Source organism: Chlorocebus sabaeus, chromosome 11 (assembly GCF_047675955.1).
Source record: "Chlorocebus sabaeus isolate Y175 chromosome 11, mChlSab1.0.hap1, whole genome shotgun sequence".
NCBI classification, from domain to species: domain Eukaryota; kingdom Metazoa; phylum Chordata; class Mammalia; order Primates; family Cercopithecidae; genus Chlorocebus; species Chlorocebus sabaeus.
The window spans coordinates 62,475,365-62,610,869 of record NC_132914.1 but is presented as its reverse complement, the minus strand read 5'-3'; the positions used below and the strand labels follow the sequence as shown (position 1 = coordinate 62,610,869).

Here is a 135,505-nt window from a genome sequence, read left to right as displayed (position 1 = left end):
ATATTCTCATTTAAACATTTCATCATGAGTATTCCACACGTTAGTCAGTATGGTTATGTAATTAGTCACTCATAAGTGTATAATATTCTAAGTTTCCCCTGTTGTTGAACGTACACCTTGTTTCTAATATTTTGCTATTGCAAATTATGCTGAAAAAAAAAAAATCCTTACACTTAAGTCTGTGTCTTCATCTTTGATTATTTCCCCAGGACAAATTTCTATGAAAGCCAGGGTTTTAGCAGGAAACTAATTGGCAATGTTCAAAGTGTTCAATTCAAGAGAATTAAATGAAGGGACTGATTACAAGAGGTGTGGACAGGATTATAAGGGAATCAACAAGGAATGGTGAAACATTCAGGGATTGTCAAAGAAGTCCTTATCTGCATCTAGATCTAAAGGAGAAAGGGGAGGCTATAGGGTCACTGGAACACAGAGAAAGTCTCAGCTGAGGAATAGAGACTGTCCCAGGAGAACTGTGGCTTTACTGCTGTGCTTCTCCAAATGTAGTGTTGTGATCAGCAGCATCAGAAATATCTGGAACCTGTTAAAAATGCAAATTAATGGGCCCTGTCTCCATCCTACTGAGTTAGGAAAGAAGCCCCAAGATGATTCTGATGCACTCAAGTTTGAGAAGGACTGGCTTAGAGGAATGATGCCTCTCACAAAACTACAGCTGCAAGGAGGGAGCAGTTGGGGGGAATAAATACTCCCAAATCTCCTTTCTTCCCTCAGAGCTCCTTTAAGTGTTTTTATTGGCTAAACCCTACTAGAAGCTAGAGAGCAAGGAAGCTTGTGAAGCTAATCTATACAAGACATAGAGTAGGACAAAGAGGTGGTGGAATAGAGACATGGATGAGGCAAAACAATTACCAGCCCAATCCCTAAATGCAGAATTACTGGATCAAACAATGTAAACATTTTAAAACCTTTTAATAAATATTAGTAAATCATTTTTCAAAAAGAGCTCATGACTAAACACTTTCGTCAGCAGTGGCTAAGACTACCAGTCTATTGGAATTCTTGCTAACTTTGAATATGATTTTTTTTTAAAGCCTGCTCCAGTTTTGTAAATTAAAAATGGTATCAAAGTCTTGTTTCAATTTGCATTTCTTCATTTGAAATGAGATTACTTTTCGGGGGGGCCGCCCAAGATGGCTGAATAGGAATAGCTCCAGCCTCCAGCTCCCAGCATGAGTGACACAGAAGACAGGTGATTCCTGCATTTTCAACTGAGGTACCGGGTTCATCTCACTGGGGAGTGCCAGACAATCAGTGCTGGTCAGCTGGTGCAGCCCGACCAGCTAGAGCTGAAGCAGGGCGAGGCATCGCTTCACCTGGGAAGCACAAGGGGGAAGGGAATTCCTTTTCCTAGCCAAGGGAAATTGAGACACACAACACCTGGAAAATCGGGTAATTCCTGCCCTAATACTGCTCTTTACCAAGGGTCTTAGCAAATGGCACACCAGAAGATTATATCCCACACCTGGCCCAGAGGGTCCCAGGCCCACAGAGCCTCCCTCATTGCTAGCACAGCAGTCTGAGATCTAACTGCAAGGTGGCAGCGAAGCTAGGAGAGGGGCGCCCGCCACTGCTGAGGCTTAAGTAGGTAAACAAAGCCGCCGGGAAGCTCAAATTGGGTGGAGCCCAGCACAGCTCAAGGAGGCCTGCCTGCCTCTGTAGACTCCACCTCTGGGGACGGGCATAGCTAAACAAAAACCAGCAGAAACTTCTGCAGATGTAAAAGTCCCTGTCTGACAGCTTTGAAGAGAGAAGTGGTTCTCCCAGCACGGAGGCTGAGATCTGAGAACGGACAGACTGCCTGACCCCTGAGTAGCCTAACTGGGAGACATCCCCTCTAGGTGCAGACCAACACCTCACACCTCACACAGCTGGGTACACCTCTGAGACGAAGCTTCCAGAGCAAGAATCAGACAGCAACACTCGCTGTTCAGCAATATTCTATCTTCTGCAACCTCCGCTACTGATACCCAGGCAAACAAGGTCTGGAGTGGACCTCAAGAAAACTCCAACAGACCTGCAGCTGACAGTCCTATCTGTTAGAAGGAAAACAAACAGAAAGGACACCCACACCAAACCTTATCAGTACGTCGCCATCATCAAAGACCAAAGGCAGATAAAACCACAAAGATGGGGAAAAAGCAGTGCAGAAAAGCTGGAAATTCAAAAAATCAGAGCGCATATCCCCCTCCAAAGGAACACAGCTCATTGCCAGCAACGGAACAAAGCTGGATGGAGAATTACTTTGATGAGTTGAGAGAAGAAGGCTTCAGTCAATCAAACTTCTCAGAGCTAAAGGAGTAACTACAGACCCAGTGTAAAGAAACTAAAAACCTTGAAAAGAGAATGGCTGAATGGATAACTAGAATAATCAATGCAGAGAAGACCTTAAAAGAACTGATAGAGATGAAAATCATGACACAAGAACTACATGACAAATGCACAAGCTTCAGTAACTGACTTGATCAACTGGAAGAAAGACTATCAGTGATTGAAGATCAAATGAATGAAATGAAGTGAGAAGAGAAGTTTAGAGAAAAAAGAGTAAAAAGAAATGAACAAAGCCCCCAAGAAATATGGGATTATGTGAAAAGACCAAATCTACGTCTGACTGGTGTGCCTGAAAGTGACAGGGAAAATGGAACCAAGATGGAAAACACTCTGCAGGATATCGTCCAGGAGAACTTCCCCCACCAAGTAAGGCAGGACAACATTCAAATTCAGGAAATACAGAGAATGCCACAAAGAGGCTCCTCGAGAAGAGCAACTCCAAGACACATAATTGTCAGGATTACCAAAGTTGAAAGGAAGGAAAAAATGTTAAGGGCAGCCAGAGAGAAAGGTTGGGTTACTCACAAAGGGAAGCCATCAGACTAACAGCAGATCTCTCGGCAGAAACTCTCCAAGCCAGAAGAGAGTAGGGGCCAATATTCAATATACTCAAAGAAAAGAATTTTAAACCCAGAATTTCATATCCAGCCAAACTAAGTTTCAGAAGTGAAGGAGAAATAAAATCCTTTACAGATAAGCAAATGCTTAGAGATTTTGTCACCACCAGGGCTGCCCTACAAGAGATCCTGAAGGAAGCACTAAATATGGAAGGAAATAACCAGTACCAGCCATTGCAAAAGCATGTCAAAATATAAAGTCCATCAATGCTAGGAAGAAACTGCATCAACTAATGAGCAAAATAACCAGCTAATATCATAATGACAGGATCAAGTTCACATATAACAATATTAACCTTAAATGTAAATGGACTAAATAGTCCAATTAAAAGACACAGACTGGCAAATTGGATAAAGAGTCAAGACCCATCAGTTTGCTGCATTCAAGAGACCCATCTCACATGAAGAGACACACACAGGCTCAAATTGAAGCAATGGAGGACGATCTACCAAGCAAATGGAAAACAAAATAAAGCAGGGATTGCAATCCTAGTCTCTGATAAAACAGACTTTAAACCATCAAAGATCAAAAGAAACAAAGAAGGCCATTACATAATGGTAAAGGGATCAATTCATCAGGAAGAACTAACTATCCTAAATATGTATGCACCCAATACAGGAGCACCCAGATTCATAAAGCAAGTCCTTAGAGACTTACAAAGAGACTTAGACTCCCATACAATAATAATGGGAGACTTTAACACCCCACTGTCAACATTTGACAGATCAAAGAGACAGAAAGTTAACAAGGAGATCCAGGAATTGAACTCAACTCTGCACCAAGCGGACCTAATAGACATCTACAGAACTCTCCACCCCAAATCAACAGAATATACATTCTTCTCAGCACCACATCACACTTATTCCAAAATTGACTACATAATTGGAAGTAAAACACTCCTCAGCAAATGTAAAAGAACAGAAATTATAACAAACTGTCTCTCAGACCACAGTGCAATCAAACTAGAACTCAGGACTAAGAAACTTAATCAAAACCACTCAACTATATGGAAACTGAACAACCTGCTCCTGAATGGCTACTGGGTACATAACAAAATGAAGGCAAAAATAAAGATGTTCTTTGAAACCAATGGGAACAAAGGTACAATGTACCAGAATCTTTGGGACACATTTAAAGCAGTGTGTAGAGGGAAATTTATAGCACTAAATGCCCACAAGAGAAAACAGGAAAGATCTAAAATTGACACCCTAACATCACAATTAAAAGAGCTAGAGAAGCAAGAGCAAACACATTCAAAAGCTAGCAGAAGGCAAGAAATAACTAAGACCAGAGCAGAATTGAAGGAGATAGAGACACAAAAAAACCTCCAAAAAATCAATGAATCCAGGAGCTGGTTTTTTGAAAAGATCAACAAAATTGATAGACTGCTAGCAACACTAATGAAGAAGAAAAGAGAGAAGAATTAAATAGATGCAATAAAAAATGATAAAGGGGATATCACCACCGACCCCACAGAAATACAAACTACCATCAGAGAATACTATAAACACTACTACACAAATAAACTAGAAAACCTAGAAGAAAAGTTTAATTTCCTGGACATTTACACTCTCCCAAGACTAAACCAGGAAGAAATTGAATCCCTGAATAGACCAATAGCAGGCTCTGAAATTGAGGCAATAATTAATAGCCTACCAACCAAAAAAAAGTCCAGGACAACACGAATTCACAGCCGAATTCTACCAGAGGTACAAGGAGGAGCTGGTACCATTCCTTCTGAAACTATTCCAGTCAATAGAAAAAGAGGGAATCCTCCCTAACTCATTTTATGAGGCCAACATCATCCTGATACCAAAGCCTGACAGAGATACAACAAAAAAAGAGAATTTTAGACCAATATCCCTAATGAACATCCATGCAAAAATCCTCGATAAAATACTGGCAAACCGAATCCAGCAGCACATCAAAAAGCTCATCCACCATGATCAAATGGGCTTCATTCCTGGGATGCAAGGCTGGTTCAACATATGCAAAGCAATAAACATAATCTAGCATATAAACACAACCAAAGACAAAAACCACATGATTATCTCAATAGATGCAGAAAAGGCCTTTTATGAAATTCAACAGCCCTTCATGCTAAAAACTCTCAACAAATTTGGTATTGATGGAATGTATCTCAAAATAATAAGAGCTATTTATGACAAACTCACAGCCAATATCATACTGAATGGGCAAAAACTGGAAGCATTCCCTTTGAAAACTGGCACAAGACAGGGATGCCCTCTCTCACCACTCCTATTCAACATAGCTTTGAAAGTTCTGGCTAGGGCAGTCAGGCAAGAGAAAGAAATAAAGGGTATTCAGTTAGGAAAAGAAGAAGTGAGATTGTGCCTGTATGCAGATGACATGATTGCATATATAGAAAACCCCATCATCTCAGCCCAAAATCTCCTTAAGCTGATAAGCAACTTCAGCGAAGTCTCAGGATACAAAATCAATGTGCAAAAATCACAAGCATTCTTATACACCAGTAACAGACAGAGAGTCAAATCATGAATGAACTCCCATTCACAATAGCTTCAAAGAGAATAAAATACCTTGGAATCCAGCTTACAAGGGATGTAAAGGACCTCTTGAAGGAGAACTACAAACCACTGCTCAGTGAAATAAAAGAGGATACAACAAATGGAAGAACATACCATGCTCATGGATAGGAAGAATCAATATCGTGAAAATGGCCATACTGCCCAAGGTAATTTATAGATTCAATGCCATTCCCATTAAGCTACCAATGAGTTTCTTCACAGAATTGGAAAAAACTGCTTTAAAGTTCACATGGAACCAAAAAGGAGCCCACAATGCCAAGACAATCCTAAGCCAAAAGAACAAAGCTGGAGGAATCACGCTACCTGACTTCAAAGTATACTACAAGGCTACACTAACCAAAACAGCATGGTACTAGTACCAAAACAGAGATATAGACCAATGGAACAGAACAGAGCCCTCAGAAATAATACCACACATCTACAGCCATCTGATCTTTGACAAACCTGACAAAAACAAGAAATGGGGAAAGGATTCCCTATTTAATAAATGGTGCTGGGAAAATTGGCTAGCCGTAAGTATAAAGCTGAAACTGGATCCTTTCCTTACTCCTTATACAAAAATTAATTCAAGATGGATCAGAGACTTAAATGTTAGACCTAAAACCATAAAAACCCTAGAAGAAAACCTAGGTAATACCATTCAGGACATAGGCATAGGCAAGGACTTCATGTCTAAAACACCAAAAGCAATGGCAACAAAAGCCAAAATTGACAAATGGAATCTAATTAAACTAAAGAGCTTCTGCACAGCAAAAGAAACTACCATCAGAGTGAACAAGCAACCTACAGAATGGGAGAAAATTTTTGCAATCTACTCATCTGACAAGGGACTAATATCCAGATCCTACAAAGAACTCAAACAAATTTACAAGAAAAAAACAAACAACCCCATCCAAAAGTGGGCAAAGGAGATGAACAGACACTTCTCAAAAGAAGACATTCGTACAGCCAACAGACACATGAAAAAATGCTCATCATTACTCGCCATCAGAGAAATGCATATCAAAACCACAATGAGATACCATCTCACACCAGTGAGGATGGCAATCATTAAAAAATCAGGAAGCAACAGGTACTGGAGAGGATGTGGAGAAATAGGAACACTTTTACACTGTTGGTGGGACTGTAAACTAGTTCAACCATTGTGGAAAACAGTGTGGTGATTCCTCAAGGATCTAGAACTAGAAATACCATTTGACCCAGCCATCCCATCACTGGGGATATACCCAAAGGATTATAAATCATGCTGCTATAAAAACACATGCAACATATGTTTATTGCGGCACTATTCACAATAGCAAAGAATTGGAATCAACCCAAATGTCCATCAGTGACAGAATGGATTAAGAAAATGTGGCACATATGCACCATGGAATACTATGCAGCCATAAAAAAGGATGAGTTCGTGTCCTTTGTAGGGACATGGATGCAGATGGAAACCATCACTCTCAGCAAACTATCGCAAGAACAGAAAACTAAACACCGCATGTTCTCACTTATAGGTGGGAATTGAACAATGAGATCACTCGGACACAGGAAGGAGAACATCACACACCGGGGCCTATTGTGGGGAGGGGGGAGTGGGGAGGGATAGCATTAGGAGATATACCTAATGTAAATGACAAGTTAATGGGTGCAGCACACCAACATGGCACATGTATACATATGTAACAAACTTGCACGTTGTGCACATGTACCCTAGAACTTAAAGTATAATAATAATAAAAAAAAGAAATGAGATTACTTTTTAAACATATACTTATTACCATTTGTACTCTTCCTGGGTATTATGTATTGTTGTCCTTTGCTTATTTTGCCATAAGGATGCCTTTTTTTTTAAATTTGGAAAAGCTCTTTATCAATAATAATGGCATTTCTTTTCTGCCATGTTTATTGCAGGCGTTTTTCACAGTATGTCATCATTTCTCTTTTATTTTGTATATATGGAAATTTTACCTAGCGCTACTTATTAATCTTATTCTTAGTGATATATTCTTTTGCTTGCTCAGCCTTGTCTTCTTTAAAAACTGCTTTTTTGACCATGATGATGATTGATAACTTGGCTTCTGAATTAGTTTCCTATTGCTCTTGTAACAAATTGCCACGCAATTGGTGTCTTAAAATAACACATTTATTGTTTTATGGTTCTGGAACTCAGAAGTCCAAAATGGGTCTCACAATTAAATTAAATTAAATAGGTCCATAATTAAAGTGTAGGCAGAACTGCATTCCATCTGGAGGCTCTAGAGAAGAAACTGTTTCCTTGCCCTTTCCAGTTTCTAGAGGCTGTCTGCATTCCCTGGCTTGTGATCTTTTCCTTTATCTTTAAAGTTCATCACCTCAATCTCTGCTTCTGATGTCACATCTCCTTCTCTAACTCTGTTGCTGCCTTTTTCCAGTTACAAGTACCCTTGTAATGATATTGGGCACACAAGGATAATCTCACCATCAATATACTTAACTTAATCACATCTGCAGACCCTTTTGCCATATGAAGTAACACATCCACAGGTTTCAGATTAGGATGTTGACATATTTGGGGACCACAGCTCCCACCACCCCATCCTAGCCTCCTGCCCAGCATAGTTCATTGTAGAAACCCACATAGAAACACTACTCTTACTCTCCATCAGGTCCTATTTTCCAAGCACTCTTTCCAGGTTGACATCACCCTGTGTTCAGAACCCTTCTATCATCCCCTTTCTTTTTAAAAATACGCACACAATCTTAAACTCTCTTGTTGACTATGATCATTTTCTTCCTAGCCCAAAAAGCAGTTTCTTTGACCAAATTCCCCATATTAATAGCCCATTTTATTTCAGACATATTATTCGGCTAGATCTCATTTAGCCAAATGTCTACAGCTAATTTATTTGTGAAGCTAAATACCTTCCAAATATTACAGTATCTCTTCTGCTTATATGATAACTTCCAATATCTATCACATTTAAAGCACAAACCTCATTTTTAGGAGTCCATCATATCCAAAATTCAGGATTTAAGAAGTAAATCCCTATTCATGGGAATGAATATTTGCTCTTTCATTCACCAGCACTGTGCTTAGTATTGAGATACAAAAAACAGGACATCATCTTTTCCCTTAAGGTCAAGAGAAAAACAGGGTTCCAATCATTTTTATTGTATTTTTAAAAATTGAAAACAAAACCAAAAGTTCACACATTTCTTTTTTAATATGTAAGTTCATTGAGAACTTGGATTCCAAGTATTTTGTATGTATTTGTATGTGTATGTTTCTAGATGCACTATGTATTCTGAAAAGAGAATATATTATAGTAAGACATGGATTCAAGTGTTGGCTCACCATCTATTTGCTCCATTAGCATATATGAGTAATTTAGCTCTTTGAGCCTTAGTTTCCATATTTGTAAACTGTGGGTGATAATGCCTACCTCACCAGGACTTTGTAAGAATTAAATGACACAACATATGTCTGAATGCCCCTTAAAATTCATGTGTTGAAACTGAATTGCCAGTGTGATAGCATTAAGTGGTGGGGCTTTTAGGAGGTGATTAGGTCCTGATAGCACTGCCTTCATGAATGGATTAGTGCCCTTATGAAAGGGCCCGAGGGAACTAGCTAGCTCCCTTTTGTCCATTTTGTTCTCTACCATAAGACACAGTGTTCAAGGCACCTACTTGGAAGCAGGGAGCTGCCCTCGCCAGACCCCAAATCCGCTGGCACCTTGACCTTAGAATTGCCAGCCTCCGGAACTGTGAGAAATAAATTCCTATTCTTTATAAATCACCCAGTCTCAGGTATTTTGTAATGGCAGATTAAATGGATTAACACAATATGTAAAGCACTTAGAATAGCCTGGCATATAGTAAATCCTCAAATGTGTGGGCAGGGTTGGAATTTAAAGTAGGAGTTGTTTCTTCATATTACAGAGTGATAAAGAACACATACTCTGGAATCAAAGTACCTGGTTTAAAATCCCAGCTCTACCATTTACTGGCTGTGTGACTATAAAATGAGGCTAATAATAATAGTAATAACTCCCACCTCATGGGGTTGTCATATAGGTTATATGACTTATATACTTAACACATGTAGAATGCTTAAAAGAGTGCCTGTCACCTGGCAAATGCTATATAACTGTAGGCTATAATTATATATCTCCCTAAATTTATAGTTCCTCAAAATAGAGCATTACAGTTATATTTGTTATATAAACCAAACTTACAATTTCTCAACATAAGGTATTTCAGCTTCTGTTACAATGTGATATAATGAAAAGATCAGTGTCTTTTCATTTATAAACAAAGCTGAATAAGATGAGCCGGTATCTTTTCCTGTGAAATGGCAATACTAATGTCTACCGAACCCAGGGCTTTTTTTTCTTATCATCAGCAAATTAAGAAATACGGGTATCACAGACCATCTAGGTTTGAACTCTAATTACTAGATATTTTACCTTGGGAAAGTCACTTAACCTCTTTCTTTCTCTTCTTTGTATATAGTTTAAAAAAATAGAGACAGGATCTTGCTTTTTTACCCAGGCTGGAGTGTAGTGGCACAATCATGCACTGTAACTTTGAACCCTTGGGTTCAAGTGATTTTCCTGCCTCAGCCTCCTGAGTAGCTAGGACTAAGGCACACACCACTACCCCTGGCTAATTTTTTTTAAGGTGGTGTTTTTGAGCCATGGGGTCTTGCTATATTGTCCAGGCTGGTTTTGAACTCCTAGGCTCAAGTGATCCTCCTATCTTGGCCTCCCAAAGTGTGAGGATTGCAGGCATGATCCACTGCACCCAGCCTTTATGCGTAACCATTTTTAACAGAGAAAAATTAATTCTCTGTTTGGCTACCATAATTCTTCTTAAAGTGGAGGAGAGCTATTTTTATTTAGGAAATTATCTTAGCAAAGAGTTGTAAGTGCAAGTAGTGCCTAACAGTATGTATTGGAAGGAAAAATTTTAACTAAAGACAAGGCTAAACTGTACTCAATGAAGACGTAAACAGAAATTAGGGATGAGGGAGAACACGGGAGAGAGAAGAGAAGAAACGAGAAGCAAATGACCACAACTGAAGCCTGGAGCCTGTGTGAAAAGAAAGCCAGTTTTAATTAAGGTGAACCAATAGAGAACGTTTAGGAAAAAGAAGTCCAATATTCAAGTCTATTTTTGCACTTCCTTAATGTAAACATCTTTCTCTTCTTCCCCAAGACTTCACCAAAGTGTGATACATCTATACTAATATGTAAGGGGGTGAGTGGTGAATCCAAGCTTGAATGTGTGGTCTACCCCACATTCACTTCCTCCTGATGGTTGTGTGGAGCCAAGAGCATCATATGAAAATAACAATAGATTTGGAACTGCAGATGGCAATGAGCAGCGAAATGCATGGTGGTCCAGAAAAGTATCTCTTCTATAGTTAACGGGAGGTGACTGGAGAAGGACAGAGACTGAGAACAAAATTACAAATATCGACTTCCTAGTGTTGTGGTAAAGATTGCTGTGAAATGGCTCATGCTATTTTCCTATATAGGGTGTTGTTTTTTTTGTTTGCTCTAAATTCATTCAACAAATAGGCAATTGTGTGCCAAATAAGTGGCAGGCATTGTCCTAGGTCCTGAGAATATAGTTGTGAACAGAACAGACAAAGCCCCGCTTAGACCACTTAGTTTTGGGGAGTGGGAAGATGTGGCAATTACAGACACACAGAGAGAAATAGTAAACAAATGCATAAATAAAAGGTATAATAAATCAGATGATGACAAGTGCTGCCAATCAAAATAAAGCAGGAAAGGGAGATTAGGGAGTATCAGAGCATGGTGGGAAGAGGGTATGGTTTAAAAAGCAGAGACAGGGAACCCTCAATGCAAAGATGAATTTGAGCAAAGACCTGAAAGAAGTGAGGGAGCAAGACTTGTGATTGGGAGAATTGTAGGTAGAGGGATTAGTTGAGGCCAAGGCCTTGATCTGGGAGTATGCCCAGCATGTTGGAAGATCCTTGAAGAGCCAGTGTGGCTAGAGAGAAATGGGTTGTGGAGAAAGTTGTAGGAGAAGAGGTTTTGGGAGATGGAGGGATGGGGGAAGATTGTATGTGTTGGGTAAAGCTTGATGGGTACAGGATAGAGGTTCTGAACCCTGACTGCACTTTTGAATCCACCTGGAGAACCCCCAACTTGATGCAACCAATCCTGACTTCACTGGGTTGAAATAGGACCTAAACTTCGGCAGGTTTTAAAAGGGCCCTAGGTAATTCTAATATGCAGCCAGGATTGAGAACCACGAATGTGAGTAATGTAAGCAACTGGCAGGCTCTTTCCTGGGAGGGAAAGGAAGCTCTTGGAAAGTTTTGAGCAGAGGTGTGCAATGATGTGTTCTGACTTAGACATTAAGATGATCCCTGGCTAGAAAATGTATGCAATCAAGTTATATCCAATGTATCTTTTAAAACATTTTAAAAATCCTTGTCAAAACAAATCAGGGAATAAATTAAAACAAATAAAGCTATGTTCCTGTTCATGAAAGTGCTTGGCACATGATATTTGCTAAATAAATGTTAATGAATTACCATATCAAAGGGCTTTGTATGGTTTCATGAAAATATACAATGTTAAAATTACTGTGTAACAAAAAATGCTGTGTGTCTGAGGCAGTATATTTGGTAAAATTGTGTTTAATATTATCCTTCAGTTTCTGATGGAAATTTGAGTGAAAACTAGTGAATTAGAAAAGAAAATGCATATAGACATATTTTGTTTCTGACTTCTGAATATGAGAATAGCTTAGGTGCTTATCTACAAAACCTTGCTGAGATTGAAAATAAAATAATACCTATCTGTGATAAACTGTATGAAATTATTGTAAGAATAAAAAATAATAGAAAGGAAGTTAAATGATAAAATCCTTTCAATATTGGGCTAAATGTTATTTATAACACTTGTGATGTGTTTTATTGTCATGTAAATTATATGCCTTTTTATCAAATTGCTTTTCTTTTTTGTGAAAAAAGAAAAAAGAAAAACATTCTGTTAATAACAAAAGGCATTCTTTTCTGTTCTGTATTATTTGAAAAAATAGCTATAAAATATGAGTTCCAAACAGTGTTTCAATAAGTAGTAATTCTAGTAATTACTAGATTAGTAATTCTAATTCTATAAAACTGAAATCCACCACTGTTTTCCAGAACTTAATACCCACATTCACCAGGAGAATTATTAACACCCCCAATGCCCCTAGGTGTCATTATTTCAAAAATGTGTGTATTATAATCATTATAAGACAAATTAGAGTAATAAAGGAAAAAAAGATTGGTCTCTTTAATATAAGGCTGCTAATGCACAAAAAGCAAAGCTATTTTTGTCTCAAAATGGGTGACCAAAATAAGTGATGAGTATATTCAGTGCAAACAGACATACACACACACACACACACACACACACACACAAAAGAGTCTTGTTTGATTGTCTTAACACATTTCTCACTTCTCAATTTTATTATCATATTATAAAAAATCTCAACAATAAACAAAAGTAGATAGAGCAGTATCATGAACTGTCCTTTATCAGTCACCCAGCTTCAACAATTTTTCCACTAATATTTGTAGTCCTGAAGTTGATTTTGTCTGATATTAAGAAATCCACTCCAATTTTCTTATAAATAGTGTTTTCTTGTTATATGTTTTTTTCTATCCTTTTACTTTTAACCTATGTGAGTCTTCATATTTAAAATACTGTTTTTTGTAGACAGCATCATTGAGTCTTCCTTTTAAAACTCTGACAATCTCTGCTTTTTAAATGGGGGTGTTTGGACATTTATAGTTCCTGTAATTAATAACATGGTTACCTTTAAATCTACTATTTGGCTATTTGTTTTCTGTTTGCCACATCTGTTCTATGTCCCTTTTTTCCTTGTTTTAGACCAATTGACTATGTTTTAGTATTCCATTTAATCTGTAAGAGTAGCTTATTGGCTACACTTCTTTGGTTATTTATTTATTTATTTATTTATTTTTGATACTTTACCTAGGATTTTTTTTTTTTTAATGGAGTTTCACTCTGTTGCCCAGCCTGGAGTGCAATGGCACAATCTCAGCTCACTGCAATCTCTTCCTCCCAGGTACAAGTGATTCTCCTGCCTCAGCCTCCTGGGTAGCTGGGATTACAGGTGCTCGCCCCCATGCCCGGCTGATTTTTTATATTTTTAGTAGAGATGGGGTTTCACCATGTTGGCCAGGCTGGTCTTGAACTCCTAACCTCAGGTGATCCACCTGCCTTGGCCTCCCAAAGTACTGGGATTACAGGTATGAGCCACCAAGCCTGGTCTTTTCCAGAATTTATAATCTTCAACTTTAACTTAACACATTCACCTTCAAATAATATTGTACTACTTCAAATATAATAACCTTCCAATAGATATTTCTATTTCCACCTTCTCATTCTTTGTGCTGTTGTTGTCATAGCCTTTATTTTTATGTATTATGAATTTCACAATACATTGTTATTATCTTTGCTTTAAAAAATCAATTCTTTTTCAAGGAAATTTTAAAAAGAGAAAACATTATTTTATATTTATCCACATATTTAGCACTTCTGATTTCTCTCTGGTTTTAATTTTCCTTCAGCCTGAGATGTCCTTTTGTATTTCTTGAAATGAAGTTCTTCTGGTGATAATTTTTTTCAATGTCTGTTTGAAAATTTTTTATTTCATATTAATTTATCAAAGGACATAGAATTCTAGATTGACTTCTTTTTGTTCTTTTGGCACTGTAAAATTCATTCTTTTCTAGCAGATATTTTTAAGTTTATTTCCCTGTAAGTAATGTGTCTTTTATTCTCTGCCTGCTTTTAAGATTTTTCTCTTTTTATCACTTGTTTTTAGCAGTTTAAGATGTGCTTTGGTATAGTTTTTTGGGGAGTTATCTTGCTTGCAATTTGTTGAGCTTCTTGGATCTGAGTTTATAGTTTTCATCTAATTTGGAGATATTTCAGAAATTATCGTTCCAAATATACTTTTTCTGCCTTCCTGCCCTCCCTTTTCTCAGAAATTCAAATACATTTGTGAAAGTCTGCATAATATTATTCCACATATCGCTGAGGCCCTATTTTTTTTTTTTCCTTCTATATGCTTCAGTTTGGATAATTTCTAATGCTATGCCTTCAAGTTTATTGATCTTTTTTTCTATAGTATCTAATCTACTCTTAAACCTGTCCGATTAATTTTTTTCATTTCAGATATTGCATTTTTCAGTGTAAAAGTTCCAATTGTATTATTTTTATATGTGTCATCTCTCTCCTCATTATATTCATATTTTCCTTTACATCTTTTTTTTCTTTTTTTCAGATGGAGTCTTGCTCTGTCACCCAAGCTGGAGTGCAGTGGTGCAATCTCGGCTCACTACAACTTCTGCCTCCTGGGTTCAAGCGATTCTCAGCCTCCCAAGTAGCTGGGATTACAGGTGTGCACCGCTATGCCCAGATAATTTCTGTAATTTTAGTAGAGACGGGGTTTCGCCATATTGACCAGGCTGGTCTTGAACTCCTGACCTCGGGTGATCCGCCTGCCTCAGCCTCCCAAAGTGCTGGGATTACAAGTGTGAGCCACCGCACCCGGCCTCCTTTAAATTTTTGAGTATATTTTAAATAGGTGTTTTAAAGTCCTTATCTGTGAATTTCATTATTGCTGTCATTTCTTGGTGTTTTTCTATTGATTCATTTGTCCTGTACTTTTTCCTGCTTCTTCACATGCCTATTAATACTTTTTTTGTATATTGATTTTAGTATGCAAATTTTAGGCTTTAAATGTCTGCATTTAAAATTTTCTTTTCTTTTACTTGGATTTTAATTATGTAAATAAATAGCAACATGAGAATGAGGAGTTCTAAGGCTTGTTCATTATCTCTAGGTGAAAGGATTTCAGATTAGTTTGCTTGTAGGACAGCATCACTCAAGATAACAGAGGCCTAGTATAGATTTTCCTGAAGAAGAATGCAAATTTAATACATTCAAGACTGACTTCTCTGCCATTTTTCTGTAGAAGCCCTGGTTTATTGTAAGGAGATTCCAATGCTTACCTGTAACTGATTAAAATGGGCAAAGCATGGCATTTTCTTCTTATTTATAGGTGAATTCTCATTTCCTAGCTTTTGAAAGTGTTCCTTCCATGTATCTTCTATGACTATGTATCTTTGTAAACCCCAATCATATAATCTATCCCCGCTGACCTGGGCAAACACAATGGCTTGTTGTGGATGATAGATAGAGGCAGCTAATGCTGTGAAACCAGGTGGATACACCAACTTCTTTATGTTTGAACCTGTAGCCAAAAGGAGTCCAACAAGGCCAGCAAAATTATAGCACCAAGTCTTGGAAAAAAACCCAGAGGATACATTTTGGAGATATTCATAGCTGTCTAATCCCCACAAAACCAAACTTTGCATCTTGAGCTTAGTCTGGGAGTATGTTTCCTGACACCAACCTGTATGTGGCTCACGATAATGTCGGAGCTGAGAGATGCTTTCTTCCAGCTGGGTTCTTAACTCCTCCACATATTTATATTGACCCTTGGGAACTAAGTAGAATGAAAGCTCATCAGCCTTCATGGGATTTTTGGGAGGTAAGTCCTTTTTTGGAGCTGCATAGACTTTGAAGGTGAGCAAGCTCAGGCTAGCTGGCCCCATGGACCTCTGAATTGACCTTGGGCATGTTTTTGGCAGCAATGGCTCCAGAAGAAAATTTTTCTTTAAAGTGTTTGAATTTTGTTTTGAAGGGAGTTAGTTTACCTGTAGATTATCTTTATTCTTTTAAATCTTTTTGGAAAGCTTCGTCAGGGTGGGTCTAGGGAACCCTTTACTCTAGAGCTAGTTTAACCCTACCATTAAAGGATTATCCTTCTGGAGTCTCTAACAAGTGCCCCAGGTGTTCAATAAGGTTTTTTCACTTTGGTTGGTTGGAACTCAAATGTCTCCTACTTCTTTTTTTTTTTTTTTTTTTTTTTTTTTTTTCCCTGAGGCAGAGTCTCGCTCTGTTGCCTGGGCTGGAGTGCAGTGGCGCGATCTCAGCTCACTGCAAGCTCCGCCCCCCGGGTTCATGCCATTCTCCTGCCTCAGCCTCCTGAGTAGCTGGGACTACAGGTGCCCGCCACCACACCCAGCTAATTTTTGTATTTTTAGTTGAGACAGGATTCGCCGTGTTAGCCAGGATGGTCCCGATCTCCTGACCTCATAATCCGCTTGCCTCGGCCTCCCAAAGTGCTGGGATTACAGGCTTGAGCCACCGTGCCCGGCCCAAATGTCTCCGACTTCTGTGGGTGCTCTGGGAATTTTTCAGTTTATAGCTTTCCAGTGGTTCTTTAAAAAGCATTGTGAAGTTTCCCCTTAAAAATATTCAGAAGTCTGTGAGTCCTACACAGACTCCTTGAGCTCTTCTTTCCTTCCTTCCTCGCTTCCTTCTTTTCCTTCCTCCCTTTCTCTCTCCCTTCCTTCCCCCGTCTTTCTCCTCCCTTCCTATCTTCCTTCCTCCCTTCCTTCCTCCCCTCCTCTTTTCCTTCCTTCCTCCCTCCCTCTCTTCCTTCTTACCTCCCTTCCTCTCATCCTTTCTTACTTCCTTTCTCCCTTCTTGCTTCCTTCTTCCCTTCCTTCCTTTATTTTTCTATCTTTTCTTCTTTCTCTCCTTCTTCCCTTCCTTCCTTATTCCCTTCCTTCCTTCTTCCCTTATTCCCTTCCTCCCTTCCTTTCTTTCTTCTCCATTCCTTCCTTTCTCTCTCTTTCTTTTCTTTCTTTCCTTTTCTTTCTTTCCTTCCTTCCTTCATTCCTTCCTTCCACAGCTCTATTCTCTAAGTTCTTTGCTCTACAAATTACAATTACCTCAGCCTCCCCACTCCCGGTCCCCTCAGATAGTCCAATTTTCTAGTTGTTTGCAATAGGAGGACAAGTCCAGTACCAGTTATTCCATCATAACTAGCAGGAGAAGTTTCAGTTTATATTTATCTTATTGAGTATTCACGGACAGTCTTATTTCGTCTATACTTCTACCCCACTCACCCCCCTGCTAGATGGAAACTACCAATTTTAAATTGACGGTGGACAGGATGATTGCAAACTCAGTCATGAGTAGCTGAAGTAGGCTACCTCTTGAAGGCTATGTACCACAGATACTGCAATGTGCAATGCGGACATGAAGAACTCTGATCCTGCCTTCAAATCCATGATTCAGTTTACAATCCATAAAGATACATTTTGTTTATTATTTCTAAAATATTTGAATTCACACTCAATTCCAGTGTCAATTGCTATGAAGCAAATTTATTAAACGAATATTTATTTGGTTCTTCTTTTGGAAAGCCAAACATACTGAATTTGAATTACAGGTTCTTAGCATAGGTACCAATTAATAGTCATCTAAATGTTATATTCTTGCTAGTTACTCATGTGGCTTAATTGGTTGAATAGCTGTTTGGCAAGTCAATTTAAAGAGCTATTAATTCATCATTGTGACACCTATTATTTGGATATTATCCAAATTAAGACATTTTATTAGCTAATGTTCCTCCCTTAACTATTTTAATTGCCTGCAATAAGTGAACTAAACATTTCTACATGTTAAAATTTCCCGAAGCAGTTTTAGAAGGCTACAGAATATACTATAAATGGCAAAAAGCATTAAACACCCTAGCCAAAACACTGACCTATTGTAAACACCTGATAAAAACACAAGAGACTTGTATATTCTGTCAATAGAAGTGACATTACAGTACACTTTTCTTCTAGGAATGTGAATGCTAATGTTATTAAGAAAACCGCTTTTTCTTTTTTTTTTTTTTTCCTACTTTCTTAGTAAACTCAGGTGGCACTATAATATGAGTAATGGTATTTTATTTTACTTTAGAGGGGTAATGCTGGCAATGAATGGAAAAACTTAAGAACTCACAGTATTCTTCCACTTTAGCACAAAACTAGTATGGCAATATAGTATAATAAAAAGATCACTAGAATTTTTCATTCTAACTGCCAATACGTTGATGGCTTTGGTTGAAATATAGTTCATTCATTACTATGAATTCAATAAAAAAAGATTTTTTTCTCCACATAGCTGACACTAGTCACAGGAGAATGAAATTGGCCCTGACGGGAATAAAGTAGTTCATTCACTAGAGATGTGAACTGTTTCTGGAGGCAGGAATGTCATCATGGGTTTCAAAGGCATAATTCAGTGGTTTTTAACGTGAGACTCAATGCCACCATTTTGGTTGTTTTATTTTCTGGATTTTATTTCTGTTTATCCTCCAGTTTTTAAAATTATTTAAATTGATTTTAAAATTTATATACAATAAAACTCACTTTTTTATTGGTGTATATGCCTATAATGTTTGACAACTGCAAGTAGTCATGTAATTACCACAATAGTCAAGATTCACAGCAGTTAACATTGACTTCCCCCCAAAAAATTCCTTCATGCTACTCCTATGTAATCAAACCCTCCCCCAAACCTTTAGTCCCTGATAACCATTGATGTCTTCCCCATTCTGTTGATTTTCTAGAATGTCACATAAATGGAATCATAGAGTATATAGACTTTACAGGATGAGCCAAAGCTGCCTTTTTATAACAGATATTCTGCTCTTATCTCTTTAAAAATCTTCAAATAGAATCCATAAATAACATTATCTACTTTGACAAATATAAATTCAAAAAATCAATATACTACTCTAACATAAATAAAAGAAGCAAAAATTCAATTAATAAAATAACAGGTATTCACAATGAAAATGGTTGAGCACAAGTGAAGTAATGAAATGCTTATATCTACTTTGATGGAAAAGTTTTCGTTTTAAGGGACGTAACAAGATCAGAAGCTGTTGTGCATTAAAAAATACAGGAAAATAAAAAGAAAAAAACAGAGGTGTGATGATGTGATTTTTTTGAAATATGAACAATTCTTGGTAAGGATCAGAACAAAACCAAGTAGGATTTTACTTTCTTACTTTTCAGAGAATCTTATTATCCACAAGAGTTGTAGTTCTGGAAAATTTAGTGTACATGTCTGTAATCCCAGCTTCTTCGCTGAAGCAGGAGAATTGCTTGAATCCAGGAGGCGGAGGTTGCAGTGAGATGGCACCATTGCACTCCAGCTTGGGCATCATAGCGAAACTCTGCCTCAGAAAAAAAAAAAAAAAAAAAGGTGTGTTTTTTAATGCAAAATGCAGTTAGGTTTCTAGCGTTCGGCTATGTATGAATAGGTTTTTCATCTACACGAATCTCCACTGGGGCAATCAAAAAATGTATAGACTTGGGACAATTCCAGTGTGGTCTTATCTCAAGCATAGCAGGACATCTACCATCCCTGGCTTATACTTGTAAGAGCCCAAAGTACTCTCCAGTCTCAACAACCAAAAAATTTCTAAAATTCTTCCTGGTGGGCTACAGTTGAGACCCACTGGCCAAGATGAAGTATCTCTTTTGCCATCTAGTAATCTCATGCCGGATAATCATCCTGGATTAATGTTCGCCAATCTCCTGATTACCAGTTGAATTTCTCAGATAAGTTCACACTAGGGAAGGAATATCTTGAAGTGCTACTTTCGTGTTCTAGTCTCTAGAAATCGATTTCCCATATTGCATGTTGTATTGTTTATATTTATTTATTTTCTCTAAACTATAATGTTTTGACAGCTTAAAAATGTTTCTTATTGTAGAGAGACTGCTCCTCCTGGGGCCAAGATAATTCATAGAAATAGCAAAAAGAACATGCCTTTGATATGCAAACCAACCATTTCAGAGCCACACCTCGTCTTTGTTACCCTTACATCCTAGGAAGAAATATTCTTTTCCTTTAATCATTGCAGGGCTAGGTACCAGGCAGCTAAGGACTATCCTTAAAGTTTGGAGCCTCCTGAAATTATTCAGCCAATCCTAGGCTGTTTGCCCTGCCTTGCCTCTCCCATGGAAGCTCCAATAAAGGCCATAGCCTAGGCTCTCCCTCACATGTGACCTTGTGTGGCTTGCTGAGCCTCCTGTTTCTGAGTCCTGTGAGTACAATAAATTTTGTTTTCCTGAGCTTCTCTTGTGTCTCATCTTGTAACTGCCACTGACTGACCACACATAAAGACACAAAATAGAGATTAATAAATAATCATTTTTGTTTATACCAGTTCTGAGTATTTTTTAGCCTGAAACAATCTCTGTTGTCCTGATCAACTTGGAAGTTAATAAGACTAGATTCATCTGCACAAAACTAACTTCTTAGTGTTAACTCTGCCAAGGTATTGTCCCCTCATTAGGTCTTCCTTTCATAATTAGCTGATCTCCCTTGAAATGTTGAAGATTTCCTTTTAAAATTCTATAATTACATATTTTCTAAGAAGAAGGTTATCACTGGCACAAATGCTCTTCAGTGTTTATCTGAATGAAGCCAGTCACACAATCTGGTTATTGTTTGATTTCCCATACATGGAAAGGAAATGTATCATGTTCAAGTGGTCCAGGGCAAAATGCCTCAGCAAACTTGAGTATTCTCAAGAATGAGTGCAAGACACAGAACTCAACACCTTTTTTTTTTTCTTTTCTTGAGACAGAGTTTCGCTCTTACCCAGACTAGAGTGCAATGGTGTGATCTCAGTTCACTGCAACCTCCGCCTCCCGGGTTCAAGCAATTCTTCTGCCTCAGCCTCCTGAGTAGCCGAGATTACAGGCATGCGCCACCATACCTGGCTAATTTTGTATTTTTAGTAGAGAGGGGGGTTTTCCTTGTTGGTCAGGCTGGTCTCGAACTCCCGACCTCAAGTAATCCACCTGCCTTGGTTTCCCAAAGTGCTGGGATTAATGAGCCACCACACCTGGCTGAATTCAACTCTTATTTAAAAATAAAATTACAGGTCAATACTCTGAATAGTATAAATGCAAAGATCCTAGACAAAATACTAACAAACTGATTTTGACAGCACATTAAAAGACTCATATGCCATGATAAAGTGGGATTGTCAGTAATCAATAAGGCAACTTTCACAATATATAAGGTCTTTGGTAAAAAGTTTTTTAATTATAAAGATTTTTCTTTTAGCGTATGGAAAGGGTTTTTAGAGTTACATTGCTTTATTTAAGATTCTAGTTGGTGCTGCTAAGGTTGATGAAGCTAGACCTGTGCCCCCATTGTCTATCACAAAGGCAGAGCAAATGCCTTTCTATTTGCAATATACAAAACTTTCTATTGCAATCTCCAAAAGGCAGAACAAACACCTCTTGGGAATAAGTTATGTGGGTCCATACAGACGAGTGATGAATGTCGCAGGCATTTATATTATCAGAACAACCTGAGTTAGATTAAATTTTCACAGACTGCCTATAGTAATTTGAAAGAAACTAGTAACTTTCAAGACGGCACCAACCAAACACTGAATTAACTTTCTCAATATATATTTAACAGACACTCATGAAGCGTGTATTATATTTCAGGGTACTTTGAAGCCAGAAGTAAACTGAATCTGAGCTGAAGTAAATAATCAAATAATGAGTCCTCAAATACATACTCAACTGAAGGTTAGGAGGTGAGAGGGGAAGTGGAAGAAGTCTTGATTACACAGTTTGTGTTCTTTCAATGACACTACATTGACTCCCAAATGGTATTAAGAGCCCAAAGAGAAGGTGAAATTCTGTAGACTATAATATGTTGTAAACAAGGCTCCAGAGAGGATTCAGTTCCTTGGTATTCTTGGAAAAATGAGAGAGGTCTTTGTAAGCCTTGACTTTATCAAATTTATTGATAGCTGACCTTTAATAATGCTCTGGCAGACTCCAAAACAATCATCATTTGTGGGGAAACATGAAATTTGGATTCCCTCTCTCTGAAAAAAATTAAATATTTTTTAAACAAAGTGAAGTAGTTTTACTTTCTCTTCTTTATACATGCTGAATGTAAAAGATTTAGATATTACAATTAAACAACATAAAGAAACAAGTGAAAATCTCAAGTAACGTAACTATTCAAAGTTAATCACTGTTTGTCAACAAATTAGATAACCTAGAAGAAATGAATAAATTCCTAGATACGTACAACCTATAAAAATTTAATCGTGAAGATTGGAAAATCTGAACAGACCAATAATGACTAAGAGGATTAAATGGGTAATTAAAAACCTTCCAGTGAAGAAAAGCCTGGAATCAGATGGCATCACTAGTGAATTCTCCCAAACCTTTAAAGAAATATTAATCCCAATCCTTCTCAAACCCTTTCAAAAAATTGAAGAAAACACTTCCAAAATTATTTTATGGGGTCAGTGTTCTCTTGATTCCAAAGCCAAAGACATACAAGAAAAAAAAATACATGCCAATGTTTCTGAAGAATATAGATGCAAAACTCCTCAACAAAATACTAACAAACAAAATGTAATAGCACGCTGACAGGATCATATACCCTAATCAAATGAGTTGTTTCCCTGGATGCAAGGATGGTTTAACATATTCAAATCAATACATGTAATACACCACATACACAGAATGAAGGATAACAGTTGCATGATTAACTCAGTTGATTTAGAGAAAGCATTTGATAAAATTCAACATGCTTTCATAAAGATGAGTGACAAACTATGAATAGAAGCCATATACTTCAACATAGTAAAGGCCATATATGACTAGCCCACAGCTAACATCATACACAGGAGTGACAAAATGAAAGCTTTTCCTCTAAGATCAGAAACATGACAAGGATGTTCACTCTTGCCACTTTTATTTAACATAGAAGTCTTAGCCAGAGCAATTAGGCAAAAATAAATAAATAGAATCCAAATTGGAAAAAAAGGAATACAATTTCCCTGTTTACAGATGACATAATCTTATACATAAAAACCCTAACGACACCACACATGGGAAAAATAAAAAACAACAAACAAAAAAAGCTCTTGAAGCTAATAAATGAAGCTGTAAAGTTGCAGTATACAAATTCAACAAACAAAAGTCAGGTCCATTTATATACACTAATAACAAACCACCCAAAAAGGAAATCAAGAAGACAATCCCAATGACAATAGCATCAAATGGAAAAAAATACTTAGGAATACACTTAATAAAGGGGATGAAAGACTTGTGCACTGAAAACTACAAAGCAGGCCGGGCGAGGTGGCTCAAGCCTGTAATCCCAGCACTTTGGGAGGCCGAGATGGGTGGATCACGAGGTCAGGAGATCGAGACCATCCTGGCTAACACGGTGAAACCCCGTCTCTACTAAAAAATACAAAAAACTAGCCGGGCGAGGTGGCGGGTGCTTGTAGTCCCAGCTACTCGGGAGGCTGAGGCAGGAGAATGGCGTGAACCCAGGAGGTGGAGCTTGCAGTGAGCTGAGATCCGGCCACTGCACTCCAGCCTGGGTGACAGAGCAAGACTCCATCTCAAAAAAAAAAAAAAAGAAAAGAAAACTACAAAGCATTGATGAAATTAAAGCAGAAAAGAAAACTACAAAGCATTGATGAAATTAAAGCAGACACAAATAATTGAACATCCTATGTTCATGGATTAAAAGACATAATCTTGTTAAAAATGTACATATTACCCAAAGAGATCTACAGATTCAATGCTACTTCTACCTAAATCTTGCTGTCATTTTTTTACAAAAATTGTTTTAAATTATAAAACTCATACTCATCCACAAGGAACCCAAACAGTTAAAAAGATCTTGAGAAAGAAGAACAAAGCTGGAGTTATCACACTTTCTTATTTTAAAATATATGCTAAAGCTACAGTAATTAAAACAGTATGGTACTGTCATAAGGACAGACATATTGACCAATGGAACTTAATATAGAGGCCAGAAATAAACCCATGCCTATACTGCCAATGATCTTCAACAAAATGTCAAGAAAACACTATGGGGAAAGGGTAATGTCTTCAATAAATGATGCTGGCAAAGCTGTATATCCACATTAAAAAAATGAAATTGGACTCTTACTTTATGTTATACACAAACATCAACTCAAAATGGATTAAATATAAAACTTCTACTCAGGAGGCTGAGGCAGGAGAATCACTTGAACCTGGGAGGTGCAGGTTGCAGTGAGCCAAGGTCGCACCACTGCTCTCCAGCCCGGGCAACAGAGCGAGACTCCATCTCAAAAAAATAAATAAATAAAAATAAAAAATAAAATGAAATAATATATATATAAAACTTAACTATGAAACCTAAAAACGTAAAACATAGAAAATAGACTTAAACATAAGATGAGAAACTGTAAAACTCCTAGAAGAAAACATAAGAAAAAGCCTTCTTTATATTAGTCTTGGTAGTGATTTCTTGGATCTGACCCCAAAAGCACAGACAACAAAATTAAAAATAGACACGTGGGATTTCATCAAACTAAAAATCTTCTGTGCAGTGAAGGAAACAACCAACAGAGTGAAAAGAAAACCTATGGAATGAGGGAAAATATTTGAAAACCATAAATCTGATTAGAGGTTAATATCTAAAATACATAAGGAACTCATACAACTCAGTAACAAAAATACCAATAACCCAATTTAAAAATGAGCAAAGGACTTGAACAGACATTTCTCCAAAGAAGACATACAAATGGTCAGCAGGTATATGAAAGATGTTCAACATCACATCATTAATCATCAAGGAAATGCAAATCAAAACCACAATGAGATATAACCTCATACCTCTTAGAATGACTGTTATTTAAAAAACACACACACACAAAAGATAACAAGTATTGTCAGGGAAGTGGAGAAATTGGAAACCATGTACACTGTAGGTGGGAATGTAAAATGGTGCAGTCGTTCTGGAAAACAGTACAAAAGTTCCTTTAAAAATTAAAAATAGAACTACCATGTGATTCAGCACTTCTGCTTCTGAGTATATATCTAAAAGAGTTGAAAACAGGACTTCTGGGTTTGTTGTTGTTGCTGTTGTTGTTTTTATTTTATTTTATTTATTAATTTTTTGAGGCGGAGTCTTGCTCTGTCGCCCAGGCTGGAGTGCAGTGGCGAGATCCTGGCTCACTGCAAGCTCCGCCTCCCGGGTTCATGCCATTCTCCTGCCTCTGCCTCCCGAGTAGCTGGGACTACAGGCACTCGCCATCATGCCTGGACAATTTTTTGTATTTTTAGTGGAGACGGGGTTTCACCATGTTAGCCAGGATGGTCTCGATCTCCTGACCTCGTGATCCACCCACCTCAGCCTCCCAAAGTGCTGGAATTTCAGGTATGAGCCACCGCGCCCGGCCTACTGTTGTTGTTTTTAAAAGATACTTGCACTTCCTTGTTCTTTGTGGCATTATTCACAATAGCCAAGATATGGAAACAACACTAGTGCCCATTAACAGATGAATGGATAAAGAAAATGTTGTATATATTTAATATATACAGTAGAATATTATTCCGCCTTAAAAAGGAAGAAAATCCTATCATTTGTGATAACATGAATAAACGTGGACGACATTTATGCCAAGTAAAATCACCCAATCACAGAAGGACAAATACCATGTGATTCCACTTACCTGAGGTATTTATGATAGTCAAACTCACAGAAGCAAAAAATACAATAGTGGTTTCCGGGGCAGGGGAATGGGGAAAATGGGGAGTTGTTCAATGGGTATAAAGTTCCAGTTATGCTAGATGAATACGTTCTAGAGCTCTGCTGTACAACATAGTGCCTGTACAGTATTGTGCGCTTCTAAATTTGTTGAGGGTGTATCTTAACAATTATATTAAGTGTCCTTACCACACATATACATACACAAAACAAAAACAGAAACGAAAACAAAGGAACAGAAGGAAACTTTGGGAGATGCTGTATATGTCCATTGCCTTAATAGTGGTGATAATATCACAAGTGTTTCCATATGTCCAAACACTTTAAATTGTACACATTAAATATATACAGCTTTTTGTATATCAATTATTTCTCAATAAAGCTATTTTTAAAAGAAAATTATTTTCCTTTGGGTAAACACCCAATAGTGGGATTCCTGGATCAAATGGTAGATCTACTTTTAGTTCTTTGAGAAATCTCCACACTGTTTTCCGTGGAGGTTGCACTAATTTACGTTGTCACCAACAATGTTATAAGCATTCCTTTTTCATGAATTCACAACATCTATTGTTTTCTGTGTGTCAACAAATTTAATTAGACGCCATTTTAACATGCAATATTGCATTTCATTGTATATCTTACTTAATTTTGATGAACATTGTTTCTTTTACAAATTTTAAAAATTTATTTAAAGTCACATATAGATCAGTTTTATTTTTACATACTCAAGTACTCAACATACAAATAAAAAAAATTCATCACATGCAGTATTCAAGCTTTTATCCAGAACTATGGTTCTTTATCATGAAGCACATGTGCTATTAACAAAGGCACTAGAGAAGTAAGATATAGTCAAAATGGAGGAGTAGATGGATGAGATCCTCCTGGAAGGTCTGTCTGATTTTGCTGGTTGTATAAGTAAGACCAAACCTCTTATTTTGTCTACATTACCCAGATAATTTGTACTTGGATCTGGATAATTTGGAAGAAAAATTAGGGAGGGGAGTCTAACTTAGTAACTCACGTTGGTCAAAACATTCATCAGCTAACTACAAAATATTAATATCTACTTTCCTAAAGTGAATCAAGAAATATCCAGCTTGGCCTTGCAGTTAGCTTTTATTCATGAAAGATCTGCCCAGGTCTTGATAAGAATCCTACTTATCTTCCTTCCTTCCTTATCGGGCTAATTTTCCAATGCTGCTCAGGGTATAAGAGTACTTTAGTAGGCAATTTGTTTATTTGTTGTTTGTTCTATTATGAGCTAAATCAAGGGACTTGGTATAGTCTTTGATGGTTTAAATCTTAATTCCTGGCAATTAGAAAGACAATTTCTCCTTTCTTGATGATAATAATGTCTCATAAATAAAGCTTTTTAAAAAAAAATTCTTTTGTCAAAATTTGTTTAAAAATATTCTCAAGTCTCCTATTTCCAGTGTCAGACAACATTTCTCATTGAGGTCCCCACAGGACCAAGAGAGCTGTAACCAAAAGACTCATCTGATGAGACCTTATCTAAATTATATGATAAAGTTTAAAGAATTTTTCATCTACTAATAATTTACTGTTAATTACTTTTGAAGCTTAATTTTAAAATAAAGCAAGTGCCTATATATTGAAGATTTTTAAAGATAATCATTTTCTTTAAAAATTATCTCTTTTTAAAAAATTTGGCAAGAATTGCCTTATATTAGGGATTTTAACCCAACATTTTCCCCTGAGGACATCATGTATCCATTTATGTTGTTTCTTTAATTCTTTAATGTTGTTTAATTAATCCTTTAACGTTTTCCTGCTGGAATCACTGAGTATATCTATACCTACACCAGTAACTATATTTATATAACTGTATCTATGTAAATAGAGGTATCTATATAGATATGTACTATGTCCAGGTAAATAGATATAGATATATAGATATGCACATATACAAAAACCACATAAAAGCAAAGATAGATGACAGACTATCTTTTATGTGGCTTCTGGCTTTAATATTTTTGTTTAGAAAGATTGCCAAATGCTTACCTAAATTTGTTTCTAGAATGTTTATAGACCACATTTTCAATATTTTTTCCCACATAATATACAAACTAGATGTTTTCACCACACCCCTCAGCTTTTTGCCATTCCTCAGCCTCATCAGACACAGAAAATCTCAGGGAAAGAAGAAATGAGGGTTCCTTTGTGGCAGTGGCAGTCACGTTCCTATTGACACCAAAACAACTCTGTCAAAAGGATGGGTGAATATGGTGTGCCCACTCCCACTCCAGGCAAAATGGCCTCATCAAAGCAATATGTCAGAATTGTCTCATTTCATTATTTGAGGCTTATTCTGAATTAAGCTCCTTTATAGAGGACTTCTATTACTCATGGAATTTTTTAGTGCTTCAAGTGTCTGTGTTCTAAGATGTCTGCGTCTGTGATAACTTTCTGAATGTAGGAATGGGTAGAAGGCTAGAACTTAGAATAGAAAGAAGTCAGTATATTTCAAATATATGCATATTCCTAGCGGTGGAATTATTGAGTCAAAGGATATATGGATGTTGAATTTTTATGGATATTGGGAAATAGAGCATTGTTCTCCAAAAAAGATGAATCAATTTACACTCTCACCAATAATATATTAGATTATCTGATTCCTATATTCTTGATAATATTTATGTGTATTTACTTTTTAATTTGTTTAATTTTATATTTATCAGTATTTTATATTTGGTCAATCAGTAAAACAAAACAACATTTCTCTTTCATTATGAAGTATCTTTTTGTCTTTCTGTTTCTGTTAATCATCTATATCCTTGTCCATTGTTCTACTGGATGGCATACTTTTCCCTTTGTCATGATTTTGCAGATATTTTCCCTAGTATTTTGTTTATGGTGGGTTTTCCTACATAGCTTTTTAAAACTTTTTTCAGGTCAAATTTATACATTTTTTTTTTTTTTTGAGACATAATCTTGCTCTGTTGCCCAGGCTAGAGTGTAGCAAGTGATCATAGCTCACTGCAGCCTTAAATTTCTGGGCTCAAGAGATTCTCCGACCTCAGCCTCCAGAGAGCTAGAACTACACGCCCATGCCACCACACCTGGCTATTTTTAAAACTTTTTTGTGGAGATGGGGGTCTCACTATGTTGCCCAGGCTGGTCCCAAACTCCTGAGCTCAAGCAATACTCCCACTTCAGCCTCCTGAAGTGCTGGGATTACAGGTATGAGCCCCTGCGCCTGGCCAAATTTATGTATCTTTAAAAAATAGTTTTCGTCTTCCTTAGAATGGCCTTCCCCATTCTAAACTTACAAGTACATTTGCCCATGTTTTCTTCTAACCCATTCATGATTTTTTCTAATTTTAATAAATGTTTTATTAAACTATAACATGCATATAGAAAAGTACATCAATTGTAAGTGGACAACTTACTGAATTTTCACAAAAGAAACATTCTGATGTAGCCAAGATTCAAATCAAGAAACAAAACATTATTAGTACCACTGAAGCCTCTTTTATGTCCTTTCCAATCATTACCACTCTTCAAAGGTTATTACTATCTTGATTTCTAATATCATAAGTTAGTTTCTCATATTTTTGAATTTTTAAAATATGGAATCATATTTAAAACCAAAGTATGTACATTTTGACTTTTTTAACTCAACATGATGTTTTCAAGAGTCATTAATGTTGTAATTATTAGGATGGGGCAAAAGTAATTGCAACTTTTTGCCATTGCTTTTAATCACAAAAACTAATACAATTTGTTATTCTTATTGCTATGTAATATTTCATTTATAAATATGTAATAATTTCTTTATCCATTCCACTGTCAATAGATATTTGGATTGTGTCCATTTTGGTGCCATTATAAACAGGGATTTTATAAACATGTGTTTGGATGACTATATATATACACAGACACACACACACACACACATATTTATGTATGACTTTGGATGACTATATATATATATATATATATATAGAGAGAGAGAGAGAGAGAGAGAGAGAGATCTTTTTTTGTTGGGCTTATACCTGAGAGTATAATTGCTGGGTTCAGCTTTAGTACTTCTTTTCAGTTTTCCAAAATGGTTGTACCAATTTACATTACCACCAGCAGTATATAAGTTTTGTTTGCTTCATATGCTCACTAACCTTCATATCCTCATTAACCTCATATATTCTTTCTATTTCATTTTAACCATTCTGATGGGTCTGAAGAGGTTTCTCACTGTAGTTTTAATTCACATTTCTCTGATGGCTAATGAAGTTGCCATTTTTAATGTATTAATTGGTATTTAGGTATGTTCTTTGTTCAAGCCTTTGACCATTTTTCTACTGGACTCTCTTTTCTCTTGTAGATTTGTGGAAATTCTTTATATGATCTGGATAAGAGTCTCATACATCCACATATCTTCTCCCATTCTATGGCTTGTCTTTTCACTCTCAATACTGTCTTTTGATAACAGGTTCTTAATTTTAATACAGTTCAATTTACCATTTTTTCTTCCTGATGAAACACTATTTTAAAAAATTTCTTTGAAACGGGTTTAATTAAATATAGTGGACATCCAATAAACTGCACATATTTAAAGTGTATATTTTGTTAAACTTTTGGAAGTGATAGGTAGTATCTATTATCTTTATTGTGGTGATAGATTCATGGTTAAATATCTGTCAGAACATCAATTTTAATAGTTCAATAATACTTCTTCCTATGAAGATACTCTAATTTACTTTCTCATTCCTCCACTATTGGGCAATGAAATTGTTTTCCCTTTCTTCCTTATCATATATAAAAAAAACCTTCATTAAATGTCATAAGGATAAAACAGCATGGATGAACAAAAAAGAATGGATATGGTTTTTGGAAGACAAGATATACTAGGTTGCTTGGCAATGCCATCATGTGAAGAAAGAAGGGCAAGAATGTCACATAGGATGATGAGGAATGCTCCAGTCATGCTGTGCTTCAGTAATGAGCTGTCATGTGTTGTGATGTGCAGTTCTTAAGTGGTAAAGTGTGCAAGCCGCATAGCAAGAGGTGCTAACCTAGGTGTTGACCGTTGCCTACTTCAGGAGAAACCGACTGAAACAGGCATAAAACAACCTTTTTCTCTTCTTAAAAATGGTTTTCAATTACAAAAGCATCGGCTCATTTTATTATGAATCAGAAAAATATTTGTGCATAAATGGAAAATCATTCCCTATCCGTGTTCCTACTTCCTATAGGTAACCACTGGAAATATTTTGTTATATAAACTTTCAGACATTATAGAATAGACAGTTATAGTCTATCCATAGTTATGTATAGCTATTATATATAGTTGTATAAGAAGAGAGTTTTTAAAGCATAATCCTTGCCAACTTGCCCTTTTCATTTACTATCTTGTGTCTCCCTCTCCACAGCAGTGTAGTAGAGGGGTATCTGCTCCTTCCTTCTCCAAGACACAGCTCAGGGTGCAGCTGATATGCCCCAGTCTCAGTCCCAATGCCTGCAGTCACCAAGATAGTTCTGGCAACTTGCCTGGGTGAGTGAATGGCTGGACACTGACAAGACCTACCCCTAGAGCAGTGTTTGCCCTGGTTCCCACACAACTGCACTTCCAAGATGAGCACTGGCTTCAGCCCCCTCAGATACCGTCGTCTTCCCTGTCCCTCCAGGTCTCCAGGACACGCATGGCAAACTCAGGAGCCTATAGAAGCCTAGATGGCCAAGTAAAAGAGCAAAGCATGCTAGGTGGAAAAGTAGTGCAACTGTAAGGACTAGGTGCACTAGTCCTGTTTGAAGGACAGCCACTACTCACACCATCTGATTCTTTGTCAGAAGGGAATATTGTCAGATCTCTACATTTTCAAGAGAAGCCAGAAATCAAATTTTTAATTAAAAAATCTGCTTTTCAAATGTCAGCAGCTAAGATTTTTTAAACATATTCAAGTCTTGATTTTTAATTTTTAAAATAAGCTTTATATTTTAGAACAGTTTTAGATTTACAGCAAAAATGGCAAAGATAGTACAGAGAGTTTCCATATACCCCACACCCAACTTTCCCTGTTACTAACATTCTACATTAGAATGGTACATTTCTCGCAATTAATGAGCCAATATTGATACAGTGTTAGTAGTAGTTGACTGACATTTCCTTAGCTTTACCTAATGTCCTTTTTCTATTCCTGGATCCTGTCCAGGATAGCACATTACATTTGGTAGTCATGTGTCTTTAGGTTCCTCTTAGCTATGAGTTTCTCAGACTTCCCTTTTTTATTCATTGACAGTTTTGAGGCATACTGATCAGAATTTTGTAGAATGTCCCTCAGTTGGGTTTTTCTGATATTTTTGTTGTGACTAGACTGGGGTTATGGGTTTTCAGGAGCAAGATCACAGAGATAAAGTACCATTCTCATCACATTGTATCAAGGGCACATACTATCCACATGACTCATCACTGTTGATGCTCTTGATCACCTAGTTGAAGTAGTGTTTGTCAGGTTTGTTACTTTCCCCACTTTCCACACTGCACGCTATAAAAGGAAGTCACTCTGCACATCCCACACTTCAGGAGTGAGGAGTTACGCCTCGCCTCTTTGAGGACAGCAACCCTAAACAAATTATTTAGAATTGTCCTCAGCACAATCTTCCATAACCAGGTCCTACCTACATTTTGGGCTTTATCCCCAGGTGCTCCCTCCCCCTCCTATTCCAGGCTCATCATACTACAGGGTCAGCACCTGCAGATCCTGCATGGTGCCATTCTTTCTCATGTCTCTTGCTCTCACTATTGCCATTGTCTCTGCATGGGTGTTCCTTATCTTTTCCCCTTGCATGATCAACTCCCCTTTGACCCTTTGACCTTCAAGACTGCTCAAGTATGCTCTACTCTAGAAAGTGTTCCCAGAACCCAGTCTGCCTCGAGGGAGTTTCCTCAGTCCCAAAATACCCTGTGCATTTTCCCACCATGACATTCATTCCTCCCTATTGTTTATTCTCAACACACTCTCTTGTTAGATTGAGAGTTCTTTGAGAGCAGGACTGTCTTCTCACTTACCTTCTATCCCCTGTGCTTATATAGGGCATACATCAGACACTGGGTAAATATATTTTGAATGAATGAACAAATGTACAGAATTCTAGATACAAGATTTCTTCTATGAATTTCCAGTCTTTCTGCCTTATCACACCACAATCACCACATTCTACCTTGTATTACATCTGTTTAGGTGCTTGTCTTACTTATTTTAGTAGCTCTATTGCACTTTGAAGGCTATGATCATATTTTATTTGTACTATAATTTCCAAGTCAGTGTCTTACACATAATAGGTATTTAATAAATCTTTGTTGAATAAGCAAATGAGTTAATGAACAAATAAATGAAGCTGTCTGCACACATAATTGGTGAGAGGGAATCGCACAAGGAAAGGAAGCATAACAAACTGGAAAATAAATGGCATAATTTTCAAATGAAATGAAGTTGACTTGCCAAGCACATTATTTCCAAATTTTTATCATATGCTAGTAAATATTGTCACGTGTTTGTTTAAAGAAATTTAAAAACTTAATTCTTAATGAAATAGCTATATTAACTGCTCCTTAACAACAGAAAGGAGAGTCAAGCCTGATTCATCTCTTAGAGATGGACCTCCCGACAAAAAGATCCATGCTGCTACTCTTAAAAATTGCTGTTGTATAACACAACATATGTTCCTTCCTCTCCTTTAATAACCAAATGAGCTTATATCAAAAAATTTTTAAATAGCATTTTTCTTTATCTATCTCTAATAGAATATTGTTTTTCTAAGTGTCCTCTGCTGGAGGGAAGTAAACAGAAAATAGCCATTCTGGAAGGAAAAAAAAAATGTGCTTATAGCAAGATAGATTACCATTGTTATCAACACCAAATTCAACTGCTGCAGAAGAATTTCACTTAGAGGAAACCAAATTAGGAGAGAATTGAGTTCCTCTTTTTCTTGCACCAAAAAATAAATTGTATGAGTACTTCTCGATTAGTATTTGATTAGGAAAACCTGTAGAGGGCGTCCTTGCACCAAGAGCCATAGAGGTTTGCGCAGAACTAGGAAAAAAATGTTAAATTAAAACCACACACTCCAAGTCACAGAAAATGCCTATTGTGTTGTGAAATTATTATCTTTACCTGGGTGACACTGGCATTACAACGTTAAAGTGTTTTAAAAGTAGCCTAATGTTCATACATTATATACATGAATATTCACAGAAATAAAAAATAATGAAATGTTGGAAAACAGGTAAATATTTTTATTTTAAAGGAAGAATGACTGCAAAGCTTTGAATGCAAACAGACTTAATTATGATTTATTTATCATTATGAGGTATGAGTTACTAAGAGAATGGGCTTTGAAGTCAGAGTGTCTGGGATTAGAACCCTTACTCTCATTTACCAGCTGGATATCCACAGTCAACTTACTGAACTTTTTGAGCCCTCTTTCCTCATCAGTAAAATGAGAATAATAGTAGTACCTACTTAAGAGTTGTGAGGAGTAAGCAAGCACTTAAAATAAAAGTACTTTAAAAATTAATACACTGCAAGTTCAAATCAGTCATAGACTTCTTATCTAATTCCTTTTTTCCTTTTTTTCTATTGGTTGGTTGTATAGCTGTAAATATTTCCGTATTGGAAATCTATATTCTTAGAACCTAACACTGATTTAACTTGATGCCTGCACATGTCCAGCTTCTCTTCTGTTGTTTCTGTTTGTTTTTCCCTCTTGAGGCATCTGCTACTCTACAAAGGACTGATTGAAACACCACGCCCAGCCCCAGACATTTGATCCTTGAGGTATTTGTCACAGCATCGGGTACTAAAGAACAAAGACGAGTAAATGAACCTTTTCTGAGTCCGAAGACTTTCTAAGTTTTTTTAAATTAAAAACAAAACAAACAAACAAACAAACCCTTTTGCTTCCGTTTTCTTTGCGCATCCAAGGAATTAGGCAGGAGGCAAAAATAAGTTCTTTCTGTTGGGCCAGGTGGATAGGTTATGCTGCAGCCCACTGCCGGCCAAGCATGCTTCTCACAAACGAGGCCAGAGCCTTGGTTTGGCCCCCATGCACCTGTGAATTCGGCAACTTTTTAAAAATATATTATTTTATTTATCGATTGATATTTTTTTGAGACGGAGTCTAGCTCTGTCGCCCAGGCTGGAGTGCAGGGCACGATCTTGCCTCACCGCAACCTCCACCTCCTGGTTCAAGCGATTCTCCTGCCTCAGCCTCCCAAGTAGCTGGGATTACAGGTCACCGCCACCACGCCCACCTAATTTTTGCATTTTTAGTAGAGACGGGGTTTCACCACTTTGGCCAGGCTGGTCTCGAACTCCTGACCTCAGGTGATCCGCCCGCCTTGGCCTCCCAAAGTGCTGGGATTACAGGCGTGAGCCCGGCCGAATTCAGCAACTTCTAAAAAATGTCAGCAAACATGAAGATATCCATGATGTTAGCGGAGCCCTACCCCGGAGGGTCGGGTACAGCTATCATCCAGGGCCCAGGGCACTCTTCCGGGCACTGCCGCGTTATCAGGGAGACAGACGGGCCTCCCCAACTGCTGGGTGTCGGGCAAGTAGCAGCTGAACGCCCTGCCCCTCAAGCCAAGGCCAGCGCCTGCGATCAGACCACCGGACAGTGGAGCCTCGAGTTTTAGCTGCTTGGGAACGCGCAAAGTGTCAGCCAATCGCAGAACAGAGCGCATAGGATTGGCGGAGAGAGGAGTCCTGCCGGCCGAAAGGGAGAGGATGGGCAATTTGCGCCTTCAGTGAGCGCCGGAGGAGGAACAGGAGTCATCACCCTCTTCACCATCACCATCATCAGCGCTCAGTCAAGCCCAGCATTGTCTGCTCTCCCCATTTCCCTCCCCCGAAGCCTCCCTTGGCCCGAGGCGAGTGACGTCCCAGGGGTCTCTGAGTGCCCTTCTCCGGGTTCGCCAGCCCTACACGCCCACTTCGCGTGCGCTCCACTGGGCTCACCACGCTGTGAACGCTGACTCTGGGGTCCCGCGCGGCCCCGCCCCCGGGGGACCCCACAGCGCCCCCAAGTGGCGGCCGACCGGGCCTTGCAGGCACCATTCGCTCGCACCTCGCTTGCGCCAGCCCTTCCCGCTCTTCTGTTCTCGCTCTATTTGCCCCACTGACTGCCGGCCTCGCCAGCTTTGCCAGTCTTACGTCTCTGCCACCCCCACTCCCGCCCGCGCCCCACCTTCTTGCACGGCTCACGCCCGCTGGTCCCCCCCACCCCCGCCTCCCCCGTCCTGCCTGCCCCCTCCTCCTCCTGCTCTCGCAGGCTCCTTGGCACCCAGGCTGGGAAGCGACGCTCCCAGCCGTCTAAGCGGGAACAGCTCTGGCTGAGGGAGCTGCAGCGCAGCTGAGGATCTGACGGCCCCAGGTTGCGTAGGTGCGGCACAAGGAGTTCCCCCGCAGCAAGGAGGTCCTGAGCAGCATGGCCCGGAGGAGCGCCTTCGCTGCCGCCGCTCTCTGGCTCTGGAGCATCCTCCTGTGCCTGCTGGCACTGCGGGCGGAGGCCGGGCAGCCGCGGGAGGAGAGCCTGTACCTGTGGATCGATGCTCACCAGGCGAGAGTACTCATAGGTAAGGCCCCCGCGTCCAGCGCCTTCCCCTGCCTGTGTCCTCCTCTCTCCACTCTTCAAGAAGGAGGGATACCTGCATTTCGTGTGTTTTAAAACTTAATTTCCATAAAAGAGTGTTCCCACCTTTTAATTAGAGATTTACCATCTGAAAGCTTATAAACTTCTCTTTTAAGAAACCAAAGCTGATCTAGTGTTCTGATCGTGCTGTTGTTAATTTTTATAGCCCTGCGTTTTTAGATGCACCCAGCATTTGTTTGCATCGGTTAACTCCATGTCCATCCCTTTCCCTGAAAGCATGGGTCTGTTGACATCATTCTTATCATCCACGGAGGAAAATTAATCTTAGTAGCGCTGATGGTACCGAAGGCAGATGCCTTGTGAACAGAAATGACCCATACTAATTATTTAGTTTTCTTTTTGCTTGAAACTTCTGATTTAGATGATTTCAAGTCTACCTGGTTTGATTGTTGTATTATTTTAAAAACCAGGATTTGAAGAAGATATCCTGATTGTTTCAGAGGGGAAAATGGCACCTTTTACACATGATTTCAGAAAAGCGCAACAGAGAATGCCAGCTATTCCTGTCAATATCCATTCCATGAATTTTACCTGGCAAGCTGCAGGGCAGGTAAGTTCTGAGAAAATTACCCTTTAATATTTCCACTGCCTTATGGCAGGTGGAAATAGTACTGTACAGTATGTAGCCTGGCACATTTTACAGTTATTAAGAGAAATTTCTCATCTGATTGCCAAAGCAAATAAAGAATTAATTTCCATTTATTTCAAGTTGCCATATAAATTAATGATTTTCAAAAAAAAAGAGTAAGCCATGTGCCTAAGCCCACTATTCTGATAAGACTCAGTGTCCTGAGGCTGCTGGAAATATGAAGATCTCCAATACCAACATCACTGTGTTTCTGTAATCATTGACATTAAAATTTAACATACTTAAAAGACTCTTTTCCCATAGTAGTTTCTAATCATTTGTGACATTCTTTATACTTTACAACAAATTTTAAAGTCTATAAGTATTTCTGACATTGTGCACTTTTAAAAAGCCAGTATGTTGAATGTTATTCTCTGGAATATGAATGTTGCATATTTCTGGTAGAAGTTAGATCCATAAGGTGTCATGTAAGAAAGTTGTAAAATATTGCAGCCTATGTTTTCAAGTTACCATTTTAAATGCTTTCATATGGAAAAGAAAACTGCAATCTATTTTTTATGAAGAAGCATTCCTTTTATTCCTTAGCACATTAGCATCTTTTATATGTTACCTTTTGTACATTTTATGGCTTCTAATTTTAGAAAGAAAGAATAAAATGCTTATGTGAATTTAATTTCTTTTGTACAATTGGAGAATTTACTCTAGAGGACAAACGGTAAGTAATAAATTCTTTAGCTTATTAGTTGGTAAAATGTGTCTACTATGAAAATCATTATAATTATAATTAAAACCACATTTTGAGGTCTTTTTATTCTAAAGTTCCTTAAATGATTATTTTCAAGAAGAATGTGATACAGAAAACACTTTATAAAAAAATAACTATTTTGAATTGAGAAACCACTTTGTTTCCCTCTAATTACCTGTTATGGTATAGACATGACCATTTTAGCTGTCTTTTTCCCCTCAAATCTGTTCTCTTTTTCCTCTTCTTCTGAAATAGATCAAATCTAGACCCTTCAACACTTCCATTGCTATGTGGTTAAAAAAAAATTGAGGTTTTGGATTCATTGAGGTTTATAACAGGAAAGTCATCTGCTGTTAATACCCCCATTTTGCAGATAGGGTCATTGAGGTTTTTATTGCTCTATAGGGAAATTATTCCTTTTCTCCCTACAAGTCCCTCTTCATAGATACTTTATAAACAATTAAGTAATATTTCACAATATTACTGATATTGTGAAATCAGTAATAAACCAATGAATGGCCTTTCATTATCTCCTTTTCAGCTGAATCTGTTTACTTGTGGTCGACCACTCATCAGATGGTCATTAACTAAATGGCCAATTAATTCTATATTTCTGAAAAGACATTTTTTAACCTATACCTTTATGGGTTCATAAGAACTACTAAAAGGTAGCTTGAACGGCACCCCTCCAGCTGAAAGGGTTTGGTAACTGGTTAACTGTAGGAGAAGCAGAAAGTGCCAATAGCTCTCTCTCGCTCGCTCTCTCTCTCTCTCCCCCTGTCCCTCTCTCCCTCCCTCCCTCCTCTCTCTATCTCTTTCTCACTTATGTTTGTCTGCTGAAGAATAGAATTTGAAGCAAAGGCTTAAATTTCATGTTGCCTCCGCTATTGCTTAATAGTATAATGCTTGTTTGCAAATATTGGCATATTGGTGAGTACAAAATGGACTGACATGTCATACAATCTTGGGAATATGTCCTGTAGGGGATTAGGGAGGAGAGTGGAACTGGCATGAAGATGAAGTTTGTAATATTTTTTTCTCCTGCTTGAGTGTTTCTCACCTATGTGGATGATCTAATGATGCAGGACAACGTTAGCACCTCAATTAAGCTACCTTTCTCTCTCTACTCATTCGGCTTTGAATAGGTTACCACTTACTACATAAAATCTGCTTTCTGAGGAAAATGTGGGAAGGGGGAATAATCTACACAATACCAAGCAGCAAGATGCTTTAAAATATTATTTTTTTATTTTTAATATCATTTAAGTATGGCTAATTTTGCTCACTAAAGTTATGTGATCCCAGCACCATCATTTTTGAAATGCACAGAAATTCTGAAGATGGGAAAAATGATTTCAATACCAATTAAGTATTTTGAAAGACATCTATGGCTAAAGCCAAACCACATCAAAACGTTTACATGGAAAATGAAAATTTCATTTCATTATCTGATTATTTCATCCGAATGATATCAAATGTTTAGGCATTTCAGCAATACATAAACAAAACACATAGCTGATTAATGAAGTTTTAAATTTTATATTTAAGTGTTTTAGCAACATGTGGACAACATTAAAATAACTTCAGGATTGAAGACCTTATAGAAGCAGTAAGGTGTTACTTACTTCCAATAAATTATTGGTCCAGTAACGAAGGGTCTCCAACCTCTGGGCCACAGACCAGTGCTGGTCCATGGCCTGTTGGGAACTGGGCTACACAGCAGGAGGTGAGTGGCAAGCGAGTGACTGAAGCTTTGTCTGTATTGACAGATGATCCCCATCACTCGCCTTACTGACTAAGCTCCGCCTCCTGTCAGATCCGCAGCAGCATAAGATTCTCAAAGGATTGTGAACCCCATTGTGAACTGCACATGCGAGGGATCTAGGCTGCACACTCCTTGTAAGAATCTCATGCCTGATGATCTGTCACTGTCTCCCATCACCTCCAGATGGGACCGTCTAGTTGCAGGAAAACAAGCTTAGGGCTCCCACTGATTATACATGATGGTGAGTTGTATGCTTATTTTATTACATATTACAATGTAATAATAAAAAAAATAAAGTGCATGATAAATATGATGTGCTTGAAGCATCCAGAAATTATTCCTCCACCTCCTGGTCCATGGAAAAAGTGTCTTCCGCAAAACCAGCCCCTGGGGCCCAAAAGATGGGGGACCATTACAGTAACCCAAAGTGTTCTTGGGCCACTTAAAATGCATCTCATGTTCCACTTCCAACAAATGCAAATAAAAATTACAGTGAAATTCATTTCCCCACATCAACTTGGTCAGATCTTTTAGAAGTGGTTTTAGTATGTGGAGAACGGTGCATTATCATATGCTGTTGATGTGCATGTAAACCTTTTTGCAGGGCTGTTAGACTCTGATGGCAAAAGGCAGGATATAGACTTTTTGACTGGACAATTTTACACCCAGAGATTCATGCCAAGGAAATAAGCACAGACATAAATAAAAATTTAGGTCCAAGAGTGTTCCTCATCATGCTGTTTATAAAAATTAAAAAATAGATATAACTTAGGGTCCAGCAATAGTGGCAGAAGAATAAAATGAAGCAGTTATAAGGATATTCTAGACATCCATTTGGGGCCATGGGAAGATTCTCATGCAAATTAAGTAGTTTATAAAAGTGGTCCCCAACCGTTTTGGCACCAAAGTCTGGTTTCACGGAAGACAATTTTATTTTATTTTTTTATTTCTTTTTTTGAGACAGAGTCTCGCTGTGTCACCCAGGCTGGAGTGCAGTGGGGTGATCTTGGCTCACTGCAACTTCTGCCTCCCAGGTTCAAGCGATTCTCCTGCCTCAGCCTCCTGAGTAGCTGGGATTACAGGCACGTGCCACCACGCCCAGCTGATTTTTGTATTTTTAGTAGAAACGGGGTTTCACCATGTTGGCCAGGCTGGTCTCGAACTCCTGACCTTGTGATCCACCCACCTCGGCTTCCCAAAGTGCTGGAATTACAGGCGTGAGCCACCACGCCTGGCAGAAGACAATTTTTCTATGAACCGGGTAAGGGTGATGGTTTCAGGATGATTCAAGTGCATCACATTGATAGTGCACTTTATTTCTATTATTACTACATTGTAATATATAATGAAATAATTATACAACTCACCATAATGTGGGATCAGTGGGAGCCCTGAGTTGTTTTCCTGCAACTAGATGGTTCCATCTGAGGGTGATGAGAAACAGTGACAGATGATCAGGCATTAGATTCCCATAAAAGGTGCATAACCTAGATCCCTTACATGTGCAGTTCACAACAGGGTTCACAGTTCTATGGGAACCTAATGCCGCTGCCGATCTAACAGGAGGCAGAGCTCAGGAGGTAATGCAAGAGATGGGGAACAGTCACCCACTGCTCACCTCCTGCTTTGAGGCCTGGTTCCTAACAGGCCATGGACCAGCAATGATACGTGGCCCAAGGGTTGGGGACCCCTGGTCTATAATATAGTGTATTCTGTTTGATTCCATTACAAAATAAGTTGGCAGACATAGAAAAAATCATTCGATCAACATCTGATCTTCCAAGATGTAAATACCAGTTACATCTTCATCTATTATGTTTTGGTTTTTCTGCAATGAATTCATTTATAATTTTTAAAAATATTTTACATAAAATGTGTATAAAAAGTATGTGAGTTTAAAATTGTATGATATTTTGTATTATAAATAATTTATTATCTGGTATCATTTTTACACTGCTTATCACTCAACAAAATGATAATACCAATGACTCTCATGGGTCATTGTAACTATGGAGACCAAAGAATTTATTAATGCTCATCAGATTCTCATCAATTTCTTTTGAGGTCTGCCCAAATCTTTCTTGCCTGAAATCATTTTTCCTGAATTCTCCCTCTCCCTGCAATTCCCATTTTTCATGGACAACTTTGTCTTCATTTAACCTGATACTCATTTTCTGACATGCCTCTTCTCAAGGCTTTTAGATGAGAGAAGAATTTCTACTGCAAAAGCTTAGCCTTAATGGATTTTTAGTAATTAAGGGAAAATACTCTTTATCCTTGTATAAAGCTTTTCAATAGATGATATTTTTCAATGAGGCATGCTTTATTCTTTTTCTCTAAATTTGAGACAGGCAGGGGCCATGAGCAATAATTTTAGTTTTTCTAAATAAGGCACTAATTAAACATTTTATTTGGAAAATAACCCTTTCTAAGCCCAATGACTTTCAAGTAAAAATTTAATGAGAAGTTTTGTTAGACAAGTCAGAATCAAACATTAGGATACCACTGCTGATTTCCATATGAACCAATTTGGTGTAAGACCAAAATGTTTTTATTTAGGTAGGTTATATAAATAGATCTTTACTTACAAGGGTCTCATAGACTTGATCTTGATAACTATAATATGTTCTATCACCTGCATAAATATGCTAAGGTACTATGAATCTAGTACTTAGTTAACAACAGGGCATCCCTTTTGATGTTGCTTGTGTTTTGTTTTGTTTTGTTTCATTTTGTTTTAGCAGTGACAGTGGATTTATGCTGAGCCATCTGTACTAGCTTTCCAACCTCCTTGTGACCAAGGGCCTGGATTTCTAAGATGGATGGCAAGGGTTGGAGTGAAATTGGTGTCTATGGAATAGAAATTCTCTGACTGATGATAATCAACCAATATTAATTTCAAACCTACCACCTGGATTTCTAGGCAAGCTCTAGACATCTGTACCAACAGGTCCAGATCTTAAAGTGAGCTTTTTCTAGTGTATAGTGTGCAGAATTCTTATCACCACTAAAAGTCAGTGGGGTAGCTTCATTTTTCTGAATCTACAGATGTTTAAAAACAAAACTGAAGTGTTGCTGTGGATACAGGAGAAGAACAGGAGAATTTTGTCTGCTGCCCTGGGGATGTGGGAGGTCATGTATATATTGTATAATAACTGGCTTTATGGAGTTAAACTGCAGGAATGTGTTTGTTTTTATGTATAACCACTGAAAATAGAAAATATTAGATATGCTGAAGAGACAGCGTATCAAGTGAAACATTTTCCTACATGTAAGGTTTGTTACAAATGAGTTAGTGACACTAGCCTAGCTCCCTATCAATTTAAAAAAACTTCTTGAATTATTGAAAACTGTCAGAAGTAACAACAATAATAATTTAAAAATCAAATACAACAAAGGCTTAAGAACTTTGTCTGGATACTGGTATCTTTGTGAATGATTCCAGTCAGTATCATCCAAATTCAGCTTTAAAGTGAGAAAAGCACCATTGGAAAAAAGGGAAAACAGAAACAGGCCATTTATCTGACAATGGACTCACATAATTGCTAATTTTATAAAAAACAGAATCATCCTACTGATCTGTTTCTGTAATATAGTGTTTGATATGATGTAACACTGGTCTCATTACATTGGCTACAGTTTGCAGTCTCAAGTTTCCCATTGGACTGGAGTTAGAGACTTATATTAAAAGTATTTTTTCCCCTTTCTTTCTCGCTTTGACATAAACCAAAAAAATAAAAAATAGGGTAAATTTTAATTCAAGAATTCCCCCTCCATCTTCAAAGGAACTGTCAAACACCCTTAAACACTTCTTTCCAACCCTGCAGTTATGGTAACACTTATTATTACGGAACTCCCTTAATGTGTACTGTCTACATTTTTTCCTAATAGAGTTATGATTGTTTTGGTAGTTACGACCCAAGTGGTTTCATACCTTTGCACTCCTGGGGTTTGCCATCATACCTTAGTAGTGGTTTTATGTCACCAAATGGAGGAAATGCCTCATTTTCTGACCCCTGTTCCATGGTTTCAAAGTGGGAATGTGAATATGTTTACATACTGTGGGCATGATTTTTTTTTCAGGAGGTACTCATATCAAAAGCACAACTTTAAACCTTTAATGTTTAGATTCTGCTATGCTGTGGTATTTTGCATTGTGGTGTTGTAGACATGCCACTAGGGATCAAAGAGTAATTCTGCAGAAAGCCCATTTCATTTAGCAAAGCAGGCATGTGCCAGCCATCTGTTGTATCTGCTGATAGAAAACAGCAGAAGTTTCTCAAACTTTTGCCAGAAGGAAAAAAGGCCTTTATTGCTTAGAGGAGATGAGTTACAAGGTACCTTGTAAGCCACATCTGGTTCGATGGCAATTTACATGGCATATATGTAAACTCTGCTATGTCTTCCTTTCACGGTGGTGTAAAAACATGTAAACAAACCCTCCACTGGCACCCTCCCTATTTATTCCTGATTCTAAATGGCTTGCACAAATAAAATCTTTGAAATTGTTGTGGTGAAGCAGAAAGGTATGATATCCAATAAAGCATTTTGTTTTGGATCCAACTGATTTAACTTAATTGTCCCTGATGAATAAGATGGGTGTGGTTAGGGAAAAACTTTGAGGACTGAGTTCAGCGAAAATATCCCTTATCCTGTTGCCGGACCTCTGGAGGAGGCCTTGTCAGTTCAGGCCTTCTTTTACTGCAGTGATTTAGCCAGTTCCGTAAAGTTACATGTGAGTAACTTGCTTACATTCCTATAGAACCTTGGTGGATGGCAAGTTGTTCTCCCGTGCAGCCTTTCTTTCCGACTCAAGCACTTAATCAACAAATACAGAGCTGGGTGCAGAGCATACAAAGAGAAATAAACCCAGTACCTGCCCTCTAGGAGCTTGTACTCTAGAAAACAAATATTAATCTCACTCATCCAAATGAGGTTAGGAAGTACAGGATTGGCTGGGTGGCCAAAGGAAGCCACTCTTCTTCCTGCCAGGGGAAGGAAGGGAGCCGGGGCCACTTCACTGAGCTCACTGAGCAGGTGATGTTTGAATTAATCCCAAAGGATGAGTCCCATCAACAAGGGAGGAAAATGCCTTCCCAGGGGAGATCTCAGGCTGTCCTAATGCTTAGAGGTCTTAGAGGGGAAAACATATTCTAGGTGATCCTAAGGGGCTTTGTATCTCATCTGAAAAGTAATGGAAGCCCAGTGAAGGGAGGTCAGGGCCAAATAATGGAGAGAGAGTCTCGGGGAAGAGAAGTAGAAGATAGAAACAACTCAGGGAAGTTTCTCTCTTCTTGGCTATGGATAGAGTAGACTCAACATCTTGCAAATTTGTATTGAGTAAATTGTTGAGTATGTGTTGGGTCAGCAACAGTTTTTCCACAACCCTCATTTAGCTCTTCTTTCTTAATAAACTTTCAAAGGAGTTGCAATGATTAGTCTCAGCTCTCAGCTGCAGGATGGGGTGTGTGTGTGTGTGATTAGAGCTGGAACTATAAAAAAATTCTTTTTGTGTGTACATAGAACTAAGAATAATTTCATTTTTTAATGGAGTCTAGAACTTTGAACATAACATAAAAGGGAGCTTAAATAAGGAAAATAATATGTTAATTGGAAAAAGAATTGACTTAGCATCTATTCTCAACTTCTACACTACCTTTTTAAGTACCAGGAAAAGTACAAGAGAAGTATAGAAATTAAAGTTGGCAAGTGATCCTTAAGTTTACAAAATGAGAAGCTGAACACTGGAAACGGATTTATTTAAAATAAACCTGCATCTTCAAATATTTGATTTCCTTTTAAAACTTACTATTAGCACAAACTCTAAAGTCACAGGACAATTACTGTCCTTCCCTGTTTTTCTCAGCTAGACATATGGATGTCTGTCCTTCTGAACTGTACATTTTATCTTCTTTTTGGATTTTTTAGATGAATGTGATGAAAGAATCTTGGAAATTGTTAGGCATCTTTTGAAACCCATTCACCTGAATAAAATCTCACAGGGCAACTGTGTGTTGTAGGTCTGGGACAAAGGGACAGTGGCAGGAGGGTAAGTTCCTAAGCTGGCAGCATGAGAAAGGAGATGAATGTAGTTTGCTTAGCTGCCCTGGGCCAGAACACAAATCATGCCCTGGGGGTAAAACATGATTAAGAACCAGTTCTCTGCTCTTGAGAAAATTAGAAGCTAACTGGAGAGACAGATATATAAGCATATCCTCTTAACGATTCCTGCAAAGTGATGTTGTGGAAGTACTGAAGTACTCCCAGGGGATGATGTGGGCATAGAGGAGAAGTAACTCCAGAGCTGAGTCTCACTATTGAGTTAGCCAAGCAAAAATGTGGAAGAGGGGATGGTTTTTAGGGAAAGGAAACAGCTTGAGGCAAGGCATAGAGACCAGAAATAGAGTTTTCTGGGGGAACTGGTACTTTGGTGTGGTTGGAGTGTCCAGTACAAGGTAGGAAGTGGAGAGGTAATCAGGGCTTTCTTCTAGAGGGGTTTGTCCATCATGTGAAGGCATCTGGGACTTTAGTCTATAAACAGTGGCAGGTCAGATAATGAAAAATTAGAAAGCAGCAGAAAGTGGGGTTGGAGATACATGTTTAGATTATCCTGTCACAGAGTGGAGGGTAGTTTTGAGGGTAGCTCAACCGTAAGGAGAGAAATCTGGGATTGAGAGGAGATCAGGGTTGAAGAGGAGGAAAAAACAGGTTGGAGAAATATTTAGAAGATAAAAATCTGAAAATCTTGGTGCCAGGAATAAGGAGTGCCTCATTTCCTCTGCTCTGGTTCACTAACTTGGCAATAGCCCTGTTAGCTATCCTGTCTCCCAACCCCAAGCTCACCTTTCCTGCCTCAGGGCCTTTGCACGTGAAGTTTCCTCTGCCTAGAATGCACTCCCTTCAGATTTCTGCAGGGCTTGCTCCCTGGCTTCCCCTATGTCTCTGATTAAATGTCACTCCTCTGAGAGGCTTCCCCTGACTCCCCTCTCTAATAAAACAGCCACCATTCCTTCCATCACTCTGAGTCTCCTACTCTGCTGTATATTTCTTCATGGCTCTTGGAATAATGGTAATACTTGATTATAATAGGTTTTAATTGATTAACTCATCCATTCAATGTAAGGACAAGGGCTTGGTCCTGTTCATCATATATCTCCAGGTCCTGGAACAGCTCCTGGCACATAGTAGGCAGCTGATAATTATTTGTTGACTGAACGAATAAGCGAGGTAGGTCTCATTATGATTCCCATTGGACAGATAAGGCAACTGAGGCACAGAGGACCAGGGTCACACAACTAGTAAGTGTCAGAGCTGGGATTTAAACCTGGGCAGCCAGGATCCATAGCCCTTGCTCTGACAAGTGCGAAATAGATGTATGAACACAGAGCTCTAGGAGCACAGAGGGGGATGCACCTAGTTTGGACTGGGGGAGTAGAGGAAGGCTTCACCAAGGAGATATGTAACAGTGGAACTGGAGCTCAAAGGATGTTCGTGACGTTGTTTAATGAGCTGAGATGGGAGGAAGGCACAGGGAGAAAGGCTATCACAAGCAGGGGCAACAGAGTTGTGAAAGTGCATTCTGGGAAATGTTAATGAGGCTGGGACTTGGTGTGTGGAAGGGATAACATTGGGTGCTGGGGGCAGGGGAGAGATGATGACATGAGGCTGGACATGTGGTCAGGGCCAGATGGGGAAACACTGTGGAAAGGTCACTTAACCCATTTGGGCCCCAACACTTTTATGTATAAGAAAAGCAATTTGGATTATCTCTAAACTTTCAAATTCTAAAATGTTATGATTCTATCTCTGAACTAAAACATCTGCAGTCATTTAACATTAATAGTAATATATTTCTACAAATGCACGATCTATCTCCAGATTTTCAGAAATCAAAGCATAAAGATTATCTTCTCCAAAATTGTATTGTTTGTTTCCAAATTTTAAAAGATTCACCTCTGAATACCCTTTGTGCATCCTATTACTGTCATTAGTTACATGGTATATACTCTGGGCCAGGCACTCTTCTGAGTGCTTTACAGATCACCTCTCAGTGAATCTTCATAGTAACCTGAGACAAGGCATTTCTTATTATCCCCAATTTGTAGACCAGGAAACAAGAGAAGAAGGAAATTAAGTTACTTGCCCAAGATCACATAGGTAAGAACACTTACCTATTTATATACACTACATATTTATATACTTCAGAGACTTTCCTCAGATCTGCTCTGACAACTTTTGGAATATCTTCTCATTCCAAAAAACAACAATTCAAAGAACATTTTTCAGTGCTTACTGTATCCTTGGTCCTAAGAATACAAGTTTTAACTGATCTAACTGGCTTCAGGAAGTCACCAGCTGGGGAGAAGACTGTGGCATCATTAAGGCAATCATAGTAACTGTGATATTATGTATGTATATGGGAACCCAACCAAAGGGGCAAGTGGGAGCTGAAATCCAGCCCACACCTCACTTCTCAAGTTTGGATACAGAGCTGCCTCTGTCCAGAGGGGAAACTTCCACCTAATTTGTAGAGACTTCATATAGGTCATAATGCCCTAAGAAAGATGCTATGGGAGTATAAAGCTGAGGATTTTGCTCCTGATCTGGTAAATTTGCAATTACTTACCTGCTGGAGAAGACATCACCAAGGAGGTAATAGCAGACCTGAGTCGTGAAAGATGTTTAGTAGGCAGAGTGGCCAAGGCAGGTGGGGTTGAGGTGAGCACTTTAAGTATAATGAATAACCCATAGGGAAGTACATATAACTGAGAATCATTGGTGTAATTGGAAAATGACAATTATTTAGAACAGTAGGTTTTATGGAACAGAACTGAGGAATATGGGTCTAAGAAATAAGTTTGGGAAACATTATGGCAACTTAGGTATGCCACAGTTGACTTTGTCTTATAGATAATCAGAGTCATTGAATGCTTAAAAGTAGATTATAATGTTGTATCTGAATTCACAGAATTAGCTGGTCTTTGCAAGGGAAAAAGTAAGAGTAAATGAAACAGAGTTACTACAGGAGCAATAGAAGGGACAAGTTAGCACTTCAGAGTATAAATGTAAGGTAGGACTCTCTAAATGTAAGCCTATTGACTGGTAAAGTCCAGGGATATTCAACAGTTCTGTCTATGAGTGGTGACTTTGGGGACAGATGGAGGTAGATGATGGGATGCTTGACTAAGGACAAGGAGCCAGTTAGGAAATTATCTGAGATACCATGAAAGGTGAGGAGCACCTGAACCAAGGCAGGCAGTGGAGAGGGAGGGAAAGTGTAATCAACAGGACTTATTGAGCATGGGTGTTAATGGAAATGAGGGAATAGAGGATGACTCTGAGACTGTTGCATGGATAATGATGTCGTAACTAAGAAATCAATTACTACAGCAAGGGCAGAACAGTTTGGGCTGCAAACACACGGGGATCCATTTGGAAATTCCTGGATACATATTTCCTACTGAACATTCAGATTGCAAAGTGTAGTAGACAATTGAAAAAAAATTGACTCTGAAGCTAAGACATGAAGTGGAGAATAGAAACATTGATTTTGAAGAGTGAATCCTCCTTCTCCTTCTCATCCTCCCTATCACCCTTCCTTCTTTTGACCTCCACTCAGTAAATATTTATTCAGGTCCTATCTAATACCAAAGCTTAGGTTGAACACGAACAAGACTAATGTAAATTGGATATGATGCTTGCCCTCAAAGGGATCACAATCTAACGTGGAAACAGATATAACCCATCTAACAATACAATATTAAATGCATTATAATTGCAGTATGAACAAGGTGCAATGAAAGTACTGAGAAAGGAGCGTTAACTCAGCTGGGGGAGGAGTGCATTATCTGCATAGGCTTCCTGGTGTTCTTCAGAGCATACCCTGAGACTGTCAAACTAAGATACTAACAAGTGGAACAACTTTTGCTCTGCTTAACTTCATGGCTTTTATGTACTTGAGATAATTGGGCCTAATATAGTCTGTCTTCCACTTGCCATTAATTCTTTGGAGATGAACATGACAAATGTCACTATACCACCAGGTGACAGAGCAAGTCAGCTCTTCCACGTGAAACATCTGGAACAACCCTTGAGGAAACTTGTTTGTGGGAGCTGAAGACAGGCCCAAATAAACGTATGTTTTAGGGCTTATTAGGATGCCTTGTTTCCAGGGGCTATTTCAGTATCAATAATGGATGCACCACTGGGAGAATTCACATCTGAAGCCAAGTCCAGGTAGGAAATATCCTACTTTATTTTTTTATTTTTTATTTTTTAGATGGAGTCTCGCTCTGTTGCCCAAGCTGGGATGAAACGGCGCTGTCTCAGCTCACTGCAACCTCTGTCTCCTGGGTTCAAGCGATTCTCTCACCTCAGCCTCCTGAGTAGCTGGGTTTACAGGAGCCACCATGCCCGGCTAATTTTTGTATTTTTAGTAGAGACAGGGTTTCAGCATGTTGACCAGGCTGGTCTTGAACTCCTGACCTCAGTAATTAGTCCACCTTGGCCTCCCAAAGTGCTGGGATTATAGGCATGAGCCACTGTGCCAGGCCAGGACATCTGCTACTTTAGACAATAACCAGATGGATCCCAATAGACATGTAGAATTACTTTGATTCCTGCATGTTTGAAGCACGTTAAAGCAGTCAATATTTTTATTCACAGTTAGAACTCAATTAGGATTTGAGGTTGTATTTATATTGCTGTCACTTACAGTAGTAACCAGCAGATGGCAATGTAAAAGTTACTTCTTTATGGAATTTTTCATCTCAACATTTTTTTTTTAAGCCTGCAGGTGCTCTCTGTGTAACAGAAGCCCATTTGTGATCTTTATCTCACTCATTTCAATAGACCATTACTATATTCAGTAGGTTGGAAAATAAAGTTTCCCAAATTTATTGCCACTGATACACTTAAAACTCATCAAAAGTTAGAACTTACCCTCATTAAAAATGTGAATGATTCATTACATACCGATTACATATTCTTTTTCTTTTAAGTAATTGCTCAAATTTAGGCAGAAATCAAGTTTTGAGTTATCTCTCCATGTTCATCCAATTTCTTCTTTCCCTTCTCTGGCTGTATCTTTAGAAGACATAGAAGAGCAGAGTTGGAAGAGATTCCAGAGCTCATCCAACTCAGTGAGCTCAATCTTTCTCCAAAGTATCAATGAATTGTGGTCTCTCAGCCTCTGGTTGAACATGCCCAGTGGCAGGGAGCTCATTAAGGTAGGCTTTAAAAAATATTTTTGGGATGGGCGCAATGGCTCATGCCTATAATCCCAACACTTTGGGAGGCTGAGGCAGGTGGATCACCTGAGGTCAAGAGTTCAAGACCAGCCTGGACAACATGGTGAAACCCCATCTCTACTAAAAATACAAAAATAAGCCAGGCGTGGTAGTGAGCACCTGTAATCCCAGCTACTTGGGAGACTGAGGCAGGATAATCACATGAAACTGGGGGGCAGAGGTTGCAATGAGCCGAGGCACATCACTGCATTCCAGCCTGGGTAACAAGAGTGAAACTCCATCTCAAAAAAAAAAAACAAAAAACTATATATATATATGTGTGTGTGTTAAATCACATGAGTTAAATATATATATGTTAAATCACATGAGTTAACTAATCATGAGTTATATAATCATATATGTGTGTATATATGTATGATTCTGTTAATCATAGAAAGTTGTTTTTATAATGAGTCCAAATCTGTCTTCCCAGTATAGCTTGAATATCCCTGGACTCTACCAGTCTGTGGGCTTACTTTTGGAGATTCCTACCTTGCATTTGTACTCTGAAATGCTGACCTGTCCTTATTGCTCATGTAGGGGTTCTGTTTCATTTACTCATACTTTTTCCCTTGCAAAGACCAGCTAATTCTGTGAGTCCTTGGAAGAGTTCCACACACGCCATCCTGAATGGAGATATCCTGACCCATAGTGCACTGCTGAGAAGTCTGCTTCTCAGATCTGAGTGCAATCTGTCCATGCTTCTTAAGCTGTAAACACGGAGGGGTCAAGCTGGCCTGTATTCTCTACAGGACTTATGGCCTCAGAACAGCCTGGTGTCCTGTGCAGAAATGGAGAAGAGTCTACCCCTTTCCCTCATTTGGCATTGAAGTTTGTCACTTGTTACCTAAAGCAGTGCAATGGTTTAGGTGTAGTTTCTCCCTGCAAAAACTCCTCTTGAGGTTTAATTGCCAGTGTGGTGGTGTTGGGAGGTGGGGCCCAGTGGGAGGTGTTTGGGTCATGGGGGCAGATCCCTCATGAATCTATTGGTACCAGCGCCACAGTAGTGGGTGAGTGCTTGCTCTTGTGAGACTGGATTAGTCTCCATGAAAGTGGGTTCTTAGAAAGTGGGTCAAGCGTTCTCAGCTACACCCTGGTGCACTAGTCCAAGCCCCCACAAAATCCCTCATTTCCCTTAGTCGGCACCCACCCGCTTGCTTTCTGCTTCTCCGCCATGTTGTGACACAACACAAGGCCTTCACCAGAAGTCAAGCAGATGCTAGTGCCATGCTCTTGGACTTTCCAGCTACCACAATCAAGAGCTAAATAAACTCTTTTAAAATTACCCAGCCTATTCTGTTATAGCAACACAAAACAGACTAATACAGGCAACATGGCTTAATACCCTGATCCCAGTGAAATACACCAATGTTAATTTCCTTCAGCCCATGTCCCCATAGAAATCAGGCCTGGTCCTTAGGGCCAGGCCTTAGAATCTTTTAGTACAAATGTGTACCTCTAACTTCCTTCCCCCTTATTTCCTAGGCAACTGCATAAACAAACTCCCCATTAGTGGGTCCTTGGCATCTCATGCATGCCAGTGGGTGCCACAGACTACCAGAGACACAGCTGAACCCAAAATCCCAATTGGACCTCTACTTCTATTATCCTGGTCACATCAGTAATTCCTGGTCTTGGTCCTCTCCTTGTCCTCTGGAGTCACTGGAGTATGTTTTAACCCCTTTCTTATTTGAAATCAGACCATAGGCATTTGAGACCACTCCCATCTCCTTTAAATAATCTTTTCTTTATGATAAACACCCCCAATTTCTTCAGCTACTTCATATATTCAGCTTTGCGTTTCTTAAGCCCTGACTCCTAAATACTTATCAAAAGTATAAAATTGTCACAGATGGACTTTACTGGTCTTTTACTCTTTATGCTCTAAGGAGAAAAGAGTTGATCACTAGAATTAGAAATTTACTTACTTACAGAATGTTAAAATCATATTTTGGTCTGTAAACCTTGTATTATGAACCAAACAAGAAGAAGGGGTGGTGGGGTGGAAGAAGGAGGAGTAGCAGAAGAAAATAGAGCAAAATGGTTAATGCTTATTAAGTATTGCTCATGTGCCAGTCATTGTGCTTATTACTTTTTATCATTATCTAATTTAATTCTCACAGCCCTATGAGATAAGCACTACTGATATTCTCATTTTACAAAAATGGCAACTTGATCACAAAAAGGTTAAATAACTTGCCTGAGGTCACACAGCTAGTAGGCAGTAGAGCCAAGGTGTACACTCAGGTAGCCTGACTGCAGAATCCATGATGAATTGCAATTTGAGCTCTTTGAAATCAGGATATTTCCGAATCTTCATCTGTATTATTTAGACATTTTGTTGCATACATATGAAGGGTATCCTGCTGTGTGCTGTGGAGGGTGAGTTTAAATAAAGACCCTGACCAAGAAGAGTTTATACTTTTAGAGGAAGTTAAAATAGAGTGACTTTAATAAATATTGGTTGCACTTGCTTGAAATTGTCTTTTTTAATAGGTCAAAATGCTTGAATTGTATGTGATTTAACCTAATAATAAGAACCGGCATATATTGGACATTTACTGTCTGCCAGCTACTCTTCTAAGGTAATTTACATGGATTATCTCATTTATCACTGGGACCAGTTCTATGAGCTAAAGGCACTCATTTTTTTGGTGGTGGGGTGGAGTCTTGCTGTGTCACCCAGGCTGGATTACAGTAGCATGAACATGGCTTACTGCAGCCTCAACCTCCTGGGCTCAAGCGATCCTTCCACCTCAGCCTCCCAGGTAGCTGGGACTACAGGCATGCACCACCGTGCCCGGTTTTAAAAAAATTTTGTGTAGAGACAGGGTGTCACCAAGTCACCTGGGCTTGAAGCTACTATTTTTATTTCCGTTAAACACATGAGAAGTTAGAGCCACAAGGAAATTAAGCAACTTTCCCAAGGTCACGCCTTAGTCACCTGCAGAGCCTGGGTTTGAACTCTAGCACTCAAATGCCAAGATACATGTACATACGTGTATATTATTTTACCTCTGTATTACACAAGGGTAGGCCTACCTGTCCACTCAAATCAATTTTTAAAAAAGTAGTTTCATTTATAGAGTCCTATATATATCAAATCATCATATCCAAGATCTAGTTCAGAAGCCAAATAGAGCAAAATCCAGACTGGCTGAATACTTTTGATTCCCAAAGTTTGAACATTTATCTGGTTTCTCAGTTATCTGCAGGCTTGAGTTTAGAGTTTATTGCATGTCCAATATTGTCTAGAATTTGAGGAAGCATTCACTCATAAACTGAGAGATGAAGTGTAACTTGGTACAGCTCTCCTGAATTGAAGTAAGACGTTGTTCTATTATTCTGCTAACAGTAATGATACCTTTCATGTACTTAATCATTTAAAACATGCTTTTGGCCACACACGGTGGCTCACGCCTGTAATCCCAGCACTTTGGGAGGCCAAGGCAGGCGGATCACGAGGTCAGGAGATCAAGACCATCCTGGCTAACATGGTGAAACCCTGTCTCTACTAAAAATGCAAAAAATTAGCCAGGCGAGATGGCAGGCACCTGTAGTCTCAGCTACTTGGGAGGCCGAGGCAGGAGAATGGTGTGAACCCAGGAGGCAGAGCTTGCAGTGAGCAGAGATGGCACCACTGCACTCCAGCCTGGGCAACTGAGCGAGACTCCGTCTCAAAAAAAAAAAAAAAAGCTTTCATTTATTTCATCTCGTTAGGTTCATTCAGTCCTCCTAAAAACTGAGGAAAAATCATGCATTAGTGAAACTTTAGATAACTAAATATGAGGAATAACTAATAATTTACAGTAAGTGGCCTTTAGCCAAAAGTAAAATAATTGAAACCTGATCTTTAGTATTTGTGCATTTTTCTATCATGCACAAAAGATTTGTGTGTTTGTGATTTAGAGAAAGGCTTTTGCCTTTCAATAGAAATATATAAGGGCCCAGTCAATAAATACTATTGGAATTATAAGGAAACATTTTGAGTGGAAAATATAAGTGGATTTCCATTTCATTACATAGTAAGCATATACATACTTACCCATCATCTATTTTTGTACTCTATATTTTAGATATTTTTTGCCATCCATTCTTTCAGAAACTCTATATATTCAAGGCTTTTCTCGAATGGTATTTGCTTGGTTGTAGATAGTTGTCCACCCAATATAAAACACTGCAAGCTAAGAGATGTGATTGAAACTACCCTTTTGGGTAGGACAGAGGGCCAGGACTAGGGCACAGCAAGCAAGGCACTCAGGGTGCTTGTATGAGCCTAGGAATGAGTGCCTCCATAAATTCACACCTGGGGACCTTGCCTGCCTAGTCCAAGGCCCTGAACTGAACATACTGGCAAAACATAACATGTGATGTTAATTTTATGTGTCAACTTGACTGGGCCTTGGGGTGCCCAGACAATTTGGTCACATACATTATTCTGTGTGTGTCTTTGAGGGAGTTTCTGTTTCTGGATGAGGTTAACATTTGAATCCATAGACTGAATAAAGTAGATTGCCCTCCCTAGTGTGGGTGGGCCTCCAACAATCAGTTGAAGGCCTGAGTAGAACTAAAAGGCTGCCCCTCCTGTGGGGAGAGAACCCCTCCTGTTCGACTGCCCTCCAGCTGAAACACTGACTTTTAAGGACCATCAGACTGGAACTACACCATGGGCTTTCCTGGGACTCCAGCTTGCCAAATGAAGATAATGAGACTTGTCAGCCTCCATAATTATGTGAGCCTATTTCCTTATAAGAAATCTCTGTATATAACTCCTATTGGTTCTGTTTCTCTGGAGAACTTTGACCAGTATACCATGTATTCTGTCTTAACTGCCCACCAGTGAGAGAAGTTACTATCAAAGAGAAGCAAAAGGCAACACAGGTTAAATCTTGATCAGCTAAACTCTTAAGGGCCTCAGTTTCTTCAAGTACTAAAGGAAATAATTAAATTACTTTTTACAATGGCAGCAAAATGCAGTTGCATAATGTGTACAAAATTCTTGACACATGGTAGACAATGAAAAAGTAGGGTCTTTTCTTCCCTTTGTAATAATGAACTGTTAGTGCTAGGTGAAAGTCATTCGGTCAAAGAAAGCTGGTCTGCCTGATCCCAAGCTGGGGGATATGCTGGCAAGATGCCCAAATGCCCCTCTAAGTGAATGGTGTCCCACTCTCTGGACTCAGAGTGTCATATTGAGCTGACCTCAAGAGACCTATCCCAGACCAGCTCCCACACCAGCTATCTGAGTCCTCAGACAAGTATTTCACTTTTGTCCTCATTGGTAAATTATAGGGTTTTTTTTTTCCAGTTCTAAAATGTCTGTGATTTATGATTGGTCACTATCATTTCTGCATTGTTCTTAGTTTTGCATTTGAATTTAAATCACAGTAAGAAAAATAGCATGGACAATACAATTACTTGTAACAAAAATAGAGCAAATTTTGAGAGAATTAACTTTTCAAAATACTGTTTGCCAGATTAATGTTAATAAAATTTCTTAAATTCATTTTAGGCAATTTTTGTCTGGTTTCTCTATTAGCTTGATTTCAGTGTCTTCAATTTGACTAATAAACAGACTTTAGGAGTTATACTCTGAGGCCGGTAGACAGAATTAATTACTAATTACTATTACTGTATTACTAGTACTTATACTGTAAGACCTCCTCAAATGGTAGCTTCTTTCTAGATATTCATGACATTTATTCCTGGCTTGGCTCTTTACAAACAACTGAGAAATTGACTCTGAGATTTAGTCTCTCTGTTACAAATTGAGGTTTTTATATTGCTAGTTGTCTTTGTAGTAATTATAACTTGTAAAACATTTTACTCATCAAGAACATAAACTGGACTTCATTAAAGTTTGTAGTACTTAATTTCCTGGATATAACTATTTCTTTATATGAATCCTGACTGAGTTTTAAGTTCATTACATTTTTCCATCATAAATTAGCACACCCTTAAAAATATTTGGAAAATACCAAAAAGGAGAAAGAAGAATGGGAAAAGAGCATTCATATATCGTTAATTCGCCTAAGAAGATTTGTGTCCTTTTTGTTTGTTTTTTGCTTAAGGGCAGTAGGGTAGTTTCCCATGTTATTACATACTCTGTAAACATGGTTTTTTTAAGTGGCTACACAATATTTTGTGGTATTTTATTATTTCGTTTTTGTAGAGATGGGATCTCACTATGTTGCCCAAGCTAGTCTTGAACTCCTGGGCTCAAGTGATCCTTCCACCTCAGCCTCCCAAAGCGCTGCCATTACAGGTGTGAGCCACCACGCCTGGCCCTATTCTGTGGTTTATTTAAACATTCTATTTAAATTTTACATATATATATGTATATATATTTTACTATTACAATTAACACTGTGAAGAACAACTTGATGCATAAAACTTTTTCTGTTTTAGGATGTCTGCCATAAGACTGAGTTCCACAAGTGGAATTTCTGAGTCAAATTGCCAATTATTCTACGGGCTCTTGGCACATACATTATTGCTGAATGGCTCGTGATGACTACTCCATACTTCCAGCAGAATTATTCAAGAATCTCTTTTTCAGTATGCTTTTGTTGCTTTTTAAAAATCCTCCAAATGAAGCTTTCCAAGTAGTAATGATAATTGTTGATTTGTGCCTACATTTTTGTTCAGTTAGGACGAGTTTTTCTCGGTGGGAATTTTATACTGTAGGGGGCAGTGGGGGATCAGTAAGTGGTAGGTGAGTGATCCTCCTCCCTTTTCGTCAGGGCTATTAAGATCCCTCAAGTTTAGAGGCTTTGCATGGGGATGACTATAATTGTGAACACGGGACCCATCAGATGGATACTACATTATAAATTATACTTCTAGCCTACAAATACAAAACTAGTAGGTAATTCCTAAAAAATAAACCAAGTAATTCCTTTTGAACATAATAAGGAAGCATATTTCCTACTATTAAATGAAGGAGTAAAATATTTTTATGAGTTTCTTTGTATGCTTCATATACATGTACACATGCGTTTATTCATAAATATTTTAAAATGACAGAGTTTGGAACGTTTATTTTTGTAGAAATGCTTTAAAATTTTTTTTTAATATTAAGCAATTTATTCTCCTAATGCTCAGAGGTGTTATTTCCTCAGTTTTCTTAAGGACAAAATAGAGTGGGATTAACAAGTGGATCAACGTCAAAACAAAGAGTTATTGTCATTACTGGCTGGAAAATAGGACTTTTTAAGAGAAAGAATGTGTATACTACATTGTATAAAAATGAGGAAACTGAGCTAACAAATACATTCTTATGGGTGCTTGTAAAAGAAAAGGCAAATTACCTTGCTAATCAGTGCTCCCAGAGCTGTATATCAAAGTGGAAGAAGAGGAAAGAGTAGATACAGGAGAGTCTTTGGAGAAAGTACCCAGGCAGCCAAAGAGCTGGCTTCACTTGAACCAGCAGTCTTGATATCTGAGTAAATACTCTGTTTCAGGCTTTGAAGTGTCTGTTAACTTCTGCTAAATTTGCTCTCTATGGAATAAAACAGTTCAAGGTGGCGGGTAGGGGAGAAGGGGAGCCTTGTAGTCATACACAAATTATTGTTTATAGACTGCTGGCCTCTCTGCTGCAGAGCATCTTCTGTAGCCACTTCAAAGGCAGGAGCATCACGTGGCTTATTTGAGCAAAATCTGCTGCGGTGAACATGCGGCAAACAGGAGGGAAATGGGCAGGTCTGATGGAGGGAAATCATTCTGAACCATTCCCATTGGCTCACTCTAAGTAATCTCATAAATTGGCTATCAAAAGATGTCTATACATTTTGAAAACATCAGGAATTGATAAAGGCAAAGATATGTCTCCAAAGAGATGTATGCACCAAATTTCTAGGTTTGCATGTGTTTCTGAGAAGATTGCTTATTAGATCTTAGGTCACTGAGAGCACAGAACAATTATGCTGGGACTTTAAGACCTAAGTCTATTTTGAGCTCATCAATTCTCTACCTAGGTATGTATGCAGAATGAGCTATATTCTCTTCCCAAATGCTCAGGACTCTATATTAATATAATCTTAGAAGAAATTGCTAAGGGCTTCCTTAGAATTCTGAACTTTTAGAAGGGAGGGAATCTTAAAGATTAGTTCAACCACCTCATTTTTCAGATGAGGAAACCAAGGACTAGAAATGATGACTGACTTCTCAGAAGGAGTTAGCAACAGAGCTAGCTAAAGGGCACATGTTTTTTGACAACCAGGGCAGAGTTTTTCACTGTACTTCAGTCTTAGGATACAACATCACCATATCACACTCCCATAAAATGTGGAGAGAAAAAGTTACCTACAGTTTTTCTCTGGAATGGAGTATGGGGAAGGCCATTGATCTGTTTTTGTGTTGTCCAGTACACACACACACACACACACACACACACACACACAGACTTTAATGTTCAATTCTGAGGCAGTAGCTGAGTGGGCTAGTTGCAGGCTTACTTGGTGACTCAGTTCTGGCCATGATCCATTTTTCCCAGCACAGTGCCCAGGACATGGTAGGTATTTAACAATAGCAAAATGGAAGTAGTTGGTGTGGGGGCCATATGGTATCATGGAAAGCACGCTGAGCCAGTCCTGACTGGTTGGGCTTTGGAAATGTAACTTAACCTACCTGGTCCTCCACTTCCCCATATGATCTCTTAGAATTTTTCCAGCTCTAAAGTGGTATAAGTGTTGTGATCTGCTATTTTCCCTTAGAAGGGCTTTGTGAAGACTGGCCTGTTTACAAAGCTCTCTGAGATTCCTTGTTATGGACATTCCAACAGCATCAAAAGGAACTACAGATACAGATTTTTCAAACAGAGTTGAAAAGTGTTTAACAGTCAGATAATATATATGTTTAAAAATAGTACTATTTTTACATGACTTTGAAAAATTGGCCTGACCCTACGTTAACCTATTTCTAAAAGTCTGTGTCCATAAATTGACTTACTTTATCCACTGCCTCTGGAGCAGGAAAGACATTATGCTAGTACAACATGTACTAACCCTGATGTGCTGTTGTCCTTCTCTTAATTTGTTTTATAACTTTGGCTCCTTCTTGGAGATGAGTTCTTTTCACCAGAATCTGCCAATCCTAGAATTACAACTCCTCTCTCCCTCACTTCTTCCATTTAGTAAACATGTTTTTCCTCTATGATACTATAACATTTTGAATTTTAATTTCCTCTAATCATATCACACAAGTGATATGATACAATCAAAGAAAATTAAGGGAAAACACCAAAGACAGAAATACATAAAAGACAATGCTAAAGTAATTATAAAAATGGCAACAGAAAGAGTTCTGTGGAAAGATTTACTCTCTGGGCAGGAGATAATTTAGAAATAAATGTTGAGGAAGGACTTGATTTTTTGAAACAAAGTGATTTTGGAGGGGTCAGGAAAAGTAACATAGACTAGTATGAATCAATGATAAGACTTGGGAGTGGGAAAAGTAGGAAAAAGAAGTAGGCAACGTGAGCACCTTCATATTTGTATACATTTTGTATACATTCCTATACATTTTGAAAACATCAGGAATTGATAAAGGCAAAGATATGTCTCTATCATATCTTTTGTCAAAGTCACTAACAAGAGTATCTAATAGATTGGTTTCTGAGACTAACCTGAAAAAATACCACGCAATGTGTCCACCAGGCTGATACAGGTTTTTGCTTTGGGTGTGGCTCTTAAGTCTATTGTTTAGCCATCCCCTAGAATGGTAGAGGCTAGATTTCCCATTTTGTAACTATGAAGGTAGATATCTCTGTTGTTTCCTGTCCTCCCTTTTGAGCAAAGACATCAATTTAATATGGCATGGCTTGCATCTTGTGACTCTATGTTGGTATCTAGGTTGTTCATCTAGCCATTAATAAAGCCATGAAAACAAATATTGATACTGACTGGTGTATAATTCTCAGGGCTGTTCTTTTTTTTTTTTTTTTAAGGTGAATAAAAGAGGCCCAGTTTTCAGAGCTCTTAGTGTCCATACATCCACACAAATCATGAATCAGATTACATCAGCCTTGCTGATTTGGATACCTCGAGTTTTTTTCTATTGATCTGTTTCTTTCTTTCTTTCTTTCTTTCTTTTTAAGTTCTGGGATACATGTGCAGAATGTGCAGGTTTGTTACATAGGTATACGTGTGCCATGGTGGTTTGCTGCACCTATCAACCTGTCATCTAGGTTTTAAGTCCCACATGCATTAGGTGTTTCTTCTAATGTTCTCCCTCCCCTTGCCCTCCACCCCTGACAGGCCCCAGTGTCTGTTGTTCCCCTCCCTGTGTCCATGTGTTCTCATTGTTCAACTGCCATTTATGAATGAGAACATGCGTTGTTTGGGTTTCTGTTCCTGTGTTAGTTTGCTAAGAATGATGGATTCCAGCTTCATCCATGTCCCTGCAAAGGACATGATCTCATTCTTTTTTATGGCTGCATAGCATTCTATGGTGTATACATGCCACATTTTCTTTATCCAGTCTATCATTGATGGGCATTTTAGTTGGCTACAAGTCTTTGCTATTGTAAACAGTGCTGCAATAAACACACTTGTGTGTGTGTGTCTTTATAATAGCATGATTTATTATACTTTGGATATATACCCAGTAATGGGATTGCTGGGTCAAATGGTATTTCTGGTTCTAGATCCTTGAGAAATTGCCGCACTGTTTTCCACAATGGTTGAACTAATTTACACTCCCACCAACAGTGTAAAAGCATTCCTATTTCTCCACATCCTCACCAGCATCTGTTGTTTCTAGATTTTTTAATGATTGTCATTCTAACTGGCATGAGATAGTATCTCCTTGTGGTTTTGATTTGCATTTCTCTAATGATCAGTGATAATGAGCTTATTTTTATGTATTTGTTGGCCGCACTTATGTCTCTTTTGAGAAGTGTCTGTTCATATCCTTTGCCCACTTTTTGATGGGGTTGTTTGTTTCTTGTAAATTTGTTTAAGTTCCTTGTAGATTCTGGATATTAGACCTTTGTCAGTTGGGTAGATTGCAAACATTTTCTCCCATTCTGTAGGTCGCTTGTTCATTCTGATGATAAATTCTTTTGCTATGCAGAAGCTCTTTAGTTTATTTAGATCCCATTTGTCAGTTTTGGCTTTTGTTGAAATTGCTTTTGGTGTTTGAGTCATGAAGTCTTTGCCCGTGCCTATGTCCTGAATGGTATGCTTAGGTTTTCTTCCAGGGTTTTTATGATTTTGGGTTTTACATTTAAGTGTTTAATCCATCTTGAATTAAGTTTTGAAAAATATGGAATGCTTCACGAATTTGCATGTCATCCTTGCACAGGGGCCATGCTAACCTTCTCTGTATCGTTTCAATTTTAGTATATGTGCTGCTGAAGTGAGCAAAATCTGTTTCTTTTCTTTTCTTCTTTATGTAGCCTATTTCCTTCTATTACAACTGGAGTCCTAATAAGATCACTGATATTTTCTTTAGTCATACTGAAGATATTCAAAAACCTGATCTCTCTCCCCTTTGCTGTTACTGGTCTTTGATCATCCTTTTTTTGTGTGCAAGACATTTGAAATTACCTTTACAAAATAAACTGGACTATTGAAAATAGACTGATAGATCGTTATCATCTCTGCCTCTAGGAATTATAATCAAATAGAGGAGATATGGGGCCAAATATCATATTTTTAATACAAATGAGTACAATGAATGCATTGTGAGTCAGTATTTCTAATTTGAAAGCTACTAACATATTTACAAGAGGAAAAGTTCTCTATAGTGGCAGTAGAGCCACAAGGATTGCTTGAGCATGCTATTTTGAACTAGAGAATCTAGAGACCTACAAATTTGCTCAGACGTGGCTTTGGCAACTTTCAAATATGTTCCAAAATAAAGAAAAATTCAAGCTGGGCACTATGGCTCACACCTGTAATCCTAGTAGTTTGGGAGACCCGAGGCAGGAGGATTGCTTTAGCCCAGGAGTTCAAGACCAGCCTAGGCAACATAGTAAGACCCTGCCTCTACCAAAAAAAAAAAAAAATACAAAAATACAAAAATTAGCCTGATGTGGTGGCATGCACCTGTAGTCCCAGCTACTGCAGAGGTTGAGGTGGGAGGATGGATTGAGCCCAGGAGATGGAGGCTGCAGTGAGTCAAAATTGCACCACTGCATTTTAGCCCGGGTGACAGAGAAAGACCTTGTTTTAAAAAAAGAAGAAGAAGAAGGAGGAGGAGGAGGAGGAGGAGGAGGAGGAGAATCCATGATAACAGGTAACAAAATTGACTAAGGTGACGATAGAGTGGGGAATGGGAGGGGGGAAGTTAGTAATAGTTATTGAGAAGGAAGAAGCCAAGACACAAAAATAACTCCTTTGATGTGTGCCCTCTTTATTTATTGCATTTGGCTTTACATACTCATCTCTCTTTAAAGATCTCATGTTTAGTACAAAAAGATGGGACTAATCTTTCCTTGGATATCTTTTATTCTGTCATTAAGTGCTCCTTCAATTCAGACTTCTTTGTTGCCCCCTTAGATAGATCAGAAAATTCTGTTGGTTTTGTTTTTTTCATGCTTACTGCCCTTCCTCCCAAAGTGAAGGCAATCAAGCTACGCTAAACACCCACCTTTCTAATTTGCTAATAATGCAATTTCACTTAATGAGAAAGAGAAAGCAAATATAAACCCTAGATAATGTGGCTAATGACATAATGGCTTCCCAAGCATTTGGGATCTTCACACGAGAGCATGTCTTTGCTAAATGAATATATTTTCACTTATATTTTAACAATGATTTGTCAGAAAAGTCTTTTTTTTACCCGATATATTTTTCAAAGCACACAAGCCATACGATTAGGTTAAAAAGTTACTGTCTTTGATTAAATTGCTTTCCGCAAATGACTGTTTATTGGATCTGGGAGAAATATTTGTCCTTTCAGACTTTCCAAAAATCCTGCCCTTTAGGTACTACACCCACGCTTAGGGGTTTGAAGAGTTCAAGGCTGACAGTAGCTGTGAAAAGTTTCATAGTCTTTTAAGAAAGTTCAGCAACTATGTTTGGGAAAGAGATATGTATATTATGCAGAACTGTTAGCTAATGCAGAGATTGTAACATATGGAATTCATAAAGGTCCAATTACAGAACCATCACTGTTTGCCATGGTTTTAACTTATGTAAGTTATTGATTATACTTTCATGAGATCATAATCAAAAGGTTATTCTTTGGTAATGGTGTGTTAGAAGAGCTTTATCCTGAACTTCAAAGCCATCCTCTGAGCCTCAAGAACAAAGGCTTAGAAGTTTGAACCGGGGCCAGAATCAGTCTGTATGAGTTAACGATGTTCCAGACCATCCAGGAGCCGAATCCACCTATCCACGTGTGGGAACTCTCATCACATCAGATCAACAGTCATCACTAAAAGATGACAGTTGATTCAACTTTAATGTGTCTATGTGTGTGTATGTATATTTTTAATGAATCAACTTGACTAACTATAGTGTCTGCTCTCATTTGTCATATAATCATTTATTTTGACTGTAAAATACTGTCATATGCTGTGCTTTCAGAAGAGAGTGATTACCATTAAATAGGTATGCATCTAGGAACAGGAATTGCAAGTACTCAAAATTTGCAGAAAACAACTCTTAGAAGTTGAAAAGCTAAGGTGTAACTTAGTATAGGTAAAAAGCAATGAAGGAGGGTTCAGGTGTGTCCTAATATTCTGGCATGTGTTAAGCAGGCAAAAAACAAAAAAAAACAGACTGTGAGTTTGGCTAACGTTACAAATGGCAGATCTGCTGCCCTTCTTTTACTCTTAACATCCTTACATAAATTATTACACCAAAGCAGCAAAATGCCATCATGTGTAATCAGACAGAGCGATCTTTACTCTCTCTCACAGCGGCTCCTGCAAACCTGTCACTAGGCTACTTTCTCTCTGGGTCTTTGGATGGATGCTCAGGCAGATCCTGGGATTTCTGTAGTCAGCCTGAGATAATAAAATGTCCTCTGATTACTTTAGTGCTAAGATTATTCTCATGGCAGTAATTAAAATATCCTATGTGGTAGTTAAAATTCTGACCTTTATTTAAAGTTAAGATTCTCCTCTCCCTTAGCTGCAGCTTGGTTGTTTGCAACATGGTAGACCCTTCTCAGTAGGGTCTAGTTCCTCCAGGAGAGGGATCATGGACAAGAGAGATCAGAGGTAAGAGGCAGACAGGAGTTGATATCACCTACAGAGTTTCCTCTGGCCCCAGAGGATGTTTAAACTGATCTTGTTATTATGGGCGCTTTCCTGGGTTCCTCCTCTGGGATTTCCAGACAGCTTTGCGTGGGTTAAGGCATTGCTTCCCCTTGAGCTGCATGCTCGTAACCATGGTACCCATCTGCTCTGGTACAGTCACACTGGCCTCTTCGCTATTTTCATGAATGTGCCAGGTACGCTGCTACCTGAAGGACTTGGCACTAAGCATTCCCTCTGCTCTTCCCCCAGATATCTGCATAGCTTGCCCTCTCACTGGATCCAGTCTCTAGTAAAACATCCCAGCCCAGCAGTCTTCTGAGTCTGTCCTCTCTGAAACAGCAATCCCCTACCTTGCATATAAATATAAATATATATATATGTTCTGGGATACATGTGCAGAACTTGCAGGTTTGTTACATAGGTATACACGTGCCATGGTGATTTGCTGCACCCATCAACCCGTCGTCTACATTAGGTTTCTCCTAATGCTATCCCTCCTCTAGCCCCCCACCCCACAACAAGCCCCAGTGTGTGATGTTCCCCTCCCTGTGTTCTCGTTGTTCAACTCCCACTTATAAGTGAGAACATGTGGTGTTTGGTTTCCTGTTCCTGTGTTAGTTTGCTGAGAATGATGGCTTCCAGCTTCATCCATGTTCCTGCAAAGGACATGAACTCATTCTTTTTTATAGCTGCATAGTATTCCATGGCGTATATGTGCCACATTTTATTCTCTATCATCTTTCTCTACTGAAGTCTTCCACGTAGTGCCTGTCATTACTTGATATATGTTCATTTAAATATTTATTTAAAAATTATGTGTCTCCTCTGCTTTATCACATCAGAAGTAGGCTCCATGAGGGCCAAGGGTTTTTACTTCTTTTGTTGACTGCTGCATCCCCAGTGCCTAGAGCAGAACCTGGCACATGGTGTGTACTCAGTAAATATTTACTGGGTGAATGAATGAAAGAAGGCATGAACATGGAAAGATCAGCCAGATATAATGATTTGCTCTTCTGTGTGTATCTCAATTTGGAAAAGATTTTGTTCTTAATTGATTGGAATTAATTTACTTTTAAACTTTTGATCGGAGCTATTGGTTGAAATGGATTCCTAGGGTAAAAGGCAAGACTTATGAAAATCAAACTTGCTTTTGGAAATGTAAACACAGTAGAATTTAATCACAATACCATTTTACCTAGTCTGTGATTTCTCTTTATTCAAACTGTAATATAGGAAATTGGTTATATAGGATACAATATTAAATTTAATTTAAACAGAAGCAGATACTCTTATTAGCTAAGTTCAGGCAAATAGCATTATTATCAGAGATTCTCAAAGGTAGGGAATAAGACTTCTTCTATAGTTTCACCTTGTATAATACTGGGAAATACATGGAGATTTCCTTGTATAATACTGGGAATAATATATGTAATGTATAATGTATATTATATATGGAATATATACACAATATATAAAATACTTGTCTTGCATAATTCTGGAAAATACATGGAGATTTCCTCTCCATGTATTTCTTTTTTTCATTCCTTCAAATTTGTATTAAAGAAACTAGGTTTTTGCCCCATAGAGTTTTCCATAGTCTGGATTTTACTGATTACATCTTTGTGGTGTAGTTTAACTTGTTCCTCTACCCTTTAAATTTCCTGCAAATTAATAATTTGATAAGACATTTCTAATTTATTTTAAAGTTAAAGAAATAAGATAATTCCAACTTTGCCTGTATGTGCTAACTTGAACTAGAAAAGGAAGGTTGTTTGGGACTATTTTTACAGTCCCTTCTTTCATTCTGAACCTTACTCCCTATACCCACAATGCATTACAGAGACCCTCCCTTGATCACACCCCTCCAGCTCCCATCACCCAGGAATCTCCAAGCTGCCTTTTTCTATGGGTATTGCCACTGTCTAGGGACTCCTGCTACCACACCACACCAATAAGGGACTTTATATTGATCCTGTGTATAGTAACTAGCATTTGTTGACTGCTTACAATGTGCCAACATTTGCACCTACTTTGCATACATTAGTTGATCCTCACAACAGCACTGCAAAGTAGCCACTGGCTTCCTTGGGTTCCTCAAGCTTGCCAGAGTCCTCCCAGAGCTTATGCAACTGATCTTTCCTCTGCTTAAAAAGCTGCCCCTCCTTCACCTGTTTAAAATCTGCTCACTGAGCAGATCTCAGTTCTGCCATCCTTTCTCAAGCAAGCTGTTCCTGACCCCCAAGTTAAGCCAAAGTACACATTCTCAAAGAACCCCGTGTACTTCTCTGAAGCCCTTTATCACAGTCTTAATTTTTTACTTACTTGATTAATGATCAGCTCCCTTCCAGCCTGCAAGCTCCATAAGGACAAATACTAGGTCTGTTTTGACTCAGCTTGGCATCTCAGGCACATACAATGCCTTACGCCTGGCACACGCCATACATATGTGTTGAATGAATGTGAGGCTAAGCCTGTATGCAAGGCCAGCTAGTAAATAGTAGAGTTAGAATTCAAGCCAAGCTGGTCTCACTCTAGCCCAGATTTCACCCACATTCTCCGCAGGCTCGTGGCCATTGTTATTTGGACTGTTGACTTTATCCCTTCAAGAGTCAGCTCTGGACCCACTTAAGTCTCCCTTGTTGACTCCTTTTCCCATTTCCCGCTGACTGCTGACTGGGACCCAATGCCTTGGCAGAAATTTCGTGACTTGAATGGACATGGTAAAAAGTGACTTACCTATTTTTTAGACTATACTAACTTAACCCAATGTTCGCATTCATTTTTTAGAAACGGTTTTTGAGCCACAAAAAATAGATTAGTCACTGTGGATTCAAATAAGAAGAGAAAAAATCCCTTCCAATGAGGAGAGTTTCATTGGGATAGGGGCCAAGGAGAAGAGACAAGAAAATAGATTTTTACTATAAGTACAATAGTAAAGATGAAGAAAAGGGGACAGGAAAGAAGCATCTGTAGCAAGGGAAGTTTTACCAAAGAGATGACATCTCATCCCAGCTTGGATAGGTAAGTCAAAATTTGTTTTGTGGACAAGTGCAGGGAGTGGACACTCCAGGCATAGAGTATGAAATAAGATTCGTGACAGAGGCTAGTGGCTCAGTTAACTTGAAGTTTGCTATGGCCAGATCAAAGACTTGTGAGGCAGGATGTGGGAGAAGAGGCTGGTGGGCAGAGCTGGAGAGAAAGTTGTAGCCAAAGTCTTCATTGTAATAAGAAACCATTAAGGGTGTTAAGTAGGAGCAGTGATATATTCCAGTTGGCATTTAAGAAGAAAAATTGGATGATGGGGCTGATTGAGGGGATTGAGGGAATAAATCTGGAGAGCATGAGTTACCATGGAGGTAGGTTAGGGCACAGGACCATAAGGGAGAAATGTCTGAATTTTGGTTGTAACATTGGAAAGGAAAAGACAGGAATAAAGCTGAGAAATCAATGAAAATTTGTGGAGGTAGTTGGTAAGAAAGAAGTTTGGAGTCTAGAAAAACCATCAAGTTTATGTCTTGGGTAATAGGTACATTATGCTTTCTTAAGGAATACTAATGAACAGCCTCATTGGGAAGATAATGAGTTAGTCCATTATCTTTCCAATGTTAAGTCCGAAAGGAGATGTCTGGTAGACAGTTGTCAGTATGAATCTAGAGATTAGGAGAAGGGTGAAAACTGGAGATAAAAAACTTGGAGGCTAATGAAATGTAGGTGTAATTTGAAGTCATAGAAGTAGATAAGATGCCCCCAAGAAGAGAGCATGAGCCAGAAGAGCAGACAAGTAGTTGTTTCCTGGGAACATCAACATTTAAGACAATGGTTCTTAACTTTTTTGAGTCATAGATTCTTTTGAGAATGTGATGAAAGCTACAGTCGGCTCCCCCCAGAAAAATATTCATATGCATATGAACATCAAAGCTATGGGTTCTCTAAGGATGCATAGACCCACATTCAGAACTTTTTTTTTTTTTTTTTGAGGTGCAATTATAGAGAGAAGAGCATGAGAAGGTGACTAGAGAAAGTGATTGGAGAAGAAGGAAAACTCAGAGAGAGTTGTTATGTATACATCAAAAAAGAAGAGAAGGAGAAGTTAATTGTCATTAAAAATTTTCATAGAAGACAGGAGAGAGAAAGATGGGAAAGGGCTCATTGGACAACAGCTTGGAGGTCATCAGTAACCTTTTATGAGAAATTTTAATAGTGACTGGGGCAAAAACCATACTGTAGTAAAGACTGATGGGCAAGAAAACTGAGGCCGTGGTTATTGACTCTTTTAAAAGCATGGTAATGATGGTGGAGACAGAGTTTTTAATCTTTTCATCACCTACATGAGCACAAATGGCATAAATAATGGGGCCAGAGGATATGGAAAGGAACCAGGATTGGATATGGATAGACTATTTGTAGATAGATGGGGGGAATGTTGAGAGGATTCGTATACAGTAATCTCTGTTTTCTTTGTGGATATTGACATCAGTTGAGAGAAGATAGCAGGAATGGGACAGCATACCTGAGGGGAAACTATGAAACTGTCGTGTGTATGAGAAGGGAAAGACTAGTGATGTTTACAAGAATTTCTTGGGGATTGGGAGGACAATTGAAGTTGGCCACATAGATTTAGTTAGTCCTTGGATTATGGCTTGTCATCATCAGTACTCCTCAGGAAATTTTCAATTCTGCCTTAGTTTCTCTTTTTCTTAAACAGAATGAATAATGCATGTATGAGTAACAACTCTTAAATAGTAAATGACTAGAAGAGCTTAAAAGAAGATTAAAAGAGCCAAGTATGTTCTACCTTCTAGGCAATGACTTTTTCTAAAGTGTAAAATAAAATTTATCGAATACATGACTGTTCTTAAAATCTTCTTTGGTAAGACTAGTTTTGGACCTTGAAAATCAGTAACTAAGAGGTTACAGACTTTTTTTCTGTTTGACTCTTAGGTAGGAACAGAACAAACTGCTCATTAGAAGATATCTTGTAACATAGTATTCTGAAATATGCAATTGCAATTACTTGAACAAAAATGTCAAATTAAGGCACTTCTCATAATCTTTATGAAAATATCTAATGCATTTTTTCAAAACATTAAGCTAAGGGGGAAAGTCTGTGGTTTTTTTCCTCCTTTTTTTAAAATCAAATAAGTTAATACTGTCTATGTGGATTCAATGAAAAAATACTAAAGAATTTAAGAAAACTACCTAGAGCTAAACTAAGAAAAATATGACCTAATTTTAAATATTTTGGAAGTCACCACTGAATATATCTCTTGATATTTCAGTTTTAAAATTTTGACTTTTACTTTTTACCAATAGAATGAAGTAAATATACACCCCTTGAGGTAACTATGCATTTTAAAGAACTGTGAAAGAAATGGAACATTAATTTTGCCTCTTTGAGCTACTTATATGTGCTACTCAAGTTTTTATGTACACTTTGTAAATATCATTCTGTCCTAAAAATTTTGATTTGCTGAAATATATCACCATGTGAAATGCATGAAGGAGAGAACAAGGGAATGAGATATTGATGAAGAACAAATGTACTGCATGAGGTGTGAAGGTAATTGCTCAGGGTTTTTTGTTTTGTTTTGTTTTGTTTTATCCCCCCAAGATGGAGTCTCACTCTGTCACCCAGGCTGGAGTGCAGTGGCACAATTCTGGCTCACAGAAACCTCTGCCTCCCAGGTTTAAGCAATTCTCCTGCCTCAGCCTCCAGAGTAGCTGCGATTACAGGTGTGCACCACCATGCCCAGCTAGTTTTTTTTAATTATTATTTTTAGTAGAGATGAGGTTTCATTATGTTGGGCAGGCTGGTCTTGAACTCTTGACCTCATGATCCACCACCTCGGCCTCCTAAAGCACTAGGATTACAGGTGTGAGCCACCACGCCCAGACAATTGCTCAGATTTTTAAAAATTATTAGTAAAGAAATAGCTCTTAGCACAGTTCTCTTTTCCCTTCATATAGATGAATACTCAATGACTGCTTCTGAAGCTTTAAGAAAAGAAATATTCAAATGCAAGCCCTGAGATGAGATGGGAGAAAAAAAAAAACAAACACTAGGAAAGAGATTCCTTTTCCCTTTCCAGAACTGTCTCCCTCTCCCTTCTTCTTCCAAGTACCTGCACACACACTGCTGCTTTCTGGGCACCTCCATGCTCTGGAATCATCATCTTGCCTTAGCATCTAACAGAAATGTGTCGTTTTGTTCTCAAGTTTCTCCACACTGTTTCTTTTTCCACACCTCCTGTTTAGACTGTCCCTGGTCTCCACTATGTCAGCCACACCACTTGTAATGACATTTTCTTTCCTCAGTCCCTTATCTTGCCCCACCTTAGTTGCCTAATGCTTCCTTCCTCCCCATGCCCAATTTTTAGGTTGGCATCGACCCAGGATTTTGCTACTGCTTGAGTTGGAGCTGGCTTACTGTGAGGAGGAGGCACTTGTCCTGGAAGTTTGAGGGGAACAGAAGTTTTCAGAAGCCCCACTGCTGCCTACACAACCCTTTCCATTATAAATTTTGGCAAACCAGTGAAAGCAGTGTGCTGAACAGGGCAAAATTTGGTTTAAATTCTACTTCATATTTATACCAATATCTTTTTTTTTTCAATTTTTAGATGAGCTGAAAAAGTGTTTTCCATTTCCCAATGCTTTGCTTTTCTACTTTTCTGTCATCCCTTCCTCAAAAAATATAAATAAAAAACCTTAAATATTGGTTTTATTTAATACAAAATAGCAGTATAGCCCTCTGTTGCTTCTCTTATCTTTAGACATCTTGAAAAAGAGTGACTAGCCAACGATTTGTCAGATAGCCAGGTCTGTTTGTGGTTTGCATGAGCAGTGGTGATTCCAAACCCTAGGAGGAAAAAATGGAAAATGTCTTAGAAATTTCAGATTCATGTGAAGCCAAACTGTGATCTCCTGCCAGTTTTAGTTTACAAAACTCTCATAGTCCTGGATATGTTTATTTGAACTTCAAGTTTTAATATCACCATTATATTCCAATAACTTCACTCCGTCAGTCCAGCCCACTGGCTGGGGTCTAGTCTAGTGTATATAAAAACAATGACTAGAACAGAAGAAGTTGGCTAACCGAGATTTTCTCTTTAAGCAATGTTTCTTCCATTGTCTGTTTAAGCCACAATCGGTAAAATAAATAACAGCTCTGCATGAGAAGGCACTTTCCCTTTTCCTTTCTGAAACAAGTTCTTCTAAGCGCTAGTTTCAAAAGGAGGCAGGGAAAAATAGTCATTGTTGATACAGGTTGAGCATTCCTAATCCAAAATCTGAAATTCTCCAAAATCTGAAACTTTTTGATGGCCATGATGACACCACAAGTGGAAAATTCCACACCTGACTTTGTGTGACTAATCGCAAAATTATTTAAAGCATTATATACAACTACCTTCAGCGTGTAAGGTGTATATGAAAGTTGATGAATTCTGTGTTTAGACTTGGGTCTCATCCCTAAGATATCTTATTATATATATTCAAATATTCCAAAACTTGAAAAAAAATCTAAAATCCAAAACACTTCCGGTCCCAAGCATTTTGGAAAAGGGATATTCAATCTGTATTTCACAGTTTTCCAGTGATAGCGCAATTACATCCTGTAATTTATAGAAGGCAAAGTGACTGGAAACCCAAGAGGGAAATATAAACCAGAAGAGCCTTGAGCAAAGTCTTGTGTCAGAACAGGACCTCATTTACATTGTCTCCTTACATTCTTTCTGGGAGCCTCATTGCCAAAGCTTTGTGCCAGAACCAGCATAAAACAGTTACAAACTATACACAGATCAGGTAGATAACAAATGTCAGTGTTTGATTATTCTTTTTTCAAAAGTGTTCTGTGTTCTCAATTGTGGGCTGCAATGACTGACCACACAGAAAAGTAAGAGAGAAGTTTTTGGCCCATAAAAGTAACTAAGCAATTGCCAAAACAGAAAAGCTGCTGCCTGTCACTAGAATCAGAGGCTAATGCCATTTTACCACAACAATGTGTTCTGGAACGCACCGGGTTTACACTTCTGGATGCTTCTCAGTAGGCCATTCATTCACTTATTCAGCAAATATTTTTCAAATGCCTTGCTGTGCACAATGTTGAGTGAGTCTCCAGTAGACCATTGGAAAAAATATGTAGTCCCATTCTTAGCCACAAGGAATCCAACATTTAGATGAGATACAAGATATAAACATATGAAAAGTTTAATAATAATGCATAGTGGTAGATGTTTAAGCTGGTTTAAGTCCTGTTGAAGGTCAGTAGAGGTTAAATCACTGGAATATAGGCATGGCTATGGTATCACTTCAGGCCAGTGAGCTCCAGAAGATGATCCCTGTTAAGGAGTAGTGAGAGATAAAAAGACAAAGGAACCAGGCTGTGGAGACACGTTAACAGGCTGAAGGCCTTATCCCAGCCATAAGCAGGGACAGGAAAGGATTGTAACATGGCAAAAGTGGTGGTTTAATTTGATGTATTGGCCACTTTTAAAGAGAAAGGCAAAAAGAATATTTCAAAGAATGTTATAATAATGCCAATATGAGGAAATAAATGCTGGATTCAGGTGGAAGTGGTGGGGATGAAAGGAAGGTACAGAATCATAAGATATAAAAGAAGAAAAGATAAGATTTTGGTGTATTTCTGTGGGGACATGGGATAGAGGTAAGAAACAGCAATAACCCTGAGATTCAGTATCTGTTAGTTGAAACAATAACAAGACTGTTGGCAGCTAAAAAGAAATCAAGTGGGGCTGGGCACAGTGACTCATGCCTGTAATCCCAGCTACTTGGAAGGGTGAGGTAGGAGGATGACTTGAGCCCAGGAGGTTGAGGCTACAGTGAGCCATGATTGTGCTACTGCATCCCAGCCTGGGCAACAGAGTGAGTGAGATGCAAAAAAAAAAAAAGAAAAGAAAAGAAAAGGAAAGGAGAGGAGAGGAGAGGCAAAGGGGGAAAGGGAAAAGGGAAAAGGGAAAAGAAAAGAGAAATCAAGTGGGGAAGCTGATTTTGGAAGATAATGAACCAGGCTCCAAGGACGTGAGCATGGGCACGAGGCAGATGGCAAGAAGAGTCTGCGCTTTGGAAGAAGGATGTGAATGGTTCATGTTGAGCATCACTGTCTATAGGGAAATGGTTCAATCTGAAAATACCTGAGTTTCATAACAATATAAAAAGAGCCTTAGTGATTTTATATGCTTATGAGCTGAGAGGAGAGTCAATGAGGAAACGCAGGAAAATCAAGAAGTGGTTTGAGAATCAGAAGAGTGTCACAGAGTCCAAGGATAGTGAACTTTGAGTTTGAAGGATGAAATTTTGCAGAGGTAACAAGAATAATTCTGAGGAAGAATGTGAGATCTGGCAATTTTTGCTCTAGATGTTCAGATTATTTTAATCATTGGGCATGCTTATTCGTTTTGTCTGAGTCTTTAACATTGAACTGTTTTCCTTCCTTGCTGATTTTAGATTTTTTCTGGCCCTTCACATACAGTGTAGGATCTATTTTGTATCTCTTTAGTACCTCTCATACCCAGTGAATCTGCTAATCTGAATTCACTTGTATGCTATAATAATAATAGGCTGTTGTGATAATTAAATAAAGTAACTGCAGTATAATAAACATTTAACAAAAATCATTTGAAAATTTTCAAACCTTACGGCTTCTGTGTGTTTTGTATCTATAAATGCCTGAAGCCTTCTTTAGAACAAAAATGATAACTTTATTGTTTTAATGTTCTTCCATGAGCACTTAGGCCAGCATCATGATATATGGGTTAAAAGAGGTTTGAAGACCTTGGTTTTATGAAAGGTCTTTGATTCTTAACTCAGAGGCTCCTACAATTATTGTGCTTATTAGATTAAGTACATGCCATAAACATAGAACTTCAAAGGTAGAAGAGAAATATTGGATTCTCTTCATTCCTCGCAATGGTTAATGCAATTCTCTGCTTCCTTTCTCTATGTCTACCCCAAAAGGAGTGCCAGAGCAAAGGCCTTATGAGTTGTCCCATTTTGCTGTTTAAATGATGTCTTCATCTCATCTGGAAGGAACAATCCTAATATTCAGCCAAGTCAATTGGAAGCAAGTTAAATGACCTCCAGCACTCCTCTCTTGATAATATTTGGGTGTCTTTTATGCTTCTCCATGAAAAGAAAATTTACTGCATGGCAAACCAGGCCAGTGAATTATTCTCCTGAATAGACCCATTCTTTGTTTGAATACAAAGCAACCTTTTCATGTGTTTCCCAGATAATCACTCTGTTTGCCTTTACCTGAGTTTACTCTAGTGTCATTTAATAGAACAAAATGTATTTTTTCCTAATAGAGGTTTTAGACTCTCCAATATACCAATTCTCTATTACTGTTCATGCTCTGAGTTCCTTTTATCTAAATAATAAATCTACAATTTGTGGAAATTGTTCCCGAACTTTAAAGCTAGTTCTCTGTTCTCTTTGGCATAGAATTTAGATTTTATTTGCTCTCAAGTTTTTCCAATGCAGAGATTTGGGTCTAAGAATATTTATATTATAAATAAAGTAGAAACAAAAAGTCCTGTCTAGAAGTTAGAGTATGGCATAAATATATTGTTCATCAGCCATTTATTGTGGCTTTTAATTTAAGCCCTTAGGTTAAATGAAGGATATATTTACTGTGTAGTTCATAATACTATATTTATAGAAATATTTTTACAGTATTGATGGTTTCAGATTTCTTTACAATGGCAAAGTAAAACTTTGAAAGAAGTTAGTATCAACATCAGAGATAAAAGGTTAATTTCTAAATGGTTTTCAAGTTAAAAATTTTCTTTTTTCTTCTCTTTTTTTGATCTTAAAACTTTCCAGTGTAAAGTTAGAATTTTTAAAGACGCAATGAAAACCACAGACAAAATCTTTTTTAAGAAATGTACCAAGTATCCAGGAAATTACATGTTTCACAGATTCATGCACCATTAGTTATCATCTTCAGCAAGAAAGAAAACGATTTACTCTAGTAACTGCCTTTTGCTGATAAGATCCAGGAAAGAAACCAGTTCCTGCCTTATGATAGTCTTATTAGAATAAGACAAATGTTTACTGATTCTCAAAGAAATAAAAGGGACACCTTTGTGTAAAGTTTGTTATTGATTAGATCGGAGTATTGGGTGTCCAGGGAAATCTATTAAGCCTAGCTGCATCATGTGGAGCAGTCGTGCCACTGCTCATTATCAACTCTCTGATGCTACGTATAACAGATTCCATGCTTCTCAGCCTACCTTCTGTGGCCATACCTGAAGGTTCTGTAAAGTTATGTTTCTGGCCTCCAAATGAAATTTTTTCAGTTCCATATTCTTTGAACATCATCAACATTTTTTGAAAGAAGGAGACATTCAGAAGCTATTTTATGCGAATTGCTGTTTCCTTGAAGCACACTTTCAAGGAGACGTGCAAGAGATTTAAATAAAATTGTTGTATAAACACAGCCATGTTAAATAGATGTTCAAGAAGAATATTTTATCTATGATCAGAGAATTATGGAAAAAGAATCATCAGCCACATAACTGAAAGAAGAGTACATGATTAATGCTGTTTTTTAAAATAAATGCACTTATTTCACTAAAAGATATAAATTCACATATAGAAAATCTGAAAAAGAGAGAAAAGGAAAAAATCACCATCAATTCTACACGATCATTGTTTTAATTTGGGTGTCTAGTTTCTATTAAAAGTTTATTTTTAGTTAAATTATATTTATTAAAAGTATTATAGTTTTACAAATGTAATTTTAAAATATATCACACATAGGAAGGTTTATTTAATTTATAATGTGACAAAGCTCAAAGATATAACTATGGGGTAGTAAATGATAACTTATATGGTATTTGACCTTTTCATTTCAAAGTTTTTGCATTCTACCCATTCAGTTCTTTTCCAACATTATATGTACTGTTAATAAAGTGTTTAGAAAGTTTTGGCACATGGTGTGCGTTACACCCATGTTTATTGTGTGATTGTTGTTACTGTACTTAGTAATATAAATAATTCAAATGTTATTCATTATAAAGGCATCTATCACTAATCCTTTCATAGTGCCAAATAAAATACATTTTAGAACAATGTGTTAAATGATACTTATTATCTAGTAAAGTGTAGAGGGAAGTGCAGGTGGTAGAAGTCATTTAAAACACCTGGATTCATGAAAACGAATCCACTTTTAATAGTCATTGGTTTTTCCTGCAGGGAGAGGCATACTGTTCTCTCTTTCAAAGGAATTCATTCCAAATTGAATCGCCTTTCGTGACAACACTCCTTTCATCAGACTTCTTATAAACCTCTGCCTTCCCTTAAACAGGGGAAGAATTTTCTGCCTTATGACCCTTTATTCTGAGGGCCATCCTAGTGAATCAATTTTATAAATTAAGTTACACAATGTTGTTACCCACCTAGGGAACTGTTCACAGTGGTCTTCTGGAACCTTGACCACAACTCACAGGAGGGGATGCAGTGGGAATCTGGTCCATGAAGGTGCTCCTTTCGGCCTAGTGAAACCCGGAAGTATTTCTCAATTCACTTCAAGTATAGACAAGTTCCCACAGTATCTGAGACTACCGCTTGGTATTATTATCCTCATATGAAGTCCTTAATGCCTGCTGCATGTGACACTGTGATTTAAAAGAGCAAATTGTTTGAATGTCTACCATGTATCTCTTAATATCTTCATGTTGTAAAATACATTTTATATTGCTTATAGGGTCATATTCTTTTTTAACCTCCTTCTGGTTCATGTTAATGTAATTTCTTTAATTAATGGATAGAATGCAAAAATTAATTAATATATTTAATTAATTACATTAATGTAGTCCCGGGTGTGGAACTGAATGGATAGAATGCAAAAAATTAATTAATTAATTAAATTCATTACATTAAATTAATGTAATTCTGGATGTCTCCACAAGTAACTGCAGAACCATTCAACTTACCTAACTCTCATGTTAGCATTGGTGCTATTTATTGATTGTTCTTTATTTCTAAGCAAGAACATATTGTTACCATCACAACCCGCCCCCCTCTTTTTTTTTGAGACAGAGTCTCACTCTGTCACCCAGGCTGGAGTGCAGTGGCATGTTCTCAGCTCGTGACAACCTCTGCCTCCCAGGTTCAAGCTGGAAGCTGATAACTGAGGGAGGAGACTTATGAAAACAATATTGATGATAATAATAACAATCTCTAATGCTTATAAATTTGTGTAATGTTGGCATTATTTCTTCCTTAATGTTTGTGAGAATTTACCAGGGAAGCCATTTGACCCTGGAATTTTTCTTGTTGGAGGGTTTTACAATTTTGAATATAATTTCCTTAACAGACATAAGGCTATTCAAACTTTCTATTTCTTGTCAGATTTGTTCATTTGTGTTTCTCAAGGAGTTCATTTTATCAAAGTCATTGAATTTATTGGTGTAACATTGACAGCAATATGTTTTCTTGCTTAAATGTCTATAGCATCTCTAATGATGCCTCTCTTTCACTTTTTTTTTTTTTTTTTTGAGACAGAGTCTTGCTGTGTTGCCCAGGCTGGAGTGCAGTGGTGCTATGTTGGCCCACTGCAGCCTCCACCTCCTGGGTTCAAGCAATTCTCCTGCCTCAGCCTCCCAAGTAGCTGGGACTATAGGCACCCACCACCATGCCCAGCTAATTTTTGTATTTTTAGTAGAGATGGGGTTTCGCCATGTTGGCCAGGCTGATCTCGAACTCCTGACCTCAAGTGATCCACCTGCCTCAGCCTCCCAAAGTGCTGGGATTATAGGCATGAGCCGCCAAGCCTGGCCTTCACAAACCCTTTTAATAATCCAGTTGGGAATCCATTAAGCATTAAAGCTCTATAGTGAGATTATGCATCATTACTTTCAATATTCATAGCCATTTGAGTAGCAGAAATCATTTTCTCAACTAGACTTAGTGGTAAATGAACATGTTTACAATGTAAAGGTTTATGGCTTGTTATCTTATTGTGATGGTGGTTTTTGCATTTTTTGGCTTTTCTCTCCATAATAAATTGAGACATTAAATACAAATCTTTCAAAGAGAATGAGAGTAAAAAATAAATGCTAACAGCAAGATCATGAAATTTGGGACTTCATTACAACTCTCCAAATTCTGATCAAAAGACTCACTTTAGAACTTAGAATTAGGAGTATTAAAGAATGGCTAAAATAGCTGAGATGGATTTTAGTCAATAACTGGTTTGACATCACTTATTTCCCTAAGAGAATTTGTTTTCTCATTCTTTTATAAAGACAGCAATTAATATCATTTAAGTTAAAAGTTTACTGGGTGGGCATAGTAGCTAACACCTGTAATCCCAGCACTTTGGGAGGCCAAGGCAGGCAGATCACTTGAGGTCAGGAGTTGGAGACAGACCCTGGCAACACGCTGAAACCCGGTCTCTACTAAAAATACAAAAATTAGCCGGGCATGGTGGCATATGCCTGTAATCCCAGCTACTCAGGAGGCTGAGGCAGGAGATTCGCTTGAACCTGGGAGGCAGAGGTTGCAGTGAGCTGAGACTGCACCACTGCACTCCAGTCTGGGCAACAGAGCAAGACTCTGTCTCAAAAAACAAACAAACAAACAAACAAAACCCCCAAAAAACAGACTGACTATTGTGACTATTTTTAATGTTTTTAAAGATCACTTCTCTCCAGAGTCTAACACAGAAGGGTGCGTTGTGCCTACCCAGTATCTTGGATGCCGTGTGCTCCAGAGTTCCTGTAATGAAAATTATCTCTGCCCCATCAGATGGACAATGAATTCAGTGGTGCCTTCTCCCTCTCTGTGGTTTCCATGTTACTAACTGTCAGTGCCTTTTTCTGTAGGCAGAATACTTCTATGAATTCCTGTCCTTGCGCTCCCTGGATAAAGGCATCATGGCAGATCCAACCGTCAATGTCCCTCTGCTGGGAACAGTGCCTCACAAGGCATCAGGTGAGTGGTCTTTGCCTGAAGCAAGGTTTACACTTAAAATGTAATGATGATGAGAATATTTAAGATGCAAATGTCCTACCATCAGAGAGGTTATGAGATGTTTTCCTAAAGAGATCTGTTGATTTTAGGACAGTTCAGTTGTTATTCTGTGGGCAAAGGATTAAGATGGGAGTGAAGAAATTATGGTTATATAATTTTCTAAAAATTCAGAATAGCCCCAGCCCAGCCCACACTAAGTTCATAAATGATTCAAGACATTTTTAAAGAAAAAAAAAGAAGAAATAAACACATCTAGTAAGATATATTTGGCCAATGTATGGATTAATGAGATACACAAAAATGTGGCAAAGATACAAAGTAAGTGATTGGGGGGCAGATGGGGTAAGTCAAGAAAATTCCCCAAAAGTTAGCATTGTATTCAATTAGAATTTGAAGGAGAGAGGAGACATGGAAAAATGGGAGAAAGGGGTTCAACATTTCTAGTCTAATCATCCTTCTTTGCTAAGAAAATAATAGTATGTGATATTTGTTTCAAACTTTTCAGCTTACAGCAGACCCACTCTTGCGCTATCTAATTTGAATACTAGCAGTGAGTCAAATCCAGAATTGCAGCTCCATTTTCTAAATTAAAAAATTAAGACTTAGGAGATTTGACTGACTTGCCCAAAGTCAAATATTAGGATAGTAATAAGCAGTAGAGTTGAGACTAGAGCCCAGAATTTCTGACTTTTAGAAATATGTAGAGATCACAAGTCACCTTGTGTTAACATCCTAATGTATTTCCTTCTAATCTTTTTTCTCTGAATTTTTACATACTTGCGGTAATACATATTTGGTTTTGCATCATGATTTTTTGTTTTTGCTTTTAACCTGTTAACATAACCATTTCCTATGTCATTATGGATTTTTTCAAAAGTTGTTTTTAATGATCTTACAATATTCTATTTTATGGATATACCATAATTTGTATACCCATTCCCTTATTACTTGTTAATGACATTGTTTTTAGAGTTTGAATATAGAAATATCACAATTTTTTTAAACTAATGGATGATAACTTTCATGCACATAGGAGCCCTAATTTTTGTTCACTGTGGCTCCACCCCAGGGCCCAGCACAGAACAGGTATTCAGAAAGTAATTGTTGGATTAATGTGCATACCAAAATCCTGGTGCTTATCTCATTATTTTGTTAAAATTGATTCCTAAAAGTTGAATTATTGTGTCAAAGGATAGGAACTATGAGCTTTTTAAAGATTCTTAAAACAAATTGCCAAAATGCCAAATTACTTTCCATAAAGGTTATCATACCCGTTTTTACCCTGGTTAAGCAACAGGGAAAATGCTTGGCTTACTGTAATCTCATCAACATAGGTTATTGATCACATTAACTACTTCAGTGGCTAATAAAGTAAAAAGTCAGGCCGGGTGTGGTGACTCACACCTATAATCCCAACACTTTCGGGGGCTGAGGGAGGAGGCTTGCTTGTGCCCAGGAATTCAAGACCAGCCTGGGCAACATAGTGAGACTCTGTCTCTACAAAAAATTTTAAAAATTAGCCGGGTATGATGGCACATGCCCATAGTCCTAGACACTCAAGAGGCTGAGGCAGGAGGGTTGTTTGAGCTGGGGAGTGAGCTATAATCATACCACTGCACTCCAGCCCAGGCAACAGAGCAAAAAAGAAAAAAGTCAGTCTCAAAAAAGATAAAAGAAAGAAAAAGTAAAAATTCATCATTTATCACAGTCTTCTTTTGGTATTTTTTAATTCCTATTAAGGAAAAAAATATTTTCTTGTATCTATTAAAGCATGAAAAATGTGTACCATGCTCATTTTTATATTGAGATAATAGTGTTCTTCCTACTGATCTGCAAAGCTTGTTGTATATTAGGTATATTTACCACTTATTGCATATTTTTCAATTTAACATTTATATTTTATGTTATTTTGGAGGAGAATATGCAGAGGCTTTAAAATCCTATGTGGTCAAACCTATCTTTTCCTTTGCAATTTTTTGCACTGCCTTTATGTTTTGGTACTAATTCCTATTTCAGAAAGCAGTTAAGTGATAACTTACATATGCATCTAGCATTTTATAAAAATTTATTTTTGGATTATGAAATAAGGCTCTAACCTGAATTATTTTTGAGTCATTAACTTTTCTGACATGAGAAGTTGAATTGATTCAAGATATACTGTTTACTTCACATTAAGTTTTTCTACACATAGGGTATGTTTAGAGATTACTCTTTATTTTACTATTGTGATAGTTGTAGTTTATAGTGTTTTAAAATCATCAATGGCATACTCTCTCTTTTTAAAAAAATTTAGTCTTATTCTTCTAGAGGAATGTGAAAATAAATTTTGTCAGATGACTAATAAAAATCCCCTTCAGAACTAATTTAAGTCTCTAAAGTAATCAGGAGATCAGGTACTTTTACAAAGGGCATTTTCAGATTACAGTTATCTGCCACTTCCAGTGGATCTTCCTTGTTGCATTCCAGTGCCATAAGAGTGGGAGACTAAATAAACACAGTTTCTCTAATTTCCCAATCTAAGTGCCATCATGGGTATAGACAGGAGGAGTATAACTTCAATTTCTCTTTGATCATCACAGTGCTGCAGGTGTGACCAACAGCCCCTCTAGAGGATCTGTTTCTGACCTAGATGTGTTTGGGTTCTGGGTGAAGATTTATTCACCTGAGATCTATTCCAGAGATGTGGATACGCTGATTCCACTCAGATGGCATTGGTAGGGCTTTATGACTTTGTGGAGAAAAGAAAGGCACTCCAGCCACCAAATTCTTGGAATACGGTCATCACTCAATCTCATGTCATGTCACATGGTGTTCCTTTTTAGTAGAAAATAATTTTCTTTTCTTTTTTTTTTTTTTTTTTTGAGACAGAGTGCCCCTCTGTTACTCAGGCTTGAGTACAGTGGTGTGGGTCTCAGCTCACCGCAACCTCCACCTCCTGAGTTCAAGTGATTCTTCTGCCTCAGCCTCCTGAGTAGCTGGGATTACAGGAACACGCCACCATGCCTGGCTGATTTTTGTATTTTTAGTAGAGACTGGGTTTCACCATATTGGCCAGGCAGGTCTCGAATTCCTGACCTCAAGTGATCTGCCCTCCTCAGCCTCCCAAAGTGTTGGGATTACAGGCATGAGCCAGCACCTGGCTAAAGATAATTTTCTATAAAATTCTTCTTGCTCTTTTGTTTTGTTTTAGAAGCAGATGGAATAAAATAAGTACATAACATCTCTCAATTTCTATTTTATATTTTTTTCTGATTAATAAAGGAATATAAGCTAATCATAGCCCATTAAAAATACATTAATTACCAGTTATACCTACCTGCTCAGCTTCTGGTAAATCTTGTGTCTTTGAATTTCTAATTTAATGCTTGTATCCTAAGTGCTTTTTTCACTTTTTGTGTCTAGTTAAAAAAAAAAAAAATCTTACTGAAATTCTACTTCTTAGGAAATTGACACATAAGATTTTGAACATATGATGTGAGGATATTTTAATAGATCATGTTTAGATAGAACATCATTTTCTAATACTTTGGGTTCTTTATAAATAATAAATGTAGAGGAAAAAGTGGGTAACACTTTGGTCAACCTGAAACTAAAAACAACAAGCCTTCTTTGGGAACCAGGAGATATGTACACACGTGTCCATGTGTGCACACAGACTTGCACACACACACACATCCTCTGCATATACAACTCCCTCACCCCACCACCCCCCTACACACACAGTCTTTTAGAAGCAGATGTAGGATTTGTTTGTAGAAATGCAGGTGCAAGAAGTTTATGGGAACCTTAGACCATTGCAGGGCAGTTACTCATTAGCCTCATTAGCTCAGTCCCTCGAGTAGAAGTGAAGGTACCTTGCATTATTAAAAAGTAACCAAATCAGTGTGTCTTTGCTCTTAAGCATCCAGGTAGGATTCATTATTCTACAGGGCTATTTTATACCCCCAAGCTGCTAAACTGTTCTTTTATCCCACAGCCTTCTATATGCCTAAACATTGCATGAAAAAAGAAAACTCTTGATCTTTAACAGTTATGAAGTGCCTGCCTTCTGGCATCAGAAGAGAACAAAAACAGGAAATACAAACTGCAGGGTGGTTCAGTAAAATTACTGAGTTGTATAACAAAAAACAGTTTCATGAAGCCAAGACTTTGCCTCTTGGAACACTCTCTTTGTCTGACCACGAAACCAACAGAGCAGTGGTGTTTCTCAACTAGGACTTTTAGGAATCCAATGTCTACACTGTATTAAATAGATGCCCGTGCTGGAGAGACCATCTTCTTATAGGTGACCCCAGTTCTTAGCAGAATGTGAAGCCCAGAGTTTGTGCTAAGTATTTGGTAAGAGAATGAATGGCTGGCAGGGCAGCTTGAAGGACTGATGAATATTTATGTTGTATATTTCTAGTGATGTAGCGGTTCATGATCATATGGTGTGGAGGATGGGCTCTTGCCTGCCTTTCTCATCTCTTGCCTTGTTGTAAGGACAGGGACTCAACTGACTGGAGGCTGAGGCTATCTGAGCACCATGCCCATCTGTATGTGGGAGCAGTATGCAATCAGAACAAATTTGCTGCTTTCTTCTGTGGAAGAGTTAGTTGATGTGCAATCAATGACATATCAGTCTGTACTTCAATGCTGTGAGTTATATTCAATCTGCTTTAGTTTTTCTGAGTTGTTTTAATTCACCTCGTTTAGATTATACAACCTATTCTGCACTGGAATTCACAACCAGCCTAACTTCATCTAGCGTTTGGGAACAGTGGCTCTTTACTCATATGCCTATTGTTGCAAAAGTACATGACTTTCACATTCCTGTTATTCCTTGGAAGCAAAGAGTCTCTGCTTTTTCTGCCTTTGATGTCTCTTTTTCTCTGTGCATCTGTTTTTCTGAGTGCTGTTGCTAGTATTTTATTCTCTACAACTCCCACCGTATATGGTGAATTTCTGTTTATGTGTATTTGTGCAGGTATGTGCATGTGTGGAAGTGCAAGTGTGTGCCTGTGCACATGAGATATATGGTGGTGTCTACCATAACATATATCACATCTGTTGGTACCTAGTTTGTGACAGACAATATGCTAGATGCCGAGATTACAATAACAAGATATAGTTCTTGTTTTTGAGAATTCTCATCCTTAGCAAAGAATGCAAAATGTAATTAAATCATTACACCACAATGAAATAATATATATAGGTGTTTGTAAAATATATAAATGTAATTATACAGGCAAGGGGTGTTAGGAAAGGCTAAAGAAAGCAAGTACTATTTAATTTTTGGCCTTGAAAGTTGAGTGGGAGGACAGTAGGACAGAAAACACAAGAACATTCCAAGCACCTGGGTGTGCAGTTAGGAAATTGTGGACGTGCACCACACATTTGGGGAACTGAGAGAAATAGTTTGGGCAGAGCACAGGGTTGACAAAAGGCAATTACTGGAGATGCAGCTAACTACAGTCAGATTTTGGTTTTTTAAAGCAAAATTCTTTGAAAACGTTAAAAAGGTGTTCAATTATAAATATTATTACCTAAATGGTCTTATAGGTAAAGTTTATATAAACAGAAAGGAAGACAAATGGGTTTGCATAAGAAGAAATAAAATTTTTACTTTGTATTTTAAAATTGAAGAGTGGGCAAGTGTAATGGTTTGGTTTATCACATCTTTCTGTAATTTATTCTTTTACATTAAAAGTTAATTGTTGATCTGGCACAAGATATCCTCAGTGAAAAAAATAGTAATTCAGTGAAATTATAAGCTAGGCACCTCCTAATTTCTAAACTTTATTTCCTAGTTCTTTACAAATCATTCTGCCGTAGGGTTCAGATCATAACTGTGCTTACATGCCTTCTATTTCCAAAGAGGTAGAAATGTGCAGGTAAAACTTATCTACCTGGGCTGATGGGATTTTTAATGTGTTCATTTTTAACTTGAAGCTGAATTTGAGGGCTGGAATTATTATGCACAAATAAAATTAGCAAAAATTGTAAGCCTAGAGTATACTAGGTCTTTAAAAAATGTAAGAAGGAAAATATTTCATATCAGTTATAACAGTAATTGAATATAACTTTAGTAAAATAATTTTTAGGGATATCATTTCTTTTAGTTTACTAAGAAAATGAAGATACTACATCTTTAGTTATCTGCCAAAATTGCTTGCAGTTTTTCTATTTTAAAACTTTCATTAGCTTTTGCAACCTCGCTTTTGTTCCCTGCGATAGTGGAAAGCCGTATCTTCTAGCATCACCACAGGCCTGGGAACTCTGTGAACATATCCTTACTTTAATTGACTTAAAGGATATGTTAGCAAACCACACACTGTTCTTTCTTTCCTTTTTTTTTTTTTTTATGGAGTCTTGCTCTGTTGCCCAGACTGGAGTGCAGTGGCTCTATCTTGGCTTGCTGCAACCTCTGTCTCCTGGGTTCAAGTGATTCTCATGCCTCAGCCTCCCAATAGCTGGGATTATGGATATATGCCAACATACCGGCGATTTTTTTATTTTTAGTAGACACAGGTTTCACCATGTTGGCCAGGCTGGTCTCCAACTCCTGATCTCAAGTGATGCACCCCACCTTGACCTCCCAAAGTGCTGGGATTACAGGGGTGAGCCACTGCACCCAGCCGCAAACCACACACTTTTATGTGAGCACTCCAAACCCTCTAGAAGCATCCCCGACAACTGACAATGGGAGCTTGTGAACATGTAGTCATAATTTAACCAGATTTGTAAACAGTCTTTTAGCACATCTGAAGATGTGAAAGAACTAATAATTGTTCTTAACTAAATTTCCTACAAACTTGGTAAGACAGTTTTTGATATTTAACATCCAAGGTATGTTTTGAAATTTGATAATGCTGGCAAGCAGAAATGAAAATGAGTTTACTGGTAAGCATCTTCTCTTCCATACCAAGATTCTGGAAGCCAAAATACAACTGAAGGGCCTTTTTAAAAGAATCAGGTGGGCTGCAAAGAGAGGCTGAATGTGGTTCAGATAAAAGATACACCTGGAAAAGAATAAAGTTTGGATGATGGCGTGCAGTGAGGAAGATTCTAAAAGTTCTATCTTTAAGTCTCCGTTCAGGTTTTTCCATCTTTTTATGCCTCAAAGCAATTATTGGCCTACCTGTCCATGTAAAAGAGTCATAAGAAGAGTAAAGTTTTATAATTGAACAAAGTATAAGTACAAACAATTTAAGGAACTTACCTGTCAATTCCTTTACTACTTTCTGAAGTAGAAATCTCCATTCATAAATGTTTTGTAAATTGGCATTTTTATATATGGGATTTCCTTAAGCCAAGGTTTTCAATAGGGACAATTTTACTTTAGAACTTTAGACACAAATTTTTTGTTTTTTCTTTTTATTTCTGTTAAAATATCCGTGTTCCTTTTTCATCGTAATGATTTGCAATGTTAAAATCTCAAGTTTCAGGGGAGCTGGAAATGGAAGTCCATGTAATTTTGAGTATGGCATAGCAATGAACACTGACAATGCCAGAGCTGTAAGAGGAGTTTTGGGTTGCCAAAAGCACACTAAGAAACTGTATGACCAGCTTGTGTGCAATGCTTTACAGAAAAGGGCAAACCAGTTTCCAGCCCATTTATTCCTATAAACCTAGGGAGAAAGTTTATTGACACTCTAAAAGGAAAAGATTCGTCTTAGCTTGATATGGTTTCTGCACAAGCTTGGCAGAAACCATAACCTACCATGCAGAAATAAAATGAAGCAAAAAATATACCCATTAGCAATATTTCTTTATATTCACAAGGAAGAACAAGTCTGGTGGATCTCCTAGATCAGTCTTACCCAGTGGATATGTTATCATAACCTAGTGGATGTTGGAAATATACATAATCAGCTTCTCAGCAAATGGTTGTGTCTGATTTGCCCCATTTTCGCCCAGTGACTTGTGGGTATCCCACAATGGGTGTCCTCCTTCCCTCTTTGTACAGCAATGTCTTCAGTTCCCAATCCCTGCTTTGTGACTTCATTGTCAACACTTGCACAAGCCGAGTGTAGACTCACAAGAAAGAGAAACTTCTCTTTAGGAGCATAAACTATTAGATATAACCCTATTCATGAGATTATTTCATCACATCAAACTCTCTTCTAGATGCCTGAGATATGGACACTTCTTATTAACAAACAGCCTGATAAAATATTAACTTCATTAACTCAGTCCAATGATTGGCCTCTAGTCTGAGTCATAAAATATTTTCAAAGAAGATATTTTGTCACTGTCACATACACATAGTAAACATAAACCAGTGGGGTGTTGCTCATCGGGCTTTATTTAAGAGATTATGAAATGCTTATTTCTAGCCCTTTTTGGATTATATGGAGGTTGACGACGATGCCACGAAGTTTCTTCCCCCAATCAACCACTATTTATTTATTTTTGTTTGTCTTTTTGTTCTTCCCATGCTACACTGATGTATAATTAGCCACTTTATGATTCTTCTTTCCATCTTTAATTTCCAGGGAAAATATTTAAGATAGTACAAGTTTAGACTATGAACAGAATATCCCCAATTCGATATTAATGAGGTAAAAATTAATGAGAGTCATTCACTCTTTCTTCACCTCACATGATGCCCAACTTCTGTGGAGCCCAGATGCTCAAAATACAGTTCCTACTCCAGTGGAGATACAAGGAAATCCACAACATGTGAACATTTTTGCTTTGTCCTTTGACTCTCTTCCCGAGATTTCTGTAAAACTAGAATCAACTAGATTAACTGTTTCCCCATACTTTCTCTTTTTTTCTTTTAGTTGTTCAAGTTGGTTTCCCATGTCTTGGAAAACAGGATGGGGTGGCAGCATTTGAAGTGAATGTGATTGTTATGAATTCTGAAGGCAACACCATTCTCCAGACACCTCAAAATGCTATCTTCTTTAAAACATGTCAGCAAGGTAAGCACTGATGGTGATTCAAGAGAAGACATGTTGTAAGGGCTTTAGGTGTGACTTGGGCCAAATATTTATATCTATACACACATACACACACACACGGTTTTTTGGATGATGGCTGTATAACTACAGCAACAGAAGGAGGAGATGATAAGCCCAAGATTTAGCAACAGTACTAAGATAGACTTTCTCTAACTTTGACCCCACTTTTAATATTAGGAATAGGAACCTTTTCAAAACACCTTTTCTTCCTCCCTCTCCACTCCTCCAACACAGTTGTTGGGAGTCCCAGTATATCTTACCTGTCGTCATGAATTTCCCCTCCTTTCTTGCTTTGTTTGCTCACGGCAAGGTGGCTTGTCATTACCATCACTTCCCACTTGTCAAAGGCAACAGTAATATAACCCCTAACGAAAGCCTAATGCTGCTCACATCCATGAGGGACAGGGTGCCACCTCATGCCAGTGATCCCTACCAGGTCAAGGCCTCACTCAGTACCTCCCCACCACACCCCAGAAGCCCATTTAAATATAAAGGCCCAAGCTCCCCTCTCATCTGCATACAAGCTTTTATTACAAGCTCAGAATTTAAGCTCTGGAGCCTTTCAGTGCTCTAAAGATGCGCCTATAAGTCATCTTACCCTCTGAAAGGGGAAAGGCAATACCATTCATTCAATTGCAGTGTGAATTTAACAAGGTACAGTAGATCCGTAGGAGGAGATGAAGGCAGAATAAAATTTGCCTTACCTTCTTCCATGAGCCCCCTACTATTGGAAGTAAGAGCGGCAAAATCTTACTCTGCAGCAGCTTTAGTGAAATCCAAGTGATATCGAGGGAATGAGTTGGAACTACTGGTATTTGATCAATTATGATTAATTGGTGGGCTAGAACAGAAATGAACACTACTGTCTCATGCTGGCTGTGATTCATCAAACATGATTTCAAGGGTGTCCATATAAGCTTTGTTTCTCTCTGGTGAAGCTGAGTGCCCAGGCGGGTGCCGAAATGGAGGCTTTTGTAATGAAAGACGCATCTGCGAGTGTCCTGATGGGTTCCACGGACCTCACTGTGAAAAAGGTAAGACACAGAGCCGACTTCCCTTGCTCCCTTCCTAATGAACATGATATCATTCAGGAGCCCCATGTGGATTTTTAACACCTGAAATTATTTTTCTGGTCACAGGGGCAGAAAACTTTGGCACAATGCCTCCACTTTTTGTGGCCATTCCTGGCCATCTCCCCTAACTCGTCCCGCTTCACAAATACAGCCACCGTACTTTGGCATAATCTTATGACAATTTTGAGGATTTTCTTCTCCACTTAAGTTGGGTTTAAAAAGCTAGTATCACCACTGATCTGAAATTATTCCAATAAAAAGTAGCTTGATTCACAACAAAGAATATATCTGAGTTATGATGTTATAAAGCAAAAAAGTGGATGAAAAGAATTTGTGTAGTAAGTACATCAATTTCAGGGAAATTAATTTTTAAAAATATATGAAAAAAGAGATAAGCACAGAAATGAATATTAATCAAAAGATGTTTAAATACTAAGAGCTTATCTGACTAGAGTAAGCAAAATATTTTTCATCTTCAAGAAATAAGAATACCCTGTGAGAGATAGTTAAAAAATAATTTTAAAATAAGTAAGAAGAATATTTTCTTATTTTTCTTCTTTGCATTTATCTTGGAATTAGAAGATTAAGGAAATGGGGCAGACTGAAAATATTTAACAGTTTTAAGAAGACTACATCTTAGTCAAAATGATTCTGGGGAAAATTTATTCAAGTATTCAGATGGAACCAATCCAAAAGTCATCTCTAAGAAATTGGCTGAGAAATTGAAAAATAGCCTAATTTATACCACAAAAATAATATTAATATAGCAAACTTGTATCTCTGAAGAGTAATCATTTTAGAGTCAACCACAAAGCTTGAAAATGTAGACCTGTTGTATTATTGACACTTCAAAATGGTCCTGCTCCAAAATACCCTTTGGCGTTAATCAGGGTTCTCTCTCTCTATAAGCCCTTTGCACCCCACGGTGTATGAATGGTGGACTTTGTGTGACTCCTGGTTTCTGCATCTGTCCACCTGGATTCTATGGAGTGAACTGTGACAAAGGTAACAGTTTCTTTGTAAGAACAAAGTTATTTTTACTCTAAAAATGTTTGATTAGAATGAGTTACTTTATATGTCCTCACTCTTCATAACAGCTCTGTAAATAGAGTGTATGGCTTAGGGTAAAGATGGCTGCTATAGTAACTGAAATCCCAATTTTAGTGTAGCATAATAGCAAAAGTTTATTTTCATTCACAGAATGCTCCAGTGCATTTTGCCTGGTCAGTGGGCAGGGCAGTTCTTCTTCATGAAGTGACTCAGGAGCCCAGGCACCATCTATCTGTGGTCCTGCCTAGAGCTTTGGAACTCTCTAGATCCAGCCAATAGGCAGAGAAGGATTGAAGTAAGCAGGGCTAAAAATAAATAAACTAATTAAAAAATTTAAAGCCCTGGCCCAGAAGTTACCCACAAAACTTCCACACCTATTCCATAGGTAGGAATTAGCCTCATGGCCCTACCTGGATTCAGGCAGAAGAAATGTTGCCCCTGGCCGGACAGCTGTCTCCCACTGACATCTCGTATTATGTGAGCGGAGTGCAAATTTTTGTGAACAATTAGCTGGTCTATGCCACATGGAATTTTGGTATGTCCTAAATTGGTTTTGTGGGTGAACTTCCAAGGCTAAAATTAAACAACCTGCTATACATTGCCTAACCTAGAAGTTTACTGACTCCTGATTCAATACTCCGCTCACAAATCACATCCCAGAGAGATCGGGCTCTTCCTTCTCAACACTGCAGCAACACAGCCAGATTGTACTCTTAGTAAGTGTGTTCAAACTTGGCCCTAAAATTGCTGAATGATTCATACTCTTTACAAAATACTTGTTTATTTTGCCCAGTTCACATCTTTTAAGTGGAAAAAAATAAAGACCATGCTGTGAAATTTGTATATTTAATGAAGTTATCTTTGTGTTAAAAATGCTAATTGTATGAATAGAGCATTGTTTTTTTGTCAATAAACATATAAGTTAAGATGGAATAATAAATTTTATTCTTGAAAAGTGTCTCTTTAGTGATCACTCAGTTAGTACCAAATAAGATTGCCATGAGCAGGTTTTTGTTGTTGTTTTTTTTTTTAAAGGAAAGAGCCTTCAGTATGAGTCAGAATAATTTATGGTTGTTTACTCTTTTATGATGATACAGTTATGTGATTTTACTCTGAACATCTTTTGAGATATGTAAAGTATTATCCATCTCATCCTAGATAAGCAAAGTGAGGTTTATGGAACTTGAGTCGGTTGACCCAAATTCATATCCTACACTGTACCATGTTGCCACCCAGGCTACCTAATTCAGCCCTTGGTTCTTCCACAAGTGACTCTCAACCTGGGCAGGCAACTTGATCTCTCTGTGGACCATGCTTTTTCTATCTCTAGACTTAGAATTAAGTCACTGACCCTCCTGTCCCTCACCCCTGAGCTATATATAATAACTATATTGAGATAATATGTGAAAGCATTTCTGCCTTTTTTAAAGTGGTCTTTTAAAACTATAGTATTGGATTAAAAAACATTTTTTAATGTGTTTTCATAAAGATTAAGCACTATTTACTCTAATAAGAATTAACAGCCGGTGAGTAAAATTCATTACCGTGAATCTTTTTGTCTAAATTTACCATTCAGTATCTCTGCTATTTTAAAACTGGGCATTCTAGAGCAGAATTAAACTCTTATGGCCTCAAAACTATTAATAAATAACACAAATCCTCCAGAGATTTAGTTGAAAAACTCATGTATTCACAAGAGACCTTCTTACGTAGGTGTGGCCATTGTTGGTGTGGTTTGCATAATGGAGTGTCAATTGCAGTGTTTTTCTAGTGCTGTGGTGTCACAAACACCACATAGTCACTGTTAAAGTAATATATCTATCTATATTCCAGTACATATTATATTTTATAATATTTTATCTTTCAAATGAAAGATTTTCCTACTCATCAGACTCCAGTAACTTCTTTATTCTTATATAAAGTCTGTTGAAATTTCCACTTGGTCTCACTGGAGATCTGGGAATACAAAAAAAATTTTTTTCTACTTCAACAAAAAGATGCTTTTATTCTCCAGGAAGGAATGTGTGGAGGCTCTGGAAAAATGATTTAATTACTACTATGGAGCTAGACCTCAGCACTATCTATTTGAACAAATATTAAAGAATAACTTTCACTGGCCCTTGGGACATCACAACCTTTAGGACCTAAGGAGTTTAGCATTGGCCAGTGGGGCCTCAGCCCCAGAGAAACATACTTCATGTCTCTAGCTGCTTGTTTTTCTAATCAAGAATCATTGAACAACAGAAATGTAGAGAAACTTGCTCATGACAATACAGTAGCATACAAGTACTAAGAGTGTGGCCAAGCTATATAACAACTTTGCCGAATTCTACCATCGCATTCTACACATCAGTAATTGGGCAGTGCCCATGGGACACGGGCCAAGTGGGCACTGATCCCAAAGTTTTTTAGGGCACTGATCTCATCGTTTCCTTTTATCTCCAAGAGAAACGGAAGTGAGGAGACAGGGCACACTTACAAAAACGACTGTCCAGCCTTAGCAATACTGCAGCAAAGAGGAGGTCCCAAGAGCTGGTTCTCCTAAATCCTAAATCCCATACCAAAATACTACAGCTCCCTTCCATGTTAAGAGGCTTGATTTTTTTTGTGACCTGTGTGGGCAATGTAGCGAGACTCCATCTGTACAAAAAAATTTTAAAACTTAAGTAGGCATGGTAGTGTACACCTTTACTCCCAGTCATCTGGGAGGCTGAGGCAGGAAGATCCCTTAAGCCCAGGGGCTTAAGGCTGCAGTGAGCTATGATTGTGCCACTGTACTCCAGCCTGGGAGACAGAGCAAGACCCTGTCTCTTTAAAAAAAACAAACAAACCAAAAAAAAACACAGAGTTTTGATTTTGCCAAAGTGAGTACAGCACTGCCTTCAACTGGGAGATCTTTGTGATTTTAAACACAATTTATCATTTAAGAAGCATGATATTCATAGAACATTTTACTTTGTGGATTTTTTTCCACAAAGAAAACATACACTTAGAACTTTTGGATTTCTTTTCTGATTTTCCTACTGGAAGCTTACTTTAGCTTTTGTTCATCTATAGCGAATTTTAGCCAATTTTATATGGGACAAGAACAAATAGGTCATATAACTGGAATTGCTAAAAATCCAAGCTCTCATTTTAATTTCCTTTATAGAATGAGCCAACTTGTCTATTTTTAGATATTTCCTCTCCTCCTCTCCCCATTTCTCCATCCTCCCTCTATTTTAGGTGCTAGTGAGCAGTGAAATTCCAGAAATTGACACTGTGAGAGAAGGTTTAGGATGAATCACAAAGTGTGATTACTACCTGGATAATCTGGTTATTGGGCTCCCACTATGATACAGCCAACTTCATCATCGTCTGGTCCATGCTGTGGCCACACTCCTACCTATGGCATCTCACCCGGGCCCACATTCTTTTTCTGAATACAGTTACTCTTTTCTCCAAAAGTCATAAAAGTCTATTTTTTTAAACAATCCCATTAAGATAAACCTTTGTTCATCTTGTCCTGAAAGAAAGTAGCTTTTTTTCTTTGTCAGGTCCTGATATTTATGACTTCTCTTTTATCTATTCCAAAGTAAGTCTTCTCCTTTTTACTCTTCCTTTATCCTCCAATCTGATGTTTACAAAAAAAAAAAAAAAAATCCTTAGGTTTATACCATTCTTCTCCTTTTAAGGTCACAGATATGTATAAGAAAATTTAAAAAGCTAATTTTTTACTGTGCCTTTCTTCACTGAGATGGAAACTCCTACGGGTGGGTAGTATATGATGTGTGTGGTCTCCTGTTATGTTCTGGAGTCTGCACATAGGCAAGCAGTTGGTTACAATTTTTATATTTGTAAAGCAGCTTATTTCTTTAAGTCAGGAAACGGACAGGCAGCAGATGCCTAAAAATAGTACCTCACTTTAAGTGAAATTTGTGTTAGACTTAACCAACTGTCTAATGCAACACCCCTGTTGCTCATTCTAACAGCAAATTGCTCAACCACCTGCTTTAACGGAGGGACCTGTTTCTACCCTGGAAAATGTATTTGCCCTCCAGGACTAGAGGGAGAGCAATGTGAAATAAGTGAGTATTAACTTTCTGCCTTCTTTTGACTTAGGGAGACCTTATAACCCCTTCATTTTATCAAGAAGGAGTCAGAAGCCCCGAGAGAATGAATAGCTTATCTAAGGTCTTAGGCCAGTGGTTTCTTTTTGCTAGATTCAGCTGCCATGCATTTTGGCTGAAGGTGGGGCAGAATGACACAGCTCACCTCACAGGACTCAGAAGAAATGATCTCTGACTCGGTTATGTCTGGGTTTGGATTATTCAGCATGTTGCATTGTTCTCTGCTAGTCATTTTGTCCTCTCCTCATTATGTGGAACCCATAGGTTCAGACTGGAAATGTAGATCAGAGCTCTGGGACAGCTGGGATCTGTTTACCTACCTACCTGTTTCCCCTGCCGCTCACTGCCAGGTGTCCTAGACTGAGCCTAACAACCCATCTAAGAGAAAAAGGTAGACTCAAGAAAAAGGAGGGAAAAAAAGGGGCATAGCAATAAAAAAAGAATGAAATAATAGCCCACACAGCAACATGAATGAACCACACAGATACTAAGTGAAAGTAACCAGACACAAAAAATTACCTCCTGCATGATCCCATCTTTTTGACATTCAAGCTAATAGGTGAAACTAATGGATGACAGTGGAAACAAGAATCACAGCTGGAGCAAAAGGAACTTTATGAAATGCTAAGTATCTTGATTGGTGAAGTGTCACACATCTGTTTATGTAAATAAAAATATCTGAACTGTAAACTTAAGATTGGTGCACATTATGCCTTTACTATATATTTGTCATACTTCAATACACAAAAGTTAAAAACATAAGGGTTGAAATGTGGTAGCTTATCATCGTTTTCGGAATCAATATTCCAGTATTCCAATTGCTTGTCCAGGCTCTGCCACTGACCAGCCATGTAGCTCTCAGCAAGTCATGTAGCCTTCTCTTTAACCTGGAAATGAGATAACTCCCTCCTAGATTGCCTTACAATCCAGAAGAACAGATAGCACCAAAGCACATGCTCAAGAAAGAGCAAAAGGAAGGTCAGCCTGTCCACTAAGGGTCCTGTGTCCCTGCCTTTCTTGATGTGTTGGTTGAGGGAAACTTGGTCTGTGTTTCATTTCCAGCTGTATCTGTAAAACACCACTGTTTGGTATAGCCAAACAGTGTGTACAGTAGTGTATATAGTAGTGTATTGTAGATTGAAAGTTGAATAAGACTAAGTTCCTGTTTGAACTTTCAACCTCTAATTTATTTGTGGGTTTTTGTACTTTAATGAGTAGTGGATGAAGTAACCATTTTTTATAGGGTTCAAATGAAATACCTCTAAAGTTTCCATAGAGCATGCAATTAATTGTCTGGGTGTGGTTTCTATTCTTATTAATTACGCTTCCCAGATAAAGATATCTCTGAATTAACTCCCCTCAATTTTCCCCTGTACTTACTTCAGACTCTGCACACTTACTTGGTTCATGGTTATGAATCTTTGTTCATAAACTCATTTTCCTTCATGTAAATATGCCCTTTCATGTCCTTAGGTTTATGAATCTTCTGTTGGCAGAAACAATGTTCTGTATTCTTGGTTTTTTGTTTTGTTTTTTTCTAACTGCATCAAAAATGTGGGTCTTTGAAAGCTCCTGATTCACCCTACTGCAAGTTTTATCCAAAACCTCTGCGGAAGTTTCCTGTTTCTATCATGGCAACCACATTACCAGGAAAATATGGAAATGGGTCTTGAGTTGAAAAGTGCCTCTAAAGGTATAGAAACAAAAAAGTATAGTTGAATTATGTATTCTTTTTTTTTTTTTTTTTTTTTTTTTGAGACGGAGTCTCGCTCTGTCACCCAGGCTGGAGTGCAGTGGCCATATCTCAGCTCACTGCAAGCTCCGCCTCCCAGGTTTACACCATTCTCCTGCCTCAGCCTCCTGAGTAGCTGGGACTACAGGCACCCGCCACCTTGCCTGGCTAGTTTTTTGTATTTTTTAGTAGAGACGGGGTTTCACCTTGTTAGCCAGGATGGTCTCCATCTCCTCCCTCGTGATCCACCCGTCTCGGCCTCCCAAAGTGCTGGGATTACAGGCTTGAGCCACCGCGCCCAGCCCCTGTATTCTTATTTTTAATTAAGATATAAGTCACAATCATATAAAATTCAACATTTTAAAATGTACCATTCAGGTTATTCACAAGATTGTGTAGCCATCACCTCTATCAAATTCCAGAACATGTTATCATCCCCAAAAGAAAGTCTGTACCTATTAGCAGTCACTCCCTCTTCCCCTCTCTCACCAGACCCTTGGTGGCAACCAATAAGCTACTTTCTGTCTCTAGACTTGCTTATTCTTAACATTTCACATAAATGGAATCATACAAGATGTGGCATTTCTTGTATGGCTTCTTTCACCTGGGTTCATTCTAATGTTTTCATTGCTCACTCATGGTGTAGCATATATCAGTACATTATTCCTTTTTATTGCCAAATAATATTCCATTTTATGGATTTACTACATTTTGTTTATCAGTTGTTGGACATTTGGGTTGTTTCCACTTTGGGGCTATTATGAATAATATTGCTATGAAAATCTGTGTGTGAGATGTTTGTGTGGATGTTTCCATTTCTTCGGAATATTTACCTGGGGGTGGAATTGCTGAGTCACATGGTAACAACTTTTTTGAGGAACTATCAGACTGTTTTCCAAACATTTCCAAAATGTTGCATCATTTTACATTCCCACCAGCAGTGTATGAGGGTTCCAGTTTCTCCACATCCTCACTAGCACTCATTGCTGGCTGTATCTTTTTGTTTGTTTGTTTTGTTTTTTAATGAAATGTATATTCTGATTTCATCTTTATTTTCATTTCTCCTAACCTCTATCAAGAATGATACCATTGACTGGGCGCGGTGGCTCACGCCTGTAATCCCAGCACTTTGGGAGGCCAAGATGGGCGGATCACGAGGTCAGGAGATCGAGACCATCCTGGCTAACATGGTGAAACCCCGTCTCTACTAAAAAAATACATTTAAAAAAATGAGCCGGGCGTGGTGGCGGGCGCCTATAGTCCCAGCTACACAGGAGGCTGAGGCAGGAGAATGGTGTGAACCCGGGAAGCGGAGCTTGCAGTGAGTGGAGGTCGTGCCACTGCACTCCAGCCTGGGTGACAAAGCAAGACTCCGTCTCAAAAAAAAAAAAAAAGAATGATACCATCTCACCTGGGCGCAGTGGCTCATGCCTATAATCCCAGTACTTTGAGAGGCTGAGGCAGGTGAATCACCTGAGGTCAGGGGTTAGAGACCAGTCTGGCCAACATGGCAAAACCCCATCTCTACTAAAAACACAGCAATTAGTCAGGTGTGGTGACAGGCGCCTGTAGTCCTAGCTACTCAGGAGGCTGAGGCAAAAGAATTGCTTGAACCGTGGAGGCAGAGGTTGCAGTGAGCCAAGGCTGAGCCACTGCACTCTAGCCTAGGAGACAAGAGCAAAACTCCATCTCAAAAAAAAAAAAGAAGAATGATACCATCTCAAACTTCATTCCGAGTTGATTGTGAGATGTGCTTGTAGGTTAACAAAACTATGGTTAGAGGTATCTGGATGGATGATATGTACATTCATCTTGTTATCTAAGACTCATGGATTTCCCAAAAATCTTTAATGAACCTTCAGTTAAAAAGACTACCCAAATTATTTATAATCCTTTTCTAATGCAAAGATTATTAGAAAAGAATTAGAAAAGGATTTTAAAAATAACTGAGTGGGTTCTTCTTATAAAAGTTCTCAATATAAAATGTTCTCTGTTAAAAATTTTTAGAATATTGGAGAAAACAGTTAAAAATCACCTACCATCCTAAAACCTAGAGTTGACAATTGTTGGCACTTAAAAACCCTTTTATCTTTTTTCTTCATTAAACCGTCATGAATTTAAGTTATCCTACAATTGCATAGGTGGAGGAAATCTAATGTCTTTATTTTGTCAATACCTTATTTCATTGTTCTTACAAGGACTCATCCATTGGTTACAGTAAAAATGCCAATAGCCTAAACTTAGTCAAATCTGTTTGTCTTCAGGTAGGGCTTAGTCTGTCTCTCTCTCTCTCTCTCTCTCTCTCTCTCTCTCTCTCTGTCTGTCTCTCTCTCTCTCTCTCTCTCTTTTGAGATGGAGTCTAGCTCTGTCACCCAGGCTGGAGTGCAGTGGCACCATCTTGGCTCTCTGCAACCTCCGCCTTCCAGGTTCAAGCGATTCTCCTGCCACAGCCTCCCGAGTAGCTGGGATTACAGGTGCCTGCCACCACGCATGACTAATTTTTTTACGTTTTTAGCAGAGACAGGATTTCACCATATTGGCCAGGCTGGTCTTGAACTCCTGGCCTCCAGTGATCTGCTCACCTCAGCCTTCCAAAGTGCTGGGATTACAGGCATGAGCCACCATGGCCAGGCAGGGCTTAGTCTCTTAAGTAAAAATGTGCCATCTCTCAGGCTGAATCAGTTTTCCACTATTTAATGGGTAGAATTTGGTTGCAAAATATTTTCAGGAAAAAGAAGTTCATATTAAAGATGTTTCCAGTATTCTGAATTTTAAAACAATCAGATCTTCATGAATTTTTTCTCTTGTAGTCTTTGAACTAGTAATGGCTTTCAAATGTCTAACATCTCCTGCAGTCACGTTTCTGTTGTGTGGTAGCCAGGAGAGAATGTCCTCCTTCCTGACTGCGGTGAATCTAAGGATCCTCACTTCCCTGTTGCCATGAAAACAAAAAACCTCTTGAAGCCAATGAAAGGATTCCCTACACCAATCATTTTCTGTGTTATCCCAGTTACCAACTTCACCCCTCATAGAGGAGGGGAAAATTCGGGCCCACCAAGTAGTTCACGTATGAGTACTCTGTGTTTTCTGCCATATAATTATCATCCCATACCTTGCTCACTTGAAAAAACCTGGTGCATTGCAGAGTACTGTGATATGACCCAATTTTGTGTATATGTTGGAGTCAGGTATTTCTTTGATGCAAATGAAAATTTGGAGTTAGATATTCCTTCTTCTGGGTGAGAGTTGAGATCTTAACTAAACAGTAAATGGTATTCTTGTATTCAAACCTGGCCAAAAAAAAAAAAAAAAAAGAGGATCCTCTTCTGATCAATGAAGAGGTGATATTCTGTTATTAAGTTTGTTTTAATACCTATTTCTGGAACACCTCTATGCAGGAAAACCTCAATGTCTAATAGCATTCCAGGTTTGTGAGAGACCCTAACATCCCAATATTGTTGTGTCTATATTGTCTCTACAATGACTAAATACTGCTTTGGTCTACTATTATATGAAGAAAGTCCTTTTAGGTAAATAAAAAGATAAAATGTTTTTAGTAGAATGATTTTCATAAATAATTCACTTCTTGCTTGTCACAAATAGTACTTGTCAGTAAAATATATAGGGGTTGACTTCCTTCACAGCTTTCTTTGGCAATAAAAAGAAGGGCTTAGAGAGTGAAAGACGGGTTGGTTTAGGATACATTTTCATTAGTTCTCCTTATGTACCCAGAAGCCTTTGTAATGAGTGTTCTGCTGAAGTGAATAAAAAGAAAAGAAAAAGAACAACAAAAGCAATCCAAACTCCTCCACTACCAAAATCTATGGTCTACTTGCTGTCTTCAAAACATCTTATGCCAGGCATAGGATGTGGTTTCAGCTCTAGGTAAAAAGTACCTTATCTTCCACTTCTTCAGAAGCTAGGACTTAGGATAGCAAATAATAGATTGCAGAGGGAGAATAAATAGCCTCTGGAGAAAGAAGTGAGAAATTTATTACATGATTTTTACACCTAGGGCCTTACTCCAGCTCTAAAATTCTGTGATTCAAAGATCTGTGAAAAGCATTCGTAATACTCATTGGGCAAAGAGAAAAAAGAAATTACGAAGTATCATTATGGACCTAGGACGTTCCAGGAAAATGCATTGCTGTGATATTGGGCACCTTTTGTGTCACATCTCACAGCCTCTTGGCCAGCCTTGCATGCCAGCCATTGCCACTGCACCTCGACTTAGTGGCCCCATACTCCGGCTTTCCACCCACAAACACACTTTTGTGTTGCCTTTCCCTCCTTCTGTTTCACTCCTCCCATTCCCCCATTCCTGTTTCCTACAATCACTTCCCCAAATAAACTAGCTGCAAGCAGGTCCTGCTTTCTGGAGAATCCTAGGCAAAGATTGTCATCAGGTACAGGTATAGAGTCACTTTCAAAAAAAGTGACATTCAAAAATCAAAACTCAGCCACGCATGGTGGCTCATGCCTGTAATCCCATCATTTTGGGAGGTTGAGGTAGGAGGATCACTTGAGGTCAGGAGCTCGAGACCAGCTTGGCCAACAAGGTGAAACCCCGTCTCTATTAAAAATACAAAAATTAGCCGGGCATGATGGCACATGTCTGTGTTCCCAGCAACCCTGGAGGATGAGGCAGGAGAATCACTTGAACCTAGGAGGCGGAGGATGCAGTGAGCGAAGGTCCCACCACTATACTCCAGCCTGGGCAAAATAGCAAGATTCCATCTCAAAAAGAACCAAAAAACAAAAACCAATACCCAGAGAAAAGATTATTTAAAGGGCCCTTTATGTCATAACTCTTAGCAAGTATTTATGAGTCAGTTAAAAGATTATTCTGTTTATTAAAAAGTAATTGGATTGGGCATGGTGGCTTGTGCTAGTAATCCCAGCACTTTGGGAGGCCAAGGCAGGCAGATCACTTGAGGTCGGGAGATGGAGACTAACCTGACCAACAGGATGAAACCCCGTCTTTACTTAAAAACAAACAAACAAAAAAAAAGAATATAAATGCAGCATTTTGGCAACACATTTATAATCCAAAAGCATAAGTTAAAACTATTATCCTATCTGTTCCAAAAACAAAACTCAAACAAAATAAAAGCCAGAGTAGATCTGAAATAAATGAAAATTGCCATTTAAAAGCATTTATCCTCTCAAAGCCTTGTAATTCCTCTGAAAAATGTAATTACCTCTGAATGAAGCACCAGGTTCCTTGTTTAGTTGCGTTCTTCTCTTTTTCAGGCAAATGCCCACAACCCTGTCGAAATGGAGGTAAATGCATTGGTAAAAGCAAATGTAAGTGTTCCAAAGGTTACCAGGGAGACCTCTGTTCAAAGCGTAAGTACCCCATACACATTGCCAATCTGGGCTACGGGGTCGTTAAACTAGCAGGAGTCTCTCACTGCATACTTCTGTGCCTACTGCCTGTTGCCTGGGCATCACAGTTAACCTTTCTTCACTGACATATATTCTTCCTTATGTAGACCAGAGGCGTTGTATGAAATCTGTGCATGTAAACAAGTGGATACTCACACATGCAACTGAATGTTTTAACTATAAGGTGGTTTCTTTGTTTTGTTTTGTTTTGTTTTTTGAGACAGAGTCTCACTCTGTCACCCAGGCTGGAGTGCAGTGGCGCAATCTAGGACCATTGCAACCTCCGCCTCCCAGATTTAATTGATTCTCCTGCCTCAGCCTCCCAAATAGCTGGGACTACAGGTGCCTGCCACCACACCCAGCCAATCTTTGTATTTTTTCAGTAGAGATGGGGTTTCACCATCTTGGCCAGGTTGGTCCTGAACTCCTGACCTCGTGATCCACCTGCCTCGGCCTCCCGAAGTGTTAGGATTACAGGCGTGAGCCACAGCGCCCAGCCAGGTGTTTTCTTAAGGAAAATAAACTTCCATGATCCAGCAGTTTCAAAATCCTACTGAACATCTTTTGCAAATGAAAAATATCATGCTTAAAGATCATTCTCAGGACTTTACCAAAAGTCCAAAACCAACTTATGGCTGGAGATTGACTTAGGAAAAAAAATTAGAGGATGAAGCCAAAACTAACACATTCTAAAGAATTGCAAGGAAAGCAACTATGTAATTCTGTTGAAAAAGGAAAGCTCAGGAAATACTCTTTTTATTTCCTTTGATTCTAGCTGTCTGCGAGCCTGGCTGTGGTGCACATGGAACCTGCCATGAACCCAACAAATGCCAGTGTCAAGAAGGTTGGCATGGAAGACACTGCAATAAAAGTGAGTGGGAGAAATAAAAAGTTGTAAACAAGGAAAAAAATAAAAATAAAAGTGAGTGGGAGACCAGAAGAAGAGCCAGCCTTTTCACTTCTGTTTCTTGACTTCAAAGGCTAACAGTCAACCTATAACTCAGGCCTGCTTTCCATTTCATTAAAAGCAGCTTCTCTGCCTCTTCTCCCCCACACTTCTCCACCTCTTTAAACTTTAGAGTCTAAGCTTTAGTGTGTAAAGAGTAATGCATCTTTGTAAAATATCACATCTGTAAAATATCATAAATATTTTCTAGGCTAAATTAGTAATACAGATTGATTTGGGGTAATACAGTATGTTAACTATGAAAGAAATGACATATGAAATTAAGATTTTTTAATCAAATGTGGAATCAGTATCTCTTTGCCTCTGATTTTATAATTCATGATTTGTCAAGTATCATTATAAAACATGAAGCATTTTGCTTCTTAAAATATTTAAATCGTATTGGTAATAGTAAGTAAATGAGTTCTTTTGAGGGAAAGAAAAGGTTTATAAAGTTGTCTGTGGGAGAGATGTTATAATGGAGTTATATTTTTTCAAAATTTACTACCAAAAATGAGCTAGCTATGTAGATAAACAGCTGGCCTCTTTTAGACACACAATGAAGCTTGCTAAATGCGTTCAGTATTGATTGTGGTCTCTCCTGTGCTAAGCATGAATCTGAGCACTGGGGACACGCCAGTACACAGACAGAAAAGGCCCTGCCTTGTGGAGTGGAGGGACAGTCAATTAGCAAATTACCAAAACAACACAGTTTCAGCATTTCTGGCAGCTAGAACTCAGTCTCCTAAGCTTGGACCCACTGTCCACTTTAGTTTGAAAAAAGGAAGACATCAGTCACACACCATAATCTTCAAAAACATGATTCCTAGCTGGGGGTGGTGGCACATGCCTGTAGTCCCAGCTACTTGGGAGACTGAGGCAAAAGGATTTCTTGAATCCAGGAGTTTGAGATCAGCCTGGGCAACATAGCAAGACCCTGTCTCTAAAATTAAATAAATAAATTAATTAATTAATTAAAAAAAGCAAATTCACAAAATTCCAGGTTGTGTCTACCATATTATGTCACCAAAGTAATGGATACAAGTTGAACAAATCACTCACATGTCAGATGTTTTCCTAGACCAGTAGTCTCCAAAGGTTGGTGCATGCAACCCAGTGAGTGTTGAAATTATCCACTGGGGTGCTAAAAGAATATACTAGTTTTTAAATATTTTTTATATTTTAAATTTGATTTATATATATAAATATACATTTAATATACTTATAGTCATCTAATTTCTAAGTTTTGCTTATATTTTACAATGGTTCATATTGTATTAATGTAGCTATAATACAATGTATAGATAATAATGTATCTATAACAGATGTAGTTGTACATCTGTTTACTTTAAGGTAGGTTGGTGTCTGGTCTAGGTTACATGTATTAGTCTGTTCTTGCACTGCTATAAAGAACTTCCAGACACTGAGTAACCTATAAAGGAAAGAGGTTTGACTCACACTTCCATATGGCTAGGGAGGCCTCAGGAAACTTACAATCATGGCAGAAGGCAAAGGGAGACATGTACCTTCTTCATAAGGTGGAAGAAGAGAGAATGACCATAGAAGGAACTTGCCAAACACTTATAAAACTATCAGATCCCATGAAAACTCACTCACTATCAGGAGAACAGCATAGAGGAACCATCCCCATGATTCAATTGCCTCCACCTGGTGTCTCCCTTGACACATGGGGATTATGGGGATTACAAGTCAAGATGAGATTTGGGTGGGGGCACAGCTGAACCATATCACTACACTAAGCCATTGATTTGATGCTTTTTCTCCATTGAATTAACTGGATGGTTGATTAAATTGGCTCCAGGTGGACACAGTTTAATAAGCAGTGCAGCTCCTCAGGAAAATCGCTTCTCACACAGTGGGAATGGTTGAATGGTATCCCTGCTAGGACATACTGATAAGGAGATCTTCTTTGGACTAAAAGACCTGTAGGAGACTCAATATTTCTAGCGCCATTTTGGAAAAGAGTAAACCGAAGCCCTTATGCCACCCTCAACTGGAGACAAGCCCTGAGGCTTGTCTCAGAATCAAAATAACTTTCAAAAATCCTCACACCTAGATCAGACCACACATCCCAGGACTTAGTTACAAAGGTCTTCTAAGACTCACTTCCAGGTCCCAGTGATCCCCACAAGTGATGAAGAGGGGAGAACAAGGGCACTGTTACTTCTGATGTACCCAGTCATTCTTCTAAAGGGAAGGCAAGTTAGGGGCCCTCATGTAGTAGATGAGCCCTCCTGACAGGTCTGCCAGCCTCCAAATAGCACCCCCACTTGGAGATTATGCTGCTGAAAGCTTCTGCCATCAGTGTGCCTCCTTCAAATCCAAGCATTGCATGCCAAGAAGATGACCTGGTGCTTGATTCAAATGCAAATGTGTTTTCCAGGAGAAGTCACCCAGCCATTTTGTACATTAGCTAAAATAATTGAACTGAAAGAAGGGGGTTTATTTTGATTAGAGGGAGGTGACAAGGAAGCTCTGAGGCACAGAGTTCTGCTAAGAACATACTTCCAGTGGGATGACACGTTGGGAGGTCCAGGGACCCAGGCATCATGGTGAGGAGGAGGATACTGGAGACAGACGTCCCTGCATAGGCTCACCCTCACCAACAGGGCAGTTTGGGCTTCATGGGTCACAGGCCAAGCAGCATGGTAGGGATTTACTCCAGTCCATTGGTGGCTCAGGTTTTGACCACTCCAAGAGCTACTAGACTACATATTGACAATTCGAAGAAACACATTCAGGAAAAAAGTATTCTGTTCTCAGTAGCTGCGTAATGGCATGTTTGCATTTAAAAACACAAGGAACAAATAAATGCTGATTTAACTTTGATGCACAAGAAGATGGAGGCAGATTTTTACAATGTAATTTGCTGCCTTGGATCAGTTTTAGGAAATGAGAAATGAGTCACTACCCCTGAGCATCACGCCAAGTAGGAAGAAGGGAGGTCTGAAGTTGTGTAACTCAGTACATTCCATTTACAACCCAGGTGGAAACAGATAGATGACCACCTTGACCAAAACACAAATCTCCATTGATAAGGAAGAGTCAGGTCAAATCTTAACCTTTTCCTTAACACATATAATGGAAGTCCTTAATTTTTACAAAATTCCTATCTTGTAAGTGCAATAGCCACACCCAATCATGTGATCTTTATGAAGAGTAGGGTTGTCATATTGAACTGGATCAATATCAGCTAGGTTAGGTTTGCAGTGCAGTGAAAAGGATTAATGACCAAATCTGTAGCCGCATTCAAAATTTCAGTGCTAGATCCTTACCAGCCCTTGGATGGGGACTATCCTTCCAGTCACATTCACCCAGATTTTGCATCAAGAGTTTATGCATGGCGAGAATATATAGAGAATGAGAAATCCAACAGAAACCTGGTTTCATGGAGTTAGTAAAATGGGTTGCTCTTAACAGAGATCTCTTCAGTCAGGTAGCTTTTTGTGGTCATTGTGGTTTTTCACTCTGGGTTGAAAAGGCAAAAATGGATTTCATTTGAATGGTTAGTAATGAATCTGAAGAGCCTGGTTTTGTAGTTTCTTTCCTTTTAAGCTGTGAATAATTTTGCAGGGTATGGAGCCAGCCTTATACATGCCCTGAGGCCAGCAGGCGCCCAGCTCAGGCAGCACACGCCTTCACTTAAAAAGGCGGAGGAGCGGCGGGATCCACCTGAATCCAATTACATCTGGTGAACTCCGACATCTGAAACGTTTTAAGTTACACCAAGTTCATAGCCTTTGTTAACCTTTCATGTGTTGAATGTTCAAATAATGTTCATTACACTTAAGAATACTGGCCTGAATTTTATTAGCTTCATTATAAATCACTGAGCTGATATTTACTCTTCCTTTTAAGTTTTCTAAGTACGTCTGTAGCATGATGGTATAGATTTTCTTGTTTCAGTGCTTTGGGACAGATTTTATATTATGTCATTTGATCAGGTTAAGATTTTCAGTGTGTAGTTGGCAGATATTTTCAAAATCACAATGCATTTATGGTGTCTGGGGGCAGGGGAACATTCGAAAGGTTAAATTGGGCAAAAACGTGTAAGTCACAAGAATTTGGATGGAGCCATTAATAATGTTGAAGTTACAGCATTTCAGATTTTATTGTCAGATATTTAGATGTTTGTCACATTTTTAAAAAATCGCTCTTAACTTTTAAACTCTCAATACAGTATATTTTGACCTTACCATTATTCCAGAGATTCAGTATTAAAAAAAAACATTACACTGTGGTAGTGGCATTTAAACAATATAATATATTCTAAACACAATGAAATAGGGAATATAATGTATGAACTTTTTGCATTGGCTTGAGGCAATATAATATATTGTAAACAAAACACAGCTCTTACATAATAAACATTTTATACTGTTTGTATGTATAAAATAAAGGTGCTGCTTTAGTTTTCTGAGTGTTGCATGGAGGTGATCTTTGCACATGCTGTCTTATGAAAATAAAGTTGGTTGCAATTTAGTGGTAGTTAATATTTCCAGTATCATAAAGAAACAAAGCTATTCCTTTGTCTACCCCTGCCTTAGCTCTTCAGTGTCAGCCCTCCCTCCCAGCTCTCTAACTGTACTCCAGCCACACCATACTGCTCTCTGTTGTCACCACCTGCAACACTATTTATGTCAGGTCTCAGCTTGTTATTTCTTTCAAGAATATTTCACATTCTCACTAAGTAGAATGTGTTAAATATCCCTTGAGTGGAAGACTTTCTCAAGGGTCAGAATGTTATAAATGAAAAGTGCTCCCATGTATTAAAAAACCTATTGGCACCATGATTTGAGAGAACCTAGCAAAAAAACAAACAGCCCTATTAGTTCCCAAGTATAGTACATGGGTTATCTTACAATTCTATGAGGCAAGTTATCATTATGCCCTTTTACAGATCAGAAACTGAGGCTTGGAGACAGTAAGATCTCACGTGACAGGGATGGCGTTTGAATCTGTCATCTGACTCCAAAGTGTAACACTATGCTGCTCTCCCTCCTTCCTTTTTCTCAGCAGACACAATAGAACACAAAGCTCCACAAATCCTAGAGAGCAGCTTTCAAGCCTGTGTTATTCTGATTCTCCCAAGGGAATGTGGACTTGACTTCATAGACAGTCTAATGTCTACAGATTCTCTTCCACTAGGGTGTGGCATTATCAGTTGTGTGATGTAGAGAGGTGACTTGATGACCAGAAGGGATCAAGGGAAAGGCTTTGGCTGAGGGAATGCACCTTTTGATGCAGTGCAGGACCACAGCAACCTCTCCTCTAACTGGGAGAGCCTGGCCTGTCAGCCTGTGATCACATAGACTTGGCAAAGCAGGCTAGGAACCAGGGAACCAACATTGGGATCCCACTATGGGACCAACTCATTTGTCTAAAGCTATTAAGTAAGTAAAAATCCAAATCTGTGATAATGAAGATTAAGATGGTGGCAGAAAGTCGAGTTTGGCGAGAGGATAATAATCATAGCTAAGGTATATAGTACTTACTTTGTTCTAAGCACTTTAGTTATATTAACTAACAGATTAATAATAGAATGGTAGGGAAGTTAGTCTGAAACAAAGGGGCCAACTGCAATAATCTTGGTTGGTCATCTCTGAACCATTTGAACTGCACATTTCATTAGACATTTTTGAGCACACTGTCCTATATATGACCACTATTTATTAACATGGATAACTGTACTAATATATGCATTATAAAGCCAGAAATGTTAAAGGGAATAGAAAAAATATAAATAGGCCAATAATTGTGACTTTATGGTATATGAAATCATTGTCATTTCTGTTGTGAAGTTACCATACAACAGAACGTGGAGGGGAAGGAAGAAGAAGACAAAGAATGAAAAGGAGGATAGTATCTGCATAAAACGCCTCTAAACAAGAATTTAAAAGTTAAGGTCGTAAGGAGTTAAGTCAGACATATACCATTGGCAAGATAAAGAAGTAGGAAAAATGAGGCAAAGGAAATAGTGTAGACAATAAAATTGGTGGAAGAAGGAGGATTGGACAAAAGGCATACATGAGTTCCTGCACACTTGTGAGCGATGGACCATATGCTTATCTCTCACAAGTGTGCAGAAGCTCATATGCACCTTTTGTCCTAACCTCTTTCCTCAAAGAGGAAACCATGGTTGGTTAGGAGGCCCAAAGACCATAAATATGAAAACAAACTAGTTGTCAGGAAAAGTTAGACTGCATGAGGTACTTCTATTCCGGCTAGATCAAGAGGTGTAGGTCTGTGGGAATGCTACTTTTCTGGCATCTCTTCAGGCTGATGATCTTTAAAATATTTCTTTCAAATTTATTTATAGAGGAACTGCATGAAAACGAGGTGAGGAAGAAAATGCTGACAGAGTTCAGCTTCTCATCCACTATTCCAGACTATATGTCTCCAGGCCTAAAATTCTTTCTGTTCTGATTGCCATATTGAGATATAGCTAGATAGATTGATAGATAGACACAAAATTTACATATTAATGGGCCACATGTGAGTGTTTGTTACATGCAAAGAATGTGTAATGATCAAGTCAGGATAATTGGATTATTTATTATTTTTATGTGTTGGTACCATTTCAAGTCTTCTCTTCTAGTTGCTTTGAAATATACACAATATTGTTGCTAAATACAGTCACCCTAGTCTGCTGTCAAGCATTGGACTTTATTTCTTCTATCTAACTGTATGTTTGTACCCATAACCAACCTCTCTTCACTCCCCCTCTCCCCTCACCCACATTTCGCAGTCTCTGGCATCTGCCATTTTATTATCTTTGGCACAATTTTAGATTTATATGTTTGTTATGGCCCCAGATAACGTAGGCCTTAAGCCAGATCTCACTGAGAGCAGAGAAATGTCTTCTATGGTTCTCGTAAAGAAGTCAGAGTGTCATGTAATACACAATGCTCTCAGTATTATGGACAGAGTAATAACAGAGAGGACTATTTCTTCTCATATTCTTCAAGAAGGCACAAATCTTCACTATAAAGTATGGTTTCACAAAAGCATTTCTACTAAGGTAGCAGAAGAGAAGGGAATATAGTAAGGTGAGCAATGTTTAAATCGGGTAAAGAAGAAATATTGCCATTTCAAAAGAATTTCCTAAGGCAATAAAAAATAAAGAAATAAAATTTTAAAAAAGACACACATGACTATTTAAAGAAAGGAGTTTTGTGGCAAAAATTCTTAGGCAGCTTATACAAGTGGTGCAAATATAAAAATTTAATAAGCACACTGAATAAATGAGCCTCCATATGGTTCAACATAAAAAATAGAAACTGTATACAGGAAACAGACATCATAAACCAAAGTATTCAGGTGTTCAGCAAGATTTTTTAGAATTCTAATGTAAACTCCAAATGTAAATTGATTTTGTACCTGTTTACTGGTTTATCATTGATGAGTATAAAAAATTACAAATGAAATGTAATTTTCATCAAGCTTTGGCATTGCAGGATTTTTCCTGGGAAACATATTTGCCTCTCTCCTCATGTTCAGCTTGCATGACTTGAAATTACCTGACTTTTCTTGAAAGTCCAAACCAGCTAGAGGTCCATGGGATGGCAAAAAAAAACAAAAAACAAAAAAAACTAATGAGATGACAAATAATCCACAAAATCCACAGAAGGATCACTGAAAGTTGACTCCCCGTAGGGTGAGTACTCAGCTTCCTGCTCCAGACGACATGGCAATGGAGAGTCCAGGTCCTGAGCCTGGATCAGGGGCATGACTGGGAGAGAAGAGTGAGAAGAAAGCAGAGAGCCCAAGCCGTCTATAACTCAGGAGAAGAACAGGCTACATAATTTGAGGGGCCCAGAGTAAAAATGAAAATGTAGAGCTCCTTGTTCAAAAAGTATTAAAATTTTCAAGATGGTGACAGAGCACGCAACCAGCATGAGGCCCTTCTCAAAGCAGTGATCTGTGCAGCTGCACAGTTACCACACCATGAAGCTGGCCCTGTCAGGGAGCAAGTTCTTAGGTCCATGCATGAGGAAGTTTGGGTAAAATAGAAAACATCCTCCCCTCCTTAGACACTGGCCTCCTCCCTTGCCTTTCTCTTGGCTTCAGCCCCATAGCTGACTGTAAGAACTCAAGCCTTAAGAAAGAAATAATTATTAGCCAATGAATCGGTTATGTCAATGACCATTTACTGAATTTCTTCTGAATTAATATTGCAAACACAAAATTAGGGAAGAGAGTAGATGGCAAATTGAGGGGACAAGTATTTATTTGCTTTATGTTTTAGTCCAAATTGTTTGAACATCAGTTCCTGCTTAGGAAAGGAGTTTGTAGCTTTAAGTTTATAGCTCACAGGGGAAAGATATTTTTCAGAATTCTGTGAACAAGCTATTTTAATCCAAAAGATAATTTGGGGATATTCCAAGTCATAGTTGCTGTTCTTTATTAGAAGAAACACACAGAAACCTGGCTGAGTTGGGATGTTAAGCCTTGTGACAAAAAATAAATTCATCCCCAAACATGGAAGCTTAATTTAATGAGAAGCCATATGACATTTTCCAAAAACCCCCAAAACAAATGTCCCAAAGACCTAAATTAGTCTTGCCTCATTTCAAGAAAACACCCAAAACCAAAAAGAAAATCTGTGATTGTTTTTTTTTACTCTGTGAAGACGACCATTTGCTCAAAGTTTGCATTTGAGCCTAAAACATAACATGCTTTGAGGAAAGAACAAAGGCATCCTCTGCAGAAGCAAAGCCACCCATGGCACCAAGTCTACTGGGCATCTTGTCGAAAAATGAATCCATGGCTGTGTCACACGACCTAAACCGAAGTATTCTACTGGAATTGTAAAGAACAAGTTTTTGCTTTTCTGTTGGTTGGATATTCCGCCCAGGCTTGTTTATTTGGATTCTGTACTACCTTGTTTCGAATCCAAAACCAGGCTGAGGAGGTGCTTCAGGCTAATGAGCCGAGGTGAGCCTTAAAGTTGCAGTCGTCTGGCTCCACATTTAAGCCAACCTTGAAATGAGGACGTGAACATAGGTTATGCCATGACAACCTACATTGATGCAACTAAGGATGTACTACAGAAAATTACTGCAGCAATTGTGCCTTTAGAAGAAAAAGAACGGATGGGTGCAGTGGCTCACGTCTGTAATCCCAGCACTTTGGGAGGCCAACGCAGGCAGATTATGAGGTCAGGAGTTAGAGACCAACCTGACCAACATGATGAAACCCTGTCTCTACTACAAGTACAAAAATTAGCTGGGCGTGGTGGCGTGTGCCTGTAACCCCAGCTGCTCAGGAGGCTGAGGCAGGAGAATTGCTTGAACCCAGGAAGCAGATTTTGCAGTGAGCTGAGATCACACCATTGCCCTCCAGCCTGGGTGACAGAGAGACTACATCTCAAAAAAAAAAAAAAAAAAAAAAGAAGAAGAAGAAGAAGAGGATGAGGAAGAGAAAGAAAATGACCTTTGAAACAGACCATCAGGGTGAAAACTGAAGCAAGTTGTAGCTTCCTTGGCTTTGCCAAGTGTCCACCAATGCTTTTAAGTGTGTGTCAATCTGAGGTCAACATTCCACAGATGTGCCTTATTGAGAGTCTCCGCAGAATGGAGTAACAGGAGAACTCATAAGCTGGCTTTCTGCTAAGGAATGTCAGCCCAGCACAAAAGTAGTTTTTGAAACTTTTTAGAGAAACTCTCTGTGGAAATTTCAATTCACAGCATCTCTGTGAAAGGATTCAGTAAATCTACAGAGAAACTGAGGGCTAGGGTTTGCTGAAGATCACAAAACCACTTAGAAGTAGTAACAACCCTCGTGTGAAGATTCCAAAATTGTGTCCTGGAAACACTAGTTGTTCAGAATATTAATAGGAGTTAGGTGAAAACAGGATTCTGGGATCAAATATGTCTAGAAAATGAGGAATTACACTAAGTTGAGGGGTGTCTTTACAGCAGCACTTCTTAGAGCCTTTACTGTGTGACTGTGTGCCATCATCTGTCAGAGGGGACTGGTCTGCAGCACCCTCAAACTTACTTCATCAAAGAAACTGTTCACCCTGAATTTATTTGAATGCTCTTTATATGCATGAATTTAAATGAGCTGGAGTTCATTTATATCAGCTCATGAGAGAGAATCTTGTTAAATTTTCAGGAAACTAATGAGCCAGTTGTTAAACTCAGCAATTATTAAAAATTAAATTATATGAATACAAATAAATAAATTATTTTAAAAAGAATAATTTAGGAAATTTTATTCCTGAAGCATTTCCCAGAAATAAAATTCCATACGGCATGCTTTGGGAAGCACACTCCTAGATAAGTAGTTTGAAGTCCCTCAAGTTGGGTCTTTAATGCACTCTTTTTTTCTTTTTTTCTCTCCAGAATTTACACTGTCTCTTTGAAGCTAATTCAAGGATGGGTGAAACTTGTTGCTTATAACACAAAGAATTTCTGGTATAAAGTAAATCAGCTGTTTTTACATAATTTGCTTATCTTTCCCCTAAATGAATTGATCTGTTTTATTCTAGCTTTACTTACACATAGGAGTATTAGAAAACACCACAATTTCTGCAAACTTAGGTATAAGTTTACAATTTATGGAATTACACAAAAGGATAAATGGATCCTTATAATGATTTTATTTTTGAGACATTTAAGTAACATCCAACATCTGAGGAGCCCATGTGTGAATTACCTGGCAAGTACTTTTTAAAAGTCAGTTGCCTTTGGTATGCTTTTATGGTGATTTTGTCAATTCCTGATCTCCAGTTGCCTCTTAAATATTACTCAACTTTTAAATCAGGGATGGACGTGGTGATCAGAGAACAAAAGGTCACCAAGTAAAGACAACAGGGAGCACAGATACCAGTAAGAACAGCAGATGGGAATAAAGAGACAAACCATAAACACTTCCTCTCACAAGCTGATGGTTCTTACTCTAGATCCCCAAAATGATGCACCTTAAACAAGATTTGCCTTACCTGTCCCCTCTCTGGGCCCTCTCTTTATTCCTAACAATTGGCTCTTAACATGATCTGAATACATCAAGCACTCTGATAGAGATGGAGTAGCTAACATTGCCTTCATTTTGCTACCAAATCTGTGCTGTTCTTGGGTGACCATGCCCTTAAATTTGAGTCTCTTCAAACAGTAATTAATCTTCCCTGGGCACAAAACAGGATGGCCCTAGCTCAGTGTTAGTGCTAGGATAATAAGAGAATAGGTCTACTTTCAGCCTTTGTAGAGCTCACCAGTGAAAATAATTAATAGTAGTAGCAGTAGTAATTAGCTAATACTTGCCATTTGTGTATGCAAGGTTTTGTTGAATGCTCTTTATATGCATAAATCTAAATGAGCTGGAATTAGTTTATATCAGCTCGTGAGAGAGAATCTTGTTAAATTTTTAAGAAACTAATAAGCCAGTTGTTAAACTCAGCAATTATTAAAAATTAAATTATGTGAATACAAATTATAAAATCAATAAATTACAAATGAATAAAAGTTAAATTGTGAATAAATGAATAAAAATTAAATTATATTACTTATTTTAAAAAGAATAAAAATACTGAAAATGAACTTCTTCCTAATTATTTTACTGTTACATGAGGTTATTTACATCTATTGTGTTTATATAAAGGAAACATTATATCATGGTGTCCAAGAAATACACAATAGGCATTTAGGGCCCACCTGGATATTCTGGGATGAGCCCCTCTTCTCAAGATCTTTAATCACTTACATCTTTTGCTATGTAATATTCTCACATCCTAGTAATTAGGACAAATGTATCTTTGGATCCACATTCAGCCCACTACAGTCATCATCATCAATGACCCAAAACCTATGCGGTGATTTAGGACTTGAGTAGCATTGCTGTCCTCAAGAAATCTACAACATACAGAGGGAGACAGAACTCACACCATTAAGTCAATCACAGGGAATACAAAATAATGCAGCCACTTTGGAAAATAGCTTGTCAGCTTCTTAACAAGTTAAGAAATTGGATGTTTGTGAATAAGATCTTGAGAAGATAGATTTACCATAAGAACCAGCAATTCCACTCCTAGGTTTATACTCAAGAGAAATCAAGGCATATGTACACACAAAGACTTGTATATGAATGTTCATAGCAGCATTATTCATAATAGCCAAAAGGTAGAAACAACCCAAATATCCATCAGCTGGTGACTGGATGAACACAGTATGGTATATCCAAGGAATGGAACACTGTTCAGCAATAAAAAGGAATGAGATGCTGATACATGCTACAACATGGATAAATTTCATGCTAAGTGAAAGAAGTCAGACACAAAGACCACACTTTGTATGATTCCATTTTTATAAAATGCGCGGAAAAGGCAAATCTATAGAGACAGAAAGTAGATTGGTGGTTGCCCGGGGCTGGAGGGGCAGAGGGAGCAGGGAATGACTGCAAATGAGCATCAGGGATCTATCTGGGGATAATGGAAATGTTTCAGAATTAGATTTTGGTGATGATTTCATCATTCAGCAGACTTACTAAAAATCATTGAAATCTATACCTAACATGGGAAGTTTTCATGGTATGCAAATTATATCTCAATAAAGTTTTTTTTTAAGTGAATGATAGCCTAAGACCATGTATGCTAAGGGTAAGTGAGTGATGGAAAGGTTGAAGAGAGGATACGAGTGTGCAGTGTGTATGTATGTGTTTTAGTCAAATCTAAAATTTTGTTATATTTTCAATTCTACTAATAAAGCAAATCATCAGACATAGTATGGTTTTGGGCTGGAAGACAAGCACAGTTGAGGAGAGGACCTGCCCAGGGGTATACAAAGAAAGGTAAGTTTTAGCTCCGACCTCCGTGGCTCACAAGTCATCCTTTTATGCATCCCTTTCATTAACTTTCTGCTCATCCTCCCTTGACCTGCAGCCTGGACACCTAGGGGTCCTGTGGCCCAGTGGACTCGCTGAGCCTAACTTGGCCCAACACAACACATCACACAGAACAGTGGCATCAGAACACATTACACCTCTCCACTGCCCAAGACGCAGCTCTCAGCCAGGCTTGCTGGGTCTCCTCCATTGAGTGAGGGAGGCTCCAGCTGCCCATAGCAGAATCATATCGCCTTTCCATATCTCTTTGGAGCCATCCCACAATATTCCCTATGGGTATTCTCTCAGGAAGGCTGAAAGGAAGCTCTGGGATGTTTGTTTTGCTCTGATATACTATGAACATTGTCAAAAATGTTTCTTAAAAATGATAACTTTCTGTGTATTTGGGAATCAACTAGGAACCCTATCCTAAACTTTGTGTAACCCCCATATGCCAGGAGTATACATAAATGAGGAAAAAATTACTTGTAACAAGTAAAAAGGAATGAATCCCCCCCCCCCCATCTTTGAGAGTTTGAAACTTTTCAACTAAATAGGAAACATAGTGGAGATGGGCATGACGTCCCCTTGTTCTGTCATCTCTCTATATATCTCAGGGTGTTGTAGAAAGTAGACTCAAAATAAATGCTTATTGGATTGATTCATTCAAAAGAACCAATAAGTACATTCCTCTTTTCTAAAATTCCAGACTCATATCACCAGCCAACTCCTTTTTGGAAGTCAAACAGAAAAAAAAAAAAAAAATCATTCATTGAGAAAAAAAAAACGTATAGTTCCTCTAAGAGACAGTCCTTCTGAAAAGAAGCTTATACCTTGCTCTAGGTTGGTGTTTTCACATGTAAGTGATTTCTTATATCACTCTAGAAACAAGCAAAAATGCCAGTGGTCTTAGCCTTTCTGCTAAGGTAACAAAGAAAAGGCTTTGGAGATGAAGTCTAGAAATGTTTCTTTCATATAACCACTAGGGATTTTTTTGGATCCCTGAAAAGCCTTAGGATAGACTTTAGAAATTAGATACCTACAGTCAAATTGCAGTATTACAGGCTAGGCTTGGGTTCTCAAGTCACATGTCATAAAGATGTGAAGGCCATGATTTGGAGAAATACAGTTTGTAACATATACTCTAATAATAATTTTTCTGGGGCCCCAAAATATCATGGTAACTATTTCATAAGACTGATAAGGGAATAACATGTGATATACAGAGACTGGCACACAGAAAGTAGTACCCAACAAATGATTGTGTTAATGCTGGTTATTACTCCTTATAAAGAAAGAGAAGGCCAGGTGCGATGGCTCATGCCTATAATCCCAGCACTTCAAGAGGCCGAGGAGGGGTGGATCACCCCCCTCGAGGTCGGGAGTTCGAGACTAGCCTGGCCAACATGGCAAAACCTTGTCTCTACTAAAAATACAAAAATTAGCTGGGTGTGGTGGCAGGTGCCTGTAATCCCAGCTACTTGGGAGGCTGAGGCAGGAGAATTGCTTGAACCCAGGAGGCAGAGGTAGCAATGAACTGAGATCACACCATTGCACTCTAGCCTGGCTGACATAGCGAGACTCTGTCCCCGCCAAAAAAAGAAAGTGGAAAGATAAATAGCAACAATCATTTGAAAGGATATTCAACCTCCTAAGTTAGTAATAAGATAAATGCAAATTCAAACCATTATGAAATATCACTTGCCAGCCACCTTACCATAGTACCAAATATTAGAAAAATGTGGGCGGGGCACCATGGCTCATGCCTGTAATCCCAGCACTTTGGGAGGCCGAGGCAGGAGGATCACTTGAGGCCAGGAGTTCAAGACCAGCCTGGCCAACATGGCAAAACCCTATCTCCACTAGAAATACAAAAAGAAATTAGCCAGGCACGGTGGCACTCGCCTGTAATCCCAGCTATTTGGGAGGCTGAGGCACAAGAATGGCTTGAACCTGAGATGGAGGTTGCAGTGAGCTGAAATCACGCCACTGCACTCCAGCCTGGGCAACAGAGTGAGACTCTGTCTCAAAAAAAAAAAAAAAAAAGAAAAGAAAAATGTGAAACAATGGGAATACTCATCCACTGCTGGCAGGAATATAAACTGATACAACCAATTTAAAGAGGAGTTACATATTATCTTGAAAAGCTGAATATACACATCCTCTGTGAACCAGCAATTCCATGCCTAGGTATATACCCTACAGAGATTTTGCATATAATGCCCTAGGAATCACGAGCAAAATGTTTGTAGGAGTGTTATTTATAATAACAGAGATAAGTACAACCCAATCAACAAGACACTGGATAAGTAACATACAGCAAAAACCAATGAATCACAGCTGTAGAAATCACACATGGGTGAATTTCAGAAACACAGTACTGAAGTGCAGAAGACTCCAAAGAGTATGATTCTGTTTTCAAAAAGCAGCTGTAGCAAAAGGCAACCCTAGGTGCCCATCCCCCAGAGCTCTCCATCTTGCTCTGAGTGACTCTAGCTTCTGTTGACTTTGGGACTGGGATGGAGAAGGGCTGTCTTTCCCACAAGACGGGGGTGTATCTGTCCACTAGCCCTTCCCAAGGCCCCTGCCTGGCTGCCCCTTCAAGAGCGTGCAAACAGCACAGCCTTCGTTGCCTTGCCTGAGTGCTTTGCCTGCAGCCTGGGAGTCAGTACACCACCCCGTGGGGCCAGAGGACAAAGTCATGGGCCCAGACCCAACCCCCCAGAGTTTGAGCACACAGCTCAAGGGTATTGAGCTGAGATCTGAGGTCAAGTGAGGGAGGAGCCCCCACTCTCACAACACTGAAAAGAATAAAGTATGCGTTCATATGCTGGCATGGGAGCTGGGCATGCCTCCTTCCACAAGTGCAGTCCAGGAAGGATGTACCCTGTTTGCCAGCTGCAGCATCTGCCCAGTGAAGTCCCACATCCCAGAATACCAGCAATCTGGGCACAGAAGGCTTAGGACAAAACTAACTGGTCAGGCCTGCTATGGAGGCAGACACCAGGAAGAAACTTGGTTGGGGAAGCACATGCTGTACTGTCTCCATAGCTGTCTGCTGAGCACAAAACCCAGGGCCTTGGGTGTCACACCAGCTACATATCCCTGACAACACTGCCTTGTCTAGGGATCCTCTGCCCTTGACCCACTGCATCAACAGACAACCTCCATACATATCCTGCTACCCACCCTGACTATGCCAATCACAGAGGACCAGCTCCCTGGGGAACTGCAGGCCTGCTAGTGACCTAACCTTTGGCTTGGGTTGCCCCTAATGGAGGAGGGAACACAGCCTACCAGAGCCCCACACCCTTGGGGCTAAGGAAATGTGGGTGTGGCACCAGTCATTCAAGGGGGCTCTTCCAAGGCCTTGTTGGAATGAACTTGACAAGAGGGTCATCTCTTGCCCTCCTATCTCCCCAAATGTGCTCCCCAGAACATTGCTGAGAATACAAAAGAGGTGCTAAGATGAGGAAGAGCCTACCTGCTGGCCCTTACTCTTACGTGCCATTTGCTGGATCTCAGTCTGAATTAGACCACCAAACAAAAATTTCTTCAGCACACTTCATATGTGAAACTCAATGTAGGAATCTAGCTACAACTAAAGAATCCATGTTAGGCTGAGCACGGTGGCTCATGCCTGTAATCCCAACACTTTGGGAGGCCGAGGTGGGTAGATAACCAGAGGTCAAGAGTTCGAGACCATCCTGGCCAACATGGTGAAACCACATCTCTACTAAAAATACAGAAATTAGTCAGGTGTGGTGGCATGAGCCTGTAATCCTAGCTAGTCGGTAGGCTAAGGCAGGAGAATCTCTTGAACCTGGGAAGTGGAGGCTGCAGTGAGCTGAGATTGTGCCACTGCACTCCAGCCTAGGTGACAGAGCGAGACTCCATTTAAAAAAAAAAAAGAATAGAACAGCAAAAGAACCCATATAAGCCCTGGACCTCTGAAATCACCCATAAATGAAGCCAGTTGGCTACATAAAACATACACCACAAATTCTCAAGGGAAAAAATATGTATAAAAACAAAAAACTCCACCAAAACAACAGCAACTTCAAAAGCTAAAGAAACACCAGCCCTCTCAGATGAGAAAGAGCAGCACAAGAACTCTAGGAATTCAAAAATTCAAAGTGTTTGTCTCCAAATGATTGCACTAGCTCCCCAGCAATGGATCCTAACAAGACTGAAGTGGCTAGAATGACAGAAATAGAATTCACAATCTAGATGGCAAGGAAGTTCAACAAACTTCAGGAAAAAGGTGAAACCCAATCCAAGGAAACTAGTAAATGACACAAGAGTTGAAAGATGATATACCTATTTTACGAAAGAATGAAACAGAACTTCTGAAATTGAAAAATTCACTACAAGAATTTCAAAATACAGTTGGAAGCATTAACAATAGACTACAGCAATATGAGAAAAAAATCTCAGAGCTCAAAGACCAGTCTTTTAAATCAACCCAGTCAGAAAAAAAAAAAATAAATAAGGAAAAAAGAATTTTTTAAAAATGAACAAAACCTCTGAAAAATATCGGATTATGTAAAAAGATAAAACCTACGACCCACTGGCATTCCTAAGAGAGAAGGAAAAAGAGCAAGCAACTTTGAAAAATGTATTTGTGGACCTAGTCCCCCCAAATTTCTCCAACCTCACTAAAGAAGTTGACATGCAAATTCAAGAAATTCAGAGAATCCCTGTGAGATACTGTGCAAGAGGACCATCCCCAAGACACATAGTCATCAGACTTTCCAAGGTCAATGTGAAAGAAAAAAATCTTAAAGGCTGCTAGAGAAAGAGGTCAGGTCACTTACAAAGGGACTCCATTAGGCTAAAAGCAGACTTTTCAGCAGGAAACTTACAAGCCAGATAAGATTAGGGACCTATTTTCAGCATCTTTAAATTTAAGAGAAGAAATTCCAACCAATAATTTCATATTCTGCCAAACAAAGCTTCATAAATGAAGGAGAAATAAAATCTTTCCAGATGAGCAAATGCAAAGGGAATTCATGGCCACTAGACCAGCCTTAGAAGAGATCCTTAAAGGAGTTCTAAACACGGAAAGAAAAGAACAATACCTGGCACCATAAAAACACACTTAAGTTCATAACCTGCAGACTCTATAAAGCAACTACACAATTGAGTCTATGAAACGACCAGCTAATAACATGATGACAGGATCAAAACCTCACATATCAGTATTAACTTTGATGTAAATGGTCTAAACACTCCACTTAAAAGACAGAGAGTGGCAAATTGGATTTAAAAAATGAGAGCCAACCATCTTCTGTCTTCAAGAGACTCACCTTACATGTAACTATACGCACAGGCTCAAAGTAAAGGGATGGAGAAAGATCTATCATGCAAACAGAAAATAAAAAGAAAAGAACAGGGGTTACTATTCTTATAAAACAGACTTGACACTAACAAAAGGTTTTTTGTTGTTGTTGTTGTTTGTTTTTATTTTTGTTTTTTTTTTTTTGAGACGGAGTCTCGCTCTGTCACCCAGGCTGGAGTGCAGTGGCCAGATCTCAGCTCACTGCAAGCTCCGCCTCCCAGGTTTACACCATTCTCCTGCCTCAGCCTCCTGAGTAGCTGGGACTACAGACGCCCGCCACCTCGCCTGGCTAGTTTTTTGTATTTTTTAGTAGAGACGGGGTTTCACCGTGTTAGCAAGGATGGTCTCGATCTCCTGACCATGTGATCCGCCCGTCTCAGCCTCCCAAAGTGCTGGGATTACAGGCTTGAGCCACTGCGCCCGGCCCAACAAAAGTTTTAAAAGACAAAGAAGGGCATTGCATAATGATAAGGGGTTCAATTCAACAAGAACATTGATCTATCCTAAATATATATGCACCCAGCATGGATCACCCAGATTCATAAAGCTAGTACTTCTAGACCTATGAAAAGACTTACACAGTCACACAATAATAGTGGAGAATTGCAACACCCCACTGACAGTGTTAGACAGATCATCAAGGCAGAAGACTAACAAAGAAATTCTGGACTTATATTTACACTTGACCAGTTGGACCTAAAAGATATCTACAGAATACTCCACCCAACAACCAGAGAATATACATTATTCTCATCCGCACATGGAACATACTCTAAGATTGACTACATGCTCAGCCACAAAGTAAGTCTTAATCAATTTTTAAAAAATCAACATCATACCAAACGTACTCTCAGACCACAGCAGAATGAAAACAGAAATCAATAACAAATCAATACTCAAAACCACCCAATTACATGGAAATTAAGCAGCTTGCTCCTGAATGACTTTTGGGTAAACAACAAAATAAAAGTAAAAATCAAAAAATTATTTGAAAATAATGAAAACAAACACAAATACCAAAATCTCTGACATGCAGAAAAGCAGAGTTAAAAGGAAAGTTTACAGCACTAAATGCCTACATCAAAAAGTTAGAAAGATCTCAAATTAACAATCTAATATTGCACCTAGAAGAACTAGAAATACAAGAACAAACTGATCCCAAAGCTAGCAGAAGAAAAGAAGAGCAGAACTGAATGAAATTGAGACACAGAAATGCATACAAAGGATCAATAAACCCAATAATTTGTTCTTTGAAAAGATAAACAACATTGATAGACTGCTAGCTACATTAACAATGAAAAAAAGAAAAGTTCCAAATAAGCACAATCAGAAATGACAAAGGTGACATTGCAACCAATTCCACAGAAATATAAAACATCCTTATGACACCTCTATGCACACAAACTAGGAAATCTAGAGGAAATGGATAAAATCCTAGAAATTCACGACCTCCCAAGATTGAACTAGGAAGAAATTGAAACCCTAAACAGATCAATAAGGAGTTTCAAAATTGAATCAGTAATAAAAAAATCTACCAACCAAAAAAAAAAAAAATCCCTGGATGGATGGACTCAGCCAAATTCAACCAGACGTACAAAGAGCTGGTACCTATCCCACTGAAACTATTCCCAAGAATCAAAGAGAAGGGACTCCTCCCTAACTCATTCTATGAAGCCAGCATCATCCTGATGTCAAAATCTAGCAAACATAACAAAAAAAGAAAACTACAGGCCAACATCACTGATGAATATAGATGAACAAATCCTCAACAAAATACTAGCAAACTGAATCCAGCAGCACATCAAAAAGTTAATTCACCACAATCAAATAGGCGTTTTTCCTGGGATATAAGCTTAGCTCAACATACACAAATCAATAAATGTGATTCACCACATAAACAGAATTAAAAACAAAAAACCGTATGATCATCTCAATAGATGCAGAGAAAGCTTTTAATAAAATCCAACATCCCTTCATGATAAAAACCCTCAATACACTAGGCATCAAAAGAATACACCTCAAAATGATAAGAGCCATCTATGATGAATTCATAGCCAACATCATACTGAATGGTCAAAAGCTGGAAGCATTCACCTTGAGAACTGGGACAAGACGAAGGATGCCCACTCTTACCACTCCTATTCAACATAGTACTACAAGTGCTAACCAGAGCAATCAGGCAAGAGAAAGAAACAAAAGGCATCCAAATAGTAAAAGAAGTCAAACTATCTGTCTTCACTGGCAATATGATTTTCTATACCTAAAAAATAATAAAGAATCTGCCATAATAATCTGAGAACTTATAAACAACTTCAGTAGTTTCAGGATACAAAATCAGTGTACAAAAATCTGAAACATTTCTATATACCAATGATGTTCAAGCTGAGAGCCAAATTAAGAATGCAATCCCATTTACAATAGCCACACACACACACACACACAAACACAAACACAAAAACACAAATACTTAGGAATACATCTAACAAAACAAGGAGGTGAATGATCTCTACAAGGAGAACTACCAAACACTGCTAAAAGAAATCAGAGATGATGCAAGCAAATGGGAGAACATTCCATGTTGATGAATTGGAAGAATCAATATTGTTAAAATGGCCAGACTGCCCAAAGCAATCTACAGATTCAATACTATTCAAACTATCGTCATTTTTCACAGAATTAGATAAAACTATTCTTAAATTTATATGGACTCAGAAAAGAGCCTGAATAGCCAAAGCAATCCTAAGCAAAAGGAACAAAGCTGAAGGCATCACACCACCCAACCTCAAACTATACTATAAGGCTACAGTAACCAAAACAGCATGATACTGGGATAAAAACAGCACATAGACCAATGGAACAGAATAGAGAACCTAGAAATGAAGCCACACATCTACAACCATCTAATCTTCAACAAAGTCAACAAAAATAAGCAATAGGGAAAGGACTCCCTATTCAATTAATGATGTTGGGATAACTGTCTATCCATATGCAGAAAAATGAAACTGAATCCTTCCCTATCACAATACACAATCAAAATGGAAGAAAGACTTAAATGTAAGACCTCAAACTATAAAAATTCTAGAAGAAAACTTAGGTATAATATCCAGGATCTACAAGAAACTTAAACAAATCAACAAACAAAAAACAAATAACTCCATTAAAATGTGGGCAAAGGACTTTTGAATAAATGCTTCTTTTAAAAAGACATACAAGTAGCCAACAAACATATGAAAAATGTTTGTTGCTCAGCATCACTAATAATCAGAGAAATGCAAATCAAAACCACAATGAGATACCATCTCACACCAGACAGAATGGCTTTTATTAAAAAGTCAAAAAATAACAGATGTCGGTGGGACTCCAGAGAAAAGAGGAGAAGGCTGTTATACTGTGGGAATGTAAATTAGTTCAGCCACTGTGGAAAGCAGTTTGGAGATTTCTCAAAGAACTGAAAATATAACTACCATTTGACCCAGCAATTCCATTATTGGGTATATACCCAAAGGAAAAGAAATTGTTCTATCAAAAAGACACAGGTACACATATGTTCATTGCAGCATTATTTACAATAGCAAAGACATTAAATCAACTAGGTGCCCACAATGGTGGATTGGATAAAGAAAATGTGATACATATACACCATGAAGTAGTACACAGCCATAAAAAATATGAAATCATGTTCTTTGCAGCAACACAAGTACAGCTGGAGGCCATCATCCTAAGTGAACTAATGCAGAACAGAAAACCAAATACCACGTGTTCTCACTTAACACTGGGTACACATAGAGATAAAGATGGGAACACTAGCCACTGAAGAATACTCAAAGTTGAAAAACTAATATGCTCAGTACCTGCGATGATGGTGCGATCATACTGTAAACCTCAGCATCATGCAATGTACCATGTAACAAACCTACACATGTACCCCCTAAATCTAAAATAAAAGTTGAAAAAAGAAAGTAAATAGTACATGAGAAAGTAATAGATGATGTGAAAAATACAGAGAAAGAAAATTTCATTTACACAAGAAGAATAAGTTCGAGTGACCTATTGTACAACATGGCGACTATAGCTAATATGTTGTCCTCGAAAATCACTAAAAGAATAAATTTTAAATGTTCTCGCCATAAAAAAAAAAATAAGCATATGAGGTTAAGAGAGACAGCTAGGCACGGTGGCTCATGCATGTAATCCCAGTACTTTGGGAGGCCCAGGCAGGAGGATCACTTGAGGCCAGGAGTTCAAGACTAGCCTAGGCAACATAGTTAGATCCCATCTCTACAAAATAAAAATAAAAATTAGCTGGGTGTGGTGGTGCATGCTTGTAGTACCAGCTATTTGGAAGACTGAGGTGGAGGATCCCTTGAGCCCAAGAGTTTGAGGCTGCAGTGAGCCATGACTACACCATTACACTCCAGCCTGGGTCATACAGTGAGACTCTATCTCTAAAAACATAAAAGCAAAAAAATAGAATAAGAGACAGAGAGAGAGGTCAGAAATAGCAAGAGGTAAGATAGAGAGGAGCAGTTTGCTTCATTAAGAAGGTGATACAAGCAAAGGTTTGAAGGCATTGAGCCAACTGAGCAGTGAGTTCTTGGGCATTCTGGCATCGAGAACAGCTGGTGAAAAGGCCCAGGGGCCTTTTCCAAAGGAAAAGTGGGGAGACCTATGTGGTTGGAGTGGCTTGAGCAGGGGAGGAGCAGGAGATGAAGCGGGAGAGGTAAAGTTTGGGAGTAAACCTCAAAGGCCATCACCAGAACTAAAGCTTTTTCACACTTGGCAAAATGAGATCCTTCAAAAATAAAAGTCACATCATGTCTCCCCACTGCTTCAAAGCCTATAAGGGCTCCCCAAGTTGCCAAGCACAGGATTCACTGTGATTTATGTAGCAATTTCCCTGTTGTTGAGATCCTTAAAAAATATAAGTCATATCATGTCTCTCCACTTCTCAAAAGCCTATAAGGGCTCCCCAATGTTAAAACAACAGGAAAATTGCTAAATAAATCACAGCAAATCCTGTGCTTGTTCACAGTAGGAGTTTGGAAAATATTTAAAGAACAAATGAATATAACGGACTGCTATACAACCATTAAGACTCATAACCTCAAAGAATATTCAGTGACATGGAAAAATACTCATCATACATATTAAAGGGGAAAAAATCACATGTAAGTTACAGCCCAAATTTTGAATAGAGAGGTAGGTAAGTAGAGATGATAGATAGACAGACAGACAGACATGAAGGTAGCTAGGTAGGTAGGTAGGTAGGTAGATAGATAGATAGATAGATAGATAGATAGATGGACAGAGACAATAGAAAGATAACTAGATAAAAACTATAAGGAAATACCATCAAATATGAAATGGTTTTATGTTGTGAAATTATAGGTAATTTTCATAGTTTTTTTTTGTATTTTGTGTATTTCTGAATTTTCTATAATAATGCATTACCTTTATAACCAGAACAAAACAATAACTGCAGTTTTTAAACTACCATACCCACATGGTATTCTTTATGACTTCTATGGCAAAACTCAGGAACTATGTCCATCGATCAGAATTATTAGCTTCTTTCTTAGTTCCAGGGAAAAATGGAAGGTATTTGATACTTATTGGCTGAATCTAGCAGCAGGCAGCCTGCAGTTCATCAGTGTGGCTGTCACCAGTAGTTCAATAAATCCACTGGAATCACTACAGAAGAATTTCTAATGGGATCATGGAAACAATTTGGCTAGTAGAAAACAAATGATTAAAAAGTCATTACATTATCTACACAGGCTGGAGTAGAATTGCTTAATTTAACCACAAAAGTCACTACAAAAGACCAAAATAATTATAGTGTAAATGGATACCCAAAATAAGGGAATCATTTGATTTTAATGATACCTTGAGAGAAAATTATGGGTGCAGGGTACATTTGCCAGAACCACGTAAAACAGCTCGTCAGCACCCTCATTTGACTCGATTGACTACTCATTCAAATCTGAGGCACCCTATCCCCGTCTCAGGAGCTCCTTCTTGTTATTTTCATTTTAGTGTCTAGGTCTGATGTCTTCAAATGCCTGAGGCTCACTTAAAGCATGCTGAAGGACAGGTTTCCTATGAGACACATCTCCCTTTAAGTTCCTACAAGGCTCGATTTGTAGCAGTATTTCAGCCTTCTGTAGCCAAGAACATGTTGAACCACCAGAAAAATGTCCACTGAGGCGTATGGAGTAATGAAAAAAAAAAAGAGTTTGTAAGGGAAACAAAAGTGGATTTCAATAAAACATTTGAAAAGCTCCCAGAAACGTGCTTTCCCTCTCTAAAGGGAAGGTTCTGTGTACGCTACTTCTCAAGGAGCTGAGGGATGTCCTTGTACAATAGTACCTTCAAATTCAAAGTGTCCTACCTAGCAAAGGCGGTTGCAGATGTAAATTATTGATCATTTACTCACGTAACAGATATTTGAGTTTCTACCATGTTCCAAGTTTAAAGATGAGTAAGACTCTGCATTAACAAGTGAATAGGAGGGAAAGCAAGTAATTCGCTAGCATTCTGTGGAATACATGTGTGCAGAAGGTACTGTGGAAGCACAGTGAAAAAGCATCTGATTCTGACCTAAGCCAGGGTGGGCAGGGTGGTCAAGCCTGCCTTCTCTACAGGAAATGCTTCAAGTTAATTCCTAAACAAATTAGACAGGTGGAGAAAAAGGCATTTAGGGTGGTTTTTATAGTGTCCAACAAAAGCATTCCAAAAATAATCTGGCTTTTATTATTATTATTGCTTTTGTTTTGTTTTTATGAAAACAGTTTTCTCCTCTAATGATAAATGCAATGCAGGGTAATAATAAAATGTTTGTGTTTCACTGCTTGGAGGTAATAGGTATTATACTCCAAAGGTTTTAATGAGGGTTTTTACCCTGCAAGTAGGATTATCTCACAATTTTTTCAAACAACCAGGATTCTTATAGGTGCAGTTAATTGAAACAGAAAGCAACAAATTTTTTTACGGGAAATTCACTCTTTTGATGAAAAGACAGTAGAGTCTTTTCTGGCAAAGACGAGAAGTGAGTTTTGGTGCTGTTATGATCATATCACTAATAGAGATGCAGGAATGTAACATCCTTTCCTGACGCCACATCCTCATCACAAAATTTCTGGGAAAACCATACTCATAAGAAACAACAGATAAATTGGAACCAAAATCCCACTTTACTCACATCTGTGCAAATCCCTAATACTCCAGTAAAGGGCTTGTTCGGACTTGGAAGCTTAAGTAGGAATTCCTGCTTTCTTTCTCTGTTCCCTCCAATATTTAAATATCGTTTGAGTGTGATTTCCAGAAGAAAGGAACTGAGACAAAGACAGAGAGGGAGATAGGGAAGAGGAAAGAAAAACAGAGGCTGTGGTTGTAAATTCCACAAAGTAACAGTTGTCTAGTTTACCCACCCAAATGCTTACTGCAAAAAGATTAGTCCAGGTATCACTAGCTGCTGTAACTAACACACCCACAAATTTAGAGATGTAATCCAATATAAGTTCGTTTCTCACTTATATTGCAGTCTAAAGCAGATACTCCTGGTGAATGGCTTTCCTCCACATAGTGATTCAGGGACCCAGGCTCCTTCCATCTTCTGGCTCTGCCTCTAGATTTTGATATTTCTAAAATCACAGTACACAAGCAGTATATTAATTTTCATTAGTTTTTTAGCTAATGGGAGGGCAGTTAAGAACATGAGAAAGTTTGTTGATTAATGAGAGGAAGCAACACGGTAGAGTGGAAAAGACACAGGTTGAGAGACATAAATGATATTAATCCCTATTGGCTACCAAGTTCTGGCTCTGTGCTAGGCTCTGTTCCAAGTGCTTTTTCTGCATTAAACCATTCATTCCTCATGACAGCCTCTAAAACTGCCAAATCTAGGCAGTCTGACTTCACAACCTGTGCTCTTAACCACTACAGGTTATTCTTTCTCTAAATGAGTTTGGATTCAGGTTCTCCCCTTTAAAACTTACGCACATTTGCACAAAGTTTTTAATTTTTCAGAGCCTATCAGTTGCTATTAGGATTAAATAATGTGAGGTTAATAACATCATAATAGGCGCTCAGAAAATATTAATTTATTCATTCATTCAACAAATGTTTTTAAAGCTCTGACTATGCACAAGGCACTATGCTAAGCACTAAAGTCACAATTGATGAATAAGCCTATAAAGTGTATGCCCACATGGAATCTAAAGTATAGTAGGAAATACAGACATTTTAAAAAGCAATTGAATAACTAAATAACTAAAACAAAGTAAGCTCTGTATAACAATAGTCCAGGGTGATGGACCCAGTGTAATCTTGTTGGGGTTGGGCATGGGGTGGGGTAGGTGAAGTCCAGAAAAATGGTTTGGAATCCCATTATTAAGTCTAGGCTTATAGGGAAAGAAACCAATAAGCATAGAAGAGGTTAACCATTAACTTACTCTCCCCGTGTTTTCAAATGACTGTATTTATTCATTACTAGATTTCTTATTACATCATTTCTGAATCTCTTAAAACCAGGATTTATATCACCAATTATTTTAAATGTAGAGGGGATTACAGAAAACAGTTGGGTCCTCTGGCTTATCAGGACAAGCCTCCAGGAGAACTGTGGGCATGAACGCTCTCTGGAAGAAATGTTGATAATGGCATGAAACCAATGTTTTGTATTAGGGCCCTGGATTAAGCATCTCAAATAGAAAGAGGGGCCCAAAAGCTAGTCCCATATTCTTTGGGAAATGCCTTCAGGCAAATAGAGCCTTTCTGAGATAGAAAAAGGTCAAGAACACTGGAAAACACAGGGAGTGATAATATGGGTGTGTTGGGGAGACACTGCCACTGAAATGTCTTTCCATCTAGCTCTGGGGTAATGGACATAGAATTCTACCCCCTTCCTCACTCCACCACCCACCACAGCAGCAATGTGCACAGGTTCTTGGGCATGATCTGGATTCATTTGGTAGTAAAAGGGTGGCAATTCAGATTCTCAGTGGCTGTTTTGATTGAGAGCTATAAATCAAAGAACAGTCTTCTGCTACTATCACTAGAATTGTTACCCACCCCTTCAATTGTCCTCAACCAAGAAGGGTTGTCCAGGGTTGCTTGAAATAGTAGTATGACTTACATGGTAAACACTTTTCTGGAAACTACAATAAAGAAGTATCAGGCATTTCTTCTTATTGGTCTAAAAGTATATCTCTCTCAGTTATAAACCAAAAGACACGGATGAATCATCTCAAAAGAACATAATACGCTCTTGAAATAATTATACTGAACAAAGTATTCTGGGGTCAAAATTAAGGAAAAGGTTATCCTTCCCCATATTCTCCTTTTCCTTCTGAATTCTTCCCTTCCATTTCTGAAGAATTTGGTCCTAAAGCCATTAGGTGGTACAGACCCTGGTGGGCTCCCACACTGGCAGTGGGAGGAGGAGGGAGCTCCAGCCCAAGTGTGACGAGAAGAGATCCACATATGGGGACAGCAGTGAGGGGCATTAGAGCCCAAGCAGGGTGAGGAGGTTGTCCGGAAGAAGGTGACCTTGAGTAGGATGTTAGAGCCCAAGCAGGCCTCCATAGGTGGGGGCAGACCAGCACACAGTGCTGGAGTCCACGTGGAGGGCACAGGTGTTGGTGTTAGACTAGAAGCAGAGGTATGGATGTGAACTTGATGTTTCCATATGCAAAGCAAGATACAAAAATAAAGATGGAGTGTGTGTGTCCGTTTGCGTGTGTGCATGCGCATGCATGTGTGTGGCTCCTTGGAGAAATGGTTGATTCCTGGGTTGGCATGGGAAAAAAATAAGATAAGCCTGAAATATCTTATGTCAGAAAAACAAAGAAGTATGCGAAGAATGATGAGGATGTGTCAAAAGGACAGAGAAGCCAACTGAAAAGGATACAATGACCAAACTGGGGGAAATTAAACATTTTTAAAAAGAATGATGGTAGTACATTATAACCCACTAAATAAATAGCAAGGAAACTGTGAGTTCATACAGATTAAATTAATAAGATAATAATTTGATGATGAATATTTACATAGTCTCAAAGTGCCTTTCCGCAAAATACTTACCATTACAAGTAATGACAGAGCAGAGAAACCAAGCACACCCCTTCCTTAAGTGATACAAATGAGCATTACCAGTCAGAGGACAAATCAAATTCCTGTGCCATCTGACAGCATGGAAGGAAAGGAACATGCCTCACTCCTCTGACTCCCTATCTGAAATAAATAACCAAAATCTGATCATGAGAAAACAACAGAGAAACCCAGACTGAGACCATTCTGGTAAATAACTGGTATACAATCTTCTAAAGTATTATGGTCATGAAAGTCAAGGAAAGACTGAAGGAAGCAGAAGAGGCGTGAAAACTAAATGCAAGGCATGATCCTGAGTAGGACCGTTTTGCAATAAAAGGCATTATTGGGACAGTTGGAAAAACTGTAATGAGGCCTGAAGTTTCGATGGTAGTGACGCATTCCTGTTAACTTCCTGAATCTGATGGTTGTACTGTGGTTGTGTAGCAGAATGTCCTTATTTCAGTCAATACATGCTAACGTATTCAATGATTCATGGCCATCAGGTCAACAACTTATTCTCAAATGTAAGGAAAAAGATTCAGGAAAACAAAAAAAAAAAGATTATTATGCCATAGTTGCAACTTTTCTGTAAGTTTGTGATTGAAAAATATTTTAAATATATTTTTAAAACCAGAACAAATATATCCTATGATAACAACAGAATACCTGACAGCAGGGCTCTCCTGGAATTGTCAGGGTGTCTGGAAGCTCAATCCACTGTGGATTAAGAAAGAACCTCCTGGGGGCAGGTCCTTTGGTCCTTCCAAGAGCAGCTGGATCTTTCCACTTGAAGTTTCAGCTTGAAGTTTCTCACCACCATGGAACTTAGTCCCAGATGATTTACATTTGTTATTAGCATGGTTTTTCCAGGCTTGAATATTCATCCTATGCTTAAGAGAACTGAAAACACAAAAGGCCAGGCACATATTCATTGAGCTTCCTTGAAAGGGTGGTGCTGAGATGTTGCCAGCTGCTGACATCTGTAAACTGCGTCTGTTTGGTGGCTCATTGTTCAGAAGCCAACGCTTCTGAAGGACAATGACAGATGGTTGGTGCCAGGACACCAGCGGAAAGCAGTTCCTTCTCTTTTTTTCACTCAACGAGTATTTATTAAGTATTATTGTGATGGTCTCAGTGTTTGTGTCTCCTGGAAATTCATACATCAAAATCCAAACTCCCAATGCGATGGTTTTAGGAGGTGCAACATTTGGGAGGTGATTAGATCATGAAGGTGGAGCTTTCATGAATGGGATTAGTGCCCTTATAAAAGAGACCCTAGGCTGGGTGTGGTGGCTCACGCCTGTAATCCCAGCACTTTGGGAGGCCAAGGCAGGTGGATCACCTGAGGTCAGGAGTTTGAGACCAGCCTGTCCAACATGGTGAAACCTTATCTCTACTAAAAATACAAAAAATTAGCTGGGTATGGTGGCAGGTGCCTGTAATCCCAGCTACTTGGGAGGCTGAGGCAGGAGAACTGCTTGAACCCAGGAAGTGGAGGTTGCAGTGAGCCAAGATCATGCCATTGCACTCCAGTCTGGGCAACAAGAGCAAAACTCCATCTCAAAAAAAAAAAAAGAAAGAAAGAAAAGAAAAAACCCAGAGAGTTTTCTTAACCCTTTCCACCAACCAAGATGCAGTGAGAAGACAGCCATGTAGGAATTAGGAAGCCAGTCAGCCCTCACCAGATGTGAAATCTGCCACCACTTGAGCTAAGACACTTATTATGAGCCAGACATTGTGCTCAAAGCAGGGAATAGAGCAGTGAATAAAAACACATCCCCTGTCCAGAAGGGGAGCAGAGCCCAGGGCAGTTTTTAAAGAAAACATTTCTTTAAATTGAAGTATAACATATACACAGAAACACACACAATGATTGTATTGCACAGTGAATTTTCATAAGCAGAACACACCTGTGTAACCAGCCCTCAAATCAAGAAACAGAATGCTGCCAGCGCCCAGGAACCTCCTCACTCTTCCCAATCACTGCCACCCTCCCAGACTCCAGCCAAGTTTAGCCACCCTTCTGACTTTTAACAAAGCTTAGTTTTACTGAAAGCAGTTCACTTTTAAAGGAGATGTAAAGTAGAATAATTAAGTACTGGTTCTTCTAGGACAAAGTTTCTCCTCTTGGGGGCCAGGATCCCACAGAGTCATCGTGATTCCCCTGTACAGTAACCTGATTCTGCTTCTCTGGAGGGCTGAGTTGTTGATCAGTGGGTGGGAATTTGTGCTTTGCCTGTCATAGATCTGGATGATAAGTCCTGTGTGAGTTCGAGCAGGGTTGCTGAGTACAGTTGCCCGTGGGGAATCCCTGCTGAAATCCAACCTCACCCCTTTTCCCAGGCCAGATGCATGCAACATGGTGGTACACCGTGTGTCCATCTCACACAGGAGCTGAGGGCAGTCCTAACGATGAGGACTGTTTGTGTTGAAAAAAAAAATGAGTGGAGTGTCGCAGTGGGCTTTACCCATGGATCCAATGGCAACCCATGGGCTTGCATGTTTCTCAGGTGTCCCAAAAGGAGCCCGGCCCCTGCTTTTTTTAACAGGAGGCCTTCAGGGATGCCTCCCCAATTCCCCAAGGTGCTGCTGCTCCGCTGGGGCTGCTCATTTAGGTTGGCAGATCCCACTTCTGCCTTAGAGACTATCAGGCTACAGTACCCTTTTATTTGTGTAACATAAAGTTCCACAGAACTCAAGAAAAGTAGGTGTACATTCTCAGCTAGGCCAGCTAAAGCATTCTTTGTTCTTTTTAGAAATTTTGAGCCATCAGAGGGCTGTTGAACCCCTCTCATCCTGAGGACTGCCTGGGGCAAAGTTCATTCCTTACGGCGGCTGTGTAATAGTTTCTTCCTCACATCCTCCTCATTTTGGCCTGGTCTTCCCTGGACTTGCCTTCTCTCTTCCCTTCTTTCTTTTTCCACTCACGCTATTACTGTTGTTAAGGGTTCTACTTTGGTCTCCTCCTTGGCAGTCATGTGGAGAACAGTAAGAAAGGAAGCTTAACCCCCAGAAAGAGGCAGGGAAAAGAAGAGAGTTCCTACAGGGCTCCTACAGATGGCATGCGTGACACATGTCTTTAGCAAATACAAACTAGAGACACATATTTGTCTACAGAAGACATTTTACATAAAGTTTTCCTTTTAAAGTGAATTTTGAGGAAGTTTCTAGAAGCGATGACTGAGAGTTATGTCAACTGGGAAGACATGAGATAAACTTAAAACTATAGATTATCAAATTTGAGGGTGTTTCTAGAACTCAGAGCATTCTAATGGGTCATCAGACCCAGCATCATTTTACAGATGATAAAGCAGGTCCAGAGATCCCACCAGATTGCCACAGTTTGCATAAGTGGTTGGTGGCAGGAAGTCACATCTTTAGGCTCCCAACACAGCACTCTTTCCCTCATGATTGTCCTTGTAAATTGGAAAAACACACAGCAGCTTCATCCTAGGTGTCCTGCTCAAGTGGCAAGCTCCAGCAAGTTGAGAAATTAAGAATTACTGTTTTATTTGCAAAAGCATCCATCAGAACTTAATCTAGCCTTCAGAAAACACAATACAAAAGAACCTCTTCTTTACTACCTTAAATTAAAGGCGGTACATTTAGTGAGGTTTTCCTAACTCACTCATTTGGGAAGTGTTGAAACTTCTTGAAGGAGTCCCATCTTTTTGTCTTCTTGTGGTTTGT

At 38.5% G+C, this 135,505-nt stretch overlaps 1 protein-coding gene, 1 non-coding gene and 1 pseudogene across 3 annotated transcripts; 1 reads left to right on the top strand and 2 right to left on the bottom strand.

Annotated features, from left to right (window-relative positions):
- Positions 1–15,501: 15,501 nt before the first annotated feature.
- On the bottom strand, positions 15,502–35,732 carry LOC103238650 (MICOS complex subunit MIC26-like; annotated as a pseudogene).
- Positions 35,733–35,810: 78 nt separating this feature from the next.
- WIF1 (WNT inhibitory factor 1) lies at positions 35,811–107,977 on the top strand. Of its 2 annotated transcripts, XM_008003907.3 has the most exons (10): positions 35,815–36,623; positions 37,111–37,250; positions 80,146–80,254; positions 89,062–89,202; positions 90,180–90,275; positions 91,224–91,319; positions 95,336–95,431; positions 102,459–102,554; positions 103,369–103,464; positions 107,134–107,977. In XM_008003907.3, the coding sequence occupies exons 1-10, from the start codon at positions 36,476–36,478 to the stop codon at positions 107,253–107,255; spliced, it is 1,140 nt and encodes a 379-aa protein (XP_008002098.1). In that variant the 5' UTR covers positions 35,815–36,475; the 3' UTR covers positions 107,256–107,977. The 2 variants fall into 2 exon arrangements, with proteins under 2 accessions (XP_008002099.1, XP_008002098.1); XM_008003908.3 differs by lacking the exon at positions 102,459–102,554 and having other exon boundaries at positions 35,811–36,623.
- On the bottom strand, positions 62,347–62,453 carry LOC119623922 (U6 spliceosomal RNA). The gene has a single exon (XR_005240024.2). It is a non-coding gene; the product is annotated as a U6 spliceosomal RNA (small nuclear RNA).
- Positions 107,978–135,505: the final 27,528 nt, after the last annotated feature.

Coding starts and splice junctions, on each gene's coding strand:
- WIF1 (XM_008003907.3), top strand. CDS start 36,476: ATGGCCCGGAGGAGCGCCTTCGCTGCCGCCGCTCTCTGGCTCTGGAGC. Junction 91,320..95,335: donor TGGAGTGAACTGTGACAAAG/GTAACAGTTTCT, acceptor TCATTCTAACAG/CAAATTGCTCAACCACCTGC. Junction 102,555..103,368: donor GGGAGACCTCTGTTCAAAGC/GTAAGTACCCCA, acceptor CTTTGATTCTAG/CTGTCTGCGAGCCTGGCTGT.